This window comes from Trifolium pratense, linkage group LG3 (assembly GCF_020283565.1).
Source record: "Trifolium pratense cultivar HEN17-A07 linkage group LG3, ARS_RC_1.1, whole genome shotgun sequence".
In the NCBI taxonomy this organism is placed as follows: Eukaryota; Viridiplantae; Streptophyta; class Magnoliopsida; order Fabales; family Fabaceae; genus Trifolium; species Trifolium pratense.
The window spans coordinates 9958962-10096805 of NC_060061.1; the positions used below are offsets into that span (position 1 = coordinate 9958962).

Sequence of the window (137844 nt, forward strand, 5' to 3'; positions counted from 1 at the left end):
CATTCTCCTATTAATTTTCTTAAGCATACCGAGGTATAACGTGATGGCCAATACTCTAGACTATGATCGAAAGGCAATATGACTTGACGGTCATAAGTTTTGATTGTATTTATCGTTTATGGTGCCACTAGCGGTAACAAACGAATAGTGCAAATACCACCTTGAAGTAAACCACTCACTTTGAATGAGGTTATCAGATCACATTGTGAAATTGAAAGTCTTAGCCGAACATGGAGTGCTCGATCATCCGCTAGGGGAAGTTGTACACATTACCCACACAATTACACAAATAGTCAAACGAGACAAGTGATATGTAGGCCATAATTTATAGTTAGTAGAGATGACATTTGCCCATAAGTAACACAGTTAAACTATTTACACAATATTTATCTCTTTACTTTTATTTTTTATACATTTCCCAAGCCAATTGTGAAATATCCTCACACACCATACTTAATGCTCATTGGAGTAGTTAAGAAATCCATAGTTGAGACATAGTGCTGTAGCGAAATCGTTTCATAAAACACTTTTATAAACGCAGCGGAATTTTTAAAATTAAAATTTCCCATCAATGGATTCTTGTGAATGAGCATGATCAGGTCTAGAATATTACCTTTGAAGAACAAATTTGTGGTCGCCTTTCTTGATCACAAGCACCGCACTTGCAGCACCTCCACTTAGTCCACACGAACAGGAACCTTCGATCTCACAGTGCTAGCTGTTCTTGGATGAAGGCTGAGGGAATTTTGTGCGGTTTAGGGTTTAGAGAAATTCAGAATTTTCTAAACTCAGTTAGGGTTTCAAAAACGTAACTACTGAACTTCATAAGGCTCTATTTATAGAGTTTCTTAGGAGGTCTTTAGTTTACACGAAATTGGGCTTCTCAAGCCCAATAACCGTTTTTCACTAACTGCACCCCCACAATAAGTCTTACTTATTTTTCCCTTCTTAATTGTCCTTATGTGTGTGACCCTGTAGGTTCTTATGACGTTGGCAATAATATTAATCGTAATATTATAAACAGTGAGCGGTATCTAGCAACACATCACTGTTACCCAAGTCACAAGAATGTCACGTGATCTGACTAACCTTTCCGTGATAAATATCTTGTGTACAATTACCCTTTTGTCCTCATGTCTATATTGAACACAAGGCATAGTATGTCATCCTTGTCTAGTTCAATATTGGGCTCATAGACATATCTCCCGTTATGTAGGAGGGACAAATTCCATCTAGGTCACTCATGTCCCTCAGCATGATTCGTGGGATACCCATCAACCAACTTTATAATTATCCAGTTACGGATAACGTTTGAATGGCAACAAGGTATTACACTCCTGCATCTAGGGTACATAGTGGTTTCAGGTCGAAGGGTGGAATACACCTTTTATCACTATGAGAAAACTTATGACATTTCATAACACTCTATGTAGTATTCTCATGGTGGGTCAATCCGATATAAAGTTACCCTTAACATTTATATCTATGTGAAGACTTGATAACTCATTATCCATGATCAGTGAGATATGATCATCAGTCTACCAACATAATAGTCTTTATGCTTTAACGTTATCCCATTTCACAATAAAGCTTGACTATGGATATGTTTAAGAATAGTGTTCTTATATTTAATGGAATCTCACGATTAAGTCATACTTAACGTTCCATACAATGAACTTACTATTCTAGGGACTCTATTATTATTTAACACATAAACATAATAAAGAAAAGCCTTTATTTAATAAGTAAATTATTCAATACATTTATTATGCAATTATAAATAATTGGCCTCTAGGGCTTACACCAACAAGTGCCCCCCCCCCCCCCCCCCCCCCCCCCCCCCCCCCCCCCCCCCCACACACACACACACACCCAAATGTCTCATTGAATATATCTATATCGTTATTTTTCCATTGTTTCTTCCTATTTTCTTACATATTTTTCCCGCTTGCCCCTCCATCGATCTCCTCGTGTTAATTTAATCACCACCAATTTCAATCTCCATTGACAATTTTTGTGGTGTAAATAGTGTCTGTTGGGCTTTAATGTCACCATATGTTTTTTTCACGCAATCAACATTGGGCTCCTTAATCATCTCAAAATCGGTTTCAACCTAAATCATCCTACATCAATGTTATTGCCATGGGCGACCCTCGTTTTGGCACTGCTCCGGCCTACCTCATTTGGGCTTAATTCATTTATCCCTTATGTGACCTTCCATCGGTGTGAGTAGTTTCCTTGTGCATTGGTAGCTATAGTTTGTTTCCCACGAAGCCATATCATTACACATTCTCCAATGGACCGCCTTCCACTTCATCCATCGCTTATATACCTCGCTACCATGGCTATCATATGAACAACTGAAACGTCATTATACCCCCTCCCTCCATTGAAAGCCATCATGTGGCATCGTTGTTTCTGACACTACATCATTATCCGGTTTGACATATATTGTCACTGTATGCGGTTTTATGGTTACTTTATTATGTTGTTGTTTCTAGTTTGTATCCCACGTGGTTGCTGAAAAGCCGAAAAAAGACCCACTTTTTTATACTATATTGCGAGTAAGAGACTTATTATGACTATCAACAAAGACTATTCAACACATGGTTCATTTGTTCATCTCATAAACCGCATATAGTCGATTATGACAAAGACGTGATTATTTCCCCCTCATAAATATACAATATTAGGAATTGTGGATCTCACACTATTATCGACCTTTGATCATCGTTAAAAAAGTTTGTTTGGTGGTTAGAATCAAATTCTATTTTGTTAAAGCTCTACCAGCTTTCGAAATTTCCACACATATCGTCAAAACTAATACTAATTACAAAATATCAATGAAATATGTCTCTTCTCACTATCCTTATGAATAAACTGAATAAATGAATAAAATTATCTATTATCTACTAAAAGTCCATCAACTAAAAACTACAAATTCGTGAATCAAGTAATTGAGCTCATCTTAAGACAAATTGTTCAAAAAAAAAAACTCAAATTCAATTTAAATAAAAATAATTTTTAATCACATTTTAGTTGTTATTGACCGAACTTTAAATTATTAAGATAAGATCTATTTTTCTTTGAAATTCAGAGACTTTTCGTGATATTAGTAGATTTAACAAAGAGAACCTTTAGTTTAAAAAAAAATAATACTAGAAGCTAAGATATTTTTTTTCTCTTCATTATTTTCATAAAATTCAAATGAATGAAAAAACACATGATATGTGGTGGAGCACATGACAGAAGGCGCCGAAGCAAAAAACCGAAGAATGGGCTACCGCAGATCCAGCTGGACGAGGACATTCGTGTCATTTTCCAATTAGGGTTTTCATAAAAACGCATCTTCAAGATTCAAAACGAGCTACACTAACCTCACCCACCCACTAACCCAACCACCAATTAAATATTAACACGTAAATTTTAATTTTAAAAACCAAAACCAATAAAACTCCACCACGTGTTAAGATCCACCAATAAGAAAACAACAATGAGATCACAACGTAACCCGCGGGTGAGATAATGACAGTGAGAAAATATAGTGTAGGTGGTGCTATTTGAATCACTGCTTTTAGTGAAACAAAACCCTCTCTCCCCAAAAACCCAAACCCTTGGCGGCTGCGAGACTCGTTCTCTCTCTCTCTCTCTATCCTTTTTCTCTCTCTATCGTTCCCTTTAGGGTTTCTCATCTCTTCGATTTGGGGCTAAAACCCTATCTATCGATTCAGATTCAGATTCGTTTTTGGGGTTTCTGTTTCTTGAATCATTTTTTTTTATTCAGAAGAAAGAACGAGATCTCTTTGCTGATTTGAATATGGCTACCGTTGCAAATCCCGCGGATCGTATCCTTATTCACTGTTTAATTTCTTTGCTGTGTTATTCATTTCTCGATCTGTTTTTTGAACTGTTAATTGGATCGAACTGATTTCATTTTTTTTATTGTGATCTTTTAGGGTTTGTTGTGTTTAAAAATTGAATTTTTTAATTGAAGTTGAATTTTATTGAGTTGAATCAAGGTTTTGTGATTTGGGGATTTTGTTGATTTTTTAACTGTTTTTTGCTATCTATGAACTTCGATTTTGCGAATTTGTTGTATTCCTTCACTTTACTGTTTGTACAGAAACAGCTGAATTGCTGCAGCTGCAGAAGTTGTCATTAGACTCCAAGCCGAAGCCGTTGGAAATTCCTGAGCCGAACAAGAAGGTAAATTTCGTATTTTTATACTGCCGTTCATAATTGGATGCTTTTGTAGTGTTTTCGATCGTTATTGGAGTAATATGAGCTGATAAAATGACATGTTTGTGGTTTTTATTTGATTTTGAGAGTAGTAAAAGATAATTGTATGGTCTTGTGGTGTTGTGCTGATTCATTTATTTTCAATTATGTGTAGGCTACAGGAAATCAATATGGATCAGTTGATTCTGGAAATGCTCAGAATGGCCAGATCCCGTCATATGAACGGTCGATAACCCCAGTGTTGCAGGACTTTATGGATCCCACCATGTGCTATCTCCCGAATGGTTACCCTTCTTATTATTATGGTGGTAAGTTTATGGTTAGATGACACTGAAGTAAAATTAATTTGAGTCTGAAAATTATGCAAGATGGATATTGCAATTTTATGTGATCTGATATGCTTGTTTTTTTGTAGGTTATGATGGGACTGCTAGTGATTGGGATGACTACAGTAGATATATGAATCCTGATGGAGTTGATTTGACTGCTGTGAGTATTATTTTCTTTATGATAGCTAGTTGAATTTTACTGGTTTTTTAAGATGTTTTATTAATTTACATTATTTTCCTGCTGTATCTTCAGGGAGTCTATGGGGATAATGGGTCGTCTCTAGTCTATCATCATGGATATGGGTATGCACCGTACACCCCCTACTCTCCAGCTGGTTCTCCAGTTCCAACAATGGGAAATGACGGTCAGTTGTATGGGCCTCAACACTATCAGTATCCTCCTTATTTTCAGCCCTTGACTCCGACCAGTGGGCCATTTACACCTACTGCTGTCCATCCTCAGGGTGAGATATCCACATCTGTTGCAGCTGATCAAAAGCCTCTTTCTGTGGAATCGGCTAATGGAAATTCTAATGCTGGCACCAATGGCGCAAGTGCTAAAGGTAAGAATTTTGATGCACGCTGCCCTAATAAAATCCATGTTCTCTTTTGTATGTTTTATTAAAAGTGGTTTGTTTTTCAGGTCGCACTCCTACTTCTGCTTATCAGGATCCCAGATTTGGTTTTGATGGAGTACGCTCACCTATCCCATGGCTAGATGCCCCAATATTTTCAGATGGGCAGCCAAGACCTGCAAGTAGCACAGCAATTTCATCCTCAATATCAAGTGGGAACAATGGTACTGCTTCAAGGAACCAGAATTACCGCCCCAATTCTCAATATATGGTATGCACAGCTGTTTAAAGCATATTTTGTAGTTTGCAAATTGAAAAAAATGTTGTCTTGTACCTTAACTTGTGTTAACTTATTTCACCAATCTCACATTGTTGTTTCTATCTAATTTTATTTTATATGAATTAAATTTAAATTTGGAATCCTTTCTTTTGTTAGGGCTTGCACCATCCGAGACCAATTCCTGCCATGGGAGCCACTCCTGGCTTCATCAACAGACTGTATCCAAGCAAGTTATATGGTCAGTATGGGAACACAGTTAGATCAGGTATGGGTTATGGATCACATGGGTATGATTCTCGTACAAATGGGCGGGCTTGGCTTGCTGTTGACAACAAATACAAAACTAGAGGAAGAAGTGGTGGTTACTTTGGGTATGGCAATGAGAACACAGATGGTTTGAATGAACTGAACAGGGGACCTAGGGCCAAGGGTGGTAAGAACCAAAAGGTTTTTGCACCAACTGTTCTCGCAGTTAAAGGGCAAAATTTGCCAGAAAATACTGTTGATGAGGAGAAAGAGAAGAACAGTGCTGTTCCAGACCGCGAACAATATAACAAGGCTGATTTTCCAGAAGAATATACTGATGCTAAGTTTTTTGTCATCAAGTCTTATAGCGAGGATGACATTCATAAAAGTATCAAGTATAATGTGTGGGCCAGCACACAGAATGGTAACAAGAAGCTTGATGCTGCTTATCAAGAGGCCCAGCAGAAACCTGGTGGCTGCCCTATATTCCTTATGTTCTCGGTAAGCATCTTGGAGCTGGTGCAATTCATGGTTTCTTTTGTTTTATTGTTATATTTTGTCTAACAATAAACTCATTTGCAGGTTAATACCAGTGGACAATTTGTTGGTCTAGCAGAGATGGTTGGTCCCGTTGATTTTAACAAAAGTCTGGAGTATTGGCAGCAAGACAAGTGGAATGGTTGTTTTCCTTTGAAGTGGCACATTGTTAAGGATGTTCCCAACAATGTGCTGAGGCACATTACATTGGAGAACAACGAAAACAAACCTGTCACAAACAGTAGGGATACTCAGGAGGTAATTAAGTTCTGTTCATGTAGTTGTTAGGTGATTGTTATAGTGTGCTCTCATCTGATCAACTAAGTTCTTGAATGCAGATATTGTTGGAGCCAGGTCTGAAGTTGGTCAAAATTTTCAAGGAATACTCCAGCAAGACATGCATTCTGGATGATTTTGGGTTCTATGAGGGTCGTCAAAAGACTATTTTGGAGAAGAAAGCAAAGCAGCAATTCCCAAAGCAGGCAAGACTTTATAAATTTTTTTAAGTTTGCTCATGTATTTGTGATATTATCATTGTATTGGTAGATCTTCAGTGTTTAATATTTATTTTACTTTCTAATGCAGGTATGGGAAGGGAAGCCTACTGATGAAAAGATAGAAGTGAATGGGGAAACTGATAAAAAACCTGAAGTTACATCGGAGTTGCTCAAGGAGTCTACCCTAGCAGTAAAGGACAATGCTGACCACAAACTCTCTGAGAATGGAGCTGTTGCAAAAACTGGAGATGCCCCAAAGGGTGCTAAACCAGTTGTGTCTGAGAGTAAAATTGTACCCAATGGGGTTGCTAATGGTTGCTAAGTTCTACATTTTCCAATGATGGTGGTGATCAAGTTTAATGGCATATTTTGATCCTTTGAAAAATACTACATTCCGCAACTTGGTACCGCCTCTTGTTGGATCCGTCTCGCCTTCTCTTGCTTTGTGAAGATGATTGGTGATTTGTGAGATCTGTATATTGAGATAGGCTGAGCTGAGTTAGTTGATAGAATGCTAGCACCAACCCCACTTATGATTGGGTTTTGTTTACAGTGGTTAGCTCCTGACAGTTTTTTTCCCTAGGGTTTTTTGGGTTTTAGGGTTTCTGCATAAGATGCTCATATGGATTTTGTTCGGATTTTATCCTCCCCTCCCCCTTATCCTTTTTTTTCTTGCCTTTTTCTTTTCTTTTTTCTCTTTTACTTGGTTGGTCGTTTCCTGTCTTGTAAATTTAGATCTACCTTGATGCGGAGCAGCTTTCTTTTATTACTTTCAACAAGGGGTAGATGCAAGGCAGGAAATGTTTGAAATATAGTTGGTTTTAAGTTTAAGACTGTTTTATAATTTAGTATTTGAAGATTGACTTGCGCATACTGGAGATAGATTATTTGTGGACAATCTGTCTGTTATGATGTAATAGGGTGTTTTTTCTGGCTATGAAGTTCACAATATTTACTTTATGTTTCTTTCTCTTTGTCTGTTTGGCTTTTTGCAATCGTTCATTTAATATCTCAAATGTCTTAATGTTGAAGTTTTGCTTGGTGGATTGAATCTCCTGTAGATTTGTTGCCATATTCAAAAATGAGGATTTCATTCTTGATTATGTTAAAGTCCTATTTATTTTGAAAATAAACGTTAAAGTAAAACCTTCACCCCCCTTCTTTATAATGCCTACTTGTTTCACAACTAGCCGCCATTTCCTGTGATCTACTTCCTTATACTTTTTTCCCCCTTGAGAAATAATTTTGATTAGCTGAAATGTTATACTTTTTTCCCCCTTGAGCAATAATTTCGAATAGCACGTCTAAGTGGAGCCTAAGGAAGAAGGTGAAGACAGTTAAAGAATGTGGTGGGAAGCTGCAGCCGTTCATTAATTAATTAATATCACGGTAAATGTTAGTAATTTGAATCTGTCAATATCACGGTAAATGTTCATATTTAAACTTTAAAATTTTATAAGATCTAAATTGTCCGAAATCTAACAGTGGTGTTAACAACACCACTAGGACTGGACCAATCTACTGCTGATCCAATTCCATTTACTAGACGTAGAAACTACTCATATTGGTCCTAAAAACAAATGATAGTGGGGTCATACTACTCCGCTGATTAAAATTAACCATTTAACTTATAACTGTTTTTGATCATAAGAATATTTCAAATTTGATTCAGTGAAATTTATGTTATGCTAAAAAAATCTATCACACCGACCAGAGCTTTTCTTCTAGGTTTACTGTAGTCATTCTTACTTACCATGGATGTATTTCCTCCTGAAATAGCACGTCTTCCATTGGGCAAAATGTGCTACTTGTAAGCGATGGAACCTATTTTAACATGTATTGAACAACACAAGGCTGGTCTTTATTTTGATTGAAGGGCAAGAAACTCTTAAACAATATAATGCCAATGATATGAATTTTCTTTTCGACAAGAAAACAATACAAAATATGTGTATCGTTATAACTTGTTCTAAAGTTTGTGTTCAATAACAGCATTAGAGATTAGTTACTTGGGCATTTCAAGATCCGGTCTCCTGTCAATAACTGTGCTCATTGAATCTTCAGGAAATGCATCTGGATAAGTTGTCAAAAGTTTTGTCTTCATGTTCCTGCAAAAGGCAAAGATATACAAATAAGTTTCGTCTTCAAATTTTGTCTTCATTTCAAAATAGTCTTAATGGATCATAAGTGTGTTAAAACAATGCAAATAAATGGAAAGATATACAAATAAGCTAGACATTTATAAGAAGGTTCTGTCATTGCAGAGTGCAAAACAAGCTTTACTCTCCTAATGCTTTTTCTTCTACTCTCACTCACTCATCAGTCATCATCTATCATGTTTATCAAATATTGTGGTTCATAACCAAAACGGGTGAGATGACCGAATAAACAAACAACCTAGCTTACATTAGCAACAAACAATAGAAATTAGTCAAGTCACCCATGGAATCAATGTTTGAGAATCAGTACCACTTCCATCTCTTCATTTAGTGTTTACAATTACATGCTTCTCTAGAACTAAATACCCTTGTTATTACCCTAATGCTACCCCTTCGTTGTCATTGCCACCAAAGACAACTTCATCTTCAACATTTGGCATGACTTTTCTAGTGTTTGATTGCTTCTCTAGCACCTGACGCGCTTGTTTACCCCTAATGTCAATCCTTCATTGTCATTATCAAGAGGCTACATCAACATATGGTTGAAACACCTATTCTTGGTGTTCTTCCATTGTCTTTGTTTTCTCAAATTTTTGTAAGTCTACAATATTCCAAGTCACTGGGCAAAGACCAAAACAATATTTTGTCTAAATATCAGTACTACATTTACCCCTTTTAGTTAGCAAGTTAGACGAGAAGTATTTTTATAGAATTACTAAACTTAGAGAAAACACGTATTTCAATAAGTAAAAGGCCAGCCTACACAAAACTACAAAGGAATCGCCGATATTGTAGTGCATGCAGCCTCAACTTGCAAGGGTTGCCGAAAATTTTCCGGTAAATTGCCTCGGCACGCAAGGTGGCACCTTTAACCGCAATCTAAAATCGGTGAAATTTAATGAAGATTCCTATTTCCTGATTATGTAAACAGACATAAAGATAAATTCTATATCACACAATTAAAACATTTTAAGATTTGGAATTTATCCTTGGGGCGGATACCGAGTTTTAAAAAAAAAAGTTTTGGAATTTATGAATAAAGAAAAACTTCAGTATTGATTAACATCATTAAATCAGCAGATAATAACATCAAATCTTCATGTTTACCTACACACATTCAATATCAATAAATAAATACACACGTATGCCAATAGTAAGAATTTTCAATAAACAGAATCATATTAGCTCATTCAGATATTCAAATGGAGTTCCTTTTTTGGTTCATTCAGAGGGAGTGTCCTACTGCCTCCCAACTCTTTAGGGATAGTAAAATGCCTGCTGAAGGCGCACCAGTGGACAAATAGTTTACTACTGAATCATATTATTTTTTAGCCTGACCGTAAGGTCGTAGTTGATCATATTAATCATCCGAGAAAAGACAATGCAATTTTCAGAACTACAATCATCCTTTCAATTTTTCCAAACTTTAGTGCAAGTTTTGTTAGGAAGCAAGCAATTTAAGTCGACAATGTTCATAACACGCCCCCGAGATATTATAAACGTTCACCTCATATTGCTTCTTTGTTTTTTTTAATAAAATGCAATGATTGTTTCGCCTAAAACAGAAACATAAATTATCCGTTACAAAGACCGATCCCACCGCCCAATGGCGGAGGGCTCAATATGACTGGCCAAATACAGGAATTGGCACCGAACATGAGACCTAGAGAGAAGCACACTCCAAGGTTCCGAAGGCCAGCCCCCATGGAGGTTCACTTATATAATTTATGTCATACTACTAATTATTATTTCAAGTAATTAATTATTGAGCTTGAAGACATATAAATAATGAGCTCAGTTCTTGTCCAATACACATAAATATAAAACTAGTATGAATTAAAATTAAACAAGAAAAATAAATAATCAGAAGCAGTAATTAAATAAGAGTACCTAAGTTTAAGAAAAATATAATCAAGATCGGTTTTGATAGACTTCAACACACGAGTGTTTCTTCCCATGTCACCAGAAATCTCAGAAAAACAATGTTGAGAGAAATCATTGAAATGTGATAACACTGCATTACTATCCTGCAATCTTCCCAATCTGAAATTAAATATAACAATATTAATAATCTAAAATTATATATTAGAATCTAAGAAGGGGAAAAAAAAAAAAAGAGTGATGAAAGAGGAATTTACATTGTGTGTTGTAGATGGTTTAAGGAACGAAGATCATCGGAACTAACGAGAGTTTTGAACTCACTCGAAAGCTCTTCTGAACCTAATTTCATCGATTCCGATTCTGATTCTTTCTCTGACATTTTCGCCACCGTGACGGAATGAAACTGCTTTCACACAAAAATGAAGAAGATTAGTTATAAAAAAAATAAATAATAAAAATGAAGGAGATTAGTCAATAGAAACGGAACTGGGCTTACTGAGCAAAAGCCCAATAGTTTTGGAGTTTGCATCTTTTCTGTTGCTAGCGCTATCCGCACCCTATATTGCGCTGACATGGTATGTCACACTAAATAAATAATATGTTCATATGTTGATTTTTATCTGTCTATAATTTATTTTCATTTTAAAAATAACCATAAAAACTAAATGATATTACATGTCAAAATATTATTGCTCATTTCCAATCATATAAAAGTATTTTTACTTCTTTTTAGATATATTTAAGGATAAACTTGATATAGGAAAGTATTTTTATGTAAATTTAGATGAATTTGACGTAAGCTTTTGTAATTTTAATTGTAATTTTCTCTTTCTCTTTTTTTTTATGTAAAAAAAAAAAGAGAATTTCTCGTTAAAACTTAAAAAATTGCCAATTTTATTCTTGATGTCTCTATATTTCAATGATCAATGCATGACCATGACACATAAAAGGTTGGGAATTTTTGTCTCGATATTTTTTAGAAAATTACTGTAATTTGGATCCTTGGCACTCCCAACAGCTCCGCAAAGTATTCTCACATGTTGTAAAAATTGTCGAAATTGTTGGACCGAACACCTTAAACGAAGTTCGAATCCCTACTCCTTCACTTATATGTGTGAGTTTATAATAGATTTGTCATTTCGTCTATAAAAAAAAGTATTCTTACTAGTTGTTTCCATCATTTGAATCGACTATAAAATTAATCTCCATTCTGAGTGTTATGATTGCAATTTAAAACTCTTACCCCTCCCCCAACAATGTTTTGTGTGGATCAAATCTCTCACTAACTCAACATTGATTTACTAACTAAGTCACATATATAACATATTTTTAGTGTTTTAAGTTTTCTTAAACAAAATTGTTTTTGTTAATAATGTTACCAAAAAAAAAAAAACAATAGTAGTGGTAGTGCAATAATATGAAAGAGAAAACTTAGAGGCAATACCACATGTGTTGTTGGTGCTTTTTTTTTTTTTTTTTTTGTTTATAATGAACTGAAAATCAAACTTAGATTTATAGCGTACTACACAAACCTCTATACCAAACCTAGATCAGGCCAATTAAATATATATATATATATATATATATATATATATATATATATATATATATATATATATATATATATATATATATATATATATATATTTTAAAAATTTACTTGTTTAGATTATGATGTTTTCCAATAGGAAGAATGCAAAAGCCGACAAGGATTATGTTTTCAATAGGAAAACGAATACTTATCAGTACTTAATGTTTTCCTACACTTCATCACAACTCTCAATTCATTGGGATTCTTCAGTCACGCCAAATAACATACCCTCATGGTCGAGGTATCACGACAAGGGAACAACGAACAAGTGTGAATGGCTTGACACCGAGTGTAACCAAAAGGATGTGTTTTGTTGAATGTTTGGGGTGGTAAGAGCCATTGGGGGAGAAGGGGGAGTGGTGTATGTGATGAGAAACGGAGGAGTTTGGAACCCTTAATTGGATCGGTGTTTTAGGAGAGTGAAAATGAGATTGGGGTGCTGTTGGTTCGAGGGTCAAATATGAAGTGGATGGCAGGTGAAGTGTCCAGTGGAGGTAGAAGTACCACAGAAAAAAGAGTAAACCGCCACTTTCGTCCCTGAAAGTGTCACTCGCTGTCATAATAGTCCCTGAATCAACAAAAAACATTTAAAGGTCCTTGATTTGAACCTCTGTTAATCAAAACAGTCCCTAACGTTATTTCTCTGTCTGTTTATGATGATCTGTCACAAACTTTGATACATTGGACTGATATGTTGCAATTTTTTATTCAAATTCTCAGCCATCTATGCAAGGATCAAATTGACAATTGAAAATCAATTTTTTTTTTTAAAATAAAAACAAATACACTAAAGATGAACAAACACAAATCTTCATCTTCTTCAACAACCATCATTATAGTGTCAAACCCATATTCTTAAAACACATACCGAAAAAAGAAAAAGAAAAGAGAAACATAATACCCATTTCAATAAAATGAAGACAATAAATAATTGAAGCACCACATTCAACCTATAATCTTAGAACAAAACAAAAATCAATTATTTTTCATCAACAATCAAACTTGCACATGAAAGGAACTCATTTTCCCAAACTCAACTACTATGGAAAACCAGATCCAGCAACTTTCCGGAGAACCCCAATTGTTTTCATCCAAACTTCATTCCTTAACAAGTTAGTAGATTTTTGAGCGGCTTCATGTATGCTTACCACCCGAAGTGCTGTTGTTATTGTGGTGATTTTTCTGGTATTTTGTGTCAATTACGTTTACAAGTTAACAGATTTGTATTTTCCAGATTTGGATTTCCAGGTTTGTAGATAGTTGGTATGAATTTTATTGTGTTTTATTATTATCTTTTTTAAAAATTAATGTAAAAGACAAGTGGACATAAAAAATTCAACAAATTATTAAAATATTAGAGTCAACATGCCACATCAGCATGTTCTAAGATACATCATCATAAGTTAACGGAAGTTTAACATTTTGGACCAAATTGACTAACGGAATTAACATTCAGGGACTCTTTTTTAATTTTCGATGATTCAGGGACTTGTTTGACGGCGAGTGACACTTTCAGGGACGAAAGTGACTGTTTACTCACAGAAAAAATAATGCCGTGCCATTAAGCATTTTTCTATAAAAAATATATATAACATAATAACTTCATGCAAGCATATCTTAAGGGGTACACACCTGTTGGAAACCATCTACCGGGTGATTTTAGGGGGAAACAGTAGGAAAAAGAAACAGTATCTTAAATTAATCACACTGAACTCCACAATTTTAGGAGTTAAAAAGCTTCTTTAAATCAGGGGAACATTAACCATACAATATTATTAATAGTCATTGATTAAAAAAAAAAAAACAAACAAAATTTCAAATTGATTAGCTGGGAACTGTAAAACCTTGTTCTGAAACTCTTAATCCAGCACAGCAAACCTGAGCATTGCTAAAGACATGATTTCCTAATTCACAGCCCATTTAAATTTATTTTCTAAGATATCAATACCTTGATGAGGAATGAGAATTGCTGCAAAGCCACAATTTCGTAATCCGCGTAAACCACCTCACACAAACCTGCAAACAAAATACACACTGTTGCCTATAGAATGCAAGTCTAAACAACATGCCAGAGATAAACAAAGAAGGAATATTGGAATATTAATATTCAGGTATTGCTCAACCAAGTAGTCCAAGACTTTATTTCAAACATATTTTAATATTCAACCAATAAACAAAAAGTTGTAGTAGCAAAGTAGAAAGAAATTAGGGATAAGAAATCTGACATTATCATTTATTCATATAGAAGCTAAGAAAACAATTGTGAATAAATTCCCTATAGGTTCCATCTCAATTTCAGTACAATTTTTGGGTGAAAAATGAAATACAACAGAAGATTTGATATGAAACTAAAAAAATACATTATTCAAGAAATTAATGAAAAGATGCAGCATCGCATTATTACCTCATAGTCTACTCCTTAACTAGCAGCATAAGCAAAATAACTTAATAAATGGAATACTTCTCGCTAGCTCCAGGCCAGAAGTTCTTGTAAAGAGTCTTGGCAATTGGAAGAATAGCAATAAGAGCAATCTGAAGCTGTTCTGCACTACTTGTCCTCACAGTGATCTGTCCGCTAAGCTTGTTGTTCAATCCAGCACGAACAGCCATCTTATAGTTTCGTCCAAGAGAAAACTGTGACTGGAAATTGGCCCCCAAGGCTAAATCACCTCTCCACTGCACCAGAGAAAGACTCAGTGAAGATTGATCCTGCCCAACTGGAAAATCTGCCTCTCTAAGCCTCACTTCAAGATTGGCACCATAAGCAGCATCACCTTGAGACCGCACAGTCCCTGTGCTCCCCACTAATACCAATCGTTTACCCAGTGCTATTTGGTCTTCAAGTTTCACGCCAGTAGACACATTTTCACCCAGAAAAGTCACAGACACTCCAGCAGCAGTTTTATTTCTTTTGAAAATTTTGAATTTGGACTCACCTCTAACAATGTATGCCAGCTGCTTTCCGATGTTCTGAATGTCAAAACCTGCCATGGTTGATCCATTTTCTCCATGTTTAGCAGCAACCGATGAATCCAAGTGAATACTGAAATCTTGCTTGTCTTTTGTTACTTGAACAGTAACTGCTGCCGGGAATTTGTTGATGATGGCCATACTGTTCTCAATGTTAACACCATCGTAACCACAATCATGGTCCCAACTATGAGTGTCCAAGACCGGCCTTGTCAGCAACTGGGAGGTCGGTTCCAAGAAACGGTATCTATAGGCTGGATTGTCACTATCAAAGGAAGGTGGCAACACCATATCAGGCAACGGTACAGGCACAGCAGCTGGACTTCCATTCTCATCATCGTATTCTTCCGTATAGCCATTATCGTTTTCAGCAGCTTTACCTCCTCGTTTCTTCATCTCTCTCATCCTTTTCAACTCCTCACTCCATTGCTTCTTCTGCAGAAGTTTCACTCGGTAATCATACTCCTCAAGATATGCCTTCCTCTGCTCTTTATTAAGCTTAGCAAACTGTGACTTCCTTAGAGGCTTAAATGGTGGGAGCTGGTCATATTCATTTTCACCTTCCTCTCCATCAGAATCAGATAAGTCAGCCATTTCAATATCAGAATCACCATTGTCAATCCCACCTTGATCAGGGAGTTTAGGGTGGGCACGTGACTGCAGCAACCAAGACAGCAAGTATGGAAGCGGTGGGGAACGGGTTCTAAAACCAAAGAGCCTGCGGCTATCGGCTGTTTCCTGAGTCTTTGAAACGTTACCAGCCTCGGAGAGAATCTTCATCGAGTAGCATAAAAGCAATAATAGAGGTCTCCAACTCTGACCATTGGGAAGCACCTTCTGGCCATCTCTGTTTTTCCGACAAGAAGGATGGTTTTCAACGAGGGAAACTGGATTCATCAAACTTGGATTCATAAGACGTAGGTCACCAACAGCCTGTCCAATTGTTTGTTGAACAATGTGGGATCTTTGAGCAACAAATACATCATAGCTTAGTGGGGAGCCTGAAGGCCCATCTGGAGGAGCAGAGGCAGCATGAGTCAGAGTGACAATCACATTTCGCCATATTGACGGACCAAGGGCACTAGTAACTGATCTCAACATGGGCAAATCATTCATATCTCTAGTTTGTAGGTCAAGGCGATCCACATATAGAACAATATCAGGGGGAGATTTTTTGGTCAATTTCTTCACATTAGACAGGACTTTTCTGTTGTAACTTTGTTCAAATGCAGAAGATTTCAAACCTGGTGTGTCAAAGACCCTTATTTTCACTCCATCAACCATTCCAACAACCTCCGTCACAGCAGTAGTAGCAGGACCATATGCACTGAAGCTGGTCTTGGTTTCACCAAAAATTGAATTAATTGTAGCACTCTTTCCAACCCCAGTTTTACCAAGAACCAATATATTTAGAGAAAATTCAAAATCATCTCTTCCCTCAGCTTCAAGCCGGGAAGCACTCTCCTTTGCAGCATCTAGGCTGAAAAATTCACCAGTTTGCCTCCCTGCAACAAGTGTCAACCGATACAAAACCTGTGCTGCTATTGATTCTTCAGTAGTAAAACCTAGTCTCTGCACCATTCTAAGGAATTTTATCCTAATTTCTTGCAATTTCTCCAGTTTCATCTTATCTTCTTCGCTCAAATTGGTGTCAGAAACAACAGTACCAGCTCTACTAATGGAAGGAGCAAAAAGATTAGGACGATTTGACCGTACAGCAGGTTTACCTGTCTGGAGTGATGGGCCCAGACCAGCAGGGCGCTCGACAGAGAAAAGCCTCGATCCATCTTGAGCAGTTATGGTGATGCCGCCGCCATCTTCTCCTCCCGCTCCAGTTGCTGCTTTCAAAAGAGCAGCCAAAGCAGCAGTATCAAAGAGCTCCTTGCCATCTCCTTCATCATCAGAGTCCGCTTCTTCGTCTGAGTCGGTTACAATCTGGCCGTCAATTCTGTCATCCTGAGAACTCTCGCTGGCCCTCATATGCCTCTGCAATTCCTCCAAGTATTTATTGGCAGAATCAGAGCCTCCAAAGAGCATTGATTCCTCCCTCGTATCCGACACCAAGTCATCAATCTCTCTGTCGACATGATGGTCAACAGCAGCCTCAACATGTCTACCATCATCCACCTCGATAACACGATCAACACTGCTCTCGGCTTCCTCCAAAACAGCATTATCAACATGGCTGCCATCTTCCACCTCAACATTATCAACATTGCTCCCATCTTCCACTTGAGCAACATTGCTCCCTACTTCCTCCTCAACAGCACCATCAACACGGCTCTCAATTTCACCCTCAGCCCCACCCTCTATGTTTGTCTTATCTTCCTTGGCCTCCAAACTCTGACTCACAACTTCTGAACTTTCTTCACCTTTCTCAGTAGGAGCAATTTCACTCACTTGCTCATGTGCAACACCTTCATCAACTCCAATGTCAACAACCTCATCAGACTCGGCATCCCTGAAAACAACCTCATCAATAACATCACCAGCCTTCTCAAGAGGAGCAATGTCACTAATTTCATTATGTGCAACATCAACTCCACTGTCAACAACTTCACCAGCCTCAGCACTCCCACTGACAACCTCATCAACAACCTTCTCAATAGGAGCAATGTCACTCACTTGCTCATGTGCAACATCAACAACTTCACCAGCCTCAGCGTCCCCACTGACAACCTCATCAACAACCTTCTCAGTAGGAACAATGTCACTCACTTGCTCATGTGCAACATCATCAACTCCAACTCCACTGTCAACAACTTCACCAGGCTCTACATCCCCACCTACAACTTCACCACCCTTCTCAACTGGTTCAGAACTACTGCCAATCTCATCAACAACACCTTCACCACCAACCTCCTCAATAGGTTCAAAACTATTATCAACACTCAAATCAGGAACAGGAGCCACAACCTTTTCAATTTCAGACACCTCAACTTCCACTTCATCCCCAACAACAGCAACACTTCCATCCACCAAAGGATTAACTTGAAGAGAATCAACAACAAAATCTCCACCACTTGTAAACTTCTCATCCTCATCACCACCGTCACCACCACCATCCCCCAAATTATCACCAGAAACCGATTCCACAACAACAGAATCAGAATGATTGATTCCGGCTGCGGCCTCGGCCTCCTCTTGTAAAAACTTGTTAATTTCATTTTCAAGTTCAACAACTCCATCCCCTTCAAAACCCTTATCATCAGCCTCGACAAAAACCTCCCCATCATTCGCCTCAACAAAAACCTCCTCCTCCTTCACTTCATCATCATCACCGCCTTTCTGCAAATCTTCCTCCTCATCCTCCTCATCCTCCGCTACGTCTTCGTCATCGTCGGTTATCTTAGCAATAGGTCTCGGACTCTCAGCGTCTAAAGGCGGCTGTTCTACAACACCGGTGGATTTGATGGCATCTGGATGAACGAGAATAGGTCTAGAAGGTTCGGTTTCATCTTCACCGCTAAGAAAACCGTCATCGGAATCGGAACCGTGACCGTTAACGCCGTTAAGAAGAGTGTTATTAGGTTGTTCAGGAAATTGGGAAGAAGAAGAAGATAGGGTTTGAGAATCCATTGGAGAAAAAATGAAAGAAGAGATAAGGTTTTAGGATTAGGCGGAGAGAGTGAGAGAGAGGAGTGTGGAATTGAAAGAGGGTTTTAGTTTTAATTTTAACAAGACGCTAAAATACAAAGAAAATGATGATATATGCTTCATACCCTATCACACTGCGGTTCCTTTCTATCGCACTGCATTTTCATTGGATACATATTTTCTATTTTCATTTTGGCTTTTTGTTAAATTTTATTTTATGTTTTAATTTTATTTTTTGTTAAAAAATATCAATTTTGTCCTTACATTTGTTTTAAGTTTTAAATTAGTCTTTTCCGTCAATTTTGTCACAGGTGACAGCCAATTTCCATATGTGGACTGACACATGGCACTTGGACACACTAACACACTTATGAAACATAAAATAAACGTAAAAGACCAAGTGTGTAGTTAAGCCTTTCATTTTCTAATTTATAGTTTGTCTATTTTATTTTTTTGGGTTACCATAATCTTTGTACGAAGTTTCCACCATCGTTAGCGACTACTAATATATGTCAGGAAATCAGTGGGGGCATATAAGATGAATTCTCCCCCTCCTTTAAAAGTCTTAATGGATCATAAGTGTGTTAAAACAAAATAGTAAGTACGAGTGATAGACAAGAAAAGGTCAAACAATATGTCTTCTAAATAGAGATCGATTTTTAATTTAACAAATAGTAGGGGTTTGGGGAATGTCAATGAAAGTCGAATCACGTTTGATTTAGTGACCGTATCTTAAATTCATAGTTTAAGGAGGAAAAAATAGCAGGAGTCAAATATAGATAAAAGGAAAAGAAGATGACTACGTGCATAGATGGTAGTGATGAAAATCAATTCAAAAAGGCAAGTAACATCAAAAGTCAAAGGTTTTCATAACAACAAAGGATAAACGGGTATGCTCGAGGAGCCTCCGTAAATAAGAACTTCAAACTCAAATAAAGAACTTTGTTCTATAAGGCACGAGTCGAAAGGGAGGAAGTGGTGCGCAACAAACAAATGGGGCATATCTAGGAAATGAAATATATGGAAATACAAATAATTAATAAATAATTGTTTGATTTTTGTTTTTGTTTTTTTTATGAATTAAGAGCTTATAGATATCGGGATAGAGATAGACATCTCAACCATGTTGCACCCCTATCCTTCCCTTTCATCTATCTATATTTCATTACTATTATTAAAAAAGAGAAAAATAAGCTACAAGCAAGGACTAGACCTTAACCCAAACAGTACAAGATAAAACAAACCATCAAGTAATACTGTAATACGGTATTAAGGATGTCTCAGCTTATCACTTAATAAAACATCTCGGAGGGTGGGAGGCAAATAACCCCACCACCACAAACTGGTATAAGCATGTCCAAGAAAAGCAAATATATCCGCACAAGAGTTACACTCGCGATAAATGTATGACTATTGTAAGTCTAGTCATAAGCTCAAACAATTTGACCAGTCTCACGGTACCAAATCAATATTTTCAAAAGTGTCATTAGTGAATTACTCTCCAATTAAATTTTAATTTTTCAAATATATAACATTAATCAATTTTATTGAAAGTAATTGACAAATCGTATATCTGAAATACCAAAACGACAGTTAAATAGGAACGGGTATGATTAACTGCGACACTTATTTTGGAACCGAAATAATATTCATTTTCCAATTATTATATTATTATTTTTATCAACATTATTTTTTCAATTAATTATGTGAAATTAGATAGGAAAAAAAAGGGCAATATTAGAAAACAAACAAAGACCTAACTAGAAGTGAAAATGTGTGTGTTAAGTAGTAATGGGAAGTGAAGAAGACATAGCAGTTAGCACGGGAATTGGATTTAATGTTGTAATCAAACACATAGTTTTCACGCTGTTATTCATTACGGCCGTCCGATCAAAATTGTACGCTCACGATTGTTTTAAGGATTTTATAACTGTGTTGATTTGAACCGCACAATCTACATTCAACGGCCATGATTTGAAACAGCGTGAAAACTACTGCATCAAATCATGGCCCGTTAACACGCACACACGAGAACCAAAAGAGTTAAACTAGAAAGACATTCCTTGTTTTTATCAATGAGAGCATTTGTTCATTTATCTTGTTAATATGAAAAGAATTTTGAATCGTAAAAAATAAATGAAAAGAGATTATTCAAGAGTCTATTTAAGATCAATTTGAATTGTTATCATATTACCGCTATCGAGTGATTCTCTCACACTCCAGATGTTTAATCATATGAGGGAGTGTAACGTGATTTTGTAGACCTGAGTCAATCCCAGCTCAAAATTCTAAAACAGCTTGTAACTATTTTTTCCACCCTTATTATCTTATTATTTTTTGTGTACAAGCTGTTCTTAATATTTACCAACGTACTACACAAGTGTTAGAAAAAGAATGGCAAATGTCAATCTCCCACTCTAATTCCATAAAATCAACACAACACCAAGCTAATATTCATCGAAATTTGATTCAACGAACCAATACATCAAAATGAAATAAGTTGTTTTTTCACGTTTTACCTAAAACGTAAAACCCCTAAAATATTTGGAACGGGTTTGTCACCGATTCAAGTTACAAGTTACAACCGAAGGCTTTCTCAGTTTTCTCAATATGCATCCAAATAACATAAGGCACAAGACAGTCTCAGAGAACATGCAATGCAGTCTCAATATTTTGCAGCCACAATAAATTCACCCTGTTGTTGTCCAGGCCAAACACTCCTATCACTACTATAACTTTGTCAAAACCAAATTTGTACGCAATGGGAGTAAATCATGCCACCAACTTAGATTTGATTTTTATTTTAGTTTCCCACGCAATTTTATTTTTTTAGATAAACAAAATGGTAAATCATTAAAAGCTCAATACACATAAAATGGAGGGATGTAAATTCAAATTTCGGTCATGACGTCCGATCTAATAATTTCGGCATTTCTATCTATTGGACTATATGATCCGTAAACATTGTCTCTGCAATTTATTTGCCTCCTAAACAAAAATGGGTTAAATATGTTTTTGGTCCCTATAGTTTCCCAAAATTTTCGTTTTAGCCCCTAAAGTTTCATCGGTCAATGTTTTTAGTCCCTACTTTTCATTCAACTCGTGTATATTTTCACATTTTTAAATGATTTTTTGTATTCATGTTTATAATATTATAAGAACATCTCCGATAAAAATTTAGAATTTTTTAACATAAGATGAATTATTTATGAATTTTTATGTGCAAAAAACTAAAAATTCATATTTAATTCATCTTTTGTTAAAAAAATTAAACTTTTGTAACAAATATTCATACAATGTATTAATCATGACCACGGAAAACAAAATTAAATTTTCAAATGGTACGCACGAGTTAAATGAAAAGTAGGGACTAAAAATATTGACCGATGGAACTTCAAGGACTAAAAAGTGCGAAAACAAACTTCAGAAACTAAAACGAAAATTCTGAAAAACTATAGGGACCAAAAACATATTTAAACCAACAAAAATTATATTTTCCCGGGTTTTAGTCAAACTTTGCACTGCAATGTATAGTTTTGAAGGGTGCTGGACTGTTGGTATATGTACATGTTTATTTATTTATTTATTTATTTCTCTTTCAAACTTGTAAATTTGAAGAACTTGAATACTTTTAGCTTGATGTAAGACATATCGTGTTGTTACTTTAAATCTCAACTTTAATTTTATATAAATCAAAAAAAGAAAAACAAACAAACTAAACTTTTTTTTTAACAAACAAACACGACTTTAATTTATTCCTAAAGTAATATTCGTATATGCACCTCACCTTAACCCAACATATCCAATATAGTTTTTTTTTTTTTACTTAATATCCAAAATAGTTATCAGGCTTAATTACATTTTTTTTGTCTCTTCATTTTTTATTGCATTTTTTAGCTTAAAATTCCTGATATATTATATTAGGATTGAAGTTTTTAATGAGATTTTCTTGTAATTTTATATGTGTTAATCATTCTATATTATCATCTTGATGATTGCATATTACCAATTTTTAAGCAAAGAATCGGAGAAAATCTACAAAATCGATTGATTTTAAAATAAGAGAACCAAAGTGAGTAAAAATAACGAGAGTCAAACAAAACTATTAAAAAACACCAATATTGAAACATTCTTATTTATTAAAAAAAATGGTAAATCCTCCCCCGTTGATTGTCATAAGTTTTAACTAAACTATCAAATATTGATATTGTTAGACTTAACACTTTCCATTGAGTTTGAATATGAAACATATCGCAGTCGTGGGCTTAAATTTTAGAATAAAGTGTATCAAAGTCTAACTATTACAGCAAAACACTTGTTTTATTTTTGGATGATTCGAAATTGATACCAGAAGTGTAAAATTAATTTTTCTCGTGTTTAGATATTATCGAGTATCGTTGATTTTACTTCCAAGATCAGTTCTAACCTTAATATAGAATTCGTAGCATTTTTACCCCTACAACTTATTTTAGACTTGAATTTAACATTCAATTCACTTTTACAATGAGAGGCGTATAGGTCATGTCTTGCCATACAAATACGTATTTGCGGGTAAGCGGTCGTTTAGGTTGCTCCCTTGAGGGCACAAACAAGCGCCGAATATTTGCTATTTCCAACTACATGAATCATTGATTGTTTAAACTGTCCACCAAGGGTTTGCGAAGGTTTGATGCCACCTTCTAATATTGGATGGTATGTTCAACCAAACAAAACCGCAATTTCTTTTGTCTAGTGTTTCCTAGTTTTGATTGTTTCATCTTTGACCTTAGGTCTGCCACAGAAAGGTTGTCCCTTCGTTGTGAATTGCTTCACTTCTTTCATTTAGTTACTCTTCATTCTTTGAACGACTTTGGTCAAGCTACCGCTACATTTTTTGAGAACGACCTGTCTCCCTCTTCTCAAGGAAGTGAGTCTTAGACCGCATGTAGTTGTTCTCAGTCATTTTTTTATACAGTTCTAAACAGGTGTTGACTCTTCACTCCAGCCTATCTTAGTAAAATAAAACTATTTTTCAATTCCCTTCTAGCCATAATCATTTTTATATCTTTGCAAAATTAAACACACACTTAATTTACCAACTAAAAATGTAATAACTTTTCAATTTCAGGATGAATTTTCTGATACACATTTTATTTAAATATGTATTAGTACATTTGCTGAGTTGAATAATTCTTATAAATTCACAAATCATATTTATTAATTATTTACCAAATTATTAACTAGTGAATTAGCTAGTTAACATTTTTCTATTTTGAATTAAGCTAAGATCCATGCAAATACACTCTCCAATCAAAGTCACAAGAAGGGGGGAAAAGTCAAAATATTCTTACTATTATCACTTTAAAAAAATGAAGAGTGAGTAGTAAAAAGACAAAGTAGAGAGCGGCGAGAATAGTAGAAGAACGAACTTTTTTTCCTCCGACAGATGTTCCATGTTCAAACAAAACTCGTTCTTTTCACTTTCATCTCCTTAAAGTCGTTGATTCTCATTGCTAATCCATTGCAAAACGGTACCGTTTCAACACTCTAAGTTTTTTATATATTTATCTGTTTCATCTTCCATTGCAACTCCTAAGTCCTAACTCCGAACCACAGTAACTACCATCCGAACCTGAACCTGAATCCGAACCTCAATCTCCATGGCAGAATTCGCCTTCGCGGTCTTTATCATTCTCATTCTCGCCGGAGATTCCTCCGCCAGAGACCTCCGTCCATCAGATCACGGCCTTGTTTTCCAGTCACTATCGCCGGCGGGGACACATTCTTCATCGGAGATGAGATCCTTCTTCAACGGTGATAATTCATTTTTCCCAACAGATTCGTCTTCATCCGACGTGGCGATGCCGAAGGCAATTACCACCGGCGACTCTACTCCACCGTCGTGGAGGACAGTCTCCGGCGACGGCAGAGACCGAATTTGGAATGTGCTGAAGGTGGCGAGTTGGGCGTGTGGAATTGCGGGTGGGATTCTGATTTTGGTTTCTGGTTTGATGTACGTGTTTAAATATAGAAAGCAGGAACAAAACGCAGCGTTTAGTGGTAACAACGGTGAATTTGAAAAAGTGGATGAAGATAATGATGATAAAAAATTGCAATTAGTGCTACGCGACCCTTCGAGCTGAGTCTTAGTACTTGGATTTGTGTTGTTGATTTTTCTTTACTACTGTATCTTTGATTTGATTCAACGTTGCATGCAAAGGGTAGTGGTTTATATTTTAGATTATTTTAGTTGATTTTCAATTAGTAACTCTTCATGTGTATAGTGCATTGTTAATTTGCTACTAGTATGTATTTATGAATTGTCACGACGATTATTCCCAAAAGAAAAAAATTGTCACGAATTTTTCTGTTTGAATTTCACCATTTTAATGTGATTCGAGGGTCAGTTCTGATATAAAGTGGTTTCAGTTTCATTCTGATTGTAATTGTGGGGATCGAACCGCGATCCTCCCTACTAAACTCAATGTCAATCACCACTAAATCAACTAACGATCGATAAGAACAAATTAAAATACTTCTATAAAAAATACCAACGGCATACGTGACTACTAATTCATCTATATCTTGTCTACTTTTTTATTTTTTACAATCTACACACATTTTAAAAATACACATGAAAAATAAGAGAAACGGTATTTGACACCAATATTTTGAGGTCAAAATATTATTTTTCAATCATATTTGTCTCCAACAGCCACGATTAGAAAGCTATGCTTTATATCCCCGTGAGCTTAGCCTAATTGGTAGAGATATCACATTATTATATGTAGGAGTTGAAGTTCGAATACTGGACACTCCACTTATTTACCTTTAAGGTGGAATTTCTATGCATCAGACTACTAAAAAAAGAAAGCTATGCTTTATTGCATGAACTTTATTGGCAATGTAATGTTATGATATGTGATAGATTAGATAATAAAAACCTTTGAAAGAAAAGAGAAATGATGATTTTACATAAAAACTTGAGGTTAAATATACCATCATGTGTTATGTGTCAATGTGTTATGTGTAGTACGCAGTCTAATTAACATACACAGAAGTAATCTATGATGATTAAATGGATCAAAATTACATGATCACTCATTCTTCTTTATCTATAAAATTTACCCAAATTTTGTAAAATAATTTAATTATTGGAAAGGACCAACAAAATTTACTTTTTGATTGGAATATAGGATGATGGGCCAAAACTAAGAAAATGTATAGCAATAGCAATGCACCTATTGATTAGGATTCCATTCAAGTTCTAAGTATATTTCTCCACATTCGACATTTTGGAGCTTGATTCCAATCTCTTGTCTAACCTTACCATCAATGATATTGACTATGCTATCTTCTATAAGTGCATTGTCATTGGATTTCAGCCATTTTCCTATTTTCATATCATCATACATTCCAGCACCACCAAATGCCATTGCAGATGTTATCAAAGGTTGAAGATCAATATCTGCTTCTCCCATTATATCATCAGCTGAAAACAAGTCTTGATCAAATACCTTCTGCAATAAGTTAAAGCCACGTGTTAATTAAAGTCAATCTCATTCTCTCTACGAACATGTGTATGTTTGGTATCACGGTGGTCCATCGTGATTCTGCAGAAGCTACATAATGTAGCTTTTGGAAAATCACGATAGATCACCGTGATTCTGACATACCCTTGTGACACCAAACATAGGCTTAATATTATCTGAGAGCTAGATTTTATATGAGATAAAGTTTAAACTTACCAAACTTATTGTTCCATATTGTTGAGGAACTGACAACGTAAGTTCTTCATTCCAAATTGGATTCAAATTACTCTTTATTACAGTTGTCTGAACAGTCTGAATGCAATAACATCATTGTCAACTATTACTCTTCAACTAAAAATAATAACAATGATAAGGAGCAATCATTTTAAAGTATATATGCTAATGAAAACGACGAACCTGTTCGCCAAGCTTCAAAACAACATACGGGTCGCTTGTCATCATATCTCTGATTGCTAAATTTGTGCCTTGAACTACTTTCACTTTCAACGTTCCAATAAATTCCACCGTTCCGTCCTATTTTGACCACCAATATCAAACAAACATCCATGAAAATTCCTCATGAAAAAAAAAAAAATCATTTCATTGACGTTGGACGTATGAAGTATGTACTACACGTTGATATATTTAATCAAAGGAAATAAATATAATTACCATATTCTTTGAACAACTGGTAGATCGAAAGCTATCCATAAGCCTTTTGGAGAAACTTTCTCGACGATCACTACTTTTTGTTGATACAATGCGCAAACTATGTTTCAAAAATTCTTGACGCTCATACTTTGACCTGCAATCATACATATTGCTATTAAAATACCACTCTTAACATGAACATTGATGCGATTGGTACCATTGCCGATGCTACCATGAACGATACCACAATGTCGTGTAAAATAGTTACTAGTTACTACTTAACCGCATAAAACTATGGATTAAAAAGAGTAACGCTATGCAAGCATGTATAACCTGATGAAATTTTCACGTTGCTCGTGACTAGCATCTGGTCCAGGTTTTGTATATCCTTCTGGAATATAAGCCTCATAAATTGAATTAGCAGAAGCATTTCCGCCAACTTCTATCATTGCATCTATTTCATCATTTGACCATTCGTCCAATGTCACTGACAAAATCTTATAAGAAAAAAAGAAATTTATCAATGCTTTGATGCATAACAAGATCCATCATATTTGCAACTATAAGAAATTTATCAATGCTATGATTACCTTTGATATTTGAGTACCGAGACTTCTGTGCACAGTGCAACATTTTAAGCATACAAAAACTCCAATGTTGGCTGACCTGAAGAAGCAATTCAAAAAATTAATTTGCAGCTAAAAACATGTAATGTACATACTACAATACATATTACATATTACAGTTCTTACTAGTTTTTCAGAGATTAATTAAAAGAGTGTCTCTAAATTCCTTTACACATAAAAAATGCAAAACCAAAACTTAATTTTCAGAATGACCATAACCACAAACAAAAAAGGCTTGTTGGATATAATCGAGTAAACTTACGCCCATTTAGGATCTCGAGCACCACAATCAGCACATAAGCGGTTATCTTTTTGAAGCATTAAATCCTTCAATCTTCTTTTACCTGTAAGAGACCAGCCAATCATTCAACCTCTCAAGGAAAAACTAAATCATACGGAGTAATGACTTTGCATTTCTCAAGTACACATACTCCCTCCGATTTTGAATATATGCAAAAAAAACAAGTTTTTTAGGTTTATTGAATAAAACATGTATCTGGACCAAATAAGCAATATATAGCTTTTCCTTAAATCAAACAAGCCTGTTTTTAAAACATGGAATTTGTGCCTTTAAAAATGTTCTTTCTAACAAAGATCTTAATTGAGAAAAGTCATATAAATAACATACCTGAGACAGGCCTCCCAAATTCCATCCGTCTATTATTCATTGCCATCCTTAACACCCAATAACAGCGTTCAAGTTAATTTACCTGAGAAAGTAAGAAATATCTTGGGTTAAAAATCTATTTTCTCGAGAATATTTGGTTAAAGACTAACAAAATGAAAATCTAGTGAACTATACAAATAATAAGGCTTCTCTAATGCACTAATTCTTAGTTTTTATACCTCCAATTAACAAATTAATATTTAACAAATTAATATAGGCAATATAATAACTCCATTGCAGAGAAGGTTGAGTTATAGAATTATTTTCTAAAGGGGTCACATATCAATTTGTAAATCACACACATTAGCCACCATTGTCCACCCCTAATTGCAAGTTTGTCTAACTGGTATTTAAGGGGAATAAAAATATCGATAAATCTCTTAGAATTGAGAGTTTAACATAATTTAACTCTACAGAATTGTAAGGTAAAGATTGTCTCGGTGCGTGGATATAAACATTGGATGTCCTAATAGTAGAAATCTAATAGCAGGTGGTCCAACAGATATTGGAGGAGGTTCTAATACTATCTTAGAATTGAGAGTTAGATCTAACTCAACCATATAAAACCGACTTGTACCAAGAAAATTGTCTCTACTTATAACCCGGTGTCCAGACCATCTCGCATTTGATGCGAGACTTTTAACAAAATCAAACATAAAAAATGAGATATATGCAAAACATACATTAAAATTATAGGGTCATGTGTGTTATTAACCACTAAGTTTTCTACAATTGCATAAGACATATACATACATTATACATGCAACATTCGTTCACAATCAATAAACGTGAACAACAAAAACATTAAATTTTGAAAATCTTTTTCAATTACAAGTATTTAGATAAGAATTGTTATGATCGTAAAAACAATAGACAATATAGGATTTATGTAACAACAATAACAATGTTAAAAGATAACATTTATACTAACGAATAAACAACTATTCTCAATCGATAAGAAATCAATGAACACTAACAGGAAATGAAAATAACAAAATGCAAAATTTAAGAATAGTGTGTTTAAAGGTGGATTGAGAGAATTACCGGTGAATGAATGAATTCAAAAATATGGAATTGATGAAATCCGCATAAGGTCGGATGGAAGAGAAGGTGGAGAAATACACACTTTCTCTTCCTTTCTCTTCCACCCGACCTTATGTGTATTTTGAAACAATAACTTCTTTATTTATAAGGGGTGTTGATGTCTTTTTTTTCTTCTTATCTTGATTAGGTGACTCACCTATTTCTATCTATCTCTACTTGTAATTTTTGGAGTTAATATAAGTAGGAATTTTTCACCCGTTAGGTATGCACGTAGGATAATTTATTTGGTACACTTTTTCCTTTCAAGTTAAAATTTTGACATGTAGGAATAAAAAATCGAATCAGAGTTTTGATTCTTTGTGTTTTAAGTTTGTCGAGATACTAAGGTTTTAAGGTTCAAAGTTTTGGCCTCTATTACGTTGGTATCTATTATTATTATTATTATTATTATTATTATTATTATTATTATTATTATTATTATTATTATTATTATTATTATTATTATTATTATTATTATTATTATTATTATTATTATTATTATCGGTCCTCCTAATTGATTTTAAATTATTGTAATATCTACGTCGTTTACTATGTTGTTTGAGTCTCACAATTTGCCTCGAAAGAGTTGTTATTGTTTGTTGCCGTCCTTTGTATGGTGTTAATGATACCTGACCGTGTAACAATCGATTCATTCGTCAATCATTATCACTATTAAAAATTTAATGTAAAATAACCACCATTAAAGATTTATGTTTTGGATTTTATTAATAAAAAATAACTTATATTTTTTTTTGATAGAGGACTTGGTGCATTTCATTCGTAGTAAAGTCATATTTATTGCAACTATTGGAGCTAGCATTAAAACAAAATATTCTCACAAAATAATGAGCAACTCGATAGCTTCTCTGTGCGCACGCTTCAGGATTTGAGTTTTGAAGTTATGCAACTACAAAGATTGATGCGAGTATCTTATAGTTTAACCAAATTCGATCGAGTTTAGACATCAACGTTAAATTTTTTGAGAACCCATTTAAATTCGATAAGAGTCGGAAGATAGCACGCATGGCATATCGAGTTTAATCCAAAAAAAAAAAAAAGTTTTTCTTCAAAAGATAATAAACATGACTATTTTATTTTGAACATAAAAATCATTTTTTGACAAAATGCTCCAAACTTATACACCAGTTGGCACTGTGATCAAAACTTTTGTATAATCCTCTTCTTCTTCCTCTTCCTCCCTTCATGCCAAAAAAACTACCATTTTCAATTTCACCAATCTTCACAACAACTCGACGAACAAATTCAAAATGTCGTACGACACCGTTTACCACTCTCATTCAAAACCCAAAATCCTCTTCAACTTCAACAACTTCCTTAAACTTCACATTCTTAAACCACCTTAAAAACCAAAGAATAGACTCAGCACGTGCCGTGTTCAACAAAATCCCTTCCCCTCACGTGTCTCTCTACACCAAAATGCTCCTAGCTTACGCTCACAACAACAATCTCTCAGAAGCAATCAATATTTTCCACCAAATCCCATCAAACACCAAAGATACAATCTCATGGAACTCCATGATCAAAGCTTCAATAATCTGTGGTGATTTTGTCACTGCAGTTAAACTGTTCGATGAAATGCCGCACAGAAATTCAATCTCATGGACAACAATAATCCATGGTTTTTTATCAGTTGGGAGAGTTGTTGAAGCTGAAAGATTCTTCCATGCAATGCCATATGCTGATAAAGATGTTGCCACGTGGAATGCTATGGTCAACGGTTACTGTAATAACGGTAGAGTTGACGATGCTCTTCGTTTGTTTCGTCAAATGCCTTCCCGTGATGTTATTTCTTGGACTTCGATCATTGCTGGGTTGGATCGTAATGGAAAGAGTTATCAAGCGTTGATTTTTTTGCAGAACATGGTGGGTTTTACTGGTGTTGAAATTTCTTCAACTACTTTGGTTTGTGGGTTGTCTGCTGCTGCTAAAATTTCTGATTTTTACGCGGGTATTCAGATTCATTGTTGTATGTTTAAGTTTGGTTATTGTTGTGGTTTTGATGCATTTGTGTCGGCTTCGCTTGTTACTTTTTACGCGTGTTGTAAGAGGATGGATGATGCTTGTAGGGTATTTGGTGAGACTGTTTGTAAGAATGTGGTGGTTTGGACCGCTCTTTTGACTGGGTATGGTTTGAATGATAAGCATATGGAGGCGTTGGAGGTTTTTGGTGAAATGATGAGATTCAATGTGGTGCCTAATGAGTCTTCTTTTACTAGTGCTTTGAATTCATGTGTTGGGTTGGAGGATCTTGAGAAGGGGAGAGTGATTCATGCTGCAGGAATTAAGATGGGTTTGGAAAATGGGGTCTATGTGGGGAATTCTCTCGTTGTTATGTATAGTAAATGTGGTTTTATTGGTGATGCATTGTGTGTGTTTAGGGGGATTGGTGAGAAGAATGTTGTGTCTTGGAATTCTGTGATTGTTGGTTGTGCTCAGCATGGATGTGGAGTGTGGGCTTTGACACTTTTTAAACAAATGTTGATGGAAGGTGTTGAGTCTGATGAGATCACGTTGACCGGTTTGCTTTCTGCTTGTAGCAGGTCTGGGATGTTACAAAAGGCGAGGTGTTTTTTTGAGTACTTTGGTCAGAAAATATCGTTGAAGCTGACGATTGAGCACTATGTTTGTATGGTGGATGTGCTTGGCCGGTGTGGAGAGGTGGAAGAAGCGGAAGCGTTGGCAATGAGCATGCCCGTTGAAGCAAACTCAATGGTGTGGCTGGTTTTGCTGAGTGCCTGCAGGGTGCATTCTAATTTGGCTGTTGCGGAAAGAGCTGCAAAACGGATATTTGAAATGGAGCCTGGTTGTAGTGCTGCGTATGTGTTGTTATCGAACTTGTATGCATCTTCTAGAAGATGGTCTGAAGTTGCAAGGATTAGGAGAAAAATGAAACATAATGGAGTTGTAAAACAACCCGGGTCAAGTTGGATAAACTTAAAAGGACTAAGGCATGAATTTCGGTCTGCCGATAGGTCCCATCCTCTTACTGAGAAAATATATGAAAAATTAGAGTGGTTAGGGGTAAAGTTAAATGAATTAGGTTATGTTCCTGATCAACAATTTGCCTTGCATGATGTTGAAATCGAGCAAACAGAAGAAATGCTGTCTTACCACAGTGAAAGGCTTGCAATTGCATTTGGGTTGCTTAGCACTTCGGAAGGAAGTACACTAACTGTAATGAAGAATCTTCGTGTATGTGGGGATTGTCATAATGCAATAAAGCTTGTGGCAAAGATTGTTGACAGAGAGATCGTGGTCAGAGATTCTAGCCGCTTTCATCACTTTAAGAATGGCATATGTTCTTGTGGTGATTATTGGTAAAACATTGTTCATTAAAAAGTCCGAGAGTTTACACTGAAAACGCCGAGGAAAGAAAAAGAGTTGAACATCCGTGAATTTTTTTGTTTGTGATGCGCTGCAGATCCTCGATAACAAAGGAGGAAGTGTAAAGTTTGGTATGACACATTCATTGTCATTGTAATCTGTTGATTAAGATATGATTCTTAGTTATTGAAGGAGCAAAAAGAACATTTTGTGATAAGGAGTAAATAATTCAAGGCGAGAAGCATGAACTCGAGTCATCGCCGCCAACAAGGATATAATATTTTCTCGGTGATACAAATTATACAAGAGATCATGTTTCCTATATAGCAAGGTCTATAGATGATCCTAAGAAGGAACAGAGGCAGGTGGGGGAAATTTAGATGGAATAATAAAAGGTGTTGGCAATGAGAAGATTTTGTGACTCTTTGATATCTGTCAACCTCGTTTGTTGGTACATTGGAATTGGTAAGATTGGAATGTTTAACAAAATTTGCAGAGGACTTTTAAGACTCATAAAAAGACACATGTGCTTAATCATGAAACAATTTCTCATATACAAAACTTTACATTAATTAAGAAATCAAAAGTAGAAAACATGGCAACCAGGTTGTTTTTGGTAATGGAAATGGAGGAATTATCGTGTGCATGATACCAACTTCAAGGAAACATGGCAACCATGGTGCTTTATTCTGAACCAAGTCCGTTCCTATAAAACCACGCAGCAGAGGTACTGTCATATGTAGGAACTTACCAAAACTGAGATTCACATTAGTTGGAGGTCACCCCAGTGTAATTGGATGCTTCTAAATACTGATGGTGCGGCCAAAAAGGAGACTGGTATGACTGGTTGTGGAGGGCTGTTACGTGACTCAAATGGTAGATGGGTCGTTCGTTTTGCAAAGAATTTAGGCAACACTAATGCCTACATGGCAGAATTATGGGGGCTTTATGAAGGTTTGAAATTAGCTAATCAAATGGGAGTGCATCAGCTAGAAGTACAATTGGATTCCTAAATAGTAGTTATTGATAGTATCCAACATGGCAGGATAGGGAGTGCCAAAGCATGGAGCATTATCAGAAGAATTAAACAGTTGCTTGACCTTAATTGGAATGTCCGGATTAGTCACACTTGTCGGGAGGCCAACAGATGTGCAGACGTGCTTGCTAATATGTGGTGTATTGTTCAACATGGTTTACATGTTTTTGATATACCTCCTCCTAAGGTGGTGTCAGTTTTAGACAATGATCTTAGGGGTGTCTCTCTCCCCCGCATAGTTTCATCGTAGTCTTTCTCTTTTGGGCTTAGGCCCCTTCGTGTACACACAAAAAAAAAAAAGTATAAAATTTAAGATGACTTTGATTGAATATGTTTCGTGTACTGCAATATTTGGAGCAAATAGGGGGAAGTAATTCATGTGGCTGCTTGAAGATTAAGTGGTGCAAACCTTCAAAAGTGGAATTCACCAAAAAGAAATACAGCTTCAAGGGGAAGGAAGGATAGTAACACCTTTTATTTACTACCCAAAACAACCTGGTAGACTCATGATACCTACCACCTCAGGCCCTGTTTATCTTCCTTTAACATTTACTGGTAGACTGGTAGTGTGTTTAAATGTCCCTACTCCTAAAAAAATTAATTTTTTAGGAAAACCTCGAGAGAAATAATTTTTGGTCATACTTTATTTATTTCAACCTAAACTCTAGATTATCCTAACATAGCATATTTGAGCGCCCCAGCCAAAACGAATTCTATTTCGACTATTTAACCTTGTTCTCACATGTAGGAATGTCCGGTGATCGTGAACCAAATACTTGAAGTAAAATTCATTTTAATATTAAACTGATTAAGTGATGATTTACTTTACAAAATCTAGTTGATAATTTGATTGTTTGTTTTTTACTAAATAATCAGATTATTTTGAAGTATATGATATGATTTTCCCAGAATAAAAATAAAAAGTTTTACATCAGTTTTATTTTTGTTAACAAAACCAAAACATAAGGTTACCTTCCGTCAAAAGCGTTTTAGTAAATTAATCAGTAAAAAAACAACCTTCCGCGCTAACTCCGTCGCCAATCGTCGTATTTCCGACCACCACCATCTCCGATTGGTTAGTCTCATTCACACTTTCTCACAATAGCTTCTATCTATTCTCACCATATCATGCTTTTCAATTTTGTTTAATTACGTTACTCTAATAAGGACTTCGAATTATGATTATCAATAGCATTCACCAGTGATTATAATTTCCTCAATTCCATTTCCATGATGAAATACCTTATTTGCTGTTACCATTTTCGTTACCACTTGAAAAACAATTAATCTAAAATCCCCAATTTGTGAGGTTTTTTTTTTTTTTTGTGTGTGAGAAAATTTGTAAAATTTATTCTAAAAGTTTGTTTACTTTATTTTTGTTGTTATTGTTATCGTCTCTTCAAATGCAGCATAAGTTTATGTTTTGTCATCCATCTTTTGCCGATTTTCGGATATTTTCTTACACCATTGTTTATTCTATGCATTAGTGTTGGTTGGGGTACTTTTGGCATCTATGCAATGCAATGCAATGATGTATTGTTGTACTAAATGAAGATTCTAATATTTTTGCAACTTGGATGGCTGATTATGATTTTGGTACTTGTGTGGTTTGAATTTGTTGCAAACTAACCGTTTTGGTGGGTTATAGGAGCATTATGTATTGTTATTTGAACTATGGAGTATTGGGAATTGAATACAGTTCAAATTTTGGTAAACTGATTGTTTATTGATGTTGAATCAAAATGATTTTCAGGGCCCTAATAGCACTTTGAATGGGCCTATGTTCTTCTACGATAGCATATGTATGATGATATGTTGTTCTTAGTTCTGATTCTTTGTTTTACGAAATTCATTTTCAGATACCATGGCAAAGAGAAAGGGAAGAGGTCGGCCTAAAGGGTCAAGTGTTCAGAAAAAGGCTAAACAAAGTGCAAATGTCGAAACAGCTATTCTTGACAATCCATCAAATGAATTGGAAATGGAGTTTCTAGAGGAGCAGGAGACAGGTGGATATGGATTCACTTTATCAGATTCTCCTGTTCCAGTTGATCTTGGGTTTGTAGAGGAACATGAGACAGGTAGACATGGATTCCTTTTATCATATTCTCCTGTTAACTCATATTCCTTATTGTCACTTTTTTTGTTGTCATGAGAAGCATATGCTAACTGCTGTGGTATGTTGATTTTTTTTTGCATTTCACATACAAATATTCTTTCTTGGATTTTTTTTTTCTTCAGATTCTCATTTTTTTCCTGAAAAACTGTAACAAACGGGCTTTTAGAAGGGAGAAAAAGTTATTTTAATATTTGATTGAATAATTGATAATTTTTGTTTGACAAGATTAATTTATATGTTTTTTTTTTATCAAGATGAGTTGTTAATTTGATATATGACGTGGTGGATCGTTTTGAAGTTGAACTGGTGGAACATACTATCATTTATAAAGGTTACTCAACCTTGTAAGTTGTAACTTTCAGCATTTTAGTTAATCAATTAATAAATAACCCTTCTGCGCTAACTCCAACTGTGATTCCTCAAACCAACACCGTTGTTGATCATTGTATTTCCGACCACCGCCTTCGATTGGTTTGTCTCATTCACACTTTCTCACTATAGCTTCTTCTATCTATTTCCATCGTTCCATGCTTCAAAATTTGGGCCAATTAACATTGTGAAGTGTTACCTTATGTACGTCTAATTAGGACATAGGAATTGCAATTATCAATAGCATGCACTGCTGGTGATTGTAATTTCCACAATCCCTCAAAGAAGTAGTACCTTTTTTGCTGTTACCATTTTCGTTATCACTTTTAAAAAAGGGTCATGTTAACTTGTGCCCTAAAGGCACATGTTAAGCTACCTAAAAATAGAAATATAGCATTTAATGATACAAAGAATTTAATGTTTAGATAATTGAATACACCACAAGTTCAATAAATTTTTTCCACATTTATCTTCTTAACATGTGCCCTTAAGGGCACAAGTTAACATTCTCCTTTAAAAAATAATCTGAAATCCCCAATTTGTGGGGACATTTTCAGTTTTATGAGAAAATTTCTGGAGAATGTAGATTTATTCTGACAGTTTTTTATGTTTCATAGCTGTAGTTTTGTCTTCTATCATTGTGGGAGCCTTCTACTATCGAAGCTGATCCTCTGCTATGTTTTGTTCTTTTTAATGATTATTTTTGTCATTTTCAATAAAGCACTTTTTTGTTGATGCTCTTCGCAGTTTGGAGTTATTGATGAATGAATGGTAATGACCATTCTTTTTTATTATTTTATTGTCATAAAATGGTTGCATTGATGTTCTTGAACACAACACAACCCTTGTGCTGTAGTAGTATCTTAATCCATTATTATTAACTTATTATCTCTTCAAAGGCAGCATAACTGTATGTTTCCCTTGTTCATCTTTTGCAGATTTGCTGATATTTTATAACACCATGGTTTATTCTTTCCGTTTTCTTTATCATCATTATGTATTAGTGTTGGTTACTTTTGTCATCTATCATCTATATAATGTAATAATGTATTGTTGCATCAATTTAAGATTCTAATATCTTCGCAACATGGATGACTGAGTATGATTTTGGTACTTGTGTGGTTTGAATTTGTTGCAAACTGGACCATTTGGTGGGTTATAGGAGCATCATGTCTTGTTATTTGAACTATGGAGTATAGGGAATTGAGCATAGTCCAAATTTTGGTAAACCAATTGTTTCTGCATGTTGAATTGAAATAATTTTCAGGGACCTAATAGAACATCAAATGGGCCTATTTTCTTCTACGAAAGCATATGTATGATGATATGTTGTTCTTAGTTCTGATTCTTTGTTTTATGAAATTCATTTTCAGGTACCATGGCAAAGAGAAAGGGAAGAGGTCGGCCTAAAGGGTCAAGTGTTCAGAAAAAGGCTAAACAGAGTGCAAATGCTGAAACGGCTGTTCTTGACAATCCATCAAATGAATTGGAAATTGATCCTGAGTTTATGGAGGAGCAGGAGACAGGTACACATGGATTCCCTTTTATTATATTCTCCTGTTAACTCCTATCGGCTGATCATCGTATTTCCGACCACCACCGTCTCCGATCGGCTAGTCTCATTCACACCTTCTCACTATAGCTTCTTCTATCTATTTCTTTCATTCCAAGCTTCACACATGGGCTAATTATCGCCGTGAAGCGTTATGTTAAATACGTCTAATTAGGATTTGGGAATTGCTATTATTGATAGCATGCACCGCCAGTGATGGTAATTTCCACAATGCCTCAAAGAAATACCTTCTTTGCTGGTACCATTTTCGTTATCACTTTTAATAAATAATCTGAAATCCCAAATTCGTAGGGACTTCTTCTGCCGTGCGAGAAAATTTCTGGAGAATGTAGATTTATTCTGACAGTTTTTCTATGTTTCATGGCTGTACTTTTTGCTTCTATATTATTGTGGGTGCTTTCTAGTATTGAAGCTGATCCTCTGCTATGTTTTTTTCTTTTCAATGATATTATTATTTTTGTCATTTTCAATAAAGCACTTTTTTTTATGTTGATGCTCTTGGGATTTATTGATGAACTGAATGGTAATGAACATTTTTTTTTTTCATTGTCATAAAATGGTAGTGTTGAATGTTGATGTTCTTGAACACAACCCTCCACAATCCATTGTTATTATATCTTCAAATGCAGTATAACTTTATATTTCCATTGTTCATCCTTTGCAGATATGCTGCTATTTTATAACACCATGGTTTATTCAATCCGGTTTTTTATCATCCTTATATATTAGTGTTTGGTTACTTTTGGCATCTATCATCTATGTATGATGATATCATGTTCTTAGTTCTGATTCTCTGTTTTATGAAATTCATTTCCAGGTACCATGGCAAAGAGAAAGGGAAGGGGTCGGTCTAAAGGGTCAAGTGTTCAGAAAAAGGCTAAACAGAGTGCAAATGCTGAAACGGATGCTCTTGACAATCCATCAAATGAATTGGAAGTTGATCCTGAATTTGTAGAGGAGCAGGAGACAGGTACACATAGATTCACTTTATCAGATTCTCCTGTTCTAGTTGATCCTGGGTTTATAGCGGAGCAGGATACAGGTACACATGGACTCTCTTTATTAAATTCTCCTTTTTAACTCCTATTCCTTATTGACATTTTTTTTTGTCACAAGAAGCCTGTGCTAACTGCAGTCATATGTTGAATTTTTGCACTACACATACAGATATGCCTAAGAAAGGGGGACGGGGACGACCAAAACGGTCAAGAGATCAGAATTGTCAAGAGAGTGATCGTAGAAACTTAAGTAGTCCCTTCAATCTTTCAAATATGGTGGCAAATGTTCATGGGTGCGAAGAATCAGAAAATGCAGGTATGGTTGCATGTAACATTTGGATTTTAATTTCGCTTGTTTTCACGTTTACCTTATTCCCTCTTTTCTCTATTCAACAATAAGTTTTTTTTATTAGCAAGTCTATTTATTAGTTTTGCTATTAGGAAATCTTATGTTACCATATAACATAATTTCTTAAGACAAGTATGATATTAATTCTTATCAAGAAGCACTACACAGTCACGTGGCTTTCTTACAAGCTGGTTTTGTGCAGATCTCCAAGATTATGTTGTTGATAATCCATCAAATAAATTGGAAGTTGCTCCTGGGTTTGTAGAAGAGCAGGAGAGAGGTACACATGGATTCACTTTATCATATTCTCTTGTTAACTCATATTCCTTATTGACATTATTAATGAGAAGCATTTCTAAATGTTGTATGTTGATATTTTGCATTTCACACATAGATATGCCTAAGAAAAGGGGACATGGACGACCAAAGCGGTCAAGGGATCAAACTTGTCAAGAGAGTGTTCATAGAAACACAACCAGTTCCATCAGTCCTTCTACTATGCTGCAAGTTGTTCATGAGTGTGAAGAATCAGGAAGTGCAGGTATGGTTTCATGTAACATCTAGATTTTAATTTCACTCGTTTTGTGAAGAACCGTTGAAATATAGTGATCTGGGATACTCAAACTAAGTGGGAGATTGTTCGAGTTCAAGTTTGAGTGTTTGGTCCCATATTGGCTAGCTAAATGAAGTGTATGTAGGAGAGGTGAGTCATATACCCAATGTAGGTTTTGGGTGGAGACATGGTGTCGTTGTCTCTTGGTGGTCTTGGTCATTAGCTCATTATTGTTCTTGGTTCACTCTGGACTCCACAAGATGGTATAGAATTCTGTTCTAGGTCTATTGTACCACCATATATCCAGTCCTACAAAACTTACTCTCCAAATGCTAGTCTGCCACCTAGACAGTGGAATGGTTGGTAAGGTGGTGCAAGTATAGTGATTTAGGAGACTCTCACTTGGGGGAGATTGTTCAAGTAAAAGGAGTTAGTCTCATATTTGCTGGCAATGAGTTAAACAGAAGATATATAATAGAGGTTACCTATATGTCCAATGTCTTTAGGTGGAGATGCGGTGTCTTGGTCTCTTAGTGGTCTTGGCCATTAGCTCGTTCTTGCTTTCGGTGCAGATTTCAAGCTCCAGATGTTTGTCGCTGAGCGTGAGGTGATGTGAGTCCCACATCGGATGGTGATCTAACTTGAACAATCATCACAAGTGAGGTGCAAGTGTGAAACCCTCACCTTACAAGCTAGTTTTGTGGCATTGAGTTAGATCCAATCCAAATTCTAAGGCTTTTGTTAATGTTATGTTGGCCTTTTACGATATAATTGGTAAAGATATTAAAAATCATTTATTTTATGCCGAGTTTATATTACTTAAGTTAGTGGGGTTATCTGTGTTACGCACACACTCTCTCTCTCTCTCTCTCTCTCTCACATTCCTTGTATAACCTGTGTTATCGTCATTTTTTCTTGATTCCATGGTGCTGGTGGATGGAAGAGGGCTCATTTGTGCTAATTGTTTTCTACTATTCAATATTGTTGTGTTCATATACAGTTAGGCCTAACAAAAAGGAACAGCAACAACAAAGAGAGTCAAGGGTGCAGAACTATCATAGGAATCCTGAAAACACTGATATTTATGATGATTCATCAAATATGAGGGAAGACAGTCCTGTAGATAAAGAGGAGTCTGACGTCGGTGCGTTATCCGTTACCTCCTTCCTGATTAGTATATATCTTATTGTTTATTACACTTATACACCCTCTTTCTTATATTTAGAAAAAGTTCTAGTTTTATACTAGTAGTGTGTTTTTCCTTGGAAAACTTAGGGCCTAATTGGTTTAGATTTTTATCCATTCCCTTCTTTTTACTTTTTGTCATAAAAATCTTGTCTTATTTTAACTTTTTTTTTCTTCTTTACAAATATATATTGACAAAAAACTTAAATAACAAAAAATTCATTTTCATTTCCGATTCAGATATTCAAAATGGGGAAACATTTCAAAAACAAAGTTGTATGTTTATCCAAACAAACAAACCTTATTTTCCCATAACGAATATGATTTTATTATAAAGAGCTATCATATTTACCTGTGCCATGCACAAGTATACTTTGTCTTTTATATATTTTCTACAAAATATATATTTTTTGGCAAAAAATATTTATTCAAATGTTCAAGTATTTTATATAGACAATTTCAGACCAATAATTTTATTTGTTGGAATTTTTATTATCAATTTATAGATATCAGTTTCTTCGCAAGAACTTGAGAAACCATAATTTATAATATATTATATAATAGATGGCATCACATACTAGTAACTGACTTGAGTAACTAACTACATTATAGTTGGTATCTAAGTTTGCTTGTTGTCCTCTATTCCATTACTAGAAATGATAGTTAAGAATAATTTCAATAACAGATGTCTTATTATTAATGATTTTTGGTGTGTTTTAGAATATTTTAAAACCCTTATGCAAAGGGGACGGGGGCGACCAGGAGGATCGATGAATCAGAAGTTGAAGAACCACCCACAGAATGCAGATGGAAAGTTGAATGTTTTCATTTCGATGGTTCTATAGTTCCTGGCTTTGCGGTTCTATATGAAACTTCTCTTATTTTCCGATTGTTTTTTGCTTCAGATATAAGAGTCAGGCCTAAGAAAAACGTGAGAGGACGAACAAGAGGGTTGATACTTGAAATGAAGCGTAAACAGAGTCCAGATGGGAAGTTGGATGTTGTTATTCATCCTACGAGGATGGTGGCTGTAGGTCCAGGCCGTAATGACTTCATTACTGACCTTTCTATTATTCTACGCAAGAACGCTCGTTTTAATGTGAACAAGTGGAGCCGGGTTCCACAAGGTACTAGAGATACAATAGTGGAAAAAGTTCTGGTACGTTATTGACATTCCTGTTTATTCTGGTTTGTTTTACTTGTGATTATCGTAATTATAGCTGTCAAATAAGCCCCAAGTTCTCAAGCCCCACCCACTAAGTCCTCTGAATTATGGTCCCCTATTGAGGGGACTCTATTCCATTAAGTGAATAATTTTTTTTGGATCCAGGTCAGCGGGCTTCAAGGGTCCTGCTGTTAGATGCATATACATCTTAAACAGTTAATAACAAAAAAAATGTCATACAATTTGACAAGGCACAACACCAAGTTTTTTTTTTTTTTTTTTTAACAAAAGGCACAACACCAAGTTAAATTGGCATCTTACTGCATCAAAACTAGCTGCTTGAAAGGACTTTCGCCCACTAGTATGATGTGTCCGCTGTTTTGCCTTACTTGCCTTGTTTTTCATGCTCATTATCTGAATAATATTGACAACAAACATGTTAGGGAATTTATTAAAATTAACAGGGTAAGATAGGAACAACATAAATCAATATACCTCAAAAGAAGGGCTGCTAAAATAGTCAACCAAGAATTTCCAATCAGACTTATCGACATCATCGGGGACATGCTTCAAGGCCTCTTCCTTTGTTTCAAATACCAAGTAATGCTCATGAAGCCTGTTGCGCCAATTCCGATATAAACGGCCTGCTTCATCAATAATTGCCTTCCGTACCATATCTGTATCTGGAAGTCTCCAATTGTTCTGTGAAAAGAAAATCTATTTAAACTAAAGAACTCCGTATCCACAATTCTCAATAAAAACACACTTGGAAGGAAAAAAAATTGGAGGAAAAAAACTTCATCAGGGCCAAAACAGAAAATATGGAGTTTCTGCAGTGACACAAAGCAAGAGTAGAAGTGACACAAAGGCTACTGCAGATTCCGATATAAACTTAGCTCAGTTGGTAGAACAGGAACCTGATTTGCAGAAATTATGGCAGATAACACACATAAGGGCCAATGGGGAGTGGGTTGATGAGACATCTAAGGAAATAAATGTAATCACATTTTAAATTACTGCTGCAAGTTTATACTATATAACTTGAATTTGATGTTTTGCATCTTATTTAAATTGTGGACTTGTATTGTATTTTTAATTTTATTGATTCATTATAGGACAAGGTTGCTGAGCAAATCGATGAGAGGCTTCTAGAGAATGCTGAGGATGGGGTGGCAACAATTGAACCTGAAATTATTAAAACTGCTTTTAAGTCGGTGGTTGGGAAGAAATCATATATGCAGGGTTTTGGAGAAGGACTGAGTGAATCGTCAAGCTCTGCCAGAGTTCAAAAGCTTGAGGCTGAATTAGATGCCCAAAGGATGGAGACAGAGAATGCTAAGAAAGAGTGCAATGAAATACGAGCCAAACTTGTTGAGGTTGAGTCCCAACTGGCGGAGGAGCGGCGGAAACGAGAGGAGAGTGAGGCTCGATTACAGGATCGTCAAAAAGAAATGCAGGAAATCAACAGTCAGGTTCAGACTGCCATCCAGTCAGCATTGTCTCAATATTGTCCACCAGTGAGTATAAAAGATAAATATATTGTTGATTTTCAATTTTATGATCATTGGTTCAAGCTGCTTTTAATTTTGAAATTACATTAACCTATTTTATTTGTGATAGAAAACGGAAGCATCAACCTCGTCAGATCATGAAAAGATTGCAGAGCTTGAAGCACAACTCCATGAGGCAGAAGATGTGATAACAGATATTAGATCAGAATTAGCTCGGTATCGCTTGTATTAGGATAGTGAAGCAATCAATTGCAACCTTCTTACAATCTTGGTAAAAAGCTTGTTTTGGTTTATTATGTAAATGTGGTTTACATTAGTATGTGCAAGTTTGCTTCACAGACTCATAAAAGCATTAGCTAGGAACATGTATGTTTTGAAATGAATGTTAAGTTTGTACAAAAGATGTGAGGTATTTTCCTCAATTGTGTTTCCAGAATTATGCTCTCTGATGTAGTGGTAGACTGGACACCCTTGTGCAGTTGATTTTGGCTAACAAAATTTCTTATGAACAATCATCATTTAGCAATATTTACAATGTTTGTCAAAAAAAAGGTCAATATTTGCAATGAATTTTCCGTTGAAAAAGAATTGTACTTCTGATAATATTTACAGGAAAAAATATTTTTGGTACAGATTTTTTAATAAAATTATTAAACAGATGAGTTTGGTTGGTTGGTTGTGTGTGGGTAAATTTAGAATGTACTATGTACCATTTGCCATTTCATTTTTTATTTGTTTAAAATATTTAAAAAGTTAATTTATCTCCTGCGAATCACTTTCCCGCATTTTTTCCATTAAAACTGCAACTTTCTCCAACCTATATGTTTCTCATCCGCTATTTCATATTCACCATCCCACTCATTTCTATGAATGCCACAATAAATCCCCTATTTCTTAATTTCTACACTTCATCTTCAACTGTCTCCTCTTCCATTTTCTCCATCTTAATTCCCTCCCACTATTTTCAATATCCCGCCCTCTTAATGGTGATTGATCCCTCTATCCTAATTTGTTAATCTATTGTGCATCTATCCCTTTCTATTTTTTTGAAACAATGCATCTATCCCTCTTAAATGCTCTAATTGGGGGTTTTTAAACTTCAAGCACATTATGGTGATATTGTTTTCCGCGTGTGGCACTTCCGATGGTTTCATTACTTGATTTATATGGTGTTGAGAAGAACAAACATTGTGCTCAATTGCAATGGATGAGGATGGACATGTGTAAAGAGGGAAGATTGGAATTGTGGGTTGCATAACAGAGAACGTAGATGTAGTCAAATCAGCTGTTTTTATAATTTTCTTTTAAATATTTTAGACAAATGGTGATATTTTCATAGTCTAAATAGAATATTCTTTGCAAGTCTTACCAAAAAAAAATCTTTGCAAGTAATTGTATAAATTAATTATTCGATTTATGTGAGACTCAAATAAATGTTAAATTTTTCTTAAGAGTTTTAACGTTGCTGCTTGTCCAAGACATTAATCAATTTCAAGATCTTGGTTAAGCTAAAAGAAACTCGCACACCTTCACCACTGGACCATACATAAAAATATATATAAAAAATATCGAAGTTTAAATTTAAATAAGTATTTTTTTCCGCGACAACCTCTCCGCTGATAGAAGGTCTTGAAATTAGCGTGCGTAACAATTTTGTTGCCTTACATCCCAAAAAATAACTAAACCACCAAGGCTCTGTTTGTCAAAAAGAACTTATAACTTATTTTTCAAATGTTATTTCAAATAGTTTATGAGTTTATAGCATATAAGCTCATATGACAAAAAAAATGTTTGGTGAATGTGTTTTAAAAATAGCTTATAACTTATTTTTCAAATGCTATTTCAAGTAACTTATGAGCTTATATTTTTTTTTCTTTCAATTTTACGCCTATCATCTTACTTGAAAAAATAAATATCAATTAAATATATATATATTTTTTATGCCATTTTATACTTATAAGCTAATTCAACCGCTCATTTTACCAAACTACAAATTCGCGCTATAAGTTCATCAGCTATAAGTAGCTTGTCATCTATATGCTCCTACTTTTTTACCAAACAGTCTAAAATTTAAAATAATTTCTCCTCCAACTAAATAGTTGATTAGGTTTTTATTTATGACTATTTAGGAATCACATATATTAACTAATTATTAATTTTTTTTACACTATCAAGTTAATTAATTACAAACTACTACTATCATTTATATGAATTTTAAGTTTGTAAAAAAAAAAAGACATAACGACAGTACGAAAAATCTTTAGAATGTGAATTTGATTTTTTGTTTTGAATCAGTGTAAATATGAATTTATTAATTTCATTTTACCAAATGAAAAATTCTCCAAAAATAAATAAAATGAGTCCGGTGAGTTTATCTAAGTTTGTAGGGACATTACATTGGTCGGTGTTCGAATCTGGTCATCCCACCTATCCACTTAAGAGTGAAATTTATAGCAACTAGATTACTTGAAAAAAAAATAATAAATAAAAATGAAATAAAAAAATGAAAGAAAATGAAAGAAAAGCATAACATAAAGGAGAAGGTAAGTCGAAGTAGAAAAACGAAACCCTTATTTTGTACACAGTAGAGTCAGTCAGTGGAAAGCCCTAGACACTCTCTCACACTTCACAATGGCGCTCGTAAATCAAACCCCTGACATCTCCGGCGAACGACAATCCGGCCAAGACGTCCGCACTCAAAACGGTTACATCTCTCTCTCTCTCTCTCTCTCACATTCTCCTTCTCTCTCTCCGTAACCGTTTTTCTAACACTCTTTCTCTGTAAATGAACGAATGCAGTTGTAGCATGCCAAGCCATTGCGAACATCGTCAAAACTTCATTAGGTCCCGTTGGTCTCGATAAGGTATAAGATCCATCGATTCGCATCTTCTTCTTCTTCATCATTTTCATTCATTTTTCACTTCATTTCTCCGTTTTTTATTTCTTATTTTCAGATGCTTGTTGATGACATCGGTGATGTAACTATCACTAACGACGGTGCTACTATTCTCATGATGCTTGAAGTTGAACATCCTGCTGCTAAGGTTAACCTAATTTCTAAATCTTCATCGCGAAATCGATTGTTTATTCGTTTTTATTGATTGATTCAGTTTCTGGTTTTTTTGTTTTTGTTTTTTAGGTTTTGGTTGAACTTGCTGCACTTCAGGATAGAGAAGTTGGAGATGGTACTACTTCTGTTGTCATTGTAGCTGCAGAGCTTCTCAAAGTTAGTTTTTACCATTTTATTTGCATTTATTTATTCGATCTAATGTGTAACGCATTTTTTATTTATTCAATTGTCAATAAAATAATTTATTCAATCTCGTGTATAAGTATAAAGCGTTTTTTATTTTGTGTGATTTGTGTAGAGAGCAAATGATCTTGTTAGGAATAAGATTCATCCAACTTCGATCATCAGCGGATACAGAGTAAGTTTTTTATTTTTTCAATTTAATTGCCTGATTTTATGGCTAAACTACTTGTTTGAAATATTATGGTGTATGAATTATTAACTTCTCTTTGTGTTGATTATTTTGGATAGCTTGCTATGCGAGAAGCTTGTAAATACGTAGATGAAAAGCTGGCTGTTAAGGTAATGTTTCTTGAGTATACATTTTTTCTTAAGAAAAAATATGCATTTGTTAGGCCAGTTGTCTTAGATGGGAAATAGATGTTATAGTTACCATATTTGAAAGGGAGAGATGGTAGTTCACAATGATTTCTCTGTAGTGTTTTATAGAGTCATTGCCGTCTAGAGCTACTTTATGTTGGATTTCCAAACATATTGTAATACTGTTTTGATTTAACTTCCTCTTTGCCAAGAATATTGTAATACTGTTTTGATATGCTTACTGTCCCTGTTTTCATGTTTAAATCACCTTAAACAAAGAAGTTCTTAATGTTATATGCATATCAGTATATGTATTTCATTACTTAAACCAAGGAGTAATATTTATGAAATCTTGCATCTCTTGCCTACTCGTAACTGTCTTATTTCCCAAGAAGCATTTGGTCATTGTGTTGTGTCTTATGTCTTAAAATTAATGCATTCAGAATCTGTTGTGCATATTCTTTTTTGTAATGTGTTGCTTAGTCAGATTGTGCCCTTCACTTATAGGTTGAAAAGCTGGGAAAGGATTCACTTGTTAACTGTGCCAAGACTAGCATGTCCTCTAAGCTGATAGCTGGTGACAGTGATTTTTTTGCCAATTTGGTACGTTTGCAACCATTTTGAATTTATATTATATATATATTGAATACTGGGTGTTTACATTGCTTGATACAAACCAATCATAATTTGTATGACTAGTTCATTCACATCTAATTGGATAAAGCTTATATACGCAAGCTTATTTACATCATTCTGTTTCATCACTCAAATTATTCTTGGATTATTAGTTGAAAACTTGATACTGACGGAGCTATATATGGCATATGCTTTTCCTCATCTCAATCATAATCAGGACTTAGCTTTCTTAGGTTTTCCACTTTCTGTGCGAGAAGAAACAAATTCAAATATTTCATTGGTCTAATCATGGTTTCTACTATGTAGTTGCGCGCTGAATGTGTAAATGGTTGATTGTATCAATCAGCAACTTTCTGAGAAATGTGGAAATGATCATATTAACGATTATTATTGGATCTACCACACTTCTAGATATGTTTCAGTTAATTCTAAAAGGGGTCAAGTTACCATTTGTTTGTTATTATAATCCTAATTAAAAAATTTCATTTAATTGTTCTATGGTTGATTTAAAGTAATAGAGTAGTCTTTCCTCCAAAGTTCTACCCTAAAATTGTTTTTTTTTTCCCACCAAATTTGCGAGATTCACAGAATGGTCCCCCTATGTATTTAATGAACATTTCATCACTCTTTAACTAATTACCAAACTAATTGCTCTCACTTCCCTTATTCCTTGGCATCCTCTAATGTCCTAACATGGCATGATTGCTCTCGCATGAAACTTTAGAGTAAAAGCTTTATTTTTTATTCTACTAGATTTAAAAATCAATCCCAATGATTTAAATGTGGATGATACTGAAGCATTTTTTCATTCCAAGTGCTTCATTGAATATTAGAAGTTCTAAATTTTGATAGAAAGTCATCAATATCTCGTCAAATGATAATTCATTACGTCATTGCTTGATTGAAACATTATTGCTAAGGACAGGGTCATTACATGATAAAACCTTTGACTTATTGAATTCACTTATTAGACAATTTAACTTGCGGTCACAGCGCTTGTATTTTGCAAAAGTAGTTGGGAGTTATAAGGCTGTAACAGTGGTCTCAGGTTTGATTCCCACCTGACCTCCAACAAAAACTTACAAATTAACAATTAGCATCCTAACATTGGCCCTTTCGATTGTTTTTTCACAAAAGTAGTTTTGTTTCTCATTATTTAGGCTTGTTGTTCTGAATGTATTTATTGGTTATGAAGGAGATGCTAACTGCTGTTTTTTGATTGAGTTTTGTGGCTGTAGGTGTAGGCACTCAATATTCTCTTCAGATATGAAATTTATTTGTTTGTGCAATTTATGCAGGTTGTAGATGCAGTGCTAGCTGTAAAGATGACCAATGCTCGGGGTGAAGTTAGATATCCAATCAAGGTTGGTAGCAGAACTTGTTTGATATATTTCTCAAGAGGCTTTCTTTCTGGATGAAAGATGTCAATTTTGAAATATGTTGAACATCTGTATTGTGCAGTTTCGTCTCGTTTCTGACATGGTTTAACAATCATAGGCTTTGAATGGATTTAATTCTGTATCATTTTGATTTGGGTTCCAGGGAATCAATATATTGAAGGCACATGGTAAAAGTGCTCGAGAAAGCTTTTTGATGAATGGTTATGCTCTTAATACTGGCCGTGCTGCCCAAGGAATGCCTCTTAGGGTTTCCCCTGCAAAAATTGCTTGTCTTGATTTCAATCTTCAGAAGACAAAAATGCAATTGGGTGTCCAAGTATTAGTTTCTGATCCCAGGGAACTTGAGAAAATTCGCCAAAGGTACTTTCTATATGGTTTCTATAATATTATGATACCTTCCTAGATCCGCCAACTTTCCTTCAATCTAATGAGAACAAATTTATTATTTTATTGAATATAAGCTGTGTAAAAGAAGTGTAAACAATATTGGTATGGATGGTAAATCATGAAGATAATCGAAAGCACTGTTAAGCTAGAAGCTTGAAATATTATGATTACTGATATAATTGTATAATTTTTATTTAAAGCACTGTTAAGCCATCTTGTGTACCGTTTCGTTTCATTGTGGAAGTTTGCTTGTACTTGGTTCGGGACAATTCTCCACCCATTTTGCAAGATAAGTTAACATTTATGTAATATATATGTTTTAACAAATGATCACTTTATCCTCCTATTTCAGAGAGGCTGATATGACTAAGGAACGCATTGAAAAACTACTGAAAGCGGGAGCCAATGTTATTCTGACTACTAAAGGAATTGATGACATGGCACTTAAGGTATGTTGCTTCTTTACAGTCTGGTACTTTTTCTTACGACTTTTCTCTTTGAACAAGAGGATTTAGTTACAATATTTAATGTAGAATTTCAAAGATGTCTTTCTGTATAGTCTCTTGACTGCTATAGGCCAATCATCTTGATATCTGAAAATTACTTACCAATTTTATCCCTTATTATAAAATTACTAATCAATTCTGATTATGGGAACCTCAATATTGAATTCACACTATACTTGTGAGATCTATGGATCTTTAAGCATGTACTTCTGATTTTCTTCTTCCTGCATTAATACATGTTATGGGTCATGCTGATAGGTTACGTCCTTATACTATTTTAAAAGGATCATGCATTTAACATAGTATTTCTGCCTGACTATTGATTCCTGGTTTCAGTACTTTGTTGAGGCTGGGGCAATTGCTGTGAGACGTGTTCGGAAAGAGGATATGCGTCATGTTGCCAAAGCAACTGGTGCAACATTGGTAAGTAAGCCTTTGTTTAGTTGAAATATATTATTGGAACTGTGGGATAAGGTTTTATGTTGGCAGTAAATCAGAATATCTATCACCATGGACTTTTTGAAAATGCACCATTTCCATGGACTTTTGAAAATGCACCATTTCCTATTTTGCTCCTCCCTTTTCTTCTGCAATTGAACAAAAGATTGATGTTTGTATAGATTGGGAATAGGAATAAGTAAAGTTTTTGGGTCATTAAAGTACTGTCTTTTGTTTAGCATACTTTTGAAATACATGTTACACATACTATTTTACTCTTTTGATTATCAGATTATCAATCTTCATTTTTATTGTGATTGATGAATGCAGGTCTCAACATTTGCTGATATGGAAGGGGAGGAAACTTTTGAACCATCGTTTCTTGGAGTTGCAGATGAGGTTGTTGAGGAGCGTATAGCTGATGATGCTGTAGTCATGATTAAAGGGACCAAAACTTCCGGTGCAGTAAGTGGTTGGGGGAACTGGGGGTTGAGTTTAATTTTTGTTTAAAAGTGTAATTTCATCAAAACAGATTTCCTCTTTGGTACACATCGTGTATGATATACATTATCACCTGACTGTGTTTCCTCTTTAGGTCACTTTGATTCTCAGAGGTGCAAATGACTATATGCTTGATGAGATGGATAGAGCTCTGCATGATGCGTTATCAATTGTCAAGAGAACGCTCGAGTCAAATACAGTAAGCCTGCATTCTCTAGCTTTTGAGCCTATTTGGAAACAGTTAAGTTGTAATAAGTTCTTCATGTCAATGGAATTCACTAAATGAAGGCTCCATTTAGAGGGTAACCAGATACCATGAAATGGAAACTATGGTCTTAAAGTTCTATTTTAATGGACCATTAAATCGATGATTAATGAGGGTCTTTTTGGTTGATAATTTAAAGGAGCATACATTAGAATAAGTATAATGTCCTAGGAATTCAGGCTTTTTTATGGTATCACATTTGGGTTGATTCCTTTATGCTTACTACAAAGTGTTGGGAATTAAATCTAAATGTTACATAGTGATTTAGACTTTGAACTCACACCACTAAACTTGTAAGGACCATTATTCTTTAAACACCACCGAGTAACATAAATAACATAATCCTTCAAGGTGTACTTGTGTCATGAATTTGTAAGGACCGTTATTCTTTAAACACGACCGAGCATGAACAGAGTTATAGTAGCACAAGAACTGCTACTTGAGGACTTACAAAGAGTCTATTGCTTTGAATGTGGGCAACTGAAAGTTGATAATTAGAACTTGCTATAGTTTTCATTTATAGGCCACATGCTGCTATATCCAATGTGATACAGAAATGTCCACTAAATATTTATGTTCTAAATGTCAAGAATCAATACTGTATTTTTCTGTTCTTAATAATTTTTTATGACGTGGCACTGGCTTCTATATTGTTCTGGGCTTTTGTCTGAAAACATGAAATGAGACCAGACAACTACTTTTCAAGGGATCCTTGGCGGAATGCTTGAAATATTGGAATGTGTTGTTAATTTGTTATATTGGAAGTTAGGTTGTGTAGTGTACACAGTCTAAGCAACAGTTAGGCTTTGATGGTTAAAATTGTTACTCTTTACTATGTTCATTGATTAAATTGAGTTTTCTCCTGTTTTTGCAGACCCACAGTAAATTCGGTCTCAGTTTTTTTATTCTTAATATTTGATCTGCATTCTCACACTTGGTTGATCCAAAATATAAATTCAGGTGGTTGCTGGTGGAGGTGCTGTTGAATCAGCATTATCAGTTTATTTGGAATACCTTGCGACAACTTTAGGATCACGGGAGCAATTGGCTATAGCAGAGTTTGCCGAGTCTCTGTTAATCATTCCAAAGGTGAGAATCAATTGAAGTTTTGCTAGGTCTTATATATATGTATAATTTTTTTCTTCATATAACTAGGATGGCAAGTCCTGGTAAAACTAATCGTGTGAAGTTTGGTTTTCTCCCCAGTCTAATAATTTTACATCAGTATATAGTTGTTATAGTTTCTGTAAAAATTAATTGATTCGGTAATTGTTACCACATTTTTAGTTTGGTGGGCTAGCTTTCATGTGGGGTTAATGTGTTGTAGAACATAGTAACTTTTTTGGCCTATTATTTAACTTTAGCCGCTTCATCTTTTGTGTCGAGTGGTTCTTTGATATATTAGCTCTAGTTTCGTAACATGTTCACACTAAAAATGTCCATATTGTTAACACTTTTCTGTTGCAGGTGCTTGCTGTCAATGCTGCTAAGGATGCCACCGAGCTGGTTGCAAAATTACGTGCCTACCACCATAAAGCACAAACTATGGCAGATAAGAAGGATTTTGCAAAGTAATTGGCTACTAGTAAATTGTAACTGTATATTTTCCTTTTTTTTTTCTTATCAAAGCTTTTGCAATATTTTCTGCCAATCCATCAAGGGTTGGTTATTTTTGAGGTATTTCAGATATATGGTTTCTAGCTATCTATGGATATCATATTGTTGATATATTGTAGATTATGAAACTAGGAAATTTACTGTTTGGATTGCTAGTTACTTTTTTTTACCTATAATATCAGTTTTTATTATTGATGTCCAATATTCACCCATACATCATATTGTAGACATGAATTCCACAATCACGACGTGAGTTACTGATTGGCTTTTGCAATGTCATTTGCCTATTTTTGATTGTTTAGGAATTTTATGCTTTAAATTGCATCTGAGATATGAAAACATGCAAATTTGGTTTTAGGTTTTGACAAGTTGAAAGTTTTGTGCATATGCATATCTCTGAGGTTTGATTAGAGATTATAGTATTCTTACATTATGCCAATGCATTAACGGAATATGAAATAAATATATGCTAACAATTGCTGGGATAAACGAACTTTGCTGTATGAGCTCACAATCGCTGTTCTTGTTTCAGCATTGGTATTCTTTTCTATTTCTTAAAATATTGTTTGTTTTGTTTCCTTGTAGCATGGGTTTGGATCTTGCAGAAGGAAAGATTAGAAACAACTTGGAAGCTGGAGTCATCGAACCTGCAATGAGCAAAGTCAAAATTATTCAGGTGCATATTTAGTTATTTATATTATCAGTAGCTGGCTTCAAAATTGAGCTTTCTATACAAGTTGTCTGAGCAAAATTGTTTTCCTCCATTTGTCAGTTTGCAACTGAAGCTGCTATTACTATTCTTCGAATCGATGACATGATCAAGCTTGTCAAGGATGAAGGTCAGGAGGAATAGTGTGTAGTTGAATTTTGATGGAATTTACATCCCAGTTCTTTCAAGGGGAGGGCATTTGCAGCTTGTGCTGGTGTGCATTTGAAGAGGAAACTATATTTATTGTCCTCGATGGTTTCTGAAAGTAGTTACTATATTTTCTTTACAAGTTTGCAGCTAATAGTTTGCGGTAGGGCGAGAACAATTTGTTTTAGGTAACAGTTGAAAAGTGGATGTTGACAGTGTCTGTGTCGTGCATTGGCTGGTTGCATGATGTGCGCATGCCTTTCCAAGGCAGTGTTTGGTTTGTGGAATTTTGATGTTTCATTGGTAGTTACTAGTTTTTAATGGAAGAACGTTAAGTGGGATAATATAATGACAATTTTGTAATAGAATCACTGGAATTAGGGTTGGATTGGAATTTTGAGTACAAGAACAAGTGTTCACATTGGATTTGTTGGAAATTACGCCTTCGTAGTTTTTTGCTATATTAACATATTGTTATTGATATTTAATATATATCCTGGAGACCTTTACAAAAAAAGATTGAAATCACGTAGAAGTTTGAATAGAGATCACAATTGACACTGTAAAAAAGTTTACACTACGTAAAATGAAAAGTTAGAGAGAAATTTAGAAATTTGTTTCATTATTTTTTTTATTATTCATGCTTATTTCATTTTTTAATCAACAATCCATGAATATTCAAATTATAAATGTTTTTTTCATTCTATAATTTCTGTGTCCAAACACAAGATGCATTGTTAGGATGCGTTGTCACCAGAAAATGTATGTAAATTATAGAGGTAGTTTTTATAAAATTTGTTTTATTTTCTTCTCTCTCAACTAAAGTGTAACAATTGTATGTCTTATTATTCCAAATTGAGAAGTTAATATTTACTCCCGTTACTTGAAAGTGGCATGATACATTAAGTGGAACTAGCTTAATCCATTTAAGAGGATAAAATTCTTTCAATATTTATTTTTTCATTCATCAAAATTGAATCCGAGACCTAAGTAGCCATGCAAAACAAAACTATAAACTATAAATTGACTAACAAGTTGTGTTCATTGCAAATTGAGAATGTCAACAAGAGTAAAACCTGATTGGCCATGCAAAACAAAACTATAAACCTATAGTAATAAACTTCATATATATATATATATATATATATATATATATATAAAAACAAATGTATACGCATATGTGAAAATATAATTAAAAATAATTTATAAAGTACCTAAATATACATTTATAAATATTATTTTAATAAAACTTTCGGTGACAAAATGCCGTCCTCATCCCCAAACCTCTCTTGGGAGACTTCTTCTTCATCCCCATCTCCACGGAAAAAATTCTCGACCTTCAAATCTCCAAAAAATGCAATTCCTGTGAAGATCCCCATCTACAGATAAAAACTTTTAAGATAAAAAGACCAAGACTTTATACTGTGTGTAACACTAAAGTTGAGATTCATTTTCAATTGCAACTTTATTCACGGGTAGATAAGATATTTATGCTCAACTTATTTTTTTGGATGTCTCTCAATTGTTATCCTTTTATATGTTGCTCTTCATTTGATCAGATTAGGTTTATGAAGCAATCGAAATCGTTATTTTAATTAAATAGCTTTTGTCTTAAAAATTATCTAAACCGAACCAAAACCAAACCGCAAATATCCTTTACTCAAAATGGAAACAGAAAAAGAAGCTTCACACTATTTTCATTGTGAATAGCAAATATGGAAACCTATCACCAATTTATCATGTCTTAACTTGAACCCCAAGAAAATATATGTAAAACGCACATGGCATGACGTGTCTTATGCAAGGTCACAACTCACTACCAAAACCGTCAATTATTATCTACATACAGTCAACATCAACGGCACAAAACGTCTTGTCTTGATCCCCAAGACTTAGTTTCTCAAGCCCAAGCCCAAGCCCAAGCCCAAGTCCAAGCCCAAACTCTATCAATATTCAACTTTCAAACCTTTCTTTAAATTCATGCATATATGAATCATATAATAGGCATAATTAATAATAACAAGTTAACAACTAATCACGTAAATAATGAACATAGTTGAAGTTGAAGAAGAAAGTGGAGAATATCAATATGTTAAGAAAGGTTTCTTAAAGGGTATGGGATTTATGATGCATGCTACAAATATTATAGCTATTCACAAAAACAATGTTTCATCTAATTTAACAAAGCAAGCTCGTTTGGATTCTTTTCACATTTTCTCAAAGGCGGTTTCAATTAAATGTGGAGGTGATGCTAATGTTAGATTTGCTTGGTATGGTGGCTCATTAGATGAACTAATAGATATTGTTTCTTTTGGATTCACCGGATGCAATATTCATGTTGATGAGGATAATGATGGTGAATCTCATGGTGTTGGAGTTTCATTATCATCTACTAATTTTTCCATTGATAGGTATGTAGTTTACATACATGGATTCATGATTTTTTATGGTTAATTATTTCAAATTATTGTTTTGGTGGCGGTTTAAACACAATTCTAAATGATTTTGTTATGATTTAAATCAATGGTGGGATCGTCAACACAATGTCTTGGTAGCTTTAGTTGTATACATGGATTTGTATCGAAGTTTATTTATTTTGTGTTCTTTAGTATTTTGCCGATTTGTTTTATTACCATCTGAGTTGTTGATGGATTTGTCTCGATTTTTTAAATGGACTTTTGAGTTTCATTGTTTTTCTTGGATCTGAAGATATATTATTCTTTGATTTTGTTTGGCTTTTTCAAAAAAAGTTTATTTAAGTAGTAGATTTAAGTAGTAGATTAAAATTTCAACTATTCGATTTTAATCAATTATCGAGATAATTATTTAAGTTAACTAATTTTAGGAAATTTGTTTTCTATATACAATTAACAATTTCCATAAACTAGTTTTTTTTTTTTAATGATCAAATTTATACAATTAGTTTTTTTTTTTTTTAGAAAACTAAAATTTGTTTATTTCATTGACAGTGCAATGTCTTCGGTGGAAGATGAGAATGGTTTGAGGCATGTGTTGCTATGCAGGGTGATACTAGGAAAGGTTGAAAATGTTCCTGCTGATTCAAAACAGAGCCAACCTAGCTGTGAAAATTATGACACAGGAGTTGATGATATTTCATCACCTACAAAACATATTATATGGACTGCTTTTATGAATTCATACATTCATCCAGATTATATCCTAAGTTTCAAGTATAATTATATCACTGGTAAGTTGGGTGATTTTTTTCATTTCTATCTACCTTAATTATTTCATTTCAAAGTTTTTGGCTGCATTATTTTTTGCATCCTTATTTTTTCTGCATAATTATTTTACTCTCCTTATTTTGTATTTTGTTTTTTAAAACTCGGTATTCGGTCCAACGACAGACTTTAGGGATGCTAACCGTTTATTGATTTTGGAACAGATGCAGGTGTATTTGGGACAGTAAAACCTCGATCAGAATATGTGTTGTTTCCTAATCTAGTGGCAAAAGTGTCAAATCATTTGAAACCATCACAAATGTCTTTGTTACTCAAAAGCTACCGTATTTACCAAGTAAGTAAACCATAGTTTTATATAATTGCTTTGCTTTAAGGTTCTTATATATAAGCACTGCTTTGTTAATCATGTAAATTAATTTGCGGTAGTTACTACTGATTAAAACTAAATATAATGTTGGGGCTGATCAGGAGCAAAAGATTACAAGAGAGTTATGGATAAAGAAAGTGAGGAAGATAGTAGGGGACAGATTGCTGCATTCAGTGATCTCTGGTGGCGACGTGCACCCTATCATCTAATTTCAATTTTTGGAACTTTAATATAGTTGGACTTTGTATTAATCGGATTGCATATATAGTTATAGAATAAAAAATGTGAAATGTTTCATAGACACCCTACACCCAATAAAAATCACTACTATTTTATAAATAAATAATAATTTATTTATTATCTTAAAACTGCTTTTTCATCACTCTGTATCTGGATATAAACACATATTGCATTTTTTCACTTTTATTAAGAAAAATTGGTAATGTAGTTAATGCGTACCTAAAATACTTTTTGAATATATAAGGGTTAAATAATATTTACCTATGATGTTACCGAATTTTGTTTTACCCTGTATGATATATTTTTCTGATTATCCCATAGATTTCGTCCTTTTACCCCCCTTATGAAATATTTTGGCTTAAGATTCGTCCTAAATGATGACGTGACACACTCATTGCTTAGTTATGGGGCAAATCAAAATTTGGTAACATTACAGAAAAGACAAAATGACGAAATCTTAAGTCAATATATTCAACGGAGGGGCTAAAATGTATATACAGGGGGTAATGGAAAAAAATATTATAGGAAGATAAACCAAATTTCGCTAACACATTAAGGAGGTAAACACCGTTTAACCCAATATATAAATATCCACTCAAGAATTTCTCCTTTTGATATTACAAGACAAGCGATATTAATTTAGGGTTTATTTGGAAAAAAATCTAAAAATTGAGGCCAAAAAAATTGGAGGCCCTAGGGCCTAGACTATGGGCCTGCTTGCCTCTGGGCCGGCCCTGCTAGTTCTATTCATCTTGTGCAAATATCTGATTTATTAATAATATATTTGCTGTTAAAAAAATGTCATTTATATATTAGTTTTTATTTGGTACATGAGCTAGCTAATCAAATTATTCTTTCTAAAATTTTCAAAAGATATGTTCTTTGTAAAATTTACAAAAGAAATAAATTGAATTCCCTTAGAAAAAAATATTTCATTCGTCCCAAAATATAAGCAAAAATGAGTCAAACAAACATAAGAAAAATATGAGTCATGTTAACATGATGTGTTCTTAAGACACACGATAAGATAACTAAATATAAAAATTTAGCATTTAATGTTATAAGATATTTAATGTTTAAAAAGTTGAATAAACAATTTTCAAGAAAATATTTTCATATTTATCTCCTTAACATGTGCCCTTATGACACAAGTTAACATTTTCCATAGAGTTTAATTGTTGTGCACCGTCAATGTAATTTTTTTTTTACACATACATTCAATGACGCGTTGCCACATCATTTAATGAATGTGACACATCATGTGTTTTTAATGACCATACATGATGTGTCGCTATATTATTGGACGCATGTGTAAAATAACTTTACACCGACGGTGCATATAAATTAAATTCTTATCGAAAGAGTTTAATTGTTGTGCACTGTCAATGTAATTTTTTTTTACACATACATCCAATGACGCGTTGCCACATATCATTTAATGAATGTGACACATCATGTGTTTTTAATGACCATACATGATGTGTCGGTATATTATTGGACGCATGTGCAAAACGGTGCACATCAAATATATTCATTTTTGTTAACTAGTTTTTACTTATATTCTGGAAAATTGCTCACAATATTCTCACCATCCAAATATTAAGTTCAAATATTATGTTACCAACGAATATATTCTGAAAAACCGTCCACTTCCACCAGTAATACGGAGCTAGAACCAACGACGACTCATGTTCCAAGACTCCACATTTATGACTTAAACTATTCAATCAAGTATTCAATTCTTCATCAATTCTATAAAACTCTCCTTTTTCCATTAGAGATTCTCACAACAACAATCCAATGAAGTCCCTTCAGAATCGTTTCAAGGCACTCATCCAAAAAGTGGTTGAAGTTCCAAAACACTTTCTTTTTTCAACCAAAACAAAACAACTTCTAATCCTCGACCGATTTTACTTCAACAACAACAATGTTTGTGGTCACCACCTATTTCTCCTCGACCTCAAAACAAAACAACTCAAAGAGCTTCATATTCCAAGAGTCACAAATTCTGACATGGGTTATAAGATCATAGCTTCATGCAATGGTTTACTTTGCATTTCTCATTATTCCTTAGATCATGAATCTACCATTTTCCTATGGAATCCAACCACAAAACAAACAAAAAGAATCATTCAACAACCACCTTTGCTTTTGCCACCAAATTGTCTTATAGGCTTTTATGAAAGTAATGATTTTTATGTTGTAAGGTTTCACTCTTTTGAAGTTACAAAAAGTGATTCTCTTGGCAAAAAAGCTTATGCTATTCGAGGCGAAAAGTACTCTTTGAGTAAAGGGCTGTGGAGAAAAATAAAGGGTTGTGATCAAAATTTGATTTTGAAGGGTCATTTGTTTTGGACTGAGAACACTGTCACAGTTAAAGAAACTTTGTTTTGGATTGCTATGGAGGTAAATGAAAAGGTTAGTCATGAAATGATTATCTCTTTCGATTCGTGTAACGATGTTATTAGCAAGATTGAGATGCCGATTAATTCGTCTAAGGATTGTGTTGAAGTTTATAAGAAACTTGTAATGTATAATCATAAGGGTGATTCTTGTGTTGGTTTGATTATTTGCTTAGAGAGTAAGAATATGGAACAATGGCTATATTTATGGGTTTTGTGTAATGAATATGAAGGTGTTGAGTATTGGATTAAGGTACAAACTATTGGTATGTTTTCGACATTAGAGCGTCCGATTGGTGTTTGGAAAAATGAGGTTCTTATGGCTACGAAAAAAAGGATGCATAGTATTCGTGGAACTGTTGCTTTGCTTCCTGAAGATGATATTGGTGCGGAGTTTTCATATAACCTTTTGAGTTATGAAGAGAGGTACTTTCCTTTACATGATGTGGAGGAAATTGATTATTTTGAAAGTGGAGGATTTATGTTTATATGATACTCCTATGCTTATTAAAAGCAATATCAACAAATTAAGCATTAATGTTAACACAATGAATATGGCGGAAAACAATCCTATTTTGAGTAGAAAATGTGTTCTTGCTGTTAGATTTTTGTTTATGTTTTTCAATGTAGTTTATGTCGAGGTATTGTTATGTTTGAAAATCATGATAAAACTATAGCTACTTTTCAAAATGATTACATTAAACAATAACTTGAGTTTTGGAAAATGTATAAACTGTGCCTATTGAAAACAAAATTCTTAATGAAAATTAAACTCATTTACAATCCAATTACCAAACAACCATTTACAAATTAAACTCATTTACAATCCAGTTATACCAAACAACCATTTACAATCCCATAAGTGAATGCATGAAATTAAACCTGAAAAATTAGGCTAAAAGCCAAAAGTTTCTGTGAGTTTTTGTATTGAGAACATAGCCTCCATTAGCTTTTCTTTGAACCGCAACACATGTGCATGTGCCCGGGGTGTTATGAATCAAATACTCGGCCGTGTCTATCATTTTCGCCCCTTTCAAAGATCCTCCTGAAGGTCGCTTGTATCTGCACATTCAAATTCGAAACTCAAAATCTAATATATATGTATATATTTTCTTCGATTTTAAATAAATATATATATAAAAAAAGTGCATTACGTGTTTAATTACGTGCTTACCCTCCTAATAATGTTGAAGAAAGGGTGCGTTTTTGGCCTATAACTACAACATCAACCTCTTTGGTATGTAAAAGAATAGTATTAGCTCTATCTTTTCCATTCTCCGTTTCCACCTTCATAACGCGAACTTTCAATTTAGGTTGAGAAACTTTACAAGCATTCTTCATTTCTTCAAGAAAATCAATTACGGTCACACCCTCCGCACCAGAACCTCCTCCAGCACCTCCTCCTGCACCTCCGCCTCCAATGTCACCTAACGACGCGGTCGCTGATGTTCCTAATGAAGGCATTTTAAGGAAAGTTGAAAGTGTATTGCGCCATGATGGTATAGTGTCAATAACATGCAATAGAATCAATTCATCTTGTTCCATTACAGCATGACAAAGTGCATATTGAAGTGCTCCAGCTGATTCACGTGTTGGATCAGCCACAACCAATACCTTACGTGATGTATTTGTTGCGTGTGGATTCCTATTACTACCATTACCACTTGCCATTAATTAATTAATCATACACCAATACACACAAAATGGGAGTAATATGAAACAATTTTTAAGGCTCATTTTTTTTGTGTAATTGAAGAGAATAATATTTCCATACTACAATTGTACAACAGCTAATATAAATTGTTTGTTTTACTTTTGTGATTCACAATTTTGTTTTGTTTTTACACCTTACTATGTTTAGGCTATATATGTTGATACACCTTCCTTGAGACTCGGTCAAATGCCAACTTAATTTATACCTCTAATTGTGATCATATATATACAACAATACATATATATATATATATATATATATATATATATATATATATATATATATATATATATATATATATATAGGGGGCTGCTAATTTAGACCCAGTTGGGTCTAAATTAGCAAGGTGCACCTTTTGAGTTGGACAAAAATACCCTTTCTTTTTTTTTTTAAAAAAAAAAAAAAACATATTGGCGCTGATCCAGTGTCGCGCGCCTACCGCAGGACCACCGTTACAGACCGTTGATTTCCATCAGACGGCCAATAGATGATCTCATCATGGCTGTCGGATCAATCAGACAGTCCAGATCATCCATCTCCATGATAAGCCAGCGCGTGCACCACACTAGATCTGCGCCTGGAGAGAGAAAATTTCATTTTAAAAAAGCAGGACACGTGTCAACTGCTGGGTGGTTGGCGTGTTTTTTTTTTCATTTAATACTTTAAACTCAATTATTTCGTTGTAAATTAATTTTTTATTTTTTTATTTTTATACCAAAATTCATAATTTTTTTTTGTCTACAAATAGAGACTTGGTTCGTTTGATTTGGACACAAAAAAAAAAACTCAATTTTTCACTACCTTTAATTATCTTTATATAATACTGTGAAACCATTTAGCTGGTAGAATGGTTTCACAGTATAACTCTCTGAAACCATTTTACTAGTAGAATGGTTTCAGTGAGTAATTTCTTAATTGTTTGCTTCTGAAACCATTCTGAAACCATTTAGCTGGTACAATGGTTTCAGAGCGTTGTACTTTGAAACCATTTCACTGATAGAATGGTTTCAGGGGAGTTGATTTTTAATTGTTTGCTTCTGAAACCATTTTACTGCTAGAATGGTTTCACAGTATAACTCTCTGAAACCATTCTTCCAGCTAAATGGTTTCAGAAGCAAACAATAGTTTTTAATTACCGTTTTATCTCATTTAATTAACGAAAAATAGTTTCAGGTCTCAAAAAATTTCATAAAATATACCAAAAGTTCCAGAATATTATCTAATATTTTATTAGAAACAAATAAAAAAACAATTGGTTTCAGAGTACAAATCTATGAAATTATTATTATTATTTGTTAAATGGTTTTAAATAATCAGCGGAATTTGTGAAAATAATTTCATGACTTGAACTAGGGAGAGTGAGGTACACAAGAGGGTTCTAAATAATTCATAGTACTTTACATAAAATTTTGGAAATTTTTTATGGAATTATAATATTTTTAATTACCTTTTTACTCATTTAATTAACTAAAAATAGTTTCGGGTCTCCAAAAATTTCATACAATATACCAAAATTTCCAGAATATTATCTACTATTTTATTATGAAAAAATAAAAAAAAATAGAGCCTCCCTGAGGCCGCACGCGCCTCCACGCGCCGCCGGTGAGAGTGGGCGTGGGCGACGCGCACTGTTCATCGTCCCTCCCACCCGTTTTATGCAGAAACGGGTCGTGCGACCCGGTTTTTGACCCGGTTCGATCTCCCTCAATACTCAACGAAACTCGACGTTCCTTATATGAATTTTGATCGTTTTTCAATTTTACAAAGGTTTCCGGTATTAGTTTTTGAAATCGGCGTTCGATTCGCACGTAAAATGAGGTCGAAATTTGGAAGAAATTTAAAAAATGTAATAGTTGTTCTATTGTTTCAAAAAAAAAAAAAGGGTATTTTTAGGATGCAAATTACATACATGCCCCAGTTGCTCTATTGTTTCAAAAAAAAAAAAAATGGGTATTTTTGTCCAACTCAAAAGGTGCACCTTGCTAACTTAGACCTAACTAGGGTCTAAGTTAGAAAACCCCATATATATATATATATAATTTGTGTCTGGAATCACTTTTTTTTTAAAAAAAATCATTTTTCTCTTGTAATTTTTTTTTCGTACATTTTTTCTCTTGTAATTATATTACTAATTAACATTAATCACTCGATAACAAATGTTCTCTTGTTCCGATAAACATAACTTAGTTGGTAAAGACATTGCATGCAATATGCAGACCCGATATTCAAACTTTGGTACTCCCAATTATTCACTTTAAAAGGTAAAATTAAAAATTTTAATCACTATGCTAGTATTTGATAATAAAAGAAAGGTTTAATCGTAGTTTTGGTCCCCTATTTTTATCATTTTGCAGATTTAGCCTCCTAATTTAAAATATGACAGTTTTGGTTCCATGTCATAATTTTTAACTGTAAATTGACGATGTGATATGTTATAAACAACGTGATATATAATCTGATGATGAGAAAGTACCAACATCGATAAAATTGTAAGAAAATTTTTTCGTAAAGTTAATTTAAAATATGTTGTATCATCATATTTTAGACAAAATATATACGGTTGGAGAACCAAACTGACAAATTTTATAACATGCCTTCGAAATTCGGCAAAGATGAACAGAAGAGACTTCGGTGGAAGTGATGAGCTGTACTTGTTACCTGTTGCAAGAGAAAATGGAGAATTGAAGTGAACTAAATCATGTGAACTAATAATTAACGTAGATTGTGGATTCCATAGTTATTACATTCCTTATTCATAATTCATTAATTTGGTATGATAATTGCGAGTTGCCCCAAGATTAATGCTCGAATATATTACGTAGTAGTAAAAAAATATAATCAAAATCGATTATGTGATGCGAATAGTACACAGTTCGATTCCCCGCAAATATGATTGAAAAGAAATTGTAATCACTTTATGTCAGAATTGACATCCGAATCAGATTAAACTGATGATAAAAGTTAAAATTAAATATGACACTTATTTTAATACGAAGGAAGTAATTTTCACTAATCTAGTTTGGATATGCCAATGATTATTATTTTTTTTCAACTTTTAACTAATTTATTTGCTTAATAAAATATTCTTCAAAAAATAGAAATTATCGAAATTTGATGTAAAATTCAAAAAATATTAAATAACTTTTTTAATGTAAACATCTAAATTATCATTTTGCTAATAAACTTTTCACCTTACCCAAAAAATAGATAAAATTATATAAGTAGTTTTTTAACTTAATTTCAAGTAATAATTTGATCATTTATCATTTTTTTTTCCACATCATTTTAGTCCTTATTAACCCTTTATAGATGATTTTTTTTTTAAGTTTAAAGCATATGGTTTTTTATATGGCATAACAAAATTTATGATTAAGAATGAAAAGAAAAAAACTAGATTTAAATTTATATCCAATTTATTTTCTTTCTAAAATATCATAAAATAAAAAAAAGGAATATTTATAAAAATATTTTTTTGCCTTTTTGTTTGTTGGTGGTATTTGATTGACTCAACTCAACGCAACCCATTCATTCATTCCAACTCAACGCAACATCTTGTTCATTTTTCTCTGATTCCTATATCTTCTCCTCCGCTTCTTCCTCCGATCACTCTCTTCTCTCTTTCAACTATGGTTAGTTTCTTCTCTTTCTCTTTCTCTTTCTAAATGCATATTCAATTTTCATTTTTTACTTTTCATTCTGTTTACTTTATCATTTACTTTCAGATCTGATTTTGATCTCAATTTCACTTTACTTTGTAGCATCGCATCATTATCTTTGATCTTATCTCATCACAGTTAGATGCGTTATCTGATCATGATGTTGATCATGTTGGAACAATTTTTTTAAGCAAACTTAATTATTTTGTTACTTTCATTATGGTTTTCCCCTAATTTCAACCTGATGATGAAAAATCAATGCTTATTATTGCTCTAATCACTGATTATGGACTGTATTATGTGTGATTTTCATTTTTATTACTATAACGTTATATTAATACAAGGCCTTTTAATTTTTTTAAATCATAAAAGGTTATTATAAGTTTTAGGGCTTGTTTGAATTAACGATTTAATTTTAATTAAGTACTTAGGGCCTGTTTGGATATTATATTATAGCACAAACATTTATCATGATAACCACTTATGTATAAACGGACATAAACTATTTTATAGCTAAAGAAAAAATAAAGATAAGTTGTTTTTATTCATGCTATGAGTTGTTTTTATAAGCTATATTGGAGAACTTATTAAAATAAGCTAATTTTTTTTATAACAATTGTTATAAGTTGTTTTCATAAGTTCTTCCGAACAGTCTCACAAAACTTATGGTATGGTAGTAGATAAACTCAAATAACCTAATCCAAATAGGTCCAGTTAATAAGCTATTTGATTGAGTTTGATTAAGTGCTTACTTATAAGCTATTATGGGGAGAAATGAGCTGATAAAAACTTATGGATATGGCATAAGTTATTTTTATGGTATAAAAACATTTTTATAAATCTTATGTAATGAGGTAAGTAAGCTGAAATAAGCTCTTGTTTAATGCTGATAGTTTGGTGTCTGTTTAAAAAAATGGGAGAAATCTATGGGGTAATATTTGTATGAAAACCTCACCATTTTGAAGGGGATAGGAATCGTAGGATATCAAATAAGTTCCAAGTTTTATCATGTTTTCTCTCGATCTTTGTTTTTGTTTTTGTTTACCCTCTCTCCAAGGATTCTTTGCTAACATTTATTTATTTATTTATTCGAACCAAGCTGTTTTGGATGACCATTATGTGTGTGCAATCTTCCAGGCAAATGCTGCATCGGGTATGGCAGTCCATGATGACTGCAAGTTAAGGTTTATGGAGCTCAAGGCAAAAAGGACACACAGGTTCATAATTTACAAGATCGACGAGATTCTGAAACAAGTCACTGTGGAGCAGCTTGGTGAGCCTACCCAAGGCTATGAAGATTTTGCTGCTTTCCTTCCTGACAATGAGTGTCGCTATGCTGTTTATGATTTTGAGTTTCTGACAGAAGGCAATGTTCCCAAAAGCAGGATTTTCTTCGTTGGATGGTGATGTTCTGTTTAGTTTTACCAGTTATTGTTGTAGCATTGGTATTAATTTTTATCTAAACATTTTAATTTCTTTTGAAGGTCTCCCGACACAGCAAAGGTTAGAAGCAAGATGATTTATGCAAGCTCCAAGGATAGGTTCAAGAGAGAGCTGGACGGTATTCAAATAGAGTTGCAAGCAACTGATCCCACTGAGATCGGTCTTGATGTGTTCAAAAGCCGTGCAAATTAAATGATCTCCAAGAGAGTCCTATGTGCTGGGGTGAGCCCCCTAATGCTTTGTTACTTCTATAAAAATTTCTAGTTTGTCGAATGGTCATATTATCTCATGGTTTATGAATTATGCCTCTGTTATATTGGAGTGGCATTTTAGTCCTATGCTTATCAGTTGAATTTGTAACTGTTTTGTGTGATGATTAAACAAAAAATGGGGTCCTGTTTTACTTCAAAAAAGGTTATGATATCCTTTTTTTGTAGATAGGATAGGAAAAGAAAGCCCACCTGTTACTTACAACAATTATTTTTGTTTGGTGTTATGATATCCTATTATATTGGTTTATTATTTTTTTCATTATATTTGGTTGGTTATTATTCTTCAATGTTTTACAAGACTAGCGTTAGCTTGTGGAAGATTGCTTTTCCATCATCTCATTTGCTTTTAAATTTTAATTATAAGGACGATGTTGTCTGAATTTAAGGACCCTAAAAAAGGTCTCAAGATTTCAAGTTCTATTATAATGTAGGTGGTTTATATTTATAACCAAGCTTTATGATATGCGTGTTTTTACAAAGGAGGAAAGGTGAAGTGTCCTTTCATAGGTTTATCTAGATTTAATTGTACAAACCTTCCATCATAATATTCTTGGGCCGTTGATCCTTATCTGCTTAAGGATGGCCCTAGACTCCAAATCTTCCATAGCCATACAACTCTCAGAATCTGAAACAACTTCAAAGATAGTGTCTTATAGAACAACTCTTCCCAATTTTGCCTCAGATTTAACTTTGTTGTCGAGAAGCAAAATGTGTCCCTTGCTAGCTACTAGTCTACTACAACCATTGTCAACTTATCATCATGTAAAATTGCTTACCAAAAGTGTTTTTTTTCCCCACTACGACACATAAGTACAGGTAAAAAAAATCAAGGTGCTGGTACGTCTATAAAAAGTAGGAGAGTTTTATTATATAATGTAACATGAGAGAGCTAAACATAAGCTTAAATACATAAACTATATTATTTCACAAGTACCACAAGTACCACACGCGCGTACCTGGTACTGATATTTTTCATGAATAGGCTTTATTATCCTCTTTTGGTAAAACTACTACTGTTGAAAAAACATAAAACTATACCCAATTGTCACAGGACAAAAGCTTTATTTAATATTTCACAACAGCCATATATACATATAGAAAATTTTCAACCAAATATACATATAGAAAATTTTCACCAAATTAAACTATTTAAAATCATATCATTTGAAGTACACCATTCATTTATTTACTAGTAAACAAAAGCTTAGGGGTGAGGCACTCTACTTATTCCAAGATCAATGCTAACCACCAAGCTCGGGGAAGATTTAAAATAAGTTCACAAAGTGTGTTATCATATCTCATATGTCATTCCAATTTTGAGAAGTCTTGAACGTGGGAATGCCATTAAGTTTTCTCCTTGCCTAATGTTTCTCCTCAAGAAATTGTAAATATGATTTACAACTATCTTCTTAAGTATGGATGAGTTAGGCTCCGCCACCACTTCTGCTTCTCCGAGCATATACACCACATTTTTCTCCATTTCTCTCTGAACAAAGGATATCTCCTCTTCCACTCCCTGCAGATTTTGATTAGAGATTATACTAATTATTCCATATGAATGAATAGAATCTGATGAAGTACTAGACACATCAACCCCTTGATTTGAAGAAGTTGATGTTGGCACTATTCTATTGGAAGGATCTTTCCCATCCTTCACAAAATTGTCACTGTTTGTTTGTTTAACATCAAATTCTTCTCCCTCAATTAAACTAGTAACATTTTGATCGCGAATAAATTCTTTTAGTTGTTCTATCAGTTGTTGCTCAAATTCGTTTGGTTCTCCAATCACATCGTTATAGCCATACCTCACAACACAGCGGAAAATTCTGTCCTCTTTTGGTTGAATTTGTCCGAAAAGAAATTTTTCATCTAAGCCAACTTTGCTTATAGGAATGGACTTCACGGAAACAAACACTACTACAGCATGAATGTGGGATATGTTGGAAATAACATGAGCAAATATTGGTGGAACTCCTTCAACTAGTTCTGAGAATATGAGTGATACTCCTGGAGTTCTAGATATGACCCTTTTGCTTACTAGTTCTCTTACATATTCACCAGAAACCTTGTTCTTGAGCTCAAATAAGTACATTTTTCTGTGTGTGTAATGCCAGATTCCCATAATGGACATCAAGACTAAAGAAAGTACCAAAGGAAGAAAGCCTCCTTCAGCGAATTTAGTTAGCATGGAGGATAAATACACAATCTCTATTAAACCAAATATCACAACAAAAAGAGCTATCCACAATATTCTTGTCTTCCAGATAACAAGCATTATGAGAGCAACCATGCCTGTTGTGACCAGCATTACTATGCACACGGCAATTCCTGTAATAATGACAAGTATGTTTTTAGTACTATATATTCTTGAGTAATTTCTCTTATATTAAGGACCAGAGGGGAAAATAAAATAGTAGTTTGACTTAATAGTACTTGTAGAGAAGTTGAAGATCTTATATACCATAAGCATGACCAATATTATCTGTGGTTCTAAAGGCAGCACAGACTATGACACAGGAGATCATAAGAAAGTAGTTGATCTTAGGTATGTATACTTGACCTTCATGCTTGGTAGAGGTATGTACAACCTTAACCCTAGGGAAGCATCCTAAACTCTGTGAATGTTGGATAATTGAATATGTCCCTGAAATCATAGCCTGACTTGCAATGATAGCAGCAGAGACAGCCACAACAAATGTTGGCCAAAATATTGGATCTGCAATGCAAGTGATTAAAAAAAATTGACTTATTGTTCCACTATATTTGTCATTCCATGAATCTGTGATTAAAGATCAGTTTTTCCTTCCTACATAAAAGAAACTTACCAGGTATTGAGTTATAAAATGTATTCCCAATTTGGGATGGGAACTTTCTGAGATATGCTGTTTGTCCACTGTATGCGCATATTAGGGCAGGAAATGCGATGAAAGAGAAACTAATCTGCAATTGTAATATGAAAGTCATTAGTTCAATTTATCATTTTCAAATTTGAGGGTTCCAGGTTTCTCGTCAAGATCACACGTTGATGCAATCACACGATCTAGACCATTTGAACTTGATCAAACAACCACATTCCAACTATTTTATATAACCAAAAACAATACCAAGAATTGAACCAGTCGTATTTAGTTGATAGTCTAGATCTGCAATTGCGTGATTACAGTGAATCCAAATTCATTTAGAAGTATACGACTTAGAGCATCAAACTGCATTTATTTACTTACTTGAATTGCTGGCACATTGAAGTGACCCAAGTCTGCAAACATGGCCTCGGACCCTGGTTCATGAAAAACATTATCAGAGTTGTACCTGATATTTTGGGTGCCCTATGCAAGTTATAGTTTTGGTATCTCATTTATTTTATAAGTCGTATAAAAATATATAATGTGAAAGAAAAGTTAAAGATTTATACTTTCAATTGTTAAATGTCTAAATTAAACTTTTAATTCTTCAAATAGATTTTTAGTATCAAGATCATAAAAGTGTAAATTTATTTTAAAATTTAGTTTAATAATTATTACGAGCACACACGATTGTCCGCACGCACATAAACACACATTAAGTGAGCAAAAAAATTAATACCCCTAAAATTGTGGTGTCCCGTGCGGTCGCTCCTACTCCGAAACCCTCTAAACATTATAGAAGAATACATGTGTATGTGCATATATTGTGAATATAAAGAACATAAATAAACTACATAGTAAATCATTTGATGACATGACTCACCTGTAATGCACAGAAAGATTCCACCAAGAGAAAGCCACCCATCTTTACCATTCCTTTTCATATAATCCACAATGTACATTGGATTCAATGCTCTCAATACACTAATATCATATTTTAACAAGTTGTAAAGACCTATGACTCCAACCAATAAAAACCACACCAGGATAATAGGGGCAAATGCGTAGCCTACTTTATCGGTGCCAAATCTTTGGACAGCAAAGAGAATGATCAGGATTCCTATTGAGATCCAAACAACAGCACCTGAACTTGTAACAATTAATACACCATTAGATTGCGATGATAAAAATTCTTGTTCTTAACCTAGTATAAATTATATCTTGATTTTGAAGTGACACACATAGTATTAACGAGGGAGTACAATTTCGATAAAATTAACTACGGTTTAAAAGTATATATAAAGTAAACCTTGGCCAAGTGACGAGCTCTTGTTTTTTATCCCGCCGACGGCCGAAAGAACTGCATAACACACAATTATATTATATATAGATATAGATATAATACATTTTCTTTAACCGTGATAAATGAAAGCTAGTATTTTTCACCTGAAATGGATGGTGTGAGAATTCCATCTCCAATGACCATTGAAGTTGCCATGATTGTTATAATGAAAAGAAAAAGTTGAGCAAATTTACTATTCTCTAGTTTGTGCTTAATCTTTTGTGCTCTCTTTAATTGGTTGGAAGGTGTCTCAAGTTGGTAATGAGGTAGTTCTCTGTCTTCTGGTTGCTGATTTGGAATTAGGCTCACCTTCGAGTACCGGCAAATCAAAGAATACAATGCAAATGTGCCACCTAATTATATTCAAAAGTAAATAAATTAAAATCAAATTTTTTCTATAGGTAAGAGTTAAGAATCAAACTTCTGACCACTTACTTAAATAGATTAAATTTCTTACTCGTTTGACTAATTTATTGTAGGCAGGACTGTCCTAAGATTTTGGGTGTCCAATGCAAATTATAATTTTGGTATTACATTTTTTTTATAAATCATATAAAAATATCTAATGTGAAAGAAATGTTAAAGAGTATACTTAGAATCTCTCTGATAACTTTTAATTCTTCAAATAGATTTTATTGTTTTAAAATTTAGTTTCATAATTATTTGATTTATTTATTTTAATACAAGAACGCATGCACGCACATACGATTGCACACACGCACATAAACACACACCAAATAATAAAAAAAATTGATGCCTTGTGGTGCCCTGTGTGATCGCTCCTCTCTAAGGAACCCTTCATCAATTTGGAGGAAAAATGACATGAAGCAAGCATGTAGTATAGTATATATTGCATGTGAACACGTATATTGGATATAGATAGTCGTATATATTATCTTTGTAAGAGACATTACATATTATATTATTGTAGGGATCGAAGTTCGAACATCGGTACTCCCACTTATTTATCTTAAAAAAATGAAATTTTAGTCACTAGATTACTTGACAAAAATAAAATAAAAAGAAGATAGTAGTATATATTTACCGTCACCGTTGTCATTAGCCCTCAAGACAAGGAGGACGTACTTAAGAAAGGGAATAAGTGCAATGGTATAGATGATGAGAGATAAGCATCCAAGAAGGTCTTCTGGGTTGGAGATACCCTTTGTGAAGATGCTATCATAGACGTATAAAGGAGAAGTTCCAATGTCCCCATATATGATCCCTATGCTTTGAAATGCTAGACTCAATGTCATCACCCATCTTGTCTGCTACATGTACATAAAAAATTAGAGATACAAAATTTAAGTTAATTATTTATTTATTATCTAGAGACCCTAATCTATCAAATCCCCCACCCCCCACTCAAAATATTAACAATTACAATTATTTTTCTAAATAAAACTCTTTAAAGAAAACATTTCAAAAATTATCATTCAACAAAAAAAATCAAATTAACCATGACCTCTCATTCTGCATGGTATTGTAAATTTTATTGAACTCATACCGAACATTTTGACTTTCAAACATAAAGTTATTTCATGTCCACATTATTTTATGTTGGACATAAAGCTTTATCCATTTGGAAAGAAAATGATAACCTAGAGTTTTTTAGTAGAAAAAATGTTGATGGCATCCCGTAAGGGTAGCTTAATTGATAGTTATTAGACATATTATTAAAAAAGGGTTGGAGTTCAAACTTTTGATTCTCTATTCTTCACAACTATAGTGTGTAATTATAGTCGGGAAAAGTTAATGGCAAAACTACATAGATCTACATAACTTTGCTAATGTGTGTTTGCCCTAACGTCACATATTATTAAACCTTTTTTTTTTTCTTTGGCAGACATATATTAAGAAATTTAAAACTAGAATTATTGCATTAAAAAATATCACGGTTTAATTTTGAAGAAGATATTTTTAATACTAAGTTGCTTATCATATGACCTTAGACTTTATGACACATGTTAGCATTTGTCTATTTATTAAAGTTGGGACGTATAAAGTAGTAGGGTTTCAGGAGGTGTTCGAGAGGAGTGACTGTACAAGGTACCACAATTTTAGGGGCATTTTTTTTCCCACTTAGTGTGTGTTTATGCGTACAATCTTGTGTGCGCGTGTGTGTTAAAATAAAATAAATATTAAACTAAATTTTAAAATAAATTTAGACTCTGATATTGATAGTAAAATCTATTTGAAGAATTAAAAGTTATCAGAGATATTTTAAAAATTGAAAGTATAAACTTTAACTTTTCTTTCACATTATATATTTTTTGCTTTAATGCACTTTTGATCCCCCTATTGTGAAAAACTTGAACTTTTGATCCCCTTATTTTAAAAGCCAACTTTTTGATCCCTCTATTTTGAAAAACTTGAACTTTTGATCCCCCTATTTTAAAAGCCAACTTTTTGATCCCCATATTTTGAAAAATCTGAACTTTTGATCCCTTATTTTAAAAGCCAACTTTTTGATCTCCTATTTTGAGAAATCTAAAGTTTTGATCCCCCATTTTAGATTTTTCTGAATTTTAGTCCCCGAACTCAATTTAGTCAAATTTTTGTTGATGTGTCAAACTCATTATTGACGTGGAAGTGTCCATGATGACAAAACGTTTCCATGTTTTTAATTTTTTTACATCAAATATTTTAAAAGTATTAAGCAATAAAATAATTAATTAATAATAATTTAAAAAAACTGTAAAATTAACCAAAAAAAGTAACATCAGTGTGATTATTTGTGTTTTTGATTTTTTAGGGTGTCATGATTTAGAACCAGCGTTTGCTTTTCTGACTTTTTTGAGTAATTTACTGATTTTTAGTTATATAATAATGTACATAGCTTTATTTTAGTTATTATTATATAATGTAAAGAGGTTTATTTTATTGTTTTTTAATTATCATTAATTATTTTATTATTTTAATAATTTTAAAATATTTGATTTTTAAAAAAAAAATTAATGACATGAAAATGTTTTGTCAACATGAAAACTGCCATGACATTAATGAGTTTGACACATCAGCAAAAATCTTACCAAATTGAGTTGGGGGACTAAAATTTAGAAAAATCTAAAATAGGGGATTAAAACTTCATGTTTTTCAAAATAGGGGATCAAAAAGTTGGCTTTTAAAATAGGGGATCAAAAGTTCAGATTTTTCAAAATAGCGGGATCAAAAAGTTGGCTTTTAAAATAGGGGAATCAAAAGTTCATGTTTTTCAAAATAGGGGAATCAAAAGTGCATTAAAGCCTATATTTTTATATAACTTATAAAATAAATGGGGCACCAATTATAACTTGCATAGAGCACTTAAAATCTCAAGGACAACTCTGATATAAAGTTTAGCTCAATTGATGACAGAAAAATCAAATTATATATGCAAAGGTTGATGTCCAAACATCCGACAATTTATTTATTCAGTGTGAAATATTATTTAAGCTGATTGAAAGAAGAAAAAAATTGAACACATCACAAAATTTTATACAAAATACTTAAGTAATGTATGAGATATGAGACTTTATTATAAGAAATTAAAAAGAATTATTATTATAACAATGAACAAATTTTGGTCACTATTTTAAATAAAAATTGACCTTTTTTTTTTTTTTTTTTTCATTAGCCCTCTTATTTTCAGGAGAAGGAATCTAGTAATCCAGAGTTCGACCACGAGATTAGGAAAGTCTAGCAAATTAAAAGCATAAATAAACGTAAAGCAACCTTGGATGCATGGGTTTTGGTTGAGGAAATCCTTCCAGACTCCAAATTGAAGGAATCGACGTGACGAAGCTTCGCCAATGATGGCTTCCGATCATTCGTGTTCTTGTTTTGTGTTTCTTTCTCACTCTTTGGTGCTTCCATTCAATGTTCGTGCACAACCGTAGTACGTGGTACTTATAGCTAATTCAAGCTTTCATATTTGTATTTTGCTTTTATAACCAAAAAAAAACTCGGAAGTAATTGCTTTGTTCATTAATTTTTTTTTTTCGCATGCTTTGTTCATTATTAGTTACTTATTTGTTGGAATATTCTGATAAGCAGATAAGTTTGAACCATGTCGTAATAAATCAGCATGAACCTGCGATCATAAAAAATATTTAATACGAAGATTTAAAACAAGATTACAAACTTTGTCATCATATCTAATATGTCATTCCAATTTTGAGAAGTCTTGAACGTGGGATTGCCATTAAGTTTTCTCCTCAAGAAATTGTAAATATGATTTACAACTATCTTCTTAAGTATGGATGAGTTAGGCTCCGCCACCACTTCTGCTTCTCCGAGCATATAAACCACACTTTTCTCCATTTCTCTCTGCACAGGATATCTCCTCTTCCACTCCCTGCAGATTTTGATTAGAGATACTACTAATCATTTCAGATGAATGAATAGAATCTGATGAAGCACGAGACACATCAACCTCTTGATTATAAGAAGTTGATGCTGGTACTATTCTATCGGATGAACCTTTCCCGTCCTTCACAAAATTATCACTGTTTGTTTGTTGTTGACTTGTTTGTTCAGCATCAACTCCTTCTCCATCAATCAAACCAGTACCACTAAATTATATGTCATTTTTCCAAATTTTTATCGGTGTCGACGTGTCAGCGTCCGTGTCGTGTCCAGTGTATGTGTTTGTGTCCGTGCTTCATAGATTGTGAATATAAAGAACATAAAAAAACTACCTAGTAAATCAGTCGATGACATGACTCACCGGTAATGCACAGAAAGATTCCACCAAGAGAAAGCCACCCATCTTTACCATTCCTTTTCATGTAATCCACAATGTACATTGGATTGAATGCTCTCAATACACCAATATCATATTTTTGTTAGAATCAAATATACAAAATAAGACAATAACAAAGAGACGGCTAGGGTTTCATAGAATTACATTACAATGGCTTAACCTAATGAAAGTTACAAGAAAACATATATAGTAGAACTTAATGGACTATACTAACCTAAAAGCTTTAAGGGCCAAATAACATAAGCCCATATTTTATTATTATCTAACACCTACCCTCAAACTCACGATGCAACAACGAGAAACATCGAGAGTTTGTTAAACAGAAAACAAAAAATATAAACTCAAAACTTATCATAATACTACCCCTCAAGCTAAAGCTTACTAAGCTTTAAGCTTGGTACAAAATTGACCCAATAATTTATCAATCTAATCCATCTAATATCACAATTCATACCCAATAGAGAGAAACCCAACAACCAATGAGACGAACCATCACATAGAGGAGAAGCAACAAAACCAAACTGAACATCAAACCAAACCAATCCAATTTCAAACCAAACGAACCGAACCAATGGAAAAATCCAAAGTCCAAACTTTACCAAACCAAATTGTTCCAATCCAAACCGAACCAAATCAAATCAATCCAAATCAGAGAAAATAACCAAACCAAATAGAGAGATAAGCAACCAAGCAGAAGAACAAATAGAGACATGAGCAACCAAACAAAAGAACCAATAGGGAGGGAAGATCAATCAGACAGAAGAAAATCGGGCAATAAGAAAATCAACAGAGAGTGCAATCATACAAAATTCAGACCAAAGAATCATCAAGGAGAAGCAAACAAAAGAAACCATCAGAGAGAAGTGATCAAACAGAAGAATTGACAGAGAGAGAACCAAACAACCAAACAGAACCAATAGGGAGAGAAGCAATCAAAGTGAAGAAACCAATAGAGAGAAGTGCAATGCAATCAATTAGAAGAATCAATAGAATCAATAGGGGAAAAGTGCAATCAATCAGAAGAATCAACAGGGAAGAAAATCAATCAAACAGAATAACTTAAGTAGGGAGAGAGACAATCAATAAGAAGAATCAAACCAACATAAGAATTCAACAGAGAGAAGCAATCAAACAAAAAGAAAATCAATAGAGAGGAAGATGCAATCAGAAAATCAACATAGAGAAGCAATCAGACAGAATTCAGACAGAGGCAATCAAACAGAAGAAACCAAATGGGGAGAAATGCAATGCAATCCATCAGAACCAATAGAGGGAGAAGTGCAATCGATCAGAAGAAACAATAAGGAGAAGTGCAACCAAATAGAAGAAGTCAATAGGGAGAAATGCAATCAATCAGAAGAATACCAATCAAACACAAGAAATCAATAGAGAGACAATCAAAGAGAAGAATCAAATAGAGAGAACCAATTAAACAGAAGAAGCCAATGAGAGAGAATACCAATCAAACAAAGAAGAAATCAAAAGGGGAGAGACAATCAAACCAGACCAAATTACAGGCATCAAACCAACCAATACCAAAACAAACCAGAGAGAATAACCGAAGCAAACCAACAAAAGAGCCAAATATATTATCAACCATTATTACTATACTTTAGTAACCAAAAGAATTATAAGAAGCATTAACATCCTAGAAGAATCAATACCAATACGGTGCACAAAAGTTCCTGACCATATGATTCCGTTTTTTTTTTTTCAATGACAATGACAATAGATACAATGACAATGGATTAACGACAAACATATGCCACTTTCACTTGTTTGAACGAACAACACGATCCAAAATTCCAAAGCAACAAGTCTTCATATCCCACCCAGATATATCCAACTTAAGATCCAACACAAATACATTTTTATTCAAACAATGAACCTCATATTCATAAAGAAACTCAAACGGTGCAAAGACAACCAAAAGAAATATCGATCAGATTTTTATTTATCCAAACATGTCACTTAATAATCCATTGCAACACAGGAACAAAGAGGTGATTGAAAAATTGAACAAATCCGTAACACAAGAAGTAAGCCAATTGATTGAGAAAGGAAACAAACCATAGCCCAGCGACACAAGATCAAATCACCGAACTTCAAGCACCAAAGGCACCAAACTTCAAAGAATAAACCAACGACAACATAAAGACAAACAAACACATTCCCAAATTTTTGGGAATTTGGCAGCGGAAACAACTAGTGCGGTTCAAGGCGGATCAAACCATGCTCTAGATACCATGTTAGAATCAAATATACAAAATAAGACAATAACAAAGAGACGGCTAGGGTTTCATAGAATTACATTATAATGGCTTAACCTAATGAAAGTTACAAGAAAACATATATAGTAGAACTTAATGGACTATACTAACCTAAAAGCTTTAAGGGCCAAATAACATAAGCCCATATTTTATTATTATCTAACAATTTTAACAAGTTGTAAAGACCTATGACTCCAATCAATAAAAACCACACCAGGATAATAGGGGCAAATGCGTAGCCTACTTTATCAGTGCCAAATCTTTGGACAGCAAAGAGAATAATCAGGATTCCTATTGAGATCCAAATAACAGCACCTGAACTTGTAACAATTAATACACCATTAGATTGTGATGATAAATTTCTTGTTCTTAACCTAGTATACATTATCTCTTGATTTTGATGTGAAACGCATAGTATTAACGAGGGAGTACAGTTTCGATAAAATTAACTACGGTTTAAAAGTATATATAAAGTAAACCTTGGCCAAGTGACGAGCTCTTGTTTTTTATCGCGCCGACGGCTGAAAGCACTGTATAACAAACAATTATATTATATATAGATATAGGTATGATACATTTTCTTTTTCTGTGATAAAAACCAAAGGTAGTATTTTTCACCTGAAATGGATGGTGTGAGAATTCCATCTCCAATGACCATTGAGGTATCAGGAGGGTTCCGGAGGATGTTCGAGAGAAGCGAACGCACAAAGCACCACAATTCTAGGGACACTAATATTTTTTTCTTGTGTTTTTGTGTGTACGTGCATGCGTGCACCCGTGTATTAAAATAAATAAAATAATTATTAAGCTAAATTTTAAAATAAACTTAGACTTTATGATCTTGATTATAAATATAGGATAATATTTAAATGGGTCATGCTAAGGGCACTAGTTAAGTATACTAAAAAAGTAAACAAATAATAAAGTTAATAATGAGAGAGAATAATTTTTCACATCATTAAAATATTGAATGCATAATTTACGAGATAAAACTTCTATATTTGTATCCTTAACTAGTGCCCCGGGGGCACTGTTTAACATTTTCCTATTTAAATTTAAAAGAAATGGAGAAAAATTGATTGAGGGTTGAGACGTGAAAATTGATGGAAAAATAGAGAGAATTCATTTTCCTATTTTTTAGATCAAATACATCAGTTATTCCATGAATCTAAAATGTAAAAATTTTCTTGTATTAAATAAATCCCAAGACCCTAGTTAGCATTTCCCATGAGAAAATAATCTATCATAATGAACAAGAACAAAAGGAGCAAAAATCTGAGACAGAATACGAAACTTTTCACTATAACATGAGAAAAATGTAAAATGGAAAAAAGTTTATTGTACGTAGTACACAAAATTAGCAGCACACTTAAAACCTAAGTTAACATCACAAGCATAATAATTTATGTAGAATACAAGGGAGCAGCGGCCATATCAGAGGTCTCTTCGGACCAAACAATGGTACATTTAACATTAGACCGTGGTAACGCCTCGGATTGATTGGTCATTTTCTCAAAGTCGCATCATATCAAGACCCTTAAAAACTGGGAGGTGATTAGGATTAGTAGCTGTTTTGCCATAATTGTTGTTGGGACTGCTTAGGTTGTTGGCTTTGAGAGCCAGCAAGGGAAGCATCCCTCGGGTTCTGCTGCTGATGTTCCATAGAAATCCCACTCTGAGATTGGTAGAAATTTGGGTACCCGTGGGGTGCAAAATGTTGCTGTGATGGCTGCTGGCTTTGCCGAAATCCACCTGGCTGTTGTTGATTCTGTCCCTGGAAGCTGTAATATGTGCTGGGAGGAACTGACATTGTTCGGGAACCAGGCCCTTGAACCCACATAGGGTTGTTCTCATTCTGAGAGAAGAAAAGCACAATCAGTAAATTCCTTCAATATAATTAACCATAACATAACAGTGACATGGTCCAGATGTAAACTCGTCTATTTATATGACAATGGTTGCACTGAATTAGTGATGCCAAACTAACTCAACTACTTAGAGAAGCATACCAGGGAAAACGAAAACAGTTAAAAGCATTTTGAAAAAATAATCTACCTGCTGCTGCTGCTGAAGTGAAATCATATGATTGTTGTCCTTATACTGGGCGCTTATAACATCATCATATCCAATGGTTGAGCTAGTAGGGGCAGCTGGTTGATTCAAAGGATAATTTCCACCCGGAATGCTGTTGGAACTTCCAAAACCATATCCAGATGGAATAGAAGCAGACTGAGGCAAGCTGCTGACAGAAACACTATTTTTATATTGTGGAAGCACTGCTGCCAGGGATTGGTGGTATGTGCTATTTCCGGCAAAAGCCTGCTGAAATGCCGATGGCATGTAGGTATAGCTCTGAGGCATGAACGGATAACTAATCATATTAGCAAAATGTCCCAAAGGAAGAGTAGGCTGTGAGTAGGGATGCACGAGGTGTTGAGGAAGTGAAGGTCCAGTGGCAACACCAGCACCAGGCAAAGCTTGTTGATTATTAGGTTGAGCTTGAGGCGTCGAAATGCTGTTTGCCCTTAAAGCCTGCATCATGACCCAAAAAAATTATCAAAAGACTGAATTCCTATAATCTTCCTTTCACAAAACCAATAAAATCAACAGACAAACATAAAACTAAACTCGGGAAATTGTAATCATCTTTACTCGACAATTTTAAAACATATGCACCCATGACAAACACTAAGTACATTTACTATAGTTAGTTTGGTGTGCCCTTCAGAATAGGGGTTAAAACTGATGTATCCATAACCTCCTCTAAGAACATTCCTTTGATTCACATTGGTCTTCCGTATACCCGCAACAAAATTGGGACAAAAGATAATATAAGTATGCACATAAACAGACTATATTGATACTCCCAAAATGGTGGAGCATCAGGATTATCGTATCCATTAATGATAACCGATGCAGTGTGCTCTCTCCTCAGTACTTTCCAACCTCAAATGTATCATAGGACTAGGCAGATAAAGCATAAAACTCTGGAAACTTTTTTTTGTATTTTTTCATATAATATATACAAATTATTATGTATAAATTGATGTGCCGGTATAATGATTAAAAAAAACTACAAATTTGAATATATCATATCAGATACCAGTAACTGTACCCATGCAACATTTGTAATCCATTTTTAAGGTAATACCAAACCGACTAGTAAAGTGAAATGAATAGATTTGTCCACTAGTAGTAGTATATTAACTACCCAGCTGGTCACTCTTTTATATGCATTGTATGCACGAAACAAGGTAAGACTTGTCCCTCGTTGATGAGTAGCATTTATCAGGCAATGAAACAACATAGCATTGCAAAACTATATTTGGATTAAATCAAACAAGAGACCCTGAATGTAAATATGAACTCCTAAATATTATTTTGCTAAGAACAGACAAATACTAAGAGCCCTACTATTAAAATCATTTATAACTCAAACTCTTCCAAAATCTTGTTAATTGGTGAATTTAAATAAGCCGGCAAGAAGTGTACCTCTGACATGTTTATAGTGGGACCACCAATTGAAGAAGCCATGTTGCTATATTTCGTAGGCATTGACTGTGTAACAGGGAAGGGTGAGTATGGGATATCCTCCCTAGCTGTTTGAACCGTTGAAGCCAATAGAGCATTGGGCAAAGAATTTGTATATGCCTAAAAAATAATATAAATTAGATCTAGATAGTAATATTGACAGATAACAACAATATTTAAAGATAAAAGAAATTAAAGTAATATCTGCTGCTATTACTATACCACAACGGTGATATAATATAATGGGACAAAAATATTGCATTATATTAAGGGCTAGGTTCGTGCCATACAGGTTTATTTAGTACTCCCTCTGGTCCTTAATATAAGAAAGAGATCACTTTTTAGATACATTGAAAGATTGATGTATCTAGTCTATAATATAGTCTAGATACATCAATCATTCAATGTATTTAAGTGAACTTTTTTCTTATATAAGGACCCGGAGGGAGTATATGCCATAATAATGAAACATCCCAGATTAGGCAATTTTTAAAAGAAAACACCCAATCCAATAATATATATATATATATATATATATATATATATATATATATATATATATATATATATATATATATATATATATATATATATAGCACAGAAAAAAAATACATCCTAGCTTATTAACAGTCTCAAATCAGTTCATTCCAGAAATAATTATAATTAATTGAAGGTGCAAAATAAGACAGTCTTGAAAATTGTAATTTTTACAATAAGCATGTTTCCATTATTAAGACGTTTTGCAGAGATAGGCTTCTTTTTACTCTCTGAAGAATGGGCGGGGTAATATAGCACCAACAATGACAAGTAATGATATTTGTGCAACCATTTCGTGACAACCTTTGGGCCAACCATCTTCTTCCCTCATCTTTTGGGACAAAAACAATAGAGAGAGAGGATAAGAACACAATGAGAGAGAGAGAGAGGGTTGTCCCAAATTGGATGTACAAATATCATTTTTCTCAATATATTTTGCACATCCAAATATAACAAACGAACCGATGTATTACCATTACACTGGAGAAGGGAGATAAGTTCTGGATCTGTGAGCTTGTCTGTGAATGAGGATATGTGACATCTGGTTGTTGGGCATTTTCATAGGTGTGCTGTTGTTGGGCATTTTCATAGGTGTTCTGTTGTTGGGCATTTTCATAGGTGTTCTGTTGTTGGGCATTTTCATAGGTGAACTCATGCGAAGATGAAGGAAATGAATATTGATTTTCCTGAGCAGTTTCAGAGGGTTCAGATTTTAAAGCCTCTGGTTGTGAAATGGAAGAATGTTCATAAGTCCTAGCGTCCACACCAGTTATGTGGGCTATATTACCACCTGAGGTAGTAGTAATATGCTCATCTCCATAATAGTCAGAATTTCTGCAAGAAAAATTACACATGTGCATAAGTAAAAACTATGAATGACAAGAATATGCAGTAAAGCATTTTATTTTTTAGTCACATACTTGGCATCTGAGGACCCAATTGCTGAAACATCAGGAGCTCCAGAAGTCTCCTCCAAGTTACTGTTTATGGGCCTAGATGCATGTGTTCCGGCACCAGAAACGGAGGCGTTTTGTTTAGATCCAAAACTTCCAAAGCTCAGACTAAAGCATTCTGGAGTATGGAGTTGTAGATGATTTGGAATAAGGACGTCAGAATTGTCCTCCTGTGATTCTGTTTCTTGATCATCTGTTTGTAAATTTAGCTGCTCTAAGTCTGCCGCCACGGAGGAAACACCATTTTCAGCTGAAAAGAAGAATTCCAGAAATTAGGACTCAGAAATCACATAGATGTAGGCACATGTTTAATATGGCCACAATAATAAAAAAATCAAACAATAGTGTTACAATTTAAAGTAATTCTTTCTACACTATTTTATATACCATACAAGGTGCATGACGAGATTAGCAATGCATAAACTTTTAAACCATTAACACAACATACAGAGTTAGATGATAACATAAATAAACATATAATAATAATAATAATACCACCACCAATCAGATTGATTAACCAAATGGATGCATATTTCCATATGCTATTTCTATAACTTAGATATTTGCAAAATCTAGCATATGTTTTTAAGACCATTTACACATAACAGCCATAAAAACATGAAAAATGGGGAATTTAAAGGGAAATCATCTCACATAATGGTGCCATATCTCTAATTACATGATAGTTTAAAGTAAATTATATGAAAAACTTATACAACTCATGCAAAATAAAGAAGCATCTGATTCACCTTCATTATCATCAAAAGGATGCCGATGAGACTGGTAAGAATTTATGTCCTGGTACAAACTATCATCATATGCAGAAGCACTTCCTGGATTATCATCGGATATAATTTTAGCAGGTACAGAAGCAGATACAACACCATCAAGATTCTCATTCTCAACATGACCTTCTTCAGCTACAAATTCATTTACATGGTTCTCCAGTTGCCTATTAGCTTCACCAAAGTTAGATGAATCTGTATAATACTCAGAATTTGGATGGGGATCAACAACAGAGGATACAGAAACTGTTGGTGGGTGCTCAATAGAAGGCCATTCATCATTCTGTTGAACATCAGTGTTAACAACAAAGCCTCGATCATTATTTGTCTCTGGAACATTCAAGTTGTGATGTGAGGCTGCAGAAGAGTTAGGCACGGATGTCTTGGCCTGTGGCCTACCCATCTTGACAATGTCAGCCATTGACACCTGACCTGGGCTCACCGTCCATGCAGATTGCACTCCACCATGTTGTGATGAAGGTAGTCCTTCATAAACACCTACAGAATCACTGCAACAGAATCGAACAATTGTTAGACACTCCATCTTGGCCTACATATCAACACAGTTTTGGCCCTCTCAAGATATTTGCAACATCACATTAGTCTTCCATTACTTTGCAGTATTTATAAATGGAAGAGTGATGTAGCCATTTTGATATCTCATTGATCTTCAGCGGACCAAAATGGGAATTTATTTAGTTATAAAGCTGATACCACAGAGAGATACAGTGGAACCACAAAGTAATTCAGAGAATTTTTTTCAATAGCATCCGATGGTAAAAATACACCAAAAGAAAAGAAGTATTTCAGGGTCATATAAAAATGGCCAGATTAAGTTTCACCTTATAACATCCAGGACTTAATTGCAAAAACACATCATAATCCAATCATGCACAAATGTTTTTGTTTATATGAAGAAAAAAGATAAATACCTCCAAGATGGTGGCTGCCTGTTCACAATATTATCCGTGACAGTAGATGCATACGACATGGATCCTCCACCTCCATAAGCAGCTGTTCCATTTTCCTTCTTAAATGCAGGTTTACCCTGTGGTAGACCATAATCTGATCTCGAAAAACAAGAGGGAAAATTCAAAATAATAACAAAAAGGGTAAGAAGCAAAATAGATTACACAGTAACATTAGAGTAAAGAGTTTAATAAGTAAAAAAACTATTTACACGGTCGCGGGCGAGACCAGCCATAAAATTCTTACTTTTTGAAATATCAACACAAATATTTACATTTACATGGTAAAATATAATTGAAAAAATTTGAGTAAGATTTTTTAAACCAAAACTGCATTCAGTTATTAAACTCTAGAGTAAACGAACACAAATTAAGACATATTCCAAAAATAGTAACAAACAATCAAACATCATCCCAAATACATACCACTATTACTAAAATGATTTGAACTTGCACCTCCACCACCACGGCCAGCATATCGGTCAGTACCACTCCTACCACCACCACCACCACCGCGACTCGATATATTATTATAATTATTAGTCCCACGAGACCGCGGTTCTGTTATATCCTTACCCTGAACAAACAAACAAACAAATAAATAAACACAAAAATCACAACGACAAAAAAAAAAAACAATTAACTCTTGACAATCTTCACAAAAGGTAATAACAAGTTAAAGAAGAGAACAAGTAAGTAAAAAATTTGAACCTCTTTTTTCTTTTCTCGTTTACTCTTAACCTCATGAAAAGGATCTACAATAAGAAAAAACAGAGTGATTAGGTTAGGTTAGGTTAAATTGAAAATTGAAAAACCCTAGCTAGTGTAATAAGAAGAGAGAAAAACCTTGTGATAGAAGACGACTAACAGCTTCGTTAGGGTCCATGTTACAATCTTTAAGAGTAGCATAGATCTCGTTATCAGGTATATTAGTAACTATTTCTTTCAAGCTCTGTACCATTTTCCGACTCGCCGCCGGAATTCCCGACAACGATGAACCTTTCTGTCCCCCGACTTTGCCGCTCATCTTCTTCCGATCCCCTCTCGTTAGGGTTCCGCCGCGATCAAAATACTTTATCTCTTTTTTTGTTTCTCTTTCTCTCTCTTAATTCTCGATTTGCAGCGAAACGGAAAAAGAAAGACAAATGAAACCCCCTCTTCGTGTTTTCTATCTCTCACACGCACACCGTTCTAAGGTTTTTTTTTTAAAATATATTTATGATAATTTTTATGAAAATCATAATTAATTAATATGAAATCTTCGTGACTCATCGAAATTTAATGATTGAATTCTCTCTCTATTTTTTATAGTCATGTTTATCTCTTTGACAAACTTTGGTAAAATTTTATTAAATCTTTTGTATAGATTGAGTTAGTGCTGTGGTGTTTAGATTTTAATAATCGATTTATTTTATAATTATATATTTTATAAAAAAAAACATTTGTACCAAAAAAAACAAAACTAGATTCAGAAAAGAAAAAACATAACTACAGTTCATGTGATTAGTTCGGGAAAGAAAAATGTGACCATGTTTCGTTTAAATTCACCGAATCTAACTTAAAGTACTAAATTTAGTAAAAAAAACTAAAAGTACCAAAGTCGGTAAGATTGAAGGTCAAATTGGGTAACCTCTAAAAAAAGCATTGTATCTCTTCTTTGTTTTAACAAACTATTTATTTGGTGCTTATAAAAAAAAAAAACAAACTATTTATTTGGTTCATATTTTTATTTTTTCTAAAAAAATCTTCTTTGTTTTAATAAACTTATTTATTTGGTTCATATTTTATTTTTAAAAAAATTGTATCTAATTCGGTTGATTTTTAAAAAGTCATTCAAACCAAATCAATGCGGTTAAGGTTGGTTCGATTTGTGCAGTTCATCGCGATATAAAAAATATGACAATATTCAACTTATTTACAAGATATAAAATAAACGCGATTTTTTGTAATTTTTCGTTTGGATTTGTTCGGTTTACGATTTTACTTTTGAATTTGTTCGGATATGAACACCCTGGGTTATAAAGTCTACTAAAACATAGGTTCTGACTTAATAATTTGAGCTTGAATATTTTAAGGGCTCTTTAGTTCGGTCCAAAAATACTCGTTAAAAAAATTGGTTAGCATGACAAAGATGATTAAAAGTTTTTAATTTTTTTTTTGTCGGGTAGTCTAGTGGCTAGAAATTCCACCTTAAACTGGATAAGCGGAGCATCCCGGGTTTGAACACCGGTTCCTGCATATATAACATGATATCTCTACCAACTGAGCTAAGCTCATTGGAACTTGCAAGTTTAAGTTTTATACATCTTAATGATTTATTTTTTCCTTATACGTATTTTTATTTGGACAAAACTTAAGTGCAGTTCCCTATCTACTGTTCAAACTGTTCTCCGAACAAATGATGTCAAGTGGATTACTTATACCACGTCAGTCCATCTAAAGGGATCTACTGTTACTTCTCTTTCTTCTCTGTTGATGTACTAAGTTGGGGATTTGATGGAGTTGTTGTGGGTTAACCGAGACAAAAGAGTGAAAGAGTTTAACGGAGGAAGAAAGTTAACGGTAGATCTGTTTTGATGGGCTGACGTGGTATAAGTAATCCACATGGCATTATTTTATTGGATAACAGTTTGAAGTTTGAACAGTATGCAAGGAACTGTATGTTTTTTTGTCCTTTCTATATTTACTAGACATATTATCATTTCTTGTGAGTAAATCATATTTTATTTATTGTGTATCATGATGACATGATATGTTAAGTCAAATTTAATTGCAACCGGAGTATTATAGTGTGACAATCAACTACATTTGACTGTATTTCGATAATGAAACAAAACAAACTAAAAAAGATACTAAAATATATTAACAATGAGAAGTATATAGTTATATTTATTATCAAACAAAAAAGAACTTTTTAGTTTTAACTCTACGGTATAGAAGAAATAGGAAAAGATCATAATATTTTTAAAAATTAAAGATTTGGCTCTTTAGGGCCGGGTAGCCCTTGCGTGCTCTACATCTCGAAGATTTGCTAAATTTCCAGTGGAGCAGGTGTTATACGAGAACAATTAGTTGATCTGAATTTAATAATTGTTATGGATTATTCGTTGGTAAAATGGAAAGAATTAGGAGAAGAGGGATCATGTAGTATATTTGGAGCCCGTTTTCAAACCGGATTTTTTAGGTGGCCCAATAAATCTCGTGACAATTATGGTCGGTTCGTTTAGAGCCGAGTAGTTTGTTTTGACAGCTCTAGGTCAAAGGCTTAAAGAGAAAGAGATGAAACAAAAAACTAATGAGAAATGCCAATAAAGAATGAACCATTATGATGATTAAAATATGATTATCCAAATGAAAAGTTCCATATATCGATGGTAAACTAACATCGTAATTAAATTGTCAACGACCGATTGTCGTTATGCTAGAGACTAGAGGATTAAAGTGGTTTATACTCTCTGAGAAGGAAATGTCCGCGCCGATTACTTAGCTAAGTTTGAAGCTCGCAACCCTAATGCTTATTCTCCTATAATTACACCGTCCGCTGACATGAGTTTCCTCCTACTAGCTGATGTTAGTGGAACCTTATTTTCTAGATAGTTTTTCCCTTTTTTTTTTCTTTCCTTTTTTTCCTATCCCACTTGTACCATAAAAAAAAGTGAATAAATTTGACCTATTAATTATAATTCAGTAATTTTGTGATTCTTTGCACAAAGTTGCCCTATGATGGTCATTCGAGTATTTTTTTAGAATCATGTCAACCAAAATTCTCAAAATACTCTTTACAGTCATGATATAGATGTTGCATTCCTACTTTGATTATTCCTTTTAATTTTAAGTTACATCTTGACTGTCAAAAAATTATCCGTAAGAAGAGATTCAACTTCAAATGAACACCTTATATAACCTCCAACTCAATGTAACAAGCTATGTTACATTTTTTTATTTGGGGGAACAGTGTCTCTTATCTTATTAGAATTACTTGTACTATTATTTTTCTTTTCAAAAGTAAATAAATGTATGAAGAAATATAGTAGCGTATGAGTGCAAATAACCTAAGCACATTTCTTGGATAATAATAAAAGAACAAAAAAGAATCTACGAAAATATGGTTGTTGAACCAAACCAGCGTCTGCTGGTACTTAAATAGTCACACCGGTGAATAATCAATCATAAAATATACAAGTAATAAGTTATGTTTATGAGTTTAATTCAGTTGGTAAAAATATTGCATGTAATATAAGACTGAGTTTGAATTTTGATACACCCACTTGTATATATAAAGGTTAAATTCTAATCATTAGACTACTTGACCACAAAAAGGTGAAATTAATTAGTAATTATATAAAAAAAGTGAAACAAGAATATATTCTACAATTATTAAGAATAAGAAAAAATAATAAAATTCTACAAAGAAAAAAAATGGTCGATACTTTTTAAATCATGTACATTTTCCATCTCTATCCATTTTTAGGTAGGAAGTTGAGTGACACTATAACATATTTTCATTGCGGAGAATGTTATCACTTGTCCTAATAACACATTTTATGGAAGTAAATGTAAAATTATTTTTAGAATTTGTGTATTTAAACTTTTAAAATATTAAATTTTTACATATTAAATGCATAAATTTAGAAAGTGAGGTTATGTGAACTTAACTCATTCGGTAAGAGATATTGCATCGAGACTCAAACCTCAAACACTCCACTTATTCACTTTTAAAGTGAAATTTCTAACCACTTTATTACTTGACAAAAAAAACATTTTTAAACATAGAGGACCAACTTAAAATATAAAATAAACGTATAAGATAACGAGAGAAATATAAAGATCAGATATGTATATATGCCTTGCTCAAGTATGAGTCTATCAAGCTAAAAAATGTACTTAGTTGAATTAAAAGTTACTTTAACATTGGACATGGATTTGGAAAATATGTAGAGTACTTTTCAGTGTCGATGTGTGTTAGTCATTTTATCTTCACATGTACACTTTTTAGTGTAATTATTTGTAATCTTCAGGTCAGGGACACGGATTTGGAAATCTTGAATGAATCTTGTTAATTTCTTCAACTACTTCATCTGTGAGCTTGATCTTGCATGCAGTTAGAACCTCCTGGAGCTGCCATGATTTGGTAGCCCCAAAAACGACACTAGCAACAAGGGGGTGTCGCAAAACAAACGCTGCTCAAAACAGAAAGAACAGTAGACAAGAAAATAAGGATATAATAAAACAGGAAAGCTGATATACAAAAAGTAAATAAACTATTGGACCAGTAGCATCTAAAGGATGAACTCAACTGCTCAAGAACCACAATCATTTGCAAGCACAATGAAATTGTGAGAAAAATCAGTCTAAAAACCGAAGCTAATTACAAATGAAAAAAGAAGCTAAAAGTACTACAATTGAGCTCATGTAACAGCACAGTCCCTCCCCTGCTATAATATCACATTCCTTCAGCAATGCTAAGATACTATTGAATCATTTAAGAATTTCTAAAGAGAAATATTGATTGCCTATGAACTTATTAAAGAATACAAGGCCTAAAAGTACCAGAAGCTAAAAGTACTACAATTGAGCTCATGTAACATCACAGTCCCTGCTATAATGTCACATTCCTTCAGCAATGCTACTATACTATTGAATTATTTAAGAATTTATAAAGAGTGATCTTGATTGCTTATGAACTTATTAAAGAATATAAGGCCTACACAAACAGTATCAGTGCAAGCTTAGGAGCTTATGTGTTACGGAATCATGCAAATATCTGAGCTATAAAATCACCACACACAGCAAATACCCGTCCACCCTCATTCAAAAGGAGAGCAGGGTTTGCACACATGATATAGATAAAGGAAAATCAAACCTATAGCAAGAGATACAGGATGAAGATCATATCTTTTTGCAATATCAAGGTATGCCTGCAAAATGGAAATGACATGTAGTGGCATTCACATCAGTCAAAAGAAAATAACTTGTAACACAAGATTGTAATTAACCATGAAATTCTGCTTTAACCATCTTCATCTATCATAGTTTAACATATAATAAATAAGACAAAAATAGATGGAAGATATTCTTAAGCCAACAAAAACCAAGACACATCTAAACATTTCCCACACTACATTCCAACAAAGATATATAAATTCTTAAGTGGAAAAACAATTTCAAGATCATATGATATAAGGCTTCTTCAGCCAAAAATAAACAATTTTCCTCATGGAAATCAAATAGGCCCATGTTTGGTATCACATTGAATATGTCAGAATCATGGTGATCTACCGCCGTGATTCTGACATACCCACCATACACTAAGAGGCTTTAAATCAAGGCTTATCAAAGCCAAATTTCAATATAATAATTTAACCATGCAAAAAAGTGCTTAAAAAACTTAACAACACATGACATTTACATTCCAACAAAAAGATATATAAATTATTGAGTGAAAGCAATATCTAATCATGATAATAAGGAAAAAAAATGAACAATGTTAACTATTAATGGTTACAACAATAAAGAAGAAAAAATGAACAATGCTAAACTATAAATGGTTACTACAATAGATGAAACCTAACTAATTTTTTGCTCTAATTTTGTAGCAATTTTTCTTTCTCTAATGAAATCAACCCAACGAGAGTAAATCCACAAAATACTAACACCAATAGCAGAAAACACAACCACAGCCCAAGAAACCCAAATCCACGTAGGCACAAGCCCATGGGCAAGCCCACTAGCATAAAACAAAACCATCCTAAACACAAAGTAAGGGCCCACAAAACCTCTCACAATCGTATACACCACATAAAACGGCGGAGACAAAGCATCGTAAACCCTAGCAGCGAATCGATCTTCTTTCCGGCAAGCACCGGCGAGAGTCCATGTATTCTGACACAGGCTTGTTACTTCAGCGAGAACAAGCAAAACAACGACGGAGAAAGCGCCGTGAGAAACGACGTGACGGCACGTGACGATGACGAAAAGCGTGGCTAAATGATGAGCGATGAAGAGAACATCGCTAGGGAAGAAAACGATGTAGTGTAATAGATCGGTTACGAAATAAGCGATGCTGTAATCAAGAACGGTTTTCTGGAAAGAAGTGTTTGCGGCTGCGAAGCCACGGTTGGTGTCGGAAAAGATGGCGATTGCGCCGAAGATTGCGGCGGGTGTGCCGTGAAAGAGTGAGATTAAACAGCTTGAGAATTCGGATCGGATTTTAGGGTTTTTGTTACGGAAAACGATGAAGTAACCGATTAGGTAAATTGAGAGGAAGAAGATGAAGAATGGGAAAAATAACCAATTTTGTTGTAACAATTGCATTCCCATTTTGTGAATGCAATTGAGAAAGGTTTTGGGGGAAAGAAGGGTTTTTTATTTTGGGGTTGGAAATTGGAATTGAAAATTGAAATGATGGAATATTCTGGGCTTTTATTCTGATTTTTTTTTGGTTGTTTGTGATTGAGTGTGGTTTTGGAAAAGTGAGTGTTTGGGTGAGTGGTTAGTATGAATTTCAGCTGATTTTTTTTTGGGTTCTAAATTTGAGATGAAATTATGTGTTATTTATGTACCAAAATGATTACTGTATGTGTGTTTTTAATTATATTATAAAAAAATGGATTTATATTGTTTATTAAATTTTAGATCTATTAGAATTATTCTTCTGTAGGGATGGCAACGGGCGCTCATGGGTGCGGGTTTGACACTTACCAAACTCATACCCGAAATCATCACCCAAACCCAAAGGCTGTTCGGGTGGCAAAACAACACCTACGCCCACACCCATTGAGTTCGGGTTTTTTTCACCCAAACCCGTAGCACATTTGAAAATAATTTGTAAATTTAAGAAATTAAATTCCAACATAGACTTTGAATTAAATTACAACTAAAATTAAGGTATTCCAAGGAAATTCAAACATAGACTTTCAAGAAATTACAACATAGACTTTCAAGAAATTAAATTGCAACTAAAATTTAAGGTCTTCCAAGGAAATTGAGGGAGACTATGAGGGTAATTAGGTAATTATAAAATATTTCGGGTGGGTGTATGGGTTTCGGGTGTGGGTTTGACTGATACCAAACCCACACCAATATTATCGGGTGTCACCCGAACCCAAACTCAAACCCATATTATCGGGTTTCGCCCGTTGACTTGGGTTTGAGTTCGGGTGGGTATCTCGGGTTTGGGTTTTTTTGTCATCCCTATTCTTGTGGGTCGGTAATCCAAATAAATAAAGACTAAATAAAAATTATTTTTACTTGTAATCGAATTTAGATTCTAAGTCACTAGCTTTGGTCTATTGGTGAGATGTTTGGATAGTACGTCACAGGTTCTGGGTTCGATCCCCAACTCATTAAAAAACAAAAAAAAAAAAAAAAGATTTTTTCAAACAATTTATTCTAATAGAAACTCATCCTTTATATATTAAAACACAAAACATGTTTTCCCTCCTAAACTTCCATTATAGTCCGCCTAAATCTTCAACCCATATTTTTCTAATTAATTAATAACTAATTAATTGCCAATATTAACCCCTTACAGCTTATAAAAAAAAAAAAACACCTTACAAAATTTCAAATTCCAATACTGCAATTAATTTCGTCTAAACTACTTCTCATATCTTCTACTTCATATCTCATACACATTCATTCCCCTTTTGTAGTATTTTTTATATTTTTGATACATTGTAGTATTTTTTTTTAATGGCAAATAATATTCCCCCATTGTAGTATTAATCTTTCCAATACAATTAATAGCCACCTTTTAGATCCCATGAAACAAATCGATATTTTCCTGTTCTTTTAAAAAAAATTAAAAAATTATTCTAATTTTTTTTAAAGTTAAATATATTTTTCATCCATATAAAATTAGTAAATTTTAGTTTTTCTCTCTATAAAACAAAATCATATGATTTCATCCTCTAAAAATTTTCTTTTTTTTCGTCTATTTTTTTTTTTGGTACATTTTAATTTTTTGTTTCTAATCACCAATTTATGTTCATCTTAATGTCAATGTTTTTGACCAATTTATGTTCACCAATTAAACATATATAATTTCATACTATGTTCAAAAATATATAAAAAATATGTCAAAATTTTATCCATTAGAAATTATTTTAAAGATGAAAACAAATTATTTCTTTTTTTTTTTTGTAAGAACAACGATCAAAATTTGTTAATTTTATATGGATGAAAAATTTATTTATCCTTTTCTTCTATTAATAATGGTTGGATTTTCTACCATTGGGGTTAACTTATATATTGTACATAGGAATGCTTATACCCGGAATACTTTTTAATTTAAACCATTTTTATGTGAATGTGGATGTCAAGTTAATTAATCAACTAATATGTTTAAGAAGATGTTGTTAATTATGAGTAGTACTCCTCCGTCCTAAAATATAAGGGAAAAAAAATTGTCCTAAATTATAAAAAAAAACACAAACATTTATATTTTTCAGGATTTCTTTTTACTTATTCTCATTAAATTAAATTCAAACTGCTTTTAATTTACTTTCTATCTCTTATCTTTTCCATAATCAATAACCAATAAAAATTGTTTCCTGATAATTTGGGACGGTTGTGGTATTTGTATATATTTTAACCTTATAAGTTATGAATATGAAATTTGACTTTTTGCCAATTTTTTTATTTAAGTTTTGAAATATAAATCCAGAGTTCTCCAATAATTGATTGGACTCTTCTTTGAATTTATATTACATCAATTTATTCTATCAATTTTAATAAATGAATATAATTATTTTTAGTAAAACATAAAAAGCGTTTCATCATAAATAAGATAAATGTCAGTGGCCCCTCTTTGTGTGCCTAGATGAGTACGTTATTAGGTTTATAATATTTTGTTTACCAATAGATTTATATATATTGATGATCATTTTTTTTTACTAAATATTTATGAAGATTAAGATCTCACTATTTGATTTTTATGTTGCTATTTCAAATTTTGATAATTATTCTAATAAAAAACATTAATCAAGATCATTATTATTGTTATTTATATAGTGAAATATGATTATGCATAATGTACCAAAAAAAATGATTATCCATAATTTAGCCGTGCATCGCATGGGTGGAATGACTAGTTAAACATTAAGTTTAATTACTTGTTTTGAATTAATATTTTTTTTAGTGAATAAATTATGTGCATGGTTTTTGGCCTTATTATTTACCAAGTGGGGTTATTCATTCTTTATTTTTTTTTTTTTTTTTTTTGAACCAAACATTCTTTATTTTTTTGAATTTGGGAAAGAGGGAAATATATTTAGGTGGGGGAATTTGTGATTAAATGGTGAGTGAGTGTGTTTTGGTGAGAAAAGAAGTGAAGGTTGGTGGGAAAAAACAAAGTGAGGAATTACTTATACTCCCTCTGCAAGATGTTATAACTTATAAGTGAAACAAAATTGCTCAAATTATAAGTCAGATTAAAAAATAAAGAATAATTTTGTAAAATAATTCATAATTTTTTTATATAAAATTAATTACATTTTTTAATTTGTGTGAAAAAAAGGCATCATAAATTGGGATGAGGTAATATTCAATATTGAATTAAAATATAGTTGATTTTTCTTTTTTTATTAATAAAAATAATCAAAATAGATACGTTTATTAGGTTTGTAGAAACATGTAATGTGGCTGTAGTTTAGTGGTAAGAATTCCACGTTGTGGCCGTGGAGACCTGGGCTCGAATCCCAGCAGCCACAAAACATACTTTTTTTGCAACATATAACAATTAATCAAGCCAAATTTCATTATGATAATCATCAAAACATGTAAAGAAGTGCTTTTTTTGATAGGAAAAAAGTGCTTTTAAAAACTTAGCAACACATAACATTTACATTCCAATAAACTAATCAAAATATTAGCCCCGCAACAATGTTTAAGAGGATCCACTTACCCTAGAAGCTGCTTGTATAGCTTTATTGGTCAAGTTGTATCTTGATTCTCCTTCTGAATACCTCCCTTTAAAAAGATTTAACCGAGCATCCGGCGGACCATTATCGGGAGAAAAATATTTACCGGAAAGAATACCCATTGCTAGAGGACTGTAGGCCAACAAGCTAATACTGAAAAAGAGTAATCTATCAATCAATAATCCAAGAATATATCAAGCTTGCAATGGAAGAAACACATGAAAGTTATATTGGTTTTGAGAAGCATATTTGAGAAAATGGATACAAACACGACACACACACGTCGACTCTGGTAATTATTTCAGAAAATGATATAATTCAATGCAATCATATGTGTCGGTGTGGTACACAAATGCATGTCAGACACCGGGACACGCCTAATCTGAGGAGTGTCCGTACTTCATAGATAGATCTTAATATGAAATTCTCAACCTAACACAACAAAAGCTACAATTTTTACTTCTAGTCAGATCAGATGTGTTCATAGAAGCAAAATTGATTTTAATAATACATAGAACTAAAGATGATAGTTTAATAAAATCATGTTTACCTCTCCTGATGGCAGCACTCAGCCACTGCAGAATCAAAAGTTCTACATAGCAGGCTATATGAATTCTGTCACTAAACAGAAGAAAATTAGTGTATGAAGCAAACTTTCACAAAATGAATTGCAGGGTTGAAAGTGAGGGTTCCATGATATTGATGAGAACTAAACAAAAAACAAACAAGAATTGAATGATAGTAAATGATTAAACCTGCAAAGAAACTATCTTTGGGAAGGAAGCAAATTTTTCTGCAACCTGAATAAACTTCATCAAGCCATATGGTGTTTCATTACTAAGACCAATGTATCTGATCTGCAAAGAAATTTTCATACTCTTAGTTCAGGAATGACTCATAATATTTATATTTATAGGTTAACAAATTGAAACTATTTAACAATACTAGTTAGTTACCTTTCCAGCTTTCACCGCTTTGCTAAGAGCTTCAAGTTGTTCATGTATACTAATTGAAGAGTATTGTTGTGCTGGATCATATTCGGTTTCTCCAAACATCGGAACATAGCTACAAGGATTTGTAAGATGACAAAAATAAGAAATCTGTCCAACATATGGTACAATTTCCAAAAACAATGAAGGCAAGAAAAAGATACAAACCGATCAGGCCAATGAATTTGATAAAGATCAATATAATCCAACTGCATCCGCAACAAACTGCATAAATTGAATAGGGAAAGCTATTATGAGCATTAAATTCTACTAGCTACTAGAATAAGATGTAATGTAAATGTGAATTGGAAAAGAGTAGGTAACCTATCATCTATAGCTTGAATAATATTGGTGGCATCCAAAGATTTAGGACCACCTCTAATCCAAGTCATTTGCCCAGATGGCCCAGCAACCTGTACATAGTAGTATTGTGATCAATAAATACCAATGCTCCAAAAATAAATTGGGTTAAATCATTTAACAACTGTCCCAAAAGAGATTTAACTACATGATTACAAGGTCAAACTTTTACCACTAAACTGACACCTCATGAATAATATGCTTGATGGTAGTTGTGATATTAACCATGTAAATGTCAATGGAAGTGAACAAGTAGCCCCAAATGGAAGTTTCACATGAAGTTTGACCAAATTTTGCCTACCTAACCGACTGCAAAGTGCATGTTGTGTCTTTCTTTTTGTTTTTTTGGGTTAAGGTACGACGTTTCCACCGCCATTAGCGATAACTAATCTCTGTCGGGGAACATGTGGGACACACAATGTGAGTTCTCCCCTCACAACGGAATTCTTTCCATAAGCAGTGGCCAGAAATCGGACCAGTGACCACTGCTTAAGGGGATCAACACCCTTATCATCTGGACTAATTCATTGTTAGTCTGTTGTGTGGTGTCTTTCTATTATTCAAACTTAGGGTTATTACTATAACTTACTACTATGTTTAAATACTATGGTCTAACTCAAATGACCTACCCACTTGTAAAAGTGGGCAGATAGTTCGAGTTGGACTGATTCGAGAATCTTAAATGATGAGAAGAATGAAGATAGTAGAAGAAAAAGTTTGATGGAAAGAAAACCTTAGTTGCAATAACAAGACTATCCCTGGGGATATTTCGTTGTTTAATCCAACGGCCAAGATACTCTTCACTCCTTCCAGAAGTTTCAGCACGTTGAGGCACTGGATACCTACGCAACGCAATACAACGAACAAGATGAAGAAGAAGAATTCATTCATTCATAAACAAACCAATAGTAGTAAGGGAAGGTAGTGCTATGCTACATACATTTCAGCGGAATCAAAGAAGTTGATTCCAGCATGGTAAGCTTGGTCGAGAAGATGAAATGACTGAGACATGGTGTTCTGTTCCCCAAATGTCATTGTTCCCAAACACAGCTTTGAAACAGTCAGATTAGGAGCAAGGTTGAAGACAGGTACTCCTCCACTTGACATCATCATCACCTTTCAATTCAAACTCTCTATGCTTTTTCCTTTTTGACTAAATATGGGATAAGAGGTTGTGGTTAAAAAAATCTACGGATTAGATTCCATCACGGGGAAGCTAAGGTAATCAAGAGTTCCGCAGTAAAGTATTAAAACTTAACTTCTTTTTTATTTTTTTTATTTTTTATTTTATTTTATGGTAGATATAGTACTAAAACTTAACTTATTTCTATCAGAAATTAAACTCAGGAGAAGTTTATTAACCACTTCGGCGAGAGTCTATAATATTGAATAATATTGATACGAGATTAAAAGGTTAATTAATTAAGGTTTAAATGTGTTTTTTATTTGTTTTAAATAATTTTAATAATACTAATAATAATAAAGTCTTCGTGAGCTTGATTCGATTAGTTGAAACATAGGCTCTGTTTGGTAACACAAATAAGCTAGTTTATAGCTTATAAGCTTGTTTCAAAAAATTAGAGGTGTTTGGTAACAAGCTTTTTGTACTAGCTTATAGCTTTTTTTCAGATGCTATTTCAAGTAGCATTTGAGCTTATAGCTTATAGCTTTTTACACTTTATTCCATTTTTACCCTTTAATTTAATAACTACCCACTCTAAAAAATAAACTACCCACTATCAATTATGTAATTTTATATTTAATAACCACTTTAAAAGCTAATTTTACTAAACACTTTAATTTTAATAAGCTAGCTTTTTAGCTATCAGCTATAAGCTAGCTTTTCGGCTATCAGCTAGCTTATAGCTTATTTTTATCAAACAGACCCATAGTATATATATTATGCAATGGTCGAGGTTCGATTCCGAACACTTCACATATTCATTTTAATTGGAATATCCGGGGCTTAAGCAAAAAATGTTTGAGAGTCATCAGTTGTTTGTTTCAGTTTCAGTTTGAGTTGCAGAAAGAAAGAAGATGAATTTGTGGCTAATACCCTCCACAATTCCAATACTTTCAACACCCCATCAACATCATCATCATCTTCATCTTCCAATTATTCCTACTAAGCTTTCTCTTCACAACACTCTCCTTGCAACTACACTCTCCTTTGGCTTCTTCTTCTCCTCCTTGCCTTCTTCTGCCTCTGCTCTTCAACCTCCTTCCCTTCCAATCCCTCTTTCTCCTTCCACTGAAGCATGCCGGGATGTCGAGCTACGAGACGTGATTGTTCCAACTGCTCCTGAAGTTGTTACCAATGAAGGACTTGTTCAAGAAGCTTGGCAGATTGTTAATGATGACTTTCTTGATACTGGTCGCAACCGTTGGTCTCAAGACACCTGGCAGGTAACATCCATATCAAAATTTTGGATATTATTTTTCATCTTAGACCAGTTTATGAAATTTGTTTATGTGGGTTTTGGTTTGTTGCTTGTAAATATTAGTTTACCAACTTAAAGTTTGCTGCTTTATCATGTGTTGCTAGCTAAGTAGCTATGTAACATCGACACTTTGTATTGAAGGCGTGTCTAAGTGTCTGATAGGTGTTTAACAGTGACACTTGTGATTACATACAATTACTTCTATTATCTCATTATTATCCGCAATCTACGTGTTAGTGTCGTTGTCATGATGTTTGTGTGTGTGTTGGTGCTTCTGAGGTTGCTAGTTTTGCTTCATTGATGTTGTTTCAATGTGGTGGTAGGTTGGTGCTAATAGCTGTTTATTGTTTGCAGCTGAAGAAGGATGATATTTTGAGCAATTCCATTCAGACAAGGTCAAAGGCACACAACATCATCAAGCGAATGCTCGCCAGTTTAGGTGATCCATATACACGATTTCTTTCACCTGAAGAGGTAATTCATTCTTCAATTTTCATTGGTGTTGCTCTATGGTGGTTTTTCTTTTTATCATTATATGCTTATGGGTACTTGCCACTAAGGCTCGCGATCCTTGATATTGCAAAGAGCCACAGTCATATACATCTGACACAGACTGCGGTCGCAGAGATATTAAAACCTTGATGTGGCAGCCACAATCGTGGTCGCAGAACTTTTTTCAAAAAACTGTTTGTCAGTGCCACTACCACATGGCATGAAATGGCAATCAATGAATGTTTTACTGTGCTTTCTGAGTTGGAAATTGGCGTGTCCATATTCTTATGAGACATCAATTACACTAAATAAGAAACTTGCGATGCATTCTTGTATTATTTAACTATTTACTATTGTTTGTTTTGCTTATACATGACGATGTAATGCATAAACTTCTGTACTTTCTACCATTGTGCTTCTCTTGTTTCTTACTTAATGGTATATATGGACTTTTTCACTTTTAAAAGTTCTCCAAGATGGCGAGGTATGACATCACTGGTATTGGAATAAACCTCAGGGAAGTTACTGATGACAATGGAGACCAAAAGCTGAAGGTATTGGGATTAATATTGGACGGTCCTGCTCATTCTGCTGGTGTCAGGCAGGTAAACCAAGACAACTCTACATATTCATTGTTTCAAATTGATCGACAATTTAACTGGTCCTTTTCTCTTCTGTTTCCTGGTTAGGGGGATGAAATATTGGCAGTCAATAACATTGAGGTAAAGGGAAAATCAGCATTTGAAGTATCATCCTTGTTGCAAGGCCCTAATGGAACATCTGTCACTATTCAGGTTTTGGATTCTGATTCCAAGTTAGTTTGGCACCTGCTCTAGCCTTTGTTGTTTACTTTTTTAATGTTCAACGCTAATATTGATTTTGATATTGTCAGGTCAAGCGTGGTAACTGTGGACCTGTTGAATCAATAGAAGTTCAACGGCAATTTGTGGCTCGCACACCAGTCTCTTACCGTATGGAACAAACAGACAGTGCTGCTGATCGTGTTGGGTACATCCGCCTCAAAGAGTTCAATGCATTGGCCAAAAAAGATTTAGTAATTGGTAAGCTTTTCCTAGCTTAATCTTTTTTTTTTTCTTTTTCTTTTTCTGCATCCTTGTGATGACACCAAAATGAATTGAATTTTGCAGCAATGAAGCGACTTCAAGACATGGGTGCCTCATATTTTGTATTGGATCTTAGAGATAATCTTGGTGGTCTAGTACAGGTTGCATTTCAATAACCCCATCTTCCTATACCATTCTTAGTTTCTGCTTTAAAATCAACTAGAATAGTAAGTTTTTTATGTTGTTTGCATCCTGAAAATGAAGATAAACACATAAGGCTTCTATAGGACGTGCCATGTGTGTTCAAAGTGAATGCAGCTCATGAGTTAGCGTGTTACCATATTCAGTATTTCTTCAAAACTTTTAAGTAAATTTGATTGCTGTATTAAGTTGCGCTCAAATATGCTTTTATTTATAAGATTACAAAGATAAATAATGCAGTGTTGTATTGAATGTATCTTTTCTATGTTTTTTGAAATCCTAACTTAGTTTTGCCCTTTTAACGTATTCAGGCTGGAATTGAAATTGCAAAGCTTTTCCTAAACGAAGGAGACACGGTAATTATGTCAACTTTGTGCCTGTTCCTGAATGTGATCGACTACTTAAGCATACATTGTGTGAAAAGACTTCCTCTTAAGTAAACCATTAGATATCTAACAGAATTATCACATGACACTTGAAAATGATTGGGGAGGTTAAAAATGAGGTCTTAATAGTATGTTAGATATTCACTTGAATGTTATTTTGCTTTAAAACCTTTTTTATCCCTTGATGACAGGTTATCTACACTGCTGGGAGGGACCCCCAGCTCCAGCAAGCTGTTGTTTCGGATACTTCACCAATGATCCGTGCTCCTGTCGTTGTAAAAGCTTTTCCTACATCTGTTTACAATTACATTTACGTCAATGAATTATTTTACTTCCTAATTTCCTTTTTATTTCAGTCTCCTCTCGTTTTTTATTTGAATGAATTATTATGCTGATATTTATAGATGATAGGTAAATTATAAAATTGAGTTGTCGAGAGAAATTTTTAATCAAAGTATGATATTCCCATTTTGAATTACTGTTACATGCCATTGATTAGTGGCATTTTTATTTTGTGAACTTCATGAGAAGCTTTTAAGTCTTTTTGGTCTGTATCTTGCAGGTTTTAGTGAATGACAAGACTGCTAGTGCAAGTGAAATAGTGAGTAGCTAATTTCTTGTTATATTTTTCATCTCGTACTTCTTTATGATACCATTGTTTATATTATACTTATTTCAGGTTGCTTCTGCACTTCACGATAATTGTAGAGCGGTTCTCGTTGGAAAACGCACATATGGCAAGGTTCATAATTTTTCCCATCTTCGCTAAATGGTTTAAACATTGTGTCTAAATTGGTTCAATCTGCATTCTTATTCTGACAGTCATTTGAGCTTTCTTGTGAAATGATTATTTTGTTTCAGGGTTTAATCCAATCTGTATTTGAGCTTCAAGATGGATCTGGTGTGGTTATTACTGTCGGGAAGTATGTAACACCAAAGCACAAGGACATAAACGGTAACGGAATTGAGCCTGACTTCCAGAAACTTCCAGGTATATATATTTTTTTTTGGATAAATTCCAGGTATATATAGTTGTATTTTTCATCTTTTCTTTCTTTCTTGCCTTGTCTCGACGCAAGGGTTGGAGTTGCTACCTTGTGGTTCTGGCCAGAGTTAGATTGTTATGAGTCACTGACACATCCACGACATTGATACTGATACATAGGCAGCGGTAATAATTTGAGAAAATGAAAGTGATTGAATGTAATCATGTGTATGTGTCGGACATCAAATACGCCTTCAATATGAAATGCCAGTAACCATGTTATTAGGTTTTCAATTTTCATGATTTGTGCCCTCCCTATATTTGCAGCTTGGGATGATGTCAGCCAACATCTTTCAAAATGCAGTATACTTCAGCAAGGATAGAACAGTTTCTACGGTGCATTCAAATGCAATCTTTTGCTTCTGGTTTTTCATTTAATTTGAAACTTCTAAAGAATCTGCATATGCTGGAAGCTGTCATGTACATATCTCAAAGATTTCAAGTTATTAAGATATATAACACGAGATTGGTGGGAAGAAATGATCTCAGGAAGCATACAAGAGTTTGTATGATTGTATCCATGAGGGCACAGCATAACTGAAGCAACTTGGATTTTAATACTTAACTAACATAGGAAACTTTGACATCTGAATATATGAAAAGTGACATTTTATTGGTAAACCAATCATTATAGTAACATATCAGTTGTTACAGAATGTATGTTACCATTCTTTGTTTTGATAAGCACAGATCAGTAAATTTCTAGACATAATTCACACAGTCTTTTATTGTTTAAAGATGCTTTATCTGCACTTGAAGATATTGTTCAAGTTTCTTTCTAGTCCAAACTCATTTGGCATCAATTTTTCCCTCCTTCAAAATCTTTGCTTTTGTGGAGGTTATGCATCATGAAATTCCCACTGATGATAACTTAATTGTTAAGGATTGTAGCATTGTTTCTTGGTCCTGTTTAGTGTGGAATTTTCTCTTCCTTGCAGCTTTGCTACTTTCCTTTGCAATTGGTTAAGCAATATGTTGCAGAATTTTATATTGATACTAACTCCATCTCCATGGATATTATCCTTGAGATCTGTGATTTACATTGTTCTGCACAATGCCGAGATGTCATCATTGCTGCTATTATTAATATACCGGACACCATATGATTTTGCAGAAACAATGTACTTTGATAATAGAAGAATCTCTCACTAATAACATGTGTCCATTTGCCGTCACCAACAACCTAACTAATCTCAATGATCTGACGAAAATTCTGCAAAATATACTTGAAATGATGCGATGGTTAGTTTGAAACAAAGTGTCTATTGGTTTAGTTTTGGAACCTTTTGAGAACAAGAGTGAATCATAGCATTGTTTCATGTAACATTGCATAATATTTTTCGAGGATTGCTTCCCTTCATCAATTGATACGAGTTTCTCTATGAATAGAGATACTCATGAGGAAGAAAAACACATCCAAAAACATCATCAAAGTCATGTTCATATGACTCAAAGTCATTGTGGAAACTTTATTCTGTAAACTACCATTGTCGATCCGCTTGATGTGAATGTGCAATTCATGTCAAGGTTTCCAAAGTATCATGAAGGGGATTCGCCGGTTATAACTCATTTGCATCCGGTTTACATAAACTAGTGGAGGCGAATCGAACCTAAAACTTAGTGTGTTCACACACACTTTGGAATTTATGTGCACCATCATCATGTTGGTCTTCATCTTCTTCTTGTTCGAGTATTTGCAGCAGACTCCCAACAAAAGTTCTCGCAACAAATTCCTAAAAAAAAATACTATTGTAAGTTTTTTATTTTTTTTGTGGAAATATAAAAGTCTCGTTAACGGCTATAATAAGACATACACATTAAACGTATTTTACCTCTATTTAATAAATGTTTCTTTTTGTTTACATTATGTAAAAACGGTAATATTGATTGTCATTTAACATTATATCATCAAAAGTGGACGTGCCGGAGTGGTTATCGGGCATGACTAGAAATCATGTGGGCTCTGCCCGCGCAGGTTCGAATCCTGCCGTCCACGATTTTTCAAATTTTTTATTGTTTTTTTTTATAAAAACCAACGGAGAGTGTTTGTATCCATAAATAAAAAATTAATTCCCCCCTAAGAAATATCAGTAGATGATCATATATATATATAATAACTTTTACTAATTGTTTGAAATTCATTGTTATATATAGGGTGTAATTTGAATTGTTTGGATTGGGTTTTTGGTGAATTCGGTGTTCTAACCAATGAACTTTCAATTGGTTTAGTTTGATTTGATTTTTGATATTTTTAAAAAATGAAGTCGAACCAAACTAATTGATTTGATTCAGATATTTTAATTGGTTTGCGGCGCTTTTTAATCACATGTAACACTTTTGTTTTTAATGACAAATTGGTAGTATATTACACTGTTTCTGATATCTGGTCCTTTGATTCATGTTGTTGGACCATGAGAGGAAGTCTCATTGGGCTTGACCAACACATTGAGTAAGAGCAACCACACACAATGAAGTTGGACACCACATATTCCCCCAACACTTTAAGACATTTGATTTATGTGTCATCTCACATAACATCAACTTTTTCATTCAATGTAAGACTACACTTGATATATATCAACAATTCATGATGGTTTCTTACTTAGTCTTCGGGGTCGTATCGATTGGTTGAAAGGTCTTAAAGAAAATGTTGTTTTAGGGGGAATGATACCCGTTGGTACCAGATTCAAAGGAATAATGGATCGTTCACGGTCTAGGCAACATAAGAAGATTAGGTTGATCTGGGTGCTCTTGAATGCTGGTTTCGATTGACTTCGATTATGGATTGTTTGCACCCAATATGTTTCATCGTGGATTCTGCATGTTCGATGTGGGTTACAGTTGATTGACCTGGAAAGAACGTACATACACCTCTTTTTAAAATTTGGTTTTGTGCCCCTACATCGGCTTATCTGGGTTGTTCACTAGGTGGGTGTTTGTTTTCTCCGGATTTGGGTTCATCTAGTTGTTGTTTTGTTCAATACCTATTAGGGTTGGTATCATACCACTGTGTAAGTGGCACTGTTATACCCTTCAGGATTGACTCTAAGGTTCCGTTTGGTTCGAGGGTTTTATTCAATAAATATATTACTTTTATGTGGCTTTTCAGTGTTAGATTTATGTATCACCATTCTTTGTATTTCCTATTTATTTACTTTTATTTCCTTTCGCTTAAAATAAAAAAAAATTATTTAATTAAAACATCTTCACCAAAGGTCTTCCGCGCTTACTATTTGAGGATTTTCGAGAGAGTCATCCACACCCAATTTTGCAATTTTTATTTGACAAGGCAATTTTGCAATATCTGTATATATTTATTTATGTTTTAAAAAATAAAAAATAGCAACATAAAAAAATGTTTTGGTGATGCGTTTAATTCTAAATTATTATTTTTTTAGAAAATAAATATTATAATATAATAAAAAGAAGGCTTAACTATACATTTGGTCCCTTACGTTTATTTTAGGTTTCAATTTGGTCCCTTACGTTTAAAAAGTATCAATTTGGTCCCTTACGTTTATTTTAGGTTTCAAGTTAGTCCTTTCCGTCAATTTTGTCACATGTGGCAGTCAATTTGCATATGTGGACTGACACGTGGCACTTGGACACGCTGACGCGTGTACTGTTCAAACGGTGTTAGTGAAAAAACTAACAGAAAGGACTAACTTGAAACCTAAAATAAACGTAAGGGACCATATTGATACTTTTTAAACGTAAGGGACCAAATTGAAACCTAAAATAAACGTAAGGGACCAAATGTATAGTTAAGCCTAAAAAGAATTGTTTGATTTTATTTTCAGTAAAATTGATTTGTGTTTTATTTGTTTCTTGTGCAGTAATTTTTAAATTGACTTGATTACTTTTTTTTTTTATAACCTGATTGCTTTTTATTAAGGTAAGTTTTAATGAAAAATATATTTGATTGAATTATATAATTATTGACTAAAAATTTAATATGATATGAGAATATAAATAAGGGTTTATGCAATTGAAATATGACAGAAAATTGGAAGAATACAGGAGAGGTCAAAACTTGCAAATTTGGTAACATTTTCCTTACCATTGCTTTTACATATCAAACTTCTATTTTGTTTTTATGTTCTCTTGTTTTTATGATCTCAATCCCGCAGCATATGTAAATGTTTATATATAATACTTGTATCCATTATATTATTGCATTCAGTTGGTTTTAGTTTCTTTATAAAAAAATAAGTTGGTTTTAGTTTGGTCTTATAACTCTAATAATTAGAATATTGTTAATTTTCATCCTCTTAAAAAATAATAAAGGAGATAAAATGATTAAGATGGCATTCTCTTAAGAGTTAAATGTATTTAACACGGTTCGATCCCTCACAACTGCGATCGGTAGGGGCTAGAACCACTTTTAAATTGGTGATGAAAGTAAAAAAAAAAAATGTTAAATGCATTTTTTTTAGTAAACTTCATATGATTGAGTAGTCTATGAGGAGAGTCCAGAGTCCTCAAGTAAAAAAAAAAAAAAACATATATATATTCATGCGATTGTCAATAATTATTAAATGAAAAACACTCTAATTTTGCAAGCATGATAAAGCATTATAAAAATTGAAGTCTTATTATTGAATTCATGAGATAAAATATATCTTTGAGATTTAGTTGTATTAATAATAGGTTGTGATACAATTATTAAAAAAGTAGCAATACAAATTAATGAAACAGAAACAAAGTGCATTGCATGTTGGAGAAAGGTTTGAAAAATGAAGGGTGTAACAATTTTTTATAATCCTTTTTGCTTTCAACTGCATTTTAAATTTTCCTATCCTCTTTTTAGAATATATACTGTTTGCTCCTAATTGCATTTTTCCTAATTTTTCTTTCCAATACTTTATAGAAAAAGTAATTGAAGTTGTTATGTTTATGCATTAGACAACTTAAAACATGAGATAAGGTAGCTTATATGCAATGGACAACTAAAAAAAAAAATGTAGATTACAAGAATAAAATTGAGTAGTCTATGTTAATAAATCTTAGCTTGTTAACATTAATTTGCAGATCAAAGAGGAATAATCTGCAATTCAAACTCAGAAGCCAACCTCCAAAGATGGATTGTAGAATTTGGCTCTTCGCTCTATTTTCTTTGTACATTTTTTCAGGTACGTAACAACGAGTACCATAATTTTTATAGACAAATGTTCGTTTATTTGTTTTCAGGATTTGAACCGTGGACCTCCCGATTAATTGTCATTCACCGTCCCTCCGCAATATGACTAATCATAATTTTCCATACATTATAACAATGCAGCAAACTAATGAAAAATTAAAATGACATCTTTGGACTTTTTCCAGGAATATCTGTATCATCAGATAGTGGTGGTCAATGGTGTGTGGCTGACATAGGAGCTTCAGAATCTGATCTACAAGCAGCTCTTGATTATGCTTGTAGTAAAGGAGGTTCAGATTGTTCACAAATTCAACCTGGAGCAATCTGTTATGAACCAAACACTCTCATTGGTCATGCTTCTTATGCCTTCAATGACTACTACCAGAAGAATCCAATACCTACCAGTTGTGTATTTGGAGGAACTGCAAAGTTTACAAGCCAAGATCCAAGTAAGCATTTCACCAAACATATAAGCTTATCTTATCTGAATGAGATTAGACTGTCTAACAAATTCTCTAAGTTGTCAATTCAGTAATAAGAGTTTGATCGTGTAATTTCAAGAGTTTAAATTGCGAGAGATTGATTATAAAATTGTCATTAATGCTATTTTAATTAATAAACTTGCAGGCAATGGACAATGCCATTATGCATCATCCTATTCAAGGTAAGAATTTGCAAACACCTATACATCTGTAATTTTTTTATTGATGAATCAAAGCGACAATGGCTGAATGCATATGAGTGGACGTGGCAACGAGGCTACTCTGCCACCGATATCTCATTTTTCATTACAAATAATGAAGATAATATGATGATGAAATTGTCATACCCCAAATTATGACTTTTCTTTTAATATGAGTAGTAAACTTTGGTAGTAATATTATTTATTTTATTTTTGTTGAAAAATATTGTTTTGCTGAAAAATATTATTTATGTTTCTTTTTTTAATATAGCTATCGTTTATGTTTCTTTTTATATATTCCTATTTTTATGTATTCAGCTTATTTTTTCTATATTCATTTCATAATTTATTTTTATTGACTAAACTCTCTATAATCTTTTTATTTGTTGTGAATTTGAACCGAAAACCACATCAATAACCAATAGTTATAACCAACTATCTTTAGTGTGTGGGACAAATGAATTGAAGCAACCAAATCAAAATGAATGAGCAATTTAAACACAAAAGACAGCAACTCCACAGTTTCCTGGTCATTTTTTTCAAGGCAATTTTCAACATTATTGTTTTTTTTTCCTTCCTATTTTTATGCATAAATTCCTATATACATTTTTGTTTGTACTCATCTTATTCTGTCTATATTTTTTGTATTTTTTTTGTATTTATTTTATATTGTTTCTATTTTTTTTTTTAAAAAAAATTCTTTTTAGTGAAATTAAAATGAAAGATATAAAACTTGCAACGTGGTTAAAAATAATATGGATAAATTAGGAACTTTGGCGGTAATCAATTTTAATATATTAGTAATAGATTAGTAATAGATAATGCAATTCTTTTTCCAATTTTTGTGTTAGCTTGTTTGGTAATAAGGAGGCTTTACAAGTTTGTATGAACACAAGGTCATGATTTCGAGTCTTATTGGAGTCCTTTTATTTGTTTCTTATTCATATTTTTATTTTTGGCATTTTTGAGTTTTATTTTATTAGTTTTATTATTTTTTTTACAGAATTTTATTAGTTTTATTGTTAATTAGTTTGTTTCTTATGACTTTTATATAAAAAAGATGAACCTTGAATAATTTAATTACAAGAAACAAACTAACAATAAAACTAATAAAATAAAACTCAAAAATGCTAAAAATAAAAATATGAATAAGAAACAAATAAAAGGACCACAATAGAACTCAAACTCATGACCTTGTGTTCATACGCGCTTGTAAAGTCTTCTAATTACCAAACAAGCTAACACACATTTGAAAAAGAATTGCGTCATAATATTAAAAGGAAAGTCAAAATTTGGGGGTATGATAGAAATTAATAGTCTAATTATATTGTCAATGCAGCTCGCTGAGTCCACCAATGCCAATGTCTGGCGAAAGCCAACCGAGTCCACCATCACTTGGAGGCTACCCATGGAGTCCACCAACATTTGGCGACTGTCCACCAGGTTTTGCAACCCCGCCTCAAGGATCTGACTCAGCCCCAACTGCTCTTCATTCTCTGTCATTGTTGTTCACATGTCTCTTGGTTTCACTTCAAGTAGCAAATCACATTTAGACAGAAAAAAAATTATGGTGATTCTTTAAGCGATAAGCTAGAATTCACTTATTATTCCAATAGTTTTTTGTAAAATATCTGGGTCAAATAAGGTTGTGTTTGACCCAACATTTTTTAGGTCTAAAAATTAATTTAGAATTAGTATAATCGAAGAACTTTATACTATGTTGTCTATTTCAAATAACTTCAAACTAGGTCAATTAATTTTCGGTTTAATTGGTTTGTCGATTGATCAATTTTTATCTGCACCACTTACATTACATTTTTAGGTCTTGTAGACCAGCCTGGCATATTCCCACTCCCACCCTAGATTACCAATTCTCAAAAGTAAAAAGCTAAAATAAGTTGTGTCAAACACTACCTTCATTACATATCATCTATGTATGGCTGTTGGTTGATAATAAAGCAAATAAAAGTAATAGAGCCAAAAGGAAACAGGGGTTCTTGTAGACAATATTTTTTACAGTATTAGATTTTTTTTTCATAGATCCCTGTAACTAATATCAGATACTATGCCATTTTATGTGAATAGAATAAATTACAACCAGTAAACGACAGTGGTTAATTCCTTATTTCAAATTCAAAAGGTGAATTATATAAAAAGTTAAAAACCTGTGAAATTATTCAAAATAACTTCCATGTGTTGTAATGAAACATGCAAACAACTTTATTGTTAGTATATGATGATAGGAACCTTGTAAATTATGTCAGTGGATGGTTCAGCCTTCTCAAAAAAGTATCCTTTTGATCAAATATTGGAATCATCAGGAATCATCATCATATAGAAAACTCATAACTCTAAGATCAGAGCTCTGCATTATACAACAAAATGCAACCTCCTTATTTTTCAAGACCCTAATTCTCACAAAATTGACTGCACAAATGAATATTTTGTGGAACATATCTAAATGAAACAAAATTTAAAAACAGCATTTTATATATATGCTCATTGCAATCTACACAACAAAAGCACGGAACCCTCATGTCAGAGGTAGAGTTCTTTATCATAACAATCCAAAGCCAAAAACTAGCTTCGGTCACTCCCTCTATACTACAATATATACAGAATATCATGTACTAAATACTATAGTCTACAAGTTCCTAATAATAAATACTTATTTTAACTCCATTATTTAAGTAAGTAATAAAAGGTAAATGATTGAGTGTCAAACATGTTACATAATACATATCGAAATAATATCAACATTTCAACAGGTATTATTCTTATTTACAATATACTATTGACGTAAATAATTTCAAATCCAACTTAAATAAGAAGCACCAAAGATGTAACAGTGATACTGATGACTGCTAAGGTGGCAATAATTGAACCTTGGTCAAATGATTTCTGCAAGCTTGTTCTTGAGAAATGCTGGAAAGCCAAATACACCGCAATCAATAAAGAAATTACAGCACCTTCTTTTGTGTCCCTGGCAAAGAGAATAATGATGTATAAGTTTTTATTTTAATAAAGCATATAAAGTTGACAGTGGCTCAATGGCCCCAAAAACATGGATTTGGTTACCTTAATCTCACAGCCTCATGAGGAGCTACAATCACCAAGAGTAATGCTATAAATGGCAACTCAAGTTCACCTGGAATCAAAGAATATCCAGCAGAAGAAATTTATCCTTTTTTCCAATTATATTTAAAAAGCATGAAGAATAAAATATACAATTTAGTTGTACTATATTATTACGCTCCACAGTTGGAATTTTCTACATTGTGTCTTGCAGTTTGTGTATTTTGGATCCAAAGTGCAAAATGAAACAGAAATAAAAGGATGAAGCAGGAGTGTTTCAATTGTTACATGTGATACAAAAACCATCCAATTTTAAGAAATTCTTTACTTCACAGCTGCTAGTTCTGTGATAGTGTATGAGACCAAATGTTTGGGGGTAAAGAATGAACAAACAAGAAAATAAGCTTTTTTTTACATGTGATACAAAAACCATCCAATTTTAAGAAATTCTTTACTTCACAGCTCCTAGTTCTGTGATAGTGTATGAGACCAAATGTTTGGAGGTAAAGAATGAACAAACAAGAAAACAAGCTTTTTTTTACATGTGATACAAAAACCATCCAATTTTAAGAAATTCTTTACCGCACAGCTGCTAGTTCTGTGATATTGTACGTGACCAAATGTTTGGTGGTAATGAATGAACAAACAAGAAAACAAGCTTTTTTTTACATGTGATACAAAAACCATCCAATTTTAAGAAATTCTTTACCGCACAGCTCCTATTTCTGTTATGTTGTATGAGACCAAATGTTTGGTGGTAAAGAATGAACAAACAAGAAAATTAGCTTTTTTTTTTACTCACAAGAAAATAACCGTAATCTTGTAAACATGAGAACATTACTATAGATTATTGGACTCACGAGACTTAATAGGATTAAAAATAATTTCTTAGAAGGAAAAGTATGATAACACCTATTGTGGAAAAGATAGTAGAATCTTGTCGTAGATAGTTTAGTTTAGAGATGCCATAAGAAAACTTTTACAGGCCCTAGTGAAGATGGTGCATCAGATGGAGCCCAATAGTTAGCAGTAACAATAGATCAAACCATTGAGAAGATTTAGATTTTAAATGGTTTGACTTCATAAATGATTGAAAATGTTTGATTAATCCCCGCCTAGTGAAAAAACCTTCTGTTATTGTCACCTTGCAGTTTTTACTAAGAAAAGAAATAGAATCAATATGTGCCCTAAGGTTCCTAAAAAAAATGTTGATTTTCATCACTTTCAATAAAGGCCATATGGTGTTCTTGCGGTGCATTGTTACTCCTTCAAGATTCCTAGATTGCATGTGCTAGTGTGCATATGATGGATAAGAGAACATACCAGGAATATGAAAGAAGAGACGGACCACAAGTGCCAAGAATGCTGACCATACACCATATCTACCTCTGTATGTCCAATTTGTGTAAAATATTTAGATCAATAAAAGGAAAAACAGAACTGATGATAAAGAGAAAAATTGTTGAGCAAACATAGGAAAATCTACTTTGAAACAGTTCACTGTACAAACTGAACAAGAAAACAGAATAAAATAATTGATGGCATACTTTATCCAGGCAAAGACACCTGCCGGTGCTTGGAGAGCGAATAATGGAACAATAAATGATTTTGGTACAGTAGTGCCCCTTGCCAGTATTAAAATCCTACAAGATTTTGAATATTCATCAGCCACATCACAAATTTGGCATAACTGACCAACGAAAGAAGGTAGATTAAATAAACAAATAAAATACAAAATAACTATGAGAGTTACAGCTTTCCATAATAAGATTATTGGCATAAGAAATTACTACCAATACCAGCCGAAACAGGTATTTCAGTTTTGGTACCAACCATGTGTAGTAGAAATTAAATAGGATAAAAAAAAATTGTGATTAAGCACCCTTACATAAACGAAAAGAGGACACAGTTATTCGATGAAAACTAAAAGAATAATACTATGACTTTCTCATTAATGATTTGAATTCCCTTACAGACCGTCCAATCAAAATCGGATGCATCAAATTTCATTTTCAACTCTATACTTAGGGTCAAAATACAAGATTGAACTACGAGTCATCCTATCTTTGATCGAAATGCAAAATTTCTCAACTACAGGGAGTCTCAATTCTCAATCCATTGTTGAAAATCATAGAGCTACAAGATAGCCATAGAATAACAATGAAGTATGTATAATTTTGAAAGGTAACAGCGTATCTATCTTGAAACAGAAAGCTGTTAGACGGATATCTTGCAATTAATTGTATTTATATCAATTAGCTGTAAATTAGCATACACTAGGTATTGATTTTGCTGAACTCATGTATATATGTGTGTATTCTGGTTGTATCAGATATATAGAAAAATACACTCATTCTTCACAAAGAGTTGTTTTTTCGTGTTAAAAGCTACAAATAAATATGAGTAGCAACTGAAGTATGAAACCGCAACGGAACAATCAACAGGACGTTATAACTATCACGAATATAACATTTCATTTGATACACAATCGGAGTAAACTGTCAACAAATCACAATCAATCATATGGTGATTCAAAGTTACGAAAGTATTATGAAAAATTATGATTAATTAAGAGTGTAAAAATTGTTTACACGTGTGTGTAGATATGAATTAATTAATTATTGAATGTATTGATATATTTAGCTAGAGAAATATGAATAAATAAATAAATAAATAAATAAATTGTAGAGATAGAGAGTGAACTGACAGAGCAGAAACAGCGGAGATCCATTGCAAATTAGGAGTAGTGAAAGGAGAAGAAACATAGGAATGGACACGAAACCCTCCTGTGATGCTTCTTGTTTTGGAGTTATCGGCGATTTTGATTCCGTAATGGGGAGTGAAGGAGGATCTGAAATAAAAGATGATCAGAGAGGAAATCAAATGAAATGAAAGGAATAGAGAATGAATGTGTACTACTACGTACCGGAGGCATAGAGGATTGAAGGTGCGGTGAGAGAAAGTGAGTGATGATGATGGATCTGTTCTTCTGATTCTGATGCAGTTGTTGAGCGGAGATACAGTGGTTCGTGCGGTTACAGTTCCAGTTGAAGACAACACTGATGATGATAACATTTCTTCTTCTTCTTCTTCTTCTTCTTCTTTGTGAAGAGTTTCGACTGCTATATGCTATGCTATGCTCTCTCAATTTCTTTCTTCACTCAATTTTGAGACGAACAAACAAAAGTGATTCATTGACTATTTTGACTCTACACCTAAGAGGACCCACTCTCCAAGATTCTTAAAACTAATCAAAGCACCTACGATCTCTCTGCTATTGCACACGCGTCACTCAATTATTGTTAATACTATATGGGATTTTCCACGTGGCATTCACCTCCCTTCTTCCAAAACTGATGACATTAATTTAGTGTTTCAGTTAGGAGCAAGGTTATCAAAATCGGACCGGACCGGCCGGTCGGACCGTGAACCGGTCATGAAAACGATTCGGTTTTGAGCAAAAAAAGATAGAAAACCGACCGGCAAAAAACCACGTGAACCGGGGTCGAACTGGGATGAACCGGTGAACCGGTCGGGCGGTTCAAGTGGTTTTGCATATTTTTTATTTTTTTTAAAGAAAATAGAGCAAAACGACATCGTTTTAACTTTATTTTTTTAAAAAAAAATATGAAACAAAACAACGACGTCGTAGGAATAGCAAATATTTTTGTTTTTCATCTATTCTTCATTTGGTTTGAATTATAAATTTTATTTTATTTTTACTTGTGATATTTTATCTTTTTAATGTGTGAAATTATGAAATATTGAGCAATTATTCATATATTTTTATTTATATATTAATTAAAATATATATTTAATTAAAAACGGTTCGACCCCGATTGAACCCGGTCTGACCAATTGAACCTTGAACCGGTGAGCTCACCGGTTCGATGACCGGTCCGGTTCTGACAACCTTGGTTAGGAGATAAACTTATTTCACACAAGATTTAGACACATAAATAAAAAAATTAAAATCAAATTGTCACATAAGTCATGTCCACTCAAAAGGTGTTTATCGGTCAAAATTTCTTTAGGCAAAATGTTATTATGGACGCTTCAAGGACTTAACGTGTGTTTTATGGGAGCTTGGTGGAATCTGCTAACCATCTTTTTGTTACTTGTAATTTTGCTTCTAGAGTATGGTATAAGATATACCGGGTGGTTAGATTGGGAGCGGGTTTTACCCCCAAATTTGCAGGGATTATTTTCCATCTTTGTAGATTTAGGGGTTAGAGTTAACATATGTTTGGCTTTAGTTTGACACGTTGTTTTGTGATCCATCTGAAAGACTCGAAATGATCTTATTTTTTCTGGGAAGATAGTAGACATGGAGTAGTCATTGGATATGATTCTATATTATCTCCTTGGAAATGGTTTTATGTTAAGAGTTCTGGTGATATCTGCTCCATATATTATGAGTGAGTAATGGATCTCGTCCTTTGTTGGTGCAATAACTTTGTGGGTTGGCATGCCTTGATGTCTTTCTTTGTGTGGTCTTAGTGGCGGTCTGACCTGTGGAGCCCCTTGCCCTTGCTTGTGGATGACTGCCTCTAGGATCTCAGATTGAGCTTGGTTGCTTTGTACTAATAGCCATGAGTTGCTTTTTAGCTTTGCTCATCCTTTTCTATTTGTTCCTTTGTTTTCCTCCCTAGTGACTGTTTCTTGTTTATTTGTCTTGAGTATCACTATTTGTTCTTTAGCTTTTCTCGCCTGTGACTTTTTTTTTTAATGACAAATATTATATTAAAAAAGAGATCAAAAGACCAAAATACAACCGTGTGTAAGTTTCAAAACATGCAAAAACATGAGAGAAAAATAGAAACGATACATTTTCGTCTATATATGACCCTAATTTCTTCTTCATATTCGTGCGTTTTTGAAAAATACCAAAATTAGGGTGAAAATTTGCGTTGTTTTCTTCTTACACGTTGAATCTAAACTAGCGCATTTCATCCTTGACAATCATGAATTCATGAAGGATGTTTTATATCTTCATGTCCAGCTCAAGGATGTTGAATTTAGATATTAAACTGCATCCAACAATATCGTTGAGCTTGAAATTGAAGATTTATCTTCTTAAGTTACCAATCACATCAAATATTTGTTTTGTTATTCATCATTTACGTCTTCTTTGTAGTACTACCGGACCTACACATTTTGTTGTTTCATGTATTATTGTTGTGCCAACGGTCCACAAGCACATAGAAGATATGTATTGGAATAGATTGATGGGGGAGATTAAACAAATATTGACAACCCAAAAGGGCGTCTTAAGCACTAAGAAAAGAGAGAGAGAATAAATGTATGCTACCGACATAATTTAATAACCTTAAAATTCTTACAACAGGGAGAAAAAAAATGTATAGTCCCCGTGAACTTAGATCAGTTGATAGAGACATCGTATTATATATGTAGGAGTTAGGGTTCGAACCTCGAACACTCTGTTTATTCACTTTTAAGGTAGATTTTCTAACCACTAAATTACTTAAAAAAAAACTAAAAGAAAAATTTAAAAGACGCGCAGTTTATTTTTGGAAAAGCAAAGGAAAATTTATAAGGAAAATGGGGCATAAGATATGCCAAAAATGTACAAAATAATGCTACAAAGTAAAACCTGAAGCTCAAGCTACAAAGCAAGATACAAAGAGGATATACAAAAATTATATGGTGACAATTGGAAATTGAATTCCAAACACTCCCAAAGGCTCCAAAGAATCAAGCAACAATGAACACCCCTTCGAAATAAATTTAGAATGATGAACACAAATCCTTAATCACAGCCACCTACAAACAGCCACATATAGGACGCACGTTGTTAATGTAAATTAATTTTACACCGACAACTATTAAGAATGGTTCAATCTTCTATACCATATTAAGAAAATGAAGTTTAGTGGGTGACGTGATAGAATACATAGTTGTGATTGGTTAACAATGTAAAAAGGGTTTTGAAGAAGAAAAAAGGGTTTAATTTCTATGTAATTTTAGCGTAAACAATTTTTTTTTTCCTTTGTTAAGTAGCCTATTGGATATATATTGAATTTCACTTTTTTAAGGTGAATAAATAGGACTATTAGGGTTCAAACACCGGCCCTACATATAATATGCAATATTTTTACCAAGTGATCTATGCTCACGAAGACAATTTTAATTTTTTTTTTTATAAGCAAGACTAACTACTATGTATAAATTTAAAAGAATTTAATTTATATGCACCGTCGGTGTAAAGTTATTTTGCACATGCGTCCAATAATATACCAACACATCATGTATGGTAATTAAAAACACATGATGTGTCACATTCATTAAATGATGTGGCAACGCGTCATTAAATGTATGTATAAAAAAAATTTACACCGACCGACAACGCGCAACAATTAAACTCAATTTAAAATTAGTACAAAAGACACTACAAACAATCGATTAATTAAAGTAGACTCCTTAAATAAATGGTTTATCTCTCACGCTTGATATTTCAATAGATTTTCTCCATTGAATGTGTCAATATAATTATCCCTTCCTTAAAAAAAAAGTAAATATTTCTTTCGACCAAAATTCTAATAGTACATGAGACATTTTTTTGGTTACCATGATATTGCGAAGTTTTCACAGTTGTTAACGATGATTAATCTTCGTCGAGGAACATGTGGGACACATAAGGTGGGTTTTTCCCTTCCAACCGAAGGAACATGTGGGTGTCTCTTCGTCGAGGAACAAGGTATAAGGTTATTGCACCAACAAAATATAGAAAGTTTGACTTTTCCCCCTCCTTAGAAATAAATCAATCAACCTTACCGTTTTTAATTGAGAATCTACATAATTACAATTAATTAGCCCTTAATCTTTTGAAATTGGTATAAGGTAACCATATATAGCACACGCACTCTTGCTAGCTAGCAAGATATTGCTGAAATAACTTGTGTTCTATAGTAATGATAAAGAAATAAAATGACATTAGTTTGCTAGATGTGCATTCTATTTCTTTGTTTGGTATAAGGTTTGTCCGTGACTTCGAGTGATGATTGATTGTTAATTGTATTCAATGATTTGCACAAATTAAATTGTTTCCTGATTTTGTATATATCTTGTGCTTAGAAAATGATGAAGGAGATTGGCTTTAATTTGGTAAGATAGGTCATGGACGTAATGGAATGTACATGTAAAAAAATTTAGACTTCTTGACCAAAAAAAATTAATATTTACCTTGCACCCTTATTATTACTTATCTAGCCTACCTAGCATACAATACAAAACATATAAATAGAGACAAAGCTTGTTAGCCTCAACATTACTCAAACCTGATTTTTTTATTTTTTTTTTCTTACTCAAAATATTTACCTTGTGGCTATATAACATTTGATGTTAAGACATTGCATGCTGTGGTTGTCTTGGTCTTATCTTAATGCAAAATACTATACGATTAAGAAAACTGTTCTTTATATACATATATACATGGCTTTGCATGGATCAAAAATATTTAGAAGGGACATGAAATGGGTTCTGATTTCTTTTATTCTTCTTTCAGCCTATGTTACTTCTTCTCATCAATACACTAGCCAAAAAACAACACCAGCTTTCAATGACACCAAAGGGGTTGATCATGCTAATGATCATGCTAAAGTATTTTACAAACACACTTGGCCGGTAATTCACAAATACTCTCTCCGGCCTTAATTATAAGTAAATATTCCCTCTGAGATTCATTGAATAATTGGTGTATTTGGTCTATATTAAAGACTAGATTCATTAGTTATCCAATGAATCTGAAAAAAATATTTATTTAGAATTAAGATCAGAATACTTTATAATATTGGTTACGCGTTTAATTTCATCAAATTTTATGAGTCAATTTTCAAGTAAGCATAATATGTACAATATTCTATAGAGTAATGAAATTTTTTAGGGTTAGAAATATAAGTATTTGGATATTGGTGTTTTGCATGTTTAGGACATTGATTGATTGGGATAATCTTTGTGGTATGCATGCAGGGAATGAAATTTGGGTGGAGAATAATAGTTGGTACCATAATTGGATTTCTAGGATCATCATTTGGGACTGTGGGAGGTGTTGGTGGGGGTGGCATTTTTGTGCCCATGCTTACCCTTATTATTGGATTTGATGCAAAATCAGCAACAGCAATATCAAAATGTAAGAACTATACATAATTAATATTTTATTTTCTCCAATTCATTTCTCCTTTTATGTTACATGTTGTGAACAAAGGCAATTGGGTTAGTTAGGTTAATTAGTGTTAATTATGAGATTTTCAGCAATTGCTTCCTAACCTCATCATCAATGGCAATTTTTTTTTTTATTGTTTTATAACTTTTTGGTTCCTAGGGAAAAGAGACCCTAGTAGTTCAGAGTTCGGCCGCAAAGTAACTAAAGTCTGGATAAGAAATTGTTCTACACAGGAATCGAACCTGGGTTCTCCTGAAATCTGTCATTTGGTGAAGTTAATTAACCACTTGAGCCCAATAACTTGATTTTGAAAATATTTTATTTTATATATAAGATAAATTATATTTTCTTTAAGTTATATCCCGCAAGAAAATAAAGTTTTTATTTACTTGAGTTTGTGTGCAAGTAAATTTCGATATGGTACAATTCCTTTTATTTATTTTTTCCTAAATATTGCAAAATCATAAGTAACTACGTATTGTTAATTTTATTTTTTTATGACAGAACTACGTATTGTTAATTTGTTATCTTGTACCAACATGAAATACTGCAGCCTTAAGCATCCTTCATTTCCTTAATGAGTTTTCATTTCAGCTGGTACAACTTTTATTTCTTCTTCCTAAATGTAACTACTTCCTTTCGTGATAAAATATAGTTTTATATCTTAATTAAGTATTACTTTGAACACTTTTATTATTATTATTATTATTATTATTATTATTATTATTATTATTATTATTATGGATATAATTTGAGGCTTTTACGTTTTAAATTTGGATCATAATCATCATCTAACCAACATAACAATTCTGAGATATTCTTGTATGGTCAAGAGAACAAGAATATTTCATTTGGTCACTCACACAAGAAAACGTAAATGTAGAAAAAATAATAATTAATAATACATATTTTTGAAATAATTATATTATTTATTGTGTGTTGAGTGTGTGACCAAATGAGATATTCTTGATCTCTTGACCATATAAGAATATCTCAACAATTCTACTTATTTCTCAAACTCAATGTGTACTAACTTTCATCTCTAAGGTTAAGAGCAACCTGTCTGAGTCTCCCTATTAGCTGACTTTTGAGGTTGAAATCCAAACATATTTAACATGATATCAAAGTCGGGTTAAAGACTGCAATGTGACCATTTGACCCAAGTCGACGCTAGGTGTGAAGGTGAATGTTGAATATGTAATTGTATTGTTGGAGTTTGATATATATGATATGTGACTCATATATCCAGGGACGGCCTAGGCCCATGTGCGACATGGGCCGTGACACAAGGTCTCTTAAAAATGAGGGCCACAAAAAAAAAATTATAGGGTAGTAGTATTAGTAAGTTAGGGAGTGTAAAAATTAATTATTTATGTTAGAAAATGTTGTAAGGGCAGTAAGGCCCAGCCCAACCCATTTTCCTAAGGAAAAAAAATAGCAGACAAGAGAAGTCTATCTTGCGTTTTGCGTTCTACGTATTCTTTCTCAAAAACTCCATTAAATCACCACCACCAGGCGTCGACCTGCCACCATCACCGGCGGCATTAACGTCGGTTAACCTCCTTCCTTCTATTCTCAAAAACTCCATTAAAGTTGAATGAATTTGCTTCAAAAAATGCAGCAAGAATGAGTCGATTTAAGTAGCGAGAATTTTTTTTTATAAGCAAAGTAGCTATAATGTATTTTGTTGTTATTGTTAGACTATGAATCTTTTTTATGTTAATTACAAGAATGATTATAATTTTATGTTATTTGCAATTTAAATCGATGATGATTTTTTTATAAAAAAAAGTTATGTTTTTTTTTATTAAAGGTCCACTTTCATATTTCGTACAGAGCCTCCAAAAACTCGGAGACGCCACTGCATATATCTAATACCTTTAAGATTTTGGATCGAAATGTGACATCTCCCTCTTTATAGTCATGAAACATTTGATTCATCTTTTCTCCCTACTCTCCCCCTAACCCCCAAGACATAACTAAAAAATTGTTTGTGAACATGCAAAATGAACTTTAGGTTTCCCAAGTCACTTTTCCCTCTAAAAAATGTGAATCCAAATTAGCTTTTTTTTTTGCACTCATTTTGACCATTATTTGAAACCTTATATATATGGATGTGTATGTTTCTGTTTGTTTGGTAAAGTCATGATTACAGGAGGAGCAGGAGCAACTGTTTTATACAACTTGAAGAAAAGACACCCAACACTTGACCTTCCTGTGATTGACTATGATCTAGCACTCCTTTTCCAACCAATGTTAATGCTTGGAATCAGTCTTGGTGTTGCTTTCAATGTCATTTTTCCTGATTGGATGATAACATCTTTGTTAATTATATTTTTCACTGGTAATTAAGACTTACTTCAAAATTGAGTCTTCATTTTCTTTTTCTTTTATCACACTGCTTATTCATATTGATGATTTAGTTTTGGATATGTGGAACAGGCATTTCAATTAATGCTTTCTTAAAAGGTGTTAGCACATGGAAAAAAGAAAGTCTTACTAAAAAGGTTGCTTAAACATAACTCATTCTTCTTTATATTATTCTTTTTCTTCTGTTTTTACATTTTGATGCTTTGTTTTAATGCATCATGTTATACTTCCAGGAAGCTAAGGAGAAATCACAATTAAATGGTAATTTTTTGACACAATTTAATTAATTTTTTTTTAATAATCCAAAATTCTATATTTTACAACCGTCCCTAAAAAAATTTGAATTTCGTCCCTTAAAGTTACAAGTCCAAAATTCTCTATATGTTTGAAAAGTAGTAATTTGTCCATTAATAGAGAGTAGAGACAATGGTAAACATATATAAATGTCATGCTAAATTTCTTTCTCAGATACTAGAAGGATAGAAGATGCAACACTAGATCTTCAAGCAGAAGAATCAGTAAATGAAAGTCAAACCAATACTAATCCACCAAGGAAAAAGGTACCAATAAATATGTATAAGTCCTGCTTAATTTAATTATTCCTTGTAAACATATATCTATTTTTTCTAATGGAATCTGAAACAGCCATGCATGAATGCAGGTTTCTGTTATTGAGAATGTTTATTGGAAGGAACTTGGACTTCTTTTTTCTGTCTGGATCATGATACTTGCATTACAGATAGGAAAAGTTAGTATATATCTCATCACAGCTATATATTCAACTCAAATAATTGACCTGAGGATTCTTGTATACATGTAGTAAAGTGTGATGATTATGTTTATGTATTGTTTTGAAACAGAATTACACAACAACTTGCTCTGTGGCATATTGGATATTGAATCTACTTCAGGTATATATAAATTATAAATTAGTACTAGTGTACTATATACAAGAATTAAATAGCTAAAACCGAAGTTTTATCCAGCTTATTTGTAACACAGATATTTAAATTGAATGTGCATTCTATTCAATGTTTAACATGTGTCCAACATGACACTGACACATGTAGTTACATTCAATCACTTTATTTTTCACACATTATTACTGAAGTCTACGTGTCAGTGTCATTGAGTCTAATGCCAATTTTTGTGGATTCGCCTTAAAGTTAAGTGTTGATCACCTAAGATATTGATTTGGTCTCAATTTCAAATATGGTTAAAGAACAAATAAATTACTACATGGTTATGCCTTTCTTTCTTTTTCCCTTGTTTTTACAGGTACCTGTAGCTGTAGGGGTAAGTTCATACGAGGCTGTGCTTTTATACAAAGGGAAAAGAGTTATAGCTTCGAAGGGAGATCAACAAACAAATTGGAGTGTAAAGCAGTTAATTCTATATTGTTCAATTGGCATAATTGCTGGCATTGTTGGTGGTTTACTTGGTCTTGGTGGTGGATTTATCTTAGGACCACTTTTCATTGGACTAGGAATCCCTCCTCAGGTATCAAGTGCTACATCCACTTTTGCAATGACATTTTCAGCATCTATGTCTGTGGTGGAATATTACCTTCTCAAACGTTTTCCTATTCCATATGGTTAGTGTCTATATGAAAAAAATTCTCAAAAAAAAACACAAAAAATATCAATTTAGACAATAACTATGACTATTCTTGCAGCACTATACTTTGTCGCCGTGGCCACTATTGCTGCACTTGTTGGGCAGCATTTGGTGAGAAAACTTATTGCCTTATTAGGGAGAGCATCAATTATCATTTTCATCCTAGCCCTCACAGTTTTTGTGAGTGGAATATCATTAGGTAAGTGTCTTTAATTTGGGGGATTGCTTATATTTGCTTTCAATATTTATTACTAGGCCTCACTTGTTAAGCAATTATTTTATGAACTAATGCTTTCAATTTTGCATTCGTGTAACAATTAACTTAACTTATTTTTTTTCCCTCTAAATTACAGGTGGAACAGGCATAGCAAATCTGATTAAAAGGATTGAAAACAAGGAGTACATGGGATTTGGAGACCTATGTACGTATCGGGTTAGGAATTAAAGTTCAATGTGTTGAACTTAAGTATTTACTTGACAATATTTAGTGTTGTAAAGTTGGTATCAAAAAGGCACAAAGTGTGCTTGGAAATTAGCATTTCAGGCTTGCGGTAAGTGTAAGCTGGCTCTGCATTAAAGATGCGTCTGATTGCAAACCAACTGTGTTCAAACTGTACAAACATCTATCTTTTTTATCATGACAAAGAAGAAAGAACATGTAATAACAATATCATTTCTAACAACGTCAAACTAAGGATTAAAAACACAACCAAAAGCAGTACTCCCTCGGTCACCTATTGACAAAAATCACGGATATTAAAAAAAAATGTTGAAGTAATGATTTGTCTTAAAGAGTAATGTTAGGGTCACATCCTCTAACACACTCTTTTAACACATTCCAATTAAAGTTAGCCACATCATCCACTTATTTTCTACCTTTACCGGTTAACTGGTAGTATAGGTTGAACGACTTTTATTTTTTAATAAAAAAGAAAAACTGCAAATTGTCCGTTCATTTTCTTCTTCGTCTTCTCGCAATAAACAAAGCTTTTGTAATCGTCTTTCTCACAAGGTTTAATCCGACCCATTTCAAAGACAGGTTTAATCTGGCCGATCTCGTCACTATTAGCTGCCATCGTATCCTCTTTTGTCTTCGATGAATTGGTTGAGAGTTTCTGTAATCGTCGTCTCGTCGATTGAGTCGGGATTTTGTTCCAGAGTTTTTCCATTGGAGGATTTTTCAGATCTAATTAGGTTATGTACGAGTTTTATAATCTGGGTATACTAAAATAGAGTATTATGTTTTCCCGTGGTCCTGTTAGAGTTCTTAGTGAGTTTTAACTTTGCTGATTCATGATGGCAACGTTTTTCCTGTTGAGATCTTACTGGAAACGTGAAGATACAGGGGTGGGAGCTGAGTAGTTAAGATGAAGATAAAGTTAAAATAATAATAATAATAATAATATATAAAATAAATGGTTACATATTCCCGTAACAAGTAAAGGAAGAAAATAAGTGGGATGATGTTGCTAACTTTAATAGGAGTGTATGTATTAGAGTGTGACCCTAGCATTATTCTTGTCTTAAAAATGTGGCTATTACTATATTATCCTTTTTGTATAAATGTTTTTTTGTTGTTAATTTTTCATAATTCAAAACAAATAATAGGTATGCTCGAAAAAAGAATAATAAATACATCAAAAAATTTGTAGAAGATTTCACATGTAAGGAAGAACTTTTTTTGCAAAGATAGTAGTTTTTTTTTGTTGAGAATAATAAACTTAATTAATTTCATTCAACAAGGAGATTATCTTCAATACAACGAAAAATCATCTAAAAAGTTAATTTGTGTTTGACGAGCATTACAAAAACAACAATTGCATATCCCAGAGTTAATGTGTTTGTTTGGAAAAATAAATTTAAGCACTACTCCATTACCTTGAATTTTTCTCATTAGTAAAAAAATTCAAAAGAACATTTAGAGTTTAACTGTGGATCATTATTCATTATCATATAAATTCCTTCAGAAGGTTTATTTGCAAATTAATCATTTACATCAAAACAATCTCCCGCATGTGATTTCGGATTTAGAGTGACAAACATAAGCTCTTCCTCTGATATGAAGAGTCACCCAATACATGCAATGGGAGCGGTAGCTACATCAAGTGGGGCAACACAAGTCTCGTAATGGTTTTGACGGAACAAAATCGCAGGAAAAAACAACTAGAAACCAAATCAAGCAGATCCAACAAGCTAGAATAGTATTTCACCAGAGATGTTTGTATAGGATGAGAGGAACGCAAAAATGTTCCATAGAAAAGAAGCCTTAAATTTGTTTACCAAATGAGCCATACAGGCACTTTTCTGTTACTCAGAAGATACAACAAAATCTAACTATGGAAAACAATCTATCAGTACTACAAAAATCAAAACTTTGGATTGCATAGCATAGGCACTGTTTCTTTTTTAGCATCGGAATCATAGCTTAATGATTAGCATGTTGGAAGAGAATATAAACATGTTACAGTGTAACAAAAGTTTCTGATATCAACAATGAACTAATCGAATACACTGAAACCGACCAAAACCAGTGCATAATTGCAGCTCTCGATGTAGTTAATGAAGAAAATTAACAACTTTCGTTCAAAACAAACATGTCATTCGCCCATGTTGAAATTTTTCTATAAAACAAATAACCAAGTTGTCAAACAAACACACCAAAAACACACCCCGTTGTTTGGAAGAGTTTGTGAACATCATTTTTAAATGAGGACTCATAAAACCATATCAATGAGCCAATTTCAGACTAAGAACAAACAATTAAAAGATGGTTTTAGGATAAAATAAGCTTATGACAATAATCTAGACAGAGCACCTAACGAGAATAAGCTGCAATGGGGTTTTAAAAACAAAATGTTTTCAGTCATAGTCATAAGAGAGTCGGAATAAATACTTGTTATTAATATGTGTAATTGTCATCTCCAAATATGACACCATGTTAAAACTACAGTATCATTAATCAGAAACGACAACAATTTATCAGCAATTTCGCTAATCCTAACACAACAAAATCGATTAACTGATCCAATCAGAATATCATAAAACATATCTGAATATAACCAGCATCACAACAACACAATAATCGTAATTCAAAACAGAGATAAATCTGATTTATATTTAATATCCAGTAATCAAACTAACAAAATATAAAAAGTCTCATAACAAAGCTAATTAAACTGAAATAACCATAAGTTCAACAAAAACAAATCGATTACTAGAAAATCAAAACATCAAAAAATCAAATCTCAAGCTTCAGCCTTCTGGTAAACATAGGTAAGACCACACTTACCACAATAATGACGATCAAAATGATTCGCCATGAAAGTTCCAGCACCACACTCAGCATTAGGACATTCCTTCCTCAACCTCTGAACCTTACCAGAATCATCAACCTTATAAAACTGAAGAACAGCAAGCTTCACCTTCCTATGCTTATGCTTGATCTTCTTTGGCTTAGTGTAAGTCTTCTTCTTACGCTTCTTAGCACCACCACGAAGACGAAGAACAAGGTGAAGAGTTGATTCTTTCTGGATGTTGTAGTCGGCGAGAGTGCGGCCATCTTCTAACTGCTTTCCGGCGAAGATGAGACGTTGCTGGTCTGGTGGAATTCCTTCCTTGTCTTGGATCTTGGATTTGACGTTGTCGATTGTGTCAGAAGACTCAACCTCGAGGGTTATCGTCTTCCCTGTTAGGGTTTTCACGAAGATCTGCATCTTTGCGGAACTCTGTGAAGCGAACAACAATGGTTTGGGATTGAGGCGATTAGGGTTTCAGGGGAATTTATGTTCTGTGGAAAGTTTAGGGTTTGGGATATTGGGCTTTCTGGACTTGTTTGTTATTGGGCCTCTTTAATCCAAGATTTTATTTCATCCAAAAAATATATATAAATTGACAAAAAATATATATAAATTTTGACCAAAAACTAATAGTATATTTATTTTATATGTAAAATTTTAAATATAAAAAAAAGTATATTGTGTATTTATTAATGTTAATTATTATTTTATTAAATATTATACAAAATATTTATTGTATTTTGTTGACTTTGACAATAAACTTGTGTGTATAATATTTCTCCGATAATTATAATGTAAATAAAAATATTTTTCAAGTATTGAAATATTATTAGCTAGTGGCTATAATTTCACTTTTTAAGGTGAATAAATGGGAGTGTTGGAGTTCGTACCCCAATTTCTGCATATTATACGCAAATAATACAATGTCTCTATCAACTGACTTATGTTCACACGGAAAATATTATTTTTAATAAATTAATTAAATTGTGAAGGAAAACAACTTGATCGTAGATTTTGAGTGTGTATAATTGTGTCAAAATAATTGAGGTATAGTAGAGTAATATAAATCGAATTAATATCACCCCAAAAATACAATAGAAACCAAATAAATAATCTTATAAGAATTGTGCATATATTTCACAAAATTAAAATGAAAAAAACATTGATCGGCTATTTTTATCTTTAAAATATTGAATTGATCAAATTAACTAGTTATACGTAAGTAACATTTTTTATTTAAAAAGTGAGAGATATTAAAACAGCTAGAGCTGTCATGTGTGGACATTGTGCTTGCATCTTCTCTTTTATTCAAGCTTTTTATTGTAGCAGTCTTATTTTTCCCCAACAGGGAAATTATCCTTCAAATCACGAAAATACCAGGCAAAATAGTGGAGATTGGAAGTCAAATACATACAAATGATATAAAAGGCAAAGCTCATATTTGTCCAACTTATGGTATAAGTTGAGATGGCACACTGATTAGAGATATGGTGAAAGTATTCCTTAAAGTTTGAATTATCCTTACTCCTTGAGCCAGCTTTAAAGTTGAGTTAAAATTAAAGCTCAAATTCTATGATGATATTTGAGTTCATTTTGCATTTTCATTTAGCAACTTGAAATTGTTCGCATTCAAAATATTTAATTATAGGCGCAGTGGAGTGCTGCTATCGAGCTACTCATATTTGTCCAACCATACTTGTTCAAAAAAATATTTGTCCAACCATCAAATGTCAAGTGTGCATTATGGAGTGTGTTGCGATATCAAATCCATAAGAGACATAACCGTGTTGGAATATACACTATTACACTATCATCAAAACTTAGCAACTCACTAGGATGACCAAACAATTTTGACACACTCTTGCACTATTAAAGCAAATTACTGTGAACATTTTTTTCTTTTAGTTGGAAACTGCTAAAAATTTGTTTAGAATGTAGTAATTTCTGGATTTTACAACTAAACCTATCAAATCTAAAAGGAAACGTGTCACTCTTCTTGGGTAGGTTTCTCTTGGGGATGGTGCAGAGCAGGAGAAGAAATCAACCCAGGGTCGCCTGATTGTTGTGATGATATTGCTTCTTGGCCCTACATGATCCAAAGACAAAAATCAGTTAGGTTTCAAAGGACGTAGTGATAAGCTGTATATTCAGCCAATTAAGACCTTGAGGAAATTAACCAACAAAAAAGCAACCAGGCCTTCAGCTTTTTCGGTAAGAATCCAATTTAACTGACCTGCGGTGTCACTATTGCCTGTGCTTGGTCTTCTACAGAATTGCTTCTGCTCTGTGATTGCAAAGAAATAATTAGAACTTCAGAAGCAATGAGTTCAATGAAAAATTGAGAAACAATCTCACTGTAACAAAACTGTTCAATGCCTGTGTTGGCGGCTGTACCTGCTGAAGGTAAACAGGATGCTCTTGCTGCTGCGGCAGAACCTGTTGTAATTGCAATTGTTGCAGCTGTTGTGGTTGAAGAAGTTCTGGCTGACTATGTTGTGGAACTTGTTGTGACAACTCCGGTTGGAATGATTGTTGCTGCAATTGAATATAATGCTGTTGTAGTTGCAACTGCTGCTGCTGCAGGTAATACAAAAAGGCAATAAGGTTTCAAAGGACATGGGAAAATTAAGACCCACAGAAAATTAACCAACAAAAAAGCAACCAGGTCTCCAGCTATAAAACCAAAAATTTTCAGTAAAACTCAATTTAACTGACCTGCGATATCACTATTGCATGTGCTTGGTCTTCTAGGGGATTATTGTTGCTCTGTCATTGCAAAGAAATAATTAGATTTAGAACTTCAGAAGGAATGACTTCAATGCAAATTGAGCCACAATCTCACTGTAATAAAACTGTTCAATACCTGTGTCGACGGCTGTGCCGGATGAAGGTACACAGAATGCTCTTGCTGCTGTGGTTGCTGCTGTTGAAAGTATTGCTGCTGCTGCTGCAGATCCTGCTGTTGTAATTGCAATGGTTGCAACTGTTGTGGTTGAAGAGGTTCTGGCTGACTTTGTTGTTGTGACGATTCCGGTTGAAATGGTTGTTGTTGCAATTGAATATAAAGCTGTTGTAGTTGCAACTGCTGCTGGTAGTAATAGTTTTGCCACATCTGATTATAGTCTTGGCCATTCTGCATATATCCATATTGCTCATTGCCTTGCATTGCATTTGCATATTGTAATACGTTTGGTGTGGTACTAGCTGGTAATTGGGACTGAGACAAAGAGTTTTGTATCTGAATGTTTTGTATAGGCCAACTTTGAGGTGCCACAAAATCAGCAGTCGAAGTAGTGACTTGAAATTGGTCTTGACGTTGATCGCATTGCTGTACTTGCAATGCAGATTGAGAACACCCAGGAGTTATGGGAAATTGTGCTCCCCCATCAGCTGGATGAATTTGTTTTGGAGATAAATGTTGGTGCTGGTGCTCTCTTCTATGTGTATTCCCACGATCACCATATTTGGGACCCCCGCGATTGCCATATTTGGGCCCTCCACGATATTTACCATCATTTTTCATTGGACCCCATTTTCCACCACTATTTCTAGAATACCGGGGTGGTAGTGGTCGTTTCATTCTATGGTCTCGATGAGATGATGAATACGCCCTGTTTCTCTCAACGTGAACTTGAGCATAATCAGAATCTTGAGCGCTTCTTGAAGAGTTGTACCGATTTGTGGTATAACCACCCACTACTTCTCTACTATTTGACTTGCAGCTTTCTTGAATTGTCTCACACTCCACCTGAGATGATGAATACGGCCTGTTTCTCTCAACGTGAACTTGAGCATAATCGGAATCTTGAGCGCTTCTTGAAGAGTTGTACCGATTTGTGGTATAACCACCCACTACTTCTCTACTATTTGACTTGCAGCTTTCCTGAATTGTCTCACACTCCACCTGAGATGCCACTAGTCCCGAATCAGGGCACGTGCTTTCCCGGATGTTCAGTGGCGCACTTGTCTCAGAAAGTGGCTTCAATTCTTCAGTCTCAAGCTCACACTTCCCCTGAGGAAAAACAGAGTTCTCATTTGAGGATGCTTGCACAGTTTGTGATGGTTGATTTGCACTGGCAGTTTGATGTAACAAATTTTCTGATGAAATGCCAGATTCAGAACAATCTTTTTTAAAATTATTAACTTTGGTAGATTCCTCTTTAACTCCAACTAAATCTGACGGCGACAAATTCCTTTCAGGGTCACTGTCTCTTGGCTCATCTGAAACTGAGAGATGTAATTCCCTTGCATTATCTTCTGCTTTGTCATCAGATTCCACAATTTGAAGACAGGCCGTATCTGTATCATTAGACCGAACAATATGATTTTCCAAGTTAGAACTAGGATCTCTAGGTGCTTGATTAGGCATGGCGACAGAAACCTCTTCTCTCTTGTCCTTGATCAAATTCAGTGCTCTTCTACTTTTAGTTGATTGCTGATGTAAATCTATCCGCGCAGAGCCTGGAAATAATCTTATATGTCGATTCAATGCCCTCCTCACATCATGTATGGTTCCACAATAGTCAACAAACTGGTAACATGCAGGGGTTAGTATCAAAATTTCAAGGTGCCTTGAGCCTAGCCCACATTGAAAAGATTTACCACAGAAACGTCAGTATAATAAGGGTCAATATACCTAGTAAAGCAAACAAACAAACTATCACGAGTTCAAAATATTTTACTTTTATCTATTGAATAAAATGAATGCAAGTTTTATTACGAGAAAATGACTACAAGTTATTAAGCCTTTTCTTTGGACTACAAAAAATATTGAGAGAATAAAGGAAGAGTGAGAGCGATCGGTTTTATATTTTTTCTAAAGATAGAAGCTCTATAGCATAAATAAACAGTAATGCTGTATACATGCATAATGTTATAAAATTTGTTAATACAAATTGGTTGAATCATGAGAAAAATAACTGATAAAAAAACAGATCAACCATCTTATACTACTTCATTCCTAAATCAAAATGATGGAATCCGGTATAATTCAGTTCATACAAAAAGTGTAACCTCTAGGTATAAGTTTGATATATCCTCTGCATCTTCTGAACTCAGACCTTCAGATCCATCAGACCTTGGAGATAATGCACCAGCAATCATTGAATCCATTACATCAATGTGTTTTTGCCCTCCATGCATCATAGAGAACTTTATCAATTCCTGTAAAAGTACATCAAAACAAGTGTTATTATAATTTAATTACACATATGATGATTTTATCTTCAAAAAAAAAAAATGATGCTTGTTTTAATAAAATCATTCCTAGGCATGTTCCTGACAGTTCAGGATTTACAGAACCATTACCACGTGACCAAAACTATTATTTCTCCAATTAAGCACTAGTTATTAGTTAATTGGTCAGTCTATCCTACACCAACTCAAAAGTGGTTTTCGTTGATGGGTGTAGGTGAATTTGCTTTTGACAATGCTGCAATCAGGATAAAATATGATGAACTACCCTTTTCTAGTTCCTAACTTTAGTTTAGCTGGAAATTAAAACATTTCCAAACATTTAACCCATTGCTCATCCATGCGGATTGTTTTGGGAGTGGGGGAGTATAGAAGAAAGCTCCTGTCCATGAAGGTCAGTAGCAACTTAGATTGTTTGACTTGTTCTGTCAATATGAATTTGCCAGTGTCTATCTTCCTAGAATTGGGAGTTGGGTCTAACTCAACGCTACAAAACCAGCTTATAAGGTGAGAATAGTCTCTAATTTATAAACTCATACGATCTCACATCCGATGTGGGACTTCTCAACATATCTAATAGAAAGTAAAAAAAAAAGGTTATCTTATCTAGTGTGGTTCGGTATTATGACGTCATTTGATCAACTTAACCAACTCCACCTAGTCAAAACATGTATTGATTTGTTGTCTGGTGTATGGAAACAATAACTGATTTGTTGTCAGTAGGCCTTCTATTAATCAGTTGATAACCAATACTGGTGTATTTGCATGCATACTTACTGAATTTCAGCTTAGATGTATCTCTTTTTGCAAAACATACAATAATAATATATGGTAAAAGACAGACATACCTCCAGAAGCAATTTGTTTTGAGGCAAAGTTTTGATACCATCAATTAAGACAACTCTGGCAGCATCCACATCGTTTGTACTCTTAAAACCAAGAAAGGAACAAACAACAAATTAGTTAACCACACCTGACATCAGCATGTATAAGTGACGGGGTTTTTTCTTTCCTTTTGATTTTAAAGAACTCTTCTTTGAAAAATTCTGATATGCTTGCTTTAACCAGTTGAAACTTGAAAGAATTAGTGTAAGAGGCAACTATAACTTAAAGGTGCTTGTTCGAACAAACTATAACTTTAAGGTACCTAGAGATTATAGAAGATAAACTCAAATATCAGAAAATCCATTCGGTTTTATGTTGAGAGGTGGACCATGGAAGCCGTGTATTTACTACAAAGACTGTTACAGAGATACCGGAGGAATGAAAAGAAAAAAAGATAGAGGTGAAAATTGGAGAACATACAATACTAGTCTCATACTTTAAGTATCTTGGGTCCACCATACAAAATGACGGGGAGATAGAGGAAGATGTCAACTATATCATCCAAATAGGGTAAACAAAATGGAGGGATGCTTTGAGTGCGATATGGGATAGAAAAATACCTCTCAAGCTGCGACATGGGATAGAAAAATACCTCTCGAGCTTAAAGGAAAACTTTATTGCACAACAATAACACTCACAATGTTGTATGGAACTGAATGTTGAGGAGTAAGAAACCAACAAAACAGTAAAAGTAGCATTGCAGATATGAGAATATTATGACGAATGAGTGGTTACTTTACATGAGACAAGATAGGATAAAAAATACAATCATATAAAATTTATAGGTTTATCACCTCCAATGAATGTTCTCAAAAACTTGATAGGCTGATTTTAATCATAAAAATTAGAATCACATTGTTAAAGAAAAAAGTTAAGACCTAATGCTTGATGTAGACGGGCATAGACTACATACCATATATTTTAGCCGAGAGAAATGAATATATAAAATGGGTAGGGCGTGTAGCTTTTCCTCTGCTGCAGCTATTTCAATTGCTTCTTGGTATATACTGAAAGCTAAATCCGTATTTCCCTGCATTAAAGATATAAAGCAGCAAATGCAGTAACTTTATTACTGCATCTGGGCATTGCAGAGTTAATTTTTCTTCAATGGCAGTACAGGCTAGTGCATACCAAACGTTTTTCCATATTAGCTTTTGATATAACATTCTCCACAAAGTCTGAATCTGTCTCATTACAACGACGGATATATGCAGCACGAGCTGCTAAAACATCTCCTATTTGTTCCTTAAACCTAGCATTAAATAAATGCATTGCTGGCACACTCTGTAACAAACATATAGTGGAGCTATAGTCAAGCATAAAACTATGAAGTTAAAGCCAAGAGAAGAAAGGAATAAAAAAGTTTCAGCAGGGCACAACCTAGTCATGTAGTTCAGAAATATACTGTGCTAGGAAAGCATTAATTAACAAATACAAAGAAACCGGTCAACTCAACATAAAGAATAGCGGACATGTTTTGACTTGGCTCTTATTTTATTATTAGATTATTAGTAACTTCCAGCCTCCAGGTCTTTGGGGTTGGCCACAGTCAAGGCCAACCCTAGTATTTTAAATTTGGTTGCCTTCTGGTCCTGAAACAGTTTTTTTTTTAACAAGGGTCCTGAAACAGTTTTTAATATACAGAAGAGCCATTAAGAAACAGGGGAACTTGATTTGTCTACACCTTTTTTTGTAATGAATGTGAACATCCACGTCCAAACCTTTACATTTCACTTATTCCTTTACACTCGTAAAGCGCTATTACAAATTATTTTTTGTATATTCAATCCTATAGCCATATGACGTTGATTGTAATGCAACTTGTGTTTGTTCGATCTCTGAAAATATACTTGGAAAGTGAAAAATAAACATATTCAGAAGCTGACCATTAACATGGCTTTCAACACATTCAATCAACATAACCAGTAACTGGGAAGATACCTTCAAATAAACTTTGGTTGCTCGGTCTAGAGAATAATTTGCTATTTCTCTTCCTCCCTTGGCTTCCATGAAATCCGCATAACGCGTCCAGTAATCCGGATAATTGGCGCACACAATCAAGCATCTCTCATAAAGTTTCACAGCCTATGCTCCATGGGAGGAATAGAAGAATTAGCTAAAAAAATAAGCAACTAGAAAACTTTATTGAAATACTGCGCTGAGATGTACCCAGTCAAAATCCCCTTGAAGTTCAATAAAATCCAGATAATCATGCCAATTCTGCAATTGATTTGAATCAAGTGGCCGGACATCAAAGTAATATCTCTGAATATTTGCCTCAAAAGGACTAATCTTCGAATACAACTCACAAGCATTATGATAAAGCTGTTCTCCAATGATCCTGTACTTTTTTAGTGCTATTGAACTGGTCAATCCAGCGGACGAATCCACCATATCTTTGATAATACAATAAGTCTTGTCATCATTGCAACATGTAGTCATGGGAATTTCACCATCAAATGGTTCAGATTGTGATTCCTTTGGAGAATTGTCCAGGCTTGTCATGCCCTCTTCCAAAGAGGTTAGCAACTTTCTAAAACTGAAGAAATATTAAATTAATATATGGTAAGTGTATTCTTCAAATGTGTGTGTGTAAAAACATCACAACAGATGCACCCAAATGGCCATACACATGTTAAGTAAGTACTCTTTGTACTTTTTTGATAAACATAATGATCATCCATATACACAAGTCAAGTTACAATTCAAAAGCCCAATAAATGAAGGTTATGTTAGAAACCCAGAGCAATTGAAATTGAAATGTGATGGAAAGAATTAAAAAAAATTACAATTTAATTGAATGAATGGTTGAGCATAGGAGAGAGAACTCTCCTCCATTAATTTCCCGTTGACAATATTTTTCCTTCAGAAACTATCTAAGTCATAAATTGACCCATAATGTGGCTGTAGTTTAGTGGTAAGAATTCCACGTTGTGGCCGTGGAGACCTGGGCTCGAATCCCAGCAGCCACAAAAACATTTACTTTTTGTCAAAAAAAAAAAAGTCATATATTGACCCCCTAACCTTACATCCCCTATTTGTTTATCTAACCAAACCCCTCTTACTAACTAACGGCCCAAGTTGACACTAACTAATTTTCCCTTGAAGAAATAAAGGAGCATATCTAAAAGCACTACCCTATAAGGCCTTCAAACAAGTGTTACAAGTCTATAACAAAAATAATTACTCAAGTATGCCTCCAAACTCCCTCATACAAACTGGAGGGATAAACTGGGAGTGTGTGGTAATGGGCAAATTTATTAAAAACTATGACTTCATATCCTTGTAAAAAAATCATTGATTTAACATCAGGTTTTCAGAGCAGCATTAAAGCCTTGGGGAAGTTACACGATGCAACAAGACATACCTATCATAATACGGGTGTAACTTTTTTGTTGGAAACTTAAGAGTCTGGATATAAATGTGAGCAAGTGAAATCCACTGCTGCTGGGAAAACTCAAAATGAATATACTTGTCCCACAAGGTATGACATAAGTAGTCCTTCCCAACAAAGGAAATGGCTCTCTTGAACAATCTGGAAAAAATATATCAACAAAATCGTCTCATTTCCTTTCAGTAGTATAGGTTTTCAAAGAACATAAAGAGGTAAGAATGTGGAAACATATGGATAATAAAAGATGGGTCATACTAACTAGGAACTAGTTAAGGAAACCAAAAAAAGTAAGTTTTGCGTTGAAAAGAGTATGCTTTGTACTTTTAAAAAGTAGATTATACAAGTTCCAATAGTTTTTTACCTTATTTAGTTCCTTAACCAGTGCCCCCCAGGGGCACTATCTAGCATTCTCCATAAAAGAATTCTTCCTAAATCATTTATCTAAACAGTCCTTACAACAACATTGCTTTTGTGTCTGCTTTAACTATATTTACCTCCGAATATCAGATGCATCCTCAAAAGCAGACATACCAAAGCTACAATAATCAACCCACATGCCAACCGAATATGTTGCAGCTGACACGGCTCGTTCAAACACTTCAACAACCTTTTCCAAGGTGCATAACCGTGTCACGTGTGCAGCATACTTCCTCCAATACCCGTGACACAAAGGGAATTCGGACAAGAAATGGTTGTAAACTAGACATATTTTCTCCACATTATCCTGCAAAAATAGACTCAAATACTCCCCCCAGTCTTAATTAAAAGCAAAAGTCCACTTTCAAGATTCATTGAATAACTGATATATTTGGTTTATATATAGACCAAATACATCAGTTATTTAATGAATATAAAAAGTGGACTTTTACTTATAATTAAGACCGGAGTAGTACCTAATTAACATTCAAACTTCATCATACCAATAAATCCCATAATAGCAATGAGCTCATTCTTTAAAATTTAAAATACAAACAAGAAATGTTG

General features: G+C 33.6%; 21 protein-coding genes and 3 non-coding genes across 41 annotated transcripts in view; 14 read left to right on the plus strand and 10 right to left on the minus strand.

Moving 5' to 3' along the window:
- Positions 1–3098: 3098 nt before the first annotated feature.
- LOC123917822 (YTH domain-containing protein ECT4) lies at positions 3099–7663 on the plus strand. Its single transcript, XM_045969673.1, has 10 exons — positions 3099–3845; positions 4124–4206; positions 4394–4547; positions 4655–4728; positions 4822–5131; positions 5212–5414; positions 5580–6170; positions 6252–6464; positions 6545–6688; positions 6792–7663. The coding sequence occupies exons 1-10, from the start codon at positions 3818–3820 to the stop codon at positions 7023–7025; spliced, it is 2034 nt and encodes a 677-aa protein (XP_045825629.1). The 5' UTR covers positions 3099–3817; the 3' UTR covers positions 7026–7663.
- A 938-nt stretch (positions 7664–8601) lies between these two features.
- Positions 8602–11167, minus strand: LOC123917823 (kxDL motif-containing protein 1). The gene is made up of 3 exons (XM_045969674.1): positions 11001–11167; positions 10753–10905; positions 8602–8811 (listed from the first exon to the last, which is right to left on the minus strand). Exons 1-3 carry the CDS (start codon positions 11120–11122, stop codon positions 8709–8711), a joined length of 378 nt encoding a protein of 125 aa, XP_045825630.1. The 5' UTR covers positions 11123–11167; the 3' UTR covers positions 8602–8708.
- A 2844-nt stretch (positions 11168–14011) lies between these two features.
- Positions 14012–19090, minus strand: LOC123917821 (translocase of chloroplast 159, chloroplastic). Of its 3 annotated transcripts, none has more exons than XM_045969672.1 (3): positions 17963–19011; positions 14739–17869; positions 14012–14350 (listed from the first exon to the last, which is right to left on the minus strand). In XM_045969672.1, exons 1-2 carry the CDS (start codon positions 18881–18883, stop codon positions 14780–14782), a joined length of 4011 nt encoding a protein of 1336 aa, XP_045825628.1. In that variant the 5' UTR covers positions 18884–19011; the 3' UTR covers positions 14012–14350; positions 14739–14779. The 3 variants fall into 3 exon arrangements, with proteins under 3 accessions (XP_045825628.1, XP_045825627.1, XP_045825626.1); XM_045969671.1 differs by having other exon boundaries at positions 14739–17945; positions 18036–19009; XM_045969670.1 differs by having other exon boundaries at positions 14739–19090.
- A 5073-nt stretch (positions 19091–24163) lies between these two features.
- LOC123917824 lies at positions 24164–25141 on the plus strand. The gene has a single exon (XM_045969675.1). The coding sequence runs from the start codon at positions 24541–24543 to the stop codon at positions 25021–25023; it is 483 nt and encodes a 160-aa protein (XP_045825631.1). The 5' UTR covers positions 24164–24540; the 3' UTR covers positions 25024–25141.
- A 784-nt stretch (positions 25142–25925) lies between these two features.
- On the minus strand, positions 25926–29512 carry LOC123917825 (ADP-ribosylation factor GTPase-activating protein AGD12-like). Its single transcript, XM_045969676.1, has 9 exons — positions 29401–29512; positions 28318–28399; positions 27952–28033; positions 27654–27729; positions 27397–27560; positions 27085–27217; positions 26830–26946; positions 26629–26724; positions 25926–26400 (listed from the first exon to the last, which is right to left on the minus strand). Exons 2-9 carry the CDS (start codon positions 28361–28363, stop codon positions 26122–26124), a joined length of 993 nt encoding a protein of 330 aa, XP_045825632.1. The 5' UTR covers positions 28364–28399; positions 29401–29512; the 3' UTR covers positions 25926–26121.
- Positions 29513–30533: 1021 nt separating this feature from the next.
- Positions 30534–34534, plus strand: LOC123917826 (pentatricopeptide repeat-containing protein At5g46460, mitochondrial). Its single transcript, XM_045969677.1, has one exon. It carries the CDS (start codon positions 30643–30645, stop codon positions 32779–32781), a length of 2139 nt encoding a protein of 712 aa, XP_045825633.1. The 5' UTR covers positions 30534–30642; the 3' UTR covers positions 32782–34534.
- A 229-nt stretch (positions 34535–34763) lies between these two features.
- Positions 34764–44061, plus strand: LOC123914558. The gene is made up of 14 exons (XM_045965759.1): positions 34764–34895; positions 35680–35826; positions 37679–37831; positions 38696–38920; positions 39046–39192; positions 39428–39505; positions 39620–39766; positions 40779–40922; positions 41684–41773; positions 41869–42122; positions 42294–42310; positions 42861–43125; positions 43244–43645; positions 43749–44061. Exons 2-14 carry the CDS (start codon positions 35685–35687, stop codon positions 43869–43871), a joined length of 2187 nt encoding a protein of 728 aa, XP_045821715.1. The 5' UTR covers positions 34764–34895; positions 35680–35684; the 3' UTR covers positions 43872–44061.
- Positions 44062–46154: 2093 nt separating this feature from the next.
- On the plus strand, positions 46155–54317 carry LOC123917827 (T-complex protein 1 subunit alpha). The gene is made up of 17 exons (XM_045969678.1): positions 46155–46343; positions 46439–46503; positions 46595–46684; positions 46780–46866; positions 47009–47068; positions 47182–47232; positions 47758–47853; positions 49185–49250; positions 49429–49646; positions 50026–50122; positions 50516–50602; positions 50948–51082; positions 51213–51317; positions 52344–52472; positions 52851–52954; positions 53586–53676; positions 53773–54317. The coding sequence occupies exons 1-17, from the start codon at positions 46271–46273 to the stop codon at positions 53851–53853; spliced, it is 1635 nt and encodes a 544-aa protein (XP_045825634.1). The 5' UTR covers positions 46155–46270; the 3' UTR covers positions 53854–54317.
- A 1585-nt stretch (positions 54318–55902) lies between these two features.
- LOC123914559 (probable inactive poly [ADP-ribose] polymerase SRO2) lies at positions 55903–57635 on the plus strand. The gene is made up of 4 exons (XM_045965760.1): positions 55903–56267; positions 56826–57064; positions 57263–57393; positions 57528–57635. The coding sequence occupies exons 1-4, from the start codon at positions 55903–55905 to the stop codon at positions 57633–57635; spliced, it is 843 nt and encodes a 280-aa protein (XP_045821716.1).
- Positions 57636–59466: 1831 nt separating this feature from the next.
- On the plus strand, positions 59467–60561 carry LOC123917828 (F-box/kelch-repeat protein At3g23880-like). The gene has a single exon (XM_045969679.1). The coding sequence runs from the start codon at positions 59467–59469 to the stop codon at positions 60559–60561; it is 1095 nt and encodes a 364-aa protein (XP_045825635.1).
- A 312-nt stretch (positions 60562–60873) lies between these two features.
- On the minus strand, positions 60874–61739 carry LOC123917829. The gene is made up of 2 exons (XM_045969680.1): positions 61243–61739; positions 60874–61130 (listed from the first exon to the last, which is right to left on the minus strand). The coding sequence occupies exons 1-2, from the start codon at positions 61737–61739 to the stop codon at positions 60959–60961; spliced, it is 669 nt and encodes a 222-aa protein (XP_045825636.1). The 3' UTR covers positions 60874–60958.
- Positions 61740–65254: 3515 nt separating this feature from the next.
- Positions 65255–67415, plus strand: LOC123917831 (actin-depolymerizing factor 1-like). Its single transcript, XM_045969684.1, has 3 exons — positions 65255–65411; positions 66576–66841; positions 66923–67415. Exons 1-3 carry the CDS (start codon positions 65409–65411, stop codon positions 67071–67073), a joined length of 420 nt encoding a protein of 139 aa, XP_045825640.1. The 5' UTR covers positions 65255–65408; the 3' UTR covers positions 67074–67415.
- A 706-nt stretch (positions 67416–68121) lies between these two features.
- Positions 68122–71600, minus strand: LOC123917830 (potassium transporter 5-like). Of its 2 annotated transcripts, none has more exons than XM_045969682.1 (7): positions 71443–71584; positions 71306–71356; positions 70880–71140; positions 70378–70430; positions 69979–70093; positions 69615–69869; positions 68122–69481 (listed from the first exon to the last, which is right to left on the minus strand). In XM_045969682.1, exons 1-7 carry the CDS (start codon positions 71492–71494, stop codon positions 68445–68447), a joined length of 1824 nt encoding a protein of 607 aa, XP_045825638.1. In that variant the 5' UTR covers positions 71495–71584; the 3' UTR covers positions 68122–68444. The 2 variants fall into 2 exon arrangements, with proteins under 2 accessions (XP_045825638.1, XP_045825639.1); XM_045969683.1 differs by having other exon boundaries at positions 68189–69481; positions 69714–69869; positions 71443–71600.
- An 8028-nt stretch (positions 71601–79628) lies between these two features.
- LOC123917832 lies at positions 79629–86508 on the minus strand. Of its 5 annotated transcripts, none has more exons than XM_045969688.1 (10): positions 85973–86508; positions 85838–85881; positions 85553–85703; positions 85091–85223; positions 84123–84667; positions 83341–83623; positions 82894–83254; positions 81845–82003; positions 80408–80884; positions 79629–80207 (listed from the first exon to the last, which is right to left on the minus strand). In XM_045969688.1, exons 1-10 carry the CDS (start codon positions 86151–86153, stop codon positions 79914–79916), a joined length of 2628 nt encoding a protein of 875 aa, XP_045825644.1. In that variant the 5' UTR covers positions 86154–86508; the 3' UTR covers positions 79629–79913. The 5 variants fall into 5 exon arrangements, with proteins under 5 accessions (XP_045825644.1, XP_045825641.1, XP_045825643.1 ...); XM_045969685.1 differs by having other exon boundaries at positions 79629–80210; positions 80408–80890; positions 85973–86348; XM_045969687.1 differs by having other exon boundaries at positions 79629–80210; positions 85973–86345.
- A 3435-nt stretch (positions 86509–89943) lies between these two features.
- LOC123917836 (TLC domain-containing protein At5g14285) lies at positions 89944–98606 on the minus strand. 3 transcript variants are annotated; one of them, XM_045969691.1, is made up of 10 exons: positions 98338–98606; positions 98131–98239; positions 97362–97450; positions 97206–97262; positions 97005–97113; positions 96804–96905; positions 96599–96663; positions 96033–96201; positions 90990–91044; positions 89944–90306 (listed from the first exon to the last, which is right to left on the minus strand). In XM_045969691.1, exons 1-10 carry the CDS (start codon positions 98508–98510, stop codon positions 90146–90148), a joined length of 1089 nt encoding a protein of 362 aa, XP_045825647.1. In that variant the 5' UTR covers positions 98511–98606; the 3' UTR covers positions 89944–90145. The 3 variants fall into 3 exon arrangements, 2 of the variants coding, with proteins under 2 accessions (XP_045825647.1, XP_045825648.1); XR_006812564.1 differs by lacking the exons at positions 89944–90306; positions 90990–91044 and having other exon boundaries at positions 96131–96201; positions 96599–96669; positions 98338–98570; XM_045969692.1 differs by lacking the exons at positions 96033–96201; positions 96599–96663; positions 96804–96905; ... (3 more) ...; positions 98131–98239; positions 98338–98606 and adding an exon at positions 91724–92651.
- TRNAH-GUG lies at positions 95767–95838 on the plus strand. The gene has a single exon. It is a non-coding gene; the product is annotated as a tRNA-His (tRNA).
- LOC123917835 (carboxyl-terminal-processing peptidase 1, chloroplastic) lies at positions 98361–103735 on the plus strand. The gene is made up of 13 exons (XM_045969690.1): positions 98361–98485; positions 99406–99803; positions 100193–100312; positions 100798–100935; positions 101020–101124; positions 101223–101391; positions 101479–101555; positions 101907–101951; positions 102173–102256; positions 102544–102582; positions 102661–102723; positions 102843–102972; positions 103294–103735. Exons 2-13 carry the CDS (start codon positions 99435–99437, stop codon positions 103347–103349), a joined length of 1395 nt encoding a protein of 464 aa, XP_045825646.1. The 5' UTR covers positions 98361–98485; positions 99406–99434; the 3' UTR covers positions 103350–103735.
- Positions 103736–104940: 1205 nt separating this feature from the next.
- Positions 104941–105022, plus strand: TRNAS-AGA. The gene has a single exon. It is a non-coding gene; the product is annotated as a tRNA-Ser (tRNA).
- A 3084-nt stretch (positions 105023–108106) lies between these two features.
- On the plus strand, positions 108107–110411 carry LOC123914560 (PLASMODESMATA CALLOSE-BINDING PROTEIN 1-like). Its single transcript, XM_045965761.1, has 4 exons — positions 108107–108158; positions 108352–108615; positions 108794–108830; positions 110188–110411. Exons 1-4 carry the CDS (start codon positions 108107–108109, stop codon positions 110399–110401), a joined length of 567 nt encoding a protein of 188 aa, XP_045821717.1. The 3' UTR covers positions 110402–110411.
- Positions 110412–111320: 909 nt separating this feature from the next.
- Positions 111321–115197, minus strand: LOC123917837 (cold-regulated 413 inner membrane protein 2, chloroplastic-like). Its single transcript, XM_045969694.1, has 6 exons — positions 114850–115197; positions 114631–114774; positions 113471–113566; positions 113247–113311; positions 111927–111996; positions 111321–111831 (listed from the first exon to the last, which is right to left on the minus strand). The coding sequence occupies exons 1-6, from the start codon at positions 114996–114998 to the stop codon at positions 111669–111671; spliced, it is 687 nt and encodes a 228-aa protein (XP_045825650.1). The 5' UTR covers positions 114999–115197; the 3' UTR covers positions 111321–111668.
- Positions 115198–119081: 3884 nt separating this feature from the next.
- On the plus strand, positions 119082–124762 carry LOC123917838 (sulfite exporter TauE/SafE family protein 3-like). The gene is made up of 11 exons (XM_045969695.1): positions 119082–119567; positions 119913–120072; positions 122249–122449; positions 122548–122612; positions 122709–122736; positions 122944–123035; positions 123137–123223; positions 123336–123386; positions 123754–124069; positions 124151–124291; positions 124446–124762. The coding sequence occupies exons 1-11, from the start codon at positions 119283–119285 to the stop codon at positions 124535–124537; spliced, it is 1518 nt and encodes a 505-aa protein (XP_045825651.1). The 5' UTR covers positions 119082–119282; the 3' UTR covers positions 124538–124762.
- A 2415-nt stretch (positions 124763–127177) lies between these two features.
- Positions 127178–127866, minus strand: LOC123917839 (ubiquitin-40S ribosomal protein S27a-like). The gene has a single exon (XM_045969696.1). It carries the CDS (start codon positions 127803–127805, stop codon positions 127338–127340), a length of 468 nt encoding a protein of 155 aa, XP_045825652.1. The 5' UTR covers positions 127806–127866; the 3' UTR covers positions 127178–127337.
- Positions 127867–129134: 1268 nt separating this feature from the next.
- The window catches only part of LOC123917840 (putative uncharacterized protein DDB_G0271606), a 9224-nt gene continuing 514 nt past the window's right edge, over positions 129135–137844 (minus strand). The window contains exons 3-16 of one of the 9 annotated variants that reach the window (XM_045969704.1): positions 137355–137584; positions 136834–137001; positions 135636–136005; positions 135408–135551; positions 134598–134750; positions 134380–134496; positions 133430–133510; positions 132402–132551; positions 131293–131919; positions 130252–131136; positions 130104–130154; positions 129783–129965; positions 129622–129672; positions 129135–129474 (exon numbers count right to left, since the gene is read on the minus strand). In XM_045969704.1, coding sequence (XP_045825660.1) covers positions 129376–129474; positions 129622–129672; positions 129783–129965; positions 130104–130154; positions 130252–131136; positions 131293–131919; positions 132402–132551; positions 133430–133510; positions 134380–134496; positions 134598–134750; positions 135408–135551; positions 135636–136005; positions 136834–137001; positions 137355–137584 — 3309 coding nt within the window. In that variant the 3' untranslated portion in view covers positions 129135–129375. Of the gene's footprint in view, positions 129475–129621; positions 129673–129764; positions 129966–130103; positions 130155–130251; positions 131920–132401; positions 132552–133429; positions 133511–134379; positions 134497–134597; positions 134751–135407; positions 135552–135635; positions 136006–136833; positions 137002–137221; positions 137585–137844 lie in introns of those variants that run through there. The other 8 variants (XM_045969703.1, XM_045969702.1, XM_045969699.1 and 5 more) reach the window with 8 other exon arrangements.
- TRNAH-GUG lies at positions 136367–136438 on the plus strand. The gene has a single exon. It is a non-coding gene; the product is annotated as a tRNA-His (tRNA).

What these genes read in the sequence shown, in the direction of transcription:
- LOC123917822 (XM_045969673.1), top strand. Translation starts at nt 3,818, where the DNA reads ATGGCTACCGTTGCAAATCCCGCGGATC. An exon ending in GCCCCAATTCTCAATATATG is followed by an intron (nt 5,415 to 5,579) that starts GTATGCACAGCT and finishes TTCTTTTGTTAG; the next exon opens with GGCTTGCACCATCCGAGACC. An exon ending in ACAGTAGGGATACTCAGGAG is followed by an intron (nt 6,465 to 6,544) that starts GTAATTAAGTTC and finishes TCTTGAATGCAG; the next exon opens with ATATTGTTGGAGCCAGGTCT.
- LOC123917823 (XM_045969674.1), bottom strand. Translation starts at nt 11,122, where the DNA reads ATGTCAGAGAAAGAATCAGAATCGGAATCGATGAAATTAGGTTCAGAA. An exon ending in AACCATCTACAACACACAAT is followed by an intron (nt 10,906 to 11,000) that starts GTAAATTCCTCT and finishes ATTTAATTTCAG; the next exon opens with ATTGGGAAGATTGCAGGATA. An exon ending in TATATTTTTCTTAAACTTAG is followed by an intron (nt 8,812 to 10,752) that starts GTACTCTTATTT and finishes TGCCTTTTGCAG; the next exon opens with GAACATGAAGACAAAACTTT.
- LOC123917821 (XM_045969670.1), bottom strand. Translation starts at nt 18,883, where the DNA reads ATGGATTCTCAAACCCTATCTTCTTCTTCTTCCCAATTTCCTGAACAA.
- LOC123917824 (XM_045969675.1), top strand. Translation starts at nt 24,541, where the DNA reads ATGGCAGAATTCGCCTTCGCGGTCTTTATCATTCTCATTCTCGCCGGA.
- LOC123917825 (XM_045969676.1), bottom strand. Translation starts at nt 28,363, where the DNA reads ATGGCAATGAATAATAGACGGATGGAATTTGGGAGGCCTGTCTCAG. An exon ending in TTTTGAAGCTTGGCGAACAG is followed by an intron (nt 26,725 to 26,829) that starts GTTCGTCGTTTT and finishes TATTGCATTCAG; the next exon opens with ACTGTTCAGACAACTGTAAT. An exon ending in AATATGGAACAATAAGTTTG is followed by an intron (nt 26,401 to 26,628) that starts GTAAGTTTAAAC and finishes AACTTATTGCAG; the next exon opens with AAGGTATTTGATCAAGACTT.
- LOC123917826 (XM_045969677.1), top strand. Translation starts at nt 30,643, where the DNA reads ATGCCAAAAAAACTACCATTTTCAATTTCACCAATCTTCACAACAACT.
- LOC123914558 (XM_045965759.1), top strand. Translation starts at nt 35,685, where the DNA reads ATGGCAAAGAGAAAGGGAAGAGGTCGGCCTAAAGGGTCAAGTGTTCAG. An exon ending in TGAAGAATCAGGAAGTGCAG is followed by an intron (nt 39,767 to 40,778) that starts GTATGGTTTCAT and finishes GTTCATATACAG; the next exon opens with TTAGGCCTAACAAAAAGGAA. An exon ending in CCACCCACAGAATGCAGATG is followed by an intron (nt 41,774 to 41,868) that starts GAAAGTTGAATG and finishes TTTTTGCTTCAG; the next exon opens with ATATAAGAGTCAGGCCTAAG.
- LOC123917827 (XM_045969678.1), top strand. Translation starts at nt 46,271, where the DNA reads ATGGCGCTCGTAAATCAAACCCCTGACATCTCCGGCGAACGACAATCC. An exon ending in GTCCCGTTGGTCTCGATAAG is followed by an intron (nt 46,504 to 46,594) that starts GTATAAGATCCA and finishes TCTTATTTTCAG; the next exon opens with ATGCTTGTTGATGACATCGG. An exon ending in TTGAACATCCTGCTGCTAAG is followed by an intron (nt 46,685 to 46,779) that starts GTTAACCTAATT and finishes TTTGTTTTTTAG; the next exon opens with GTTTTGGTTGAACTTGCTGC.
- LOC123914559 (XM_045965760.1), top strand. Translation starts at nt 55,903, where the DNA reads ATGAACATAGTTGAAGTTGAAGAAGAAAGTGGAGAATATCAATATGTT. An exon ending in ACTAATTTTTCCATTGATAG is followed by an intron (nt 56,268 to 56,825) that starts GTATGTAGTTTA and finishes TTTCATTGACAG; the next exon opens with TGCAATGTCTTCGGTGGAAG. An exon ending in AAAGCTACCGTATTTACCAA is followed by an intron (nt 57,394 to 57,527) that starts GTAAGTAAACCA and finishes GGGGCTGATCAG; the next exon opens with GAGCAAAAGATTACAAGAGA.
- LOC123917828 (XM_045969679.1), top strand. Translation starts at nt 59,467, where the DNA reads ATGAAGTCCCTTCAGAATCGTTTCAAGGCACTCATCCAAAAAGTGGTT.
- LOC123917829 (XM_045969680.1), bottom strand. Translation starts at nt 61,739, where the DNA reads ATGGCAAGTGGTAATGGTAGTAATAGGAATCCACACGCAACAAATACA. An exon ending in TCTTCAACATTATTAGGAGG is followed by an intron (nt 61,131 to 61,242) that starts GTAAGCACGTAA and finishes TTGAATGTGCAG; the next exon opens with ATACAAGCGACCTTCAGGAG.
- LOC123917831 (XM_045969684.1), top strand. An exon ending in AGGATTTTCTTCGTTGGATG is followed by an intron (nt 66,842 to 66,922) that starts GTGATGTTCTGT and finishes TTTCTTTTGAAG; the next exon opens with GTCTCCCGACACAGCAAAGG.
- LOC123917830 (XM_045969682.1), bottom strand. Translation starts at nt 71,494, where the DNA reads ATGGCAACTTCAATGGTCATTGGAGATGGAATTCTCACACCATCCATT. An exon ending in GAGCTCGTCACTTGGCCAAG is followed by an intron (nt 71,141 to 71,305) that starts GTTTACTTTATA and finishes TTACAAGTTCAG; the next exon opens with GTGCTGTTGTTTGGATCTCA. An exon ending in ATTTTATAACTCAATACCTG is followed by an intron (nt 69,870 to 69,978) that starts GTAAGTTTCTTT and finishes CTTGCATTGCAG; the next exon opens with ATCCAATATTTTGGCCAACA.
- LOC123917832 (XM_045969685.1), bottom strand. Translation starts at nt 86,153, where the DNA reads ATGAGCGGCAAAGTCGGGGGACAGAAAGGTTCATCGTTGTCGGGAATT. An exon ending in AACGAGAAAAGAAAAAAGAG is followed by an intron (nt 85,704 to 85,837) that starts GTTCAAATTTTT and finishes TTGTTTGTTCAG; the next exon opens with GGTAAGGATATAACAGAACC. An exon ending in ATTGGGTCCTCAGATGCCAA is followed by an intron (nt 83,255 to 83,340) that starts GTATGTGACTAA and finishes TTTTTCTTGCAG; the next exon opens with AAATTCTGACTATTATGGAG.
- LOC123917836 (XM_045969691.1), bottom strand. Translation starts at nt 98,510, where the DNA reads ATGATGATGTCAAGTGGAGGAGTACCTGTCTTCAACCTTGCTCCTAAT. An exon ending in CAAATTCATTGGCCTGATCG is followed by an intron (nt 97,114 to 97,205) that starts GTTTGTATCTTT and finishes AAATCCTTGTAG; the next exon opens with CTATGTTCCGATGTTTGGAG. An exon ending in TCCTGTATCTCTTGCTATAG is followed by an intron (nt 90,307 to 90,989) that starts GTTTGATTTTCC and finishes TGTTTTGAGCAG; the next exon opens with CGTTTGTTTTGCGACACCCC.
- LOC123917835 (XM_045969690.1), top strand. Translation starts at nt 99,435, where the DNA reads ATGAATTTGTGGCTAATACCCTCCACAATTCCAATACTTTCAACACCC. An exon ending in GGTCTCAAGACACCTGGCAG is followed by an intron (nt 99,804 to 100,192) that starts GTAACATCCATA and finishes TATTGTTTGCAG; the next exon opens with CTGAAGAAGGATGATATTTT. An exon ending in TCCTAAACGAAGGAGACACG is followed by an intron (nt 101,952 to 102,172) that starts GTAATTATGTCA and finishes CCTTGATGACAG; the next exon opens with GTTATCTACACTGCTGGGAG.
- LOC123914560 (XM_045965761.1), top strand. Translation starts at nt 108,107, where the DNA reads ATGGATTGTAGAATTTGGCTCTTCGCTCTATTTTCTTTGTACATTTTT. An exon ending in TTCTTTGTACATTTTTTCAG is followed by an intron (nt 108,159 to 108,351) that starts GTACGTAACAAC and finishes GACTTTTTCCAG; the next exon opens with GAATATCTGTATCATCAGAT. An exon ending in GTTTACAAGCCAAGATCCAA is followed by an intron (nt 108,616 to 108,793) that starts GTAAGCATTTCA and finishes ATAAACTTGCAG; the next exon opens with GCAATGGACAATGCCATTAT.
- LOC123917837 (XM_045969694.1), bottom strand. Translation starts at nt 114,998, where the DNA reads ATGTTATCATCATCAGTGTTGTCTTCAACTGGAACTGTAACCGCACGA. An exon ending in GGTGTCTTTGCCTGGATAAA is followed by an intron (nt 113,312 to 113,470) that starts GTATGCCATCAA and finishes TTGGACATACAG; the next exon opens with AGGTAGATATGGTGTATGGT. An exon ending in TCTCTTCTTTCATATTCCTG is followed by an intron (nt 111,997 to 113,246) that starts GTATGTTCTCTT and finishes CTTTGATTCCAG; the next exon opens with GTGAACTTGAGTTGCCATTT.
- LOC123917838 (XM_045969695.1), top strand. Translation starts at nt 119,283, where the DNA reads ATGTTAAGACATTGCATGCTGTGGTTGTCTTGGTCTTATCTTAATGCA. An exon ending in TTTACAAACACACTTGGCCG is followed by an intron (nt 119,568 to 119,912) that starts GTAATTCACAAA and finishes GTATGCATGCAG; the next exon opens with GGAATGAAATTTGGGTGGAG. An exon ending in CTAATCCACCAAGGAAAAAG is followed by an intron (nt 123,036 to 123,136) that starts GTACCAATAAAT and finishes GCATGAATGCAG; the next exon opens with GTTTCTGTTATTGAGAATGT.
- LOC123917839 (XM_045969696.1), bottom strand. Translation starts at nt 127,805, where the DNA reads ATGCAGATCTTCGTGAAAACCCTAACAGGGAAGACGATAACCCTCGAG.